This window comes from Mesoplodon bidens (assembly GCF_964165515.1).
Source record: "Mesoplodon bidens genome assembly, chromosome: 5".
Taxonomy (NCBI): Eukaryota; Metazoa; Chordata; class Mammalia; order Artiodactyla; family Ziphiidae; genus Mesoplodon; species Mesoplodon bidens.
Window position 1 is genome coordinate 108,411,687 of NC_138161.1, and position 144,179 is coordinate 108,555,865.

General features: G+C 38.1%; 1 protein-coding gene across 5 annotated transcripts; it reads left to right on the forward strand.

The window, feature by feature from the left end:
• Positions 1-5,153: 5,153 nt before the first annotated feature.
• Positions 5,154-99,261, forward strand: OPA1 (OPA1 mitochondrial dynamin like GTPase). Of its 5 annotated transcripts, XM_081234675.1 has the most exons (31): positions 5,154-5,373; positions 9,206-9,524; positions 10,185-10,281; positions 12,975-13,082; positions 14,093-14,146; positions 14,830-14,897; positions 23,680-23,790; positions 29,199-29,252; positions 31,601-31,705; positions 33,363-33,449; positions 34,104-34,217; positions 36,126-36,206; positions 36,330-36,404; positions 36,733-36,804; positions 36,888-36,987; positions 37,692-37,822; positions 40,454-40,526; positions 40,619-40,691; positions 41,971-42,086; positions 42,995-43,059; positions 43,825-43,901; positions 56,845-57,010; positions 59,003-59,155; positions 60,523-60,631; positions 61,125-61,204; positions 64,306-64,446; positions 66,247-66,363; positions 73,494-73,587; positions 74,341-74,451; positions 95,935-96,009; positions 98,049-99,261. In XM_081234675.1, exons 1-30 carry the CDS (start codon positions 5,342-5,344, stop codon positions 95,997-95,999), a joined length of 3,048 nt encoding a protein of 1,015 aa, XP_081090801.1. In that variant the 5' UTR covers positions 5,154-5,341; the 3' UTR covers positions 96,000-96,009; positions 98,049-99,261. The 5 variants fall into 5 exon arrangements, with proteins under 5 accessions (XP_081090801.1, XP_081090803.1, XP_081090802.1 ...); XM_081234677.1 differs by lacking the exon at positions 23,680-23,790; XM_081234676.1 differs by lacking the exon at positions 14,093-14,146.
• The last annotated feature ends 44,918 nt before the right edge of the window (positions 99,262-144,179 follow it).

The window sequence follows — 144,179 nt, forward strand, 5'->3', positions numbered from 1 at the left end:
ACACCAGCTGGGTGTTCTATAATTTAATTCAATTGTGACACTATCTACTTGGAGATAGCATCAGATCCTACAGGTTAGGGGCTCAGCTCCACAAGACTGGTTCCCTACCCCCTCACTTCAGATCCAATCACAAGTCCAGGTTGTTATTGTTACCAAACAAAATTTGGGTCCACTTGCCCGCAGTGCAACAAAGCCAATCTACTGACACCAGGTTGCGGTGAAGGAAAGTATAGCATTTATTTGCAGGGTGCCAAGCAAGGAGAACAGGCAGCTCATGCTTAAAAGACCCAATCTCCCTGATGGCTTCCAGGAAGGTTTTTAAAAGCAACATCTGGGTTGAGGGTTGCAGCTCGTGAACTTTAGTCTGATTGGTGGTGAGGTAACAGGATGAAGTTTCGGGAAACTTACTCATCAACCTTCTGGTTGCAACCATTCTGGGGTTCACTGCTTGTGGTCAGCATATAGTCACCATTCTGCACCTGGGTGAGGGTCTTAGTTTCTGCAGAACAACTCAAAGATATGCATCAGATGGTTATGTGTATCACTTGAGGATGAAATATGACTCTGTTTTATCACTGAACTATTTGCTTTTCCTTTGTTTTTGTATTCCCTCACTTCCCTAATTAGTAATTGCTTGAGTCTGCAAAGTGGAACTCAAAGAAGGCCGGGAGACTAAAGCCTTTTTCTATAAACAAGAAACAGGGGCACAGAGAGGCTTTTGTACCCAGGAGGGCCTCATTGGGTTAGGTGTTAAATCTAGGTTTGGTATCATGGGCTTTAGCATAAGTGACACTGTTTGGGGCCTGTGGTTTTTCTCTTTAACAGCAACAAGTTCAATATTATTTTTAAAACATCAAATAGGCTAACACAAGCCAAACAAAACAGGTCAGGGGGATGAATTTGGACCAATGGTGGCATTTTGATTACACAATATTCTGCCCCTTTATTCTCATGTGATACTATATATTGGAAATTGTTCCTTATCAGGACAAAGAGATCTAACGCATAGACTTTCATGGCTAGTATGAATATAATTTATTTAACTATTTCTATTTCTGGCTATTTTTCTTATTAAATTAATTAAACAAAAAGGTCATTAGACAAGATAGTTCTAATGTCTTGGCAGTGTCGAGGAGGAAGAAATTTTCCTCTACCCTTCTAGGTTCTTCTGTCTGGCCTTGAAATGGAGCAGGACGCTGTGGGGCCCTCCTGGTACAAAAGCCTTTCTATATCCCCCATTTCTTGTTTGTAGGAAAAAAGCTTCAGCCTCCTAGAACTTCCCTCAGTTCCAAAGGGCAGATTCAAACAGTTTCTAATTAGGGAAGGAAGGGAATGCAGAAACAAAGAAGGAGCAATCAAGAGACAAGAGTGCAGCCATAAAGCAAGGTCCTGGTTCCTCCTCAAGGGATATACATAACTTTGAGTTCTTCTGTAGAAACTAAGGCCCCCACTCAGGTGGAGAACGGTAACTACAGGCTGAGTACAAGATTCATGGAACAGGGTCCTGTTACCTCACCACCAACCAATCAGAAAAAAGTCATATATCCTGCAGCCTTCATCCTGAATCTTGTTTATAAAACTTCTTCCCCCCAAACCATCTGGGAGTTTGGGTTTTCTGAGCACAAGCTGCCCATTCTCCTTTCGTGGCCCTTTCAAGAAACCTTTCTCTACTCCAAACTTCTAGGTTTGTTTGGCATCACTGTGTGTTGGGCATGTGAACTTGTGCTCAGCAATAGTCTAATAATTAAGTTGACATGAGACAGATAAATAGGAGACAATCAAACAAAAGTTTAATAACATGTATACATGGGAGAGACCCGGAAAAACTGTGAATCGCCAAAATGACTGAAGCCTTACCTTAAATATCAGGACCATCCTCAGCTAAAGACAAAAGTAGATGTTGGGGATAGGGGCTTGGGACTTCAAAGGGGAGAAAGGAAATTCACATGGAATTTGAAAATTAAATATTTCCTAAATAAATGCTGGGCCATTCAGAGACAAATGGATGGAGAGTGGATTCTGATCACTAAGAGTTTCCCCCACTGCACTTAGTCCGTATCTTTTACAGATATCGCTGGTGATAGCTCTATTCCTACAACAGGTCCTCTGTCTAAATTCCTTAGGCAGCTAAGGGGGAGGTAAAAAGAAAGACTTCCTGAGTCTTCTGTTTCTTAAAAATAATCAACTTAAATTAACCTCATGCCAAAGAGACACATTTTGTGGTGGCAAATTTTGTTCCCCTATAGCAGCCTACTAAGCAAAACAAAACCTAAGCCTCAACGTTAAGAAATCAAAATCTAAAACAACCAATCAGAAACAGCCAACTAGGCTTTCCCAAATAAGGTAACCACTTAAACTACAGCCAACCAAATAATTTCCTTTCTTCACTTCTGTGTCTTCTCCATAAAAGTGTCAATGGATGGATCACTTCTAACCAATTCTAGCTTTGTTACAGAATCCAATCTCACTCTGCTCGCCACACGACAGGCCAATAAATTGGGAGATGAGGTGTTGAGGCAAGGAATAACGACTTTATTCGGAAAGCTGGCAGGCTGAGAAGATGGCGGACTAGGGTCCCCCAAAACCATCTTATCGGGGTCTGGATGCCAGTCTCTTTTATAGAATCAAGGAGGGAGAGGCGGCGAGGAAGTAAAGTAAAAAGGGCCATGAGTCTTGCAAAACATCTCCTCCCATGGCTTGCATTGAGGCGCGGTATGTTGATTTCTTCTTTCCTGCAGCCATTCACAGGTGGGCAGGGTCAGATTGTCTCCCTGTGAGCTGAACAAAGGAAGGCACTTCAGTTTAACATTCAGGCAGAGGGGCAGGGTTCCCTGAGGCAGGCCATTATATATGATTATAATAACAAAAGCAATGAAAAGTAAAGATGAAAGTCAAAGAAACAGATCCAGCATGGAGTCAAAATTGGCTCTTCTCTGTTACAGCTCGGTACTGCTTGATTTGAATAATTTTTGATCAAGTAAACCCTTCAATTTTTTATTGAGTCAGTTTATCTGTTAATGATGTTGATTCCGATCTTTTGCTCTTTCATACAATGCAGAAAGAAACAGCATGTATACATCTTTGCATGACTTGTAAGCAGATGAGGTAGAGGGTCTGGAGAAAGAAAACTACGTATGGCTTTCATGGCATTAGGGAAGGCATTTTGGGCCAAAGCCATTGTGTGATCTCAGCCTGGCCACAATGCTTGCCCTCAGGTCTCAGTAATTAACGATCTTAAGGGAACAAAAGAATGCAGAAACAAACAACTGTTATCAGGTAAGAGAAGTAACAATAGCAAAGAGAATGTATCAGTTGTAAAGACTCCCAGTTCTGTTTCACTGGTAAAAATTAGTCTGAAGCCTCAACCACTAGATCAACTGGCACCTAAGGGATGATGATGTTGACCTTTTCTGACCTGTGTGACTCCAATCAACTCAAGCTTGGACTCTGTTGACTGCCCAACCCCTTCATAAACATGGACGTTCCCTCAGCTTACAACTTCCCAAATTTCGCTGTTGGAGGAATTACTGCTTTGGGAGATTCCCAGTTTTCTCCTCACTTGCTACAAGGAATAAATACTTCCTTCTCCTGAACTTTGGCTTAGTTGTGTCTTTTGGCTTGACACCCACCAAGAGGAGAACCCAGTTTTTCGGAGAACAGATTCAGTATGCTAAATGCCTAGAAGTAGAATCACAAAACAAGGACTTTGTAAGATGTAAAGATAACCCATATATGAAAGGAGTTGCCATTATTTGGTTTCCACTTTTTTTTTTCCCATAAAACAACTGGAATTAACAGTAACAAAGGAATTTTTGCATAAATCTACAATCCTGGGAAAACCCACATTTTGTACAGATCAATATAGCAAGTTCCCATTTGTACTTGCCATTAAAACAGTCACCACACTAAATATAATAAAGAAAATCCCAGAGCCCTTCATTTGGGAAGTTTACTACCATAGGTTGGGTCTATATTTGGTGTTACTGTGAATGGATGCACACTGACTTATGAGTCTGATGATTACGGGAAAGGAATTTTGTGTGTAGCATGTGCCGGGGGGTGGAGTTCTTAAAATGAAGGGGGCATACCCAGCCCTCTGATATTGGGCCACTAATTGACTTCACTACCTTCCACAGGCCACATCCCTTGTATGGGCCCGTTTCCACATAAAACATAAAATGATAAGAGTTGGAATGGGAGAAGGGTATTTAAAGTCATAGAACTGACTTAGACTACTTAGAGAGATAATGAAGACAGAGAAGAGAAGGGGTCCAGAATCTCAAGAGATCCTACGTTTAGAGGCTGGGAGGAGGAAATGGCAAAGGAGACTGGGGAGTAGCAGGTCCTTGCGAAAATGTGAATGTGATGTCCTGAAAGCCAGGAGAGGGAAGCCGATTAAGGAGTGTGCTGAGATCCAATATTCTGAGCTGAACGCGGAGCAGTCCAGTGACCACTGGCAATATGGAATTGCTGGAGGCTTTGACAACAGCAATTTCAACAAATTAGTGCGATTAAAAGCCAGATGAAAGCCGGTTAAGGAGTAAATGAACAAAATCATTTTTGACGCCCTTATAAACTGCACAAGCTTGTCCCAAGCCCTCAGGTCTCCTAATTCATGACCCCTCTTAGGTCTGACCTTCAGAGATTCTAAAGCATTTAACTTGTCCAGTACTTCTCCAGCCTCCGGAGATTGCTCTAAGAATATGAAAGTACTTCGTAAACAAAGAGGCCAAACAAAGGAGCAGGGCAAAGGGGCAGCCGTGGGTTTTCATTATTCTATTACTCTATCCCTGTACTGTATTCATTTTGTATTTCCTAGGCTCCTCTATGCTCCTGCAATACCAAATTTTCTAAATGGTAGCCACCCAGTAAGAATTTATCACTCCGTATTTCTCGTCCTTCAGCCCTTGCCCCACACCTAGACCCCTCCCCTCCCCAAGTCTTTAACCAGAGAGTCAAGAATTCACCATTCCACTCTGGAAACAAAAAGGGAGGGGCGGGTCGGGGCGGGTCGGGGCGGGGTGGGGAGAGGGGAGGGGAGGGGAAAATACTGTGGTTCCTACAGAGGCTTTGACCGCATGCGTGAGTCCTCCCCCGGACCGTTTGTGCTGCCCTCCTAGGAAGAGGGGTGGGGTGGAGGTTTGCCCGACGGACCGAGTACGGGTGCCGAGCAGGCTCTCACGGAAGTCCGTTCGCCATTGGGAGGTCCGCAGTGGCTGGTCTGTGCCCTTGTTGCCGAAGGCCTCTTCTTGGGTCATTCCTGGAGTAGGAGCCGGACTGGGGCTGACACCGAGGCTCCCCCCGGCCGCCTCGGCGCCTGTGTGACCTCCTCGCCGGCGGGATGTGGCGACTACGCCGGGCTGCCGTGGCCTGGTAAGTGCGGGCTCCGACCTGGCCCCGTTATTTCCGGGGCCTCCAGAAAACGAGGTTGTCCCATCACGACATCCAGAATGTGCAGGTAACTCTCAGGCCAGCAGAGAGCAGTTGGAGGATTCCGGGATATTTTTGTGGACCCGGAGTGACAGGAGCCCTGACTAGGTTTACCTAGGTGCTGGCCCCCGTACTGGCCCCTGTCCGTGTTCCTATGCCCCTCGGAAGATTCTGGGCGCTTTTCAGTCTTGGCCTTTTCTATTGTCCTTTTGTGCCTGCCCCTTTCACCCTTCTATCCTCGCTGTTTTCTCTGTCTCTGGTGGCTTCTTGTGTCTGTCTGGGCTCTATGACTCTAACCATGTGTCACCCTTGCCGCGTCTCTTAATTCTCACTGTCTTTTGCTTCTGCCTCCACGCCAGCTTACATTGCTTTTGCAGGTACCTGAGCTCTGCTCTCGGGGTGAAGGGGACTCTGCCTCTTTCCTTAGTACGCTGAGTGAACATGATTTGGAGTCAGATCTGGAGCGGTGACTCATACATGTAGTGTCAGAGATGGTGATTAGAGATATTCTCTTAATAGCAGCTTTTTTCAGTGTTTAGGAAGGGAGACTTGCTTTTTGGATGTGAGGTGGTTAATGTAGCACCACCTTTCTAATCACTGTGTTATTGTTGCCCTGGTCTGTGTTATTCTAAACCGAAAATCATAGAAGTATTTACATTTCTATGGGTTACTGTGTGCATTTTAATGAAATTAAATTTGACTTTAATCTTTACACGTAGCTGTGTTCTAGTATCCACAGACATCTTCAGGTTTAACTCATTGTTGCAGGCATTTGATGAGAAATAACATACATCAAGCAAGGTTGGAAAAACTTGGTTTTCCTGAATTAACTCAGTCTCTAAACACCTGTTTTGAATTTTTTTCGGAATGTTTTTAAGTGGTGTAATTTATAGTGTTTATAAGTGAGGGGATCCATTTGTTTTATGAAGGTTAATTTGATTCTAAATTTAGAACTGAATGGCATACAATAGTTGAAGTTTCAGTCAATTAGAATAATTGAATAAGTTACTTCTAATGTCATGGAATTTTACTTTCTGAGTAAATCCACAGCGCTTGGTACTGAACTAAGTTATTTACAACCTTTTTATTTCTACTCCTCAGTATTTACTGGGGCAATATATTTAATTTTCTTTAAATAAGAAAAGACTTTGCAGAAAATAGCGTACTTTGTTGGAGCAATTAAGATATGTAGGAAAAACTTTAAGAATTGAGTTTCCAACCGACTAATTATCAACTGATAATTGTTTATTCAATTGGATGCTGTTGGCTAAATTGTTTCTAAAGTTACTATTGACTCTGTAGTCATGGCTTAATATGTCTTATGTTGATAGCACAGTTTAGCTGCCTGCAGAAGTAGACATGCGGAAGGTCAGATGCCCCAAGTTCTGGAGTTTGTCTCTTTTTATTTTATTTTATTTATTTATTTCGGTACGCGGGCCTCTCACTGTTGTGGCCTCTCCCGCTGTGGAGCACAGGCTCCGGACGCGCAGGCTCAGCGGCCATGGCTCACGGGCCCAGCTGCTCCGCCGCATGTGGGATCCTCCCGGACTGGGGCACGAACCCGTGTCCCCTGCGTCGGCAGGTGGACTCTCAACCACTGCGCCACCAGGGAGGCCCTGGAGTTTGTCTCTTGATGTAGTTCCTATGCATGTTATGAAGGAGTACATTTAAATTCTTAATCTTTAATAAATAAACATTCTTTGACATATATATCTAAATATGTGTTCATAGACATGTCAGAAGACCAATGCCCAACATTTATTTAGGTGCAATAAATATTTGCATAAAATTGTTGAAAAAATAATAACATGCTAGGAAACAGAACATAGATTAAAAGGAGATGATGGATGAGTGTGAATAGATGATTTCTGGGGTTGGAGTCGGGGAGCCTTGTTTTGCATCACATTTGATTTTTAGTTTGGCCTAATATAGAAGTATGGATTCAAATTCCTTTTCCACCATTCACTAGTCATTCTACCTTAGGCAAGACACAGTTTAAAAAAAGCAGGTTGGTAAAATAAGGATACTTAACCTTACTGGGTTTTTCTGAGAGTTAACAGTAGCATTTGTGTAAACATCTGACATAATGCCTGGCAGTTAGGTACCCCTTTCCCCTCACTGTCCTTCTTCACAACATTATTTCAGTGTTCCTTGATTCCTTTTCCTTAAGATATTTCTACTCCCGTGTAATTAAATGAATTAAAATTTTATTCTTTAGTATAGGATCTGGCCCATAGTAAGCACTATGACTGTGTGTTGAATAAGATAATCAGGCGTATGTTTGTTCGTAGGAGACTTTCATTCTCTGCCAGGAAGGACAGGAGGGAAGAGCTCTCAGATAGTAACATGTGCATTTAGATTCTTTTCTCTTTGGGGTGTTTCCCCCCTTCTTTCTTTCTTTTTCTGGGGAGCCAGGTACATGAGGTGTTAATAATTTTTCCTTAATTTCCATTCCTGGACCATCTCAGGATTGTGAAACATAGATGAGAGGGCAAAGAATAGATGTTATAAGCTACTGGAACTTTTGTGCTTAAAAGTAAAAGTTTACATGCCTTTTTTTGTATAGGTGCATCCATAATTCACATTTATTTTCATACCACCATTTTAGCCTAACATTACATTAAATCTTTTCATATATCTACATGGTCTTCATATTTATCACTTTAATGGCTATACACAGTATTCTCAGTATTCTCTTTTGTTTATGTACCATAGTTTACAAATTTATGTTCTTAATATTAGATATTTAAGTGGTAACATTTTTTGCTATTACAGCACATCTTTTTTTCCAGTTTTATTGAGGTATAATTGACATACAGCACTGTATAGGTTTAAGGTGTACAGCATAGTGATTTGACTTATATACATCATGAAATGATGACCACAGCAAGTTTAGTGAACAGCCGTCGTCTCATATAGATACAAAATTAAAGAAATAGAAAAAAAAATTTTTTGTGATGAGAATTCTCAGGATTTACTGTCTTAACTTTCATATATAACATACAGCCTGTTCATCATATTTATCATGTTGTACATTACACTCTTAGTATTTATTTAGCTTAGAACTCTAAATTTGTACCTTTTGACTGCCTTCATTCAATTCCCCCTTCTGCCACCCTCTTCCTCTGGTAACCACAAATCTGATCTCTTTTCTATGTGTGTTTGTTTGGTTGTCTTTGAAGTATAATTGACCTACAACACTGTGTTAGTTCCTATTACACAACATGGTGATTTGGTATTTCAATACCATTTCAAAATGATTACCATGATGAGTTTAGTTCGGATATGTCACTATACAAAGATATTATGTTTTCAACTTTACTGAGAGCAAATAGCTGTCAGTAGTTAATAAAATAAGTCTCTACCTTTTTTGTTTTCAGTTTTGATTTCTTGGACCAGGATCATAGCCCATATATAGTAAATTAGGGGACAGGCTCTGGAGTCCCACTGTCTAGGTTTGAATCCTTCCTTTACTCCTTATGTCAGTGGGGACTTCAGCAACTTACTTATGTCTGTCCGCCTTTTCCTCGTTGGTAAAATGGGGGTGATACTAGTACTTTTATCATAGGATTATCAGCAGGATCAAATGAGTTAGCTCCTGCTGCAGCAGTGCCTGGCCCACAGTAAATGGTTAGTAACTGTGGACTCTCGTAAGACACAGTGTGATTGGTCATGTGTGCCTGTGTGTTTTCCCTTTTGCATATTGCTCTTTTATATCATTTCCTTTGCATTGTTTCCCCATCTGATCTTTCTTCCACACCTATTTTTCTTTCAGTGAGGTCTGCCAGTCCTTAGTGAAACACAGCTCTGGAACAAAAGGAAGCTTACCACTACAAAAACTGCATCTGGTTTCACGAAGTATTTATCATTCTCATCATCCTATCTTAAAGCTTCAAAGACCCCACTTCAGGACCTCATTTCAGCAGTTCTCCTCTTTAACTAACCTTCCTTTACGTAAACTGAAACTTTCTCCAATTAAATATGGCTACCAGCCCCACAGAAATTTTTGGCCAGCGAGACTAGCTGCAAGACTCTTAAAACTTCGGTATCTGATACTCGGATCTGCTGTTGGGGGTGGCTATACAGCCAAAAAGGTGAGGTTAACTTTCCTACTGCTTTTTCAATTATTCCAGCATGATTGTTTTAAGGTTTCTTAGCATATGTCGTTTTTCTTTAGTGCAGTAGAATGTAATTAGATGTTTAAACATTTATTGTGTGTCTCTATTATGTGCTAAATTGTTTTAATGGTGCTAATAGGAAAATGCTCTCTGAATCTTAGTTATTATAAGAGATGAAAATGGCCTAATGGAAGGAGCACTGGTCTGGGAGTAAGAACACTTAGGTTTGATTTTCAGCTTTGCCATTTAGTAGCACAGGCAGGGAAGTAAGTGGCATGCTCATGCAACTACTTCGTGGCAGCTCTGGGACCAAAGGCGGGGTATCCTGATCCCTGGTCTGTCTTCCTTGTATTCCTCAGTGTTGTTTAAAGCCAAATCATGAAACCCATTTGAAATAGGAGTACATTTTGAATTTTTCCATTTTCTGTATTTAGTAAAGGAACATTTACATGTTTTATATGCTTGTCTGCTAATTTATTTTTAGAAGAGCAGAGGCCACTTTGTTTCTAAAAATTTTGAACATAATACATTGCTCTTAGTAGCTTAGCATGTTTTAACAAAATAAATTTAAATAGTTTTTTTTATATTTTATATGGCATTCAGATCATTTGATCGGCATACTTTCTTATCTTTCAGACTTTTGATCAGTGGAAAGACATGATACCTGACCTTAGTGACTATAAATGGATTGTGCCTGACATTGTATGGGAGATTGATGAGTATATCGATTTCGGTTTGTGTCAACATTAAAATACTTTACTTGGTTGTATCTTTAGGAAAGAGAAATAGTTGTATTGAGATAGCTCCTTAACTCTAAGTTTAAGGTTGTAGCGGTTTTTTTGTTTTTGACATCTTTATTGGACTATAATTGCTTTACAATGGTGTGTTAGTTTCTGCTGTATAACAAAGTGAACCCACTATACATATACACATATCCCCATGTCTCCTCCCTCTTGTGTCTCCCTCCCACCCTCCCTATCCCACCCCTCTAGATGGTCACAAAGCACCGAGCTGATCTCCCTGTGCTAGGCGGCTGCTTCCCACTAGCTGTCTTACACTTGGTAGTGTATATATGTCAGTACTACTCTCTCACTTCGTCCCAGCTTACCCTCCCCCCTCCCCGTGTCCTCAAGTCCATTCTCTACGTCTCCGTCTTTATTCCTGTCCTGCCCCTAGGTTCGTTAGAACCTTTTTTTTTTTTTTAGATTCCTTTCTGTATGTGTTAGCATATGGTATTTGTTTTTCTCTTTCTGACTTCCTTCTCTGTGTATGACAGACTCTAGGTCCATTCACCTCACTACAAATAACTAGTTTCGTTCCTTTTTATGGCTGAGTAATATTCCATTGTATATATGTGCCACATCTTCTTTATCCATTCATCTGTCGATGGACACTTAGGTTGTTTCCATGACCTGGCTATTGTAAATAGAGCTGCAATGAACATTGGGGTGCATGTGTCTTTTGAATTATGGTTTTCTCTGGGTATATGCCCAGTAGTGGGATTGCTGGGTCATATGATAATTCTATTTTTAGTTTTTTAAGGACCCTCCATACTGTTCTCCATAGTGGCTGTATCAATTTACATTCCCACCAACAGTGCAAGAGGGTTCCCTTTTCTCCACACCCTCTCCAGCATTTACTGTTTGTAGATTTTTTTTTATACAGCAGGTTCTTATTAGTTATCCATTTTATACGCATTAGTTTATATATGTCAACCCAATCTCCCAATTCATCACACCACCATGTTTGTAGATTTTTTGATGATGGCCTGTTGTAGCAGTTTTATTTTAATGATAAAAGTAATAGAATAGCAGAAAAAAAATTGGTAAGAAAAAAATTATCCACTAGTTCATCAGTTTAACATAGCTGCCACTATCCTTAGGGATCAGTTTCTTTTAATTGTACCTATTTTGTGTATGTGGTTAATATTTTACTTTCCTTTTTAAGAATTATATAGTCATAGTGAACATACACTTTGCTATCTTATCTTTTGCTACCTAACACATTTGTCAGCATTTTCTACTCTGCCGAGCAGCCTTCTTGAATATCATTTTCAATGTTGTCTGATGTTACCCAGAACAGATGCACTGTGCTTCACCTAACTAGCTCCCTTTGATTGAGTACCTTGGTTACCTCTACTTTTTGTAACCAGGTTCCTTAAGAGCCTGCTAGTGTCCAGAGTAATTTCTCTGTTAGTCTTTCATTGTTCCCTTTTTCAAATAATAAATAGATGAGAAAAAAAGTATATTTGATAGTTATGATTGCCAGTAACTCATGGTGATCTTTAGAAAAAGATTTTTTCTGATGAAATTATTTTCCTCAGGTCTCTTTTTTAAGACTTTGTGTAGACATTTTTTAGACTTTAGCTTAGGTGTATATGGGGGTGGATTTAATCTCTGCATGCACTATTCACAGCACTGTCTTAAAGATAAAACTGTTGCATTGACAAAGATATTTACAGGAAAAGCACTCCTTCAAATTATTTTTCTAACGTTTATGAGAAGAGCTTTTAACGGTATGCATTGACTAGTCCCGCGCTGTAGTGACTGCAAGCCTGGGTTCTGAAGCTAGACTGTCTAGGCTTAAACCTGACTCCCCCACTTTGCTGTATGTGCAGGTCCTGTTACTTAACCTCTGTGCCCCATTCCTCGTCTGTAAAATGTGGTTGATGAGAACTGTTTTGTAGCATTGACATGAAAATTAAACAAGTTAATGCTTTTATCGAATAAGACCTAATACATATTCTTATTTTGAGAAACTTTGTGTTTTATCTTCTCCAGAGAAAATTAGAAAAGCCCTTCCTAATTCAGAAGACACTGTAAAGTTGTACCAAACTTTGACAAAATTGTTGAGTATTTGTAAACAAAAATAAATACTTGATCACTTTATAAATAAAGCTAGCAATAATAAAGTAATGGCTTGTCTTGGGTTCAGAGACAGTTTTTCTGAAGTGGTAACAAGTGTTAGTCTTCCTAGGGAATACAAAAGGAGAGAGAAAAGTAATGGAGTTCTGTTCGTAAACTTGAACTGGGATTTCATCACTTTTTTTGGAATTCAGGTCAGGTGCTACAAAAGATATTTTTTCTTTTTTCTTTGATTCATTGCCTTTCTGTTGTGACTTCCTCCCAAAAAATACTTCTGTTTCCAATCCAGTGTTAACATTTATACAGTGTTTCTGTCTCAAGGCATTTAACTTATAAATCAAAGATAACCCTCTAAACCGTATGTTTGGTGAGTCTTTAAAAAATTTTCATGGCTTGTAGAAGATCATCAGAATAACACATTGTTTCAGATATACGTAGCAGTTATAGTTGGAATAGGGAGAAAAATGGAAAAAATGTTTAAGTTTATAATGATTATTTAAATTGTATGAATGTTTCAATAGTCAAATTCTTATTTTGAGACTATTTCTTTTCTCTTCTCCAGAGAAAATTAGAAAAGCCCTTCCTGATTCAGAGGACCTTGCAAAATTGGCACCCGACTTTGACAAGATTGTTGAAAGCCTCAGCTTATTGAAGGACTTTTTCACCACAGGTAAAGAAAGACGTGTGTTTGATCTTGCTTAAAATGTTTGGAAACACAGAGGAAAAATACTTAAAATGTATTCATTTGTTTATTTCCATCTTTATTTATTTATAATTTTAAATTAACATTTTTTAAATAAATTTATTTATTTTGTTTATTTATTTTTGGCTGCATTGGGTCTTCATTGCTATGCGCGGGCTTTCTCTGGTTGTGGCGAGCGGGGGCTACTCTTCCTTGCGGCAGGCGGGCTTTTCATTACGGTGGCTTCTTTTGTTGCGGAGCACGGGCTCTAGGCACGCGGGCTTCAGTAGTTTTGGCACGTGGGCTCAGTAGTTGTGGCTCACGGGCTTAGTTGCTCCACGGCATGTGAGATCTTCCCGGATCAGGGCTCGAACCTGTGTCCCCTGCATTGGTAGGCGGATTCTCAGCCACTGCACCACCAGGGAAGTCCCTATTTCCATCTTTTAAATGAAAATATTTAGTACAAATAAAAGCCAGGTTTTTGATAAAAGGATAAACATGAAGTTTTTTTGCTCTGTGGTTTCACTATTTTTTTAATTTATTTTTATTTTTTGGCCATGCCATGCGGCACACGGGATCTTAGTTCCCTGACCAGGCTTCAAACCTGTGGCCCCTGCAGTGGAAGCACAGAGTCTTAACCACTGGACCACCAGGGAAGTCCCCGTGGTTTTAATTTTTGTTTGGCCCAAGAAAATGAAAATTTGCAGGAACTTAAACATGCTTGGCTTTAGTCAGTGAGGGAAAAATAAACCACTTGTTCTTGACAAGTAGATGATACTTCCTATGTGTTTGCTGTTCATAATTGGTTAGAGCCGATTTGGTGATTTTAAAACAAATTTAATTATAACGGACCATAATGAGTAGAATTTACTAAGGTTAGTCCTGGTGTATTTGCCCAATTCTGCCCTATCGTGGTATAAATCTGAGGTCTCAGACATCTTTGTTTGCTCATTGTTAAATTTTACATTTCTATTTCCCCCTTTGCTGATTTTTCACAGGTCACAAATTGGTTAGTGAAGTCATAGAAGCTTCTGACCTACTTCTCTTGTTAGGTGTGTAAACAGATATTTTTGCTGATCTTAACATGCCTTTTAAATGCATCTAATAAACTAGCTGCAAATAAAATTGCAGACCAAATTTATAATATTGCTTATGCTGAATTTTAAAATGTCAGAACTATATTGGGCAAATTCATTATCCTTTAGGTGGAAATAATAAAATAATTTTTTGTGGTAAAACTAAAATTCCTAAATATGTGTCTATATTATAAGATTAAAGCTATTAAAAAGAAAGCTTGGTTAACCAAAATATTTTCTTGAACCTGATCTAATTGTTTCTGATAATTGAAACAAAAGTCATTTTAGTTTGTCTCATCTGTCCTGTCACAGTTGACATTTTTAATTTAATTTTTTTACTGTATATGGTCTGTAATGGCAGTAGTGTATGGCTGAACTGTAAGTACTCTCATGTAAAATAATCCTTATCAAAGATTGCCTTATTTTTTATTGTAATTTTCAGTGATATTTTAAAAAATCAGTTAAACATGTCCTATAATGGTTTTGAAATTTTTTTTCTTAGGTTACCACTCTGTTCCTTAAAATAAGAATAGCTTTCCAAAAAGTGATTTTTGCTCTAAAAATCCTTTTATCTTTCAACCAACTAAACATAATTTGGAATTTAGTTTAGGCTATTGATTTCACTGGAGAAGTTAAAGGACTGCATATTTATCTTTAAGGTTCACCTGGAGAAACGGCATTTAGAGCGACAGATCCCGGGTCTGAAAGTGACAAGCCTTATAGAAAGGTACGTATAAAGGAGCATTCTTCACATAGATAGTCTTGAAAGATTTTTTAAAGTTTTTACCTACCCTGGAAGCTCTGAAAATGGTAACATCCGAGAAGCAAACATAAAAGCATCCATTGGAGGTATTGTTATTATTCTTGGTACAAAATGCAAGGTATTATTCAACAGTTCTGGAATATAATTGGAGAAGCCAGTTTCCCTCAAATATGTCTGTGAAATATTAGATTCCAGGGTTGTCCCCAACAAAGGGCTTTGTTGTTAAGTATGTGTGGGGGAAAGCTGGTATAAATAAAACAAACAGGCTTCTTTTCTTTTCCCTAGGATTTCTCAGACCTTACTATATGCATGTGCATTGTGAATCTCTAAGAGAAGTCAAAGTGTGCAGAGTTTTCCAGATTTATTTAGCAACAAAACCCTTCTTCCATGAAATACCTTCTAGGGACTAATGTTTCATGATATACAGTTAGGGGAAATATTAAGGGAACGGTGAGTTTGTTACTAAGGGATAAACAGACTTCTGTTACATTGATAGTCAACAAAATTATGTAGGGGGTTATTTAGGATATGTTAATTTCAATTCATGCATTAAAACCCATATGAAACTTTTAGGAGAATTGCTGATGTAGAATAACATGCACTGTTGTGTATTTATATTAATATGTTCACCTGATATTGTCTTACTCTTCATTTTTTTCATCTTTTGAAATTGGTAAGATAACTGATTCCTTGGAAGTTTTTTTTTTTTAAATAATAACCTAGATAAATAAATATCTAGAAAAAATATTCCATGAACATTTAAAAATTCAATTTGAACATTTAAAAATTAAATGATGAAGGTTATTTTGGTTTTAAATCATTGAGGTAAATAATTTTATAGTTTTTGGGGAAGCAGGAAGAAAGTAATTCCTATGTGTAGATTTACATCTTGTTTCCTGTCCTTCAACTTTGAGCTTTTTACATGATATTCCAAGTTTTAATTATATTTCAAAAGATTTTTTTTCTTTTGTCTTTTAACTTGATCTTTTGGAGAAAACATTTTTCAAAATGTGTGTGTATACATGTGTGTGTTTGCCTTTTAACTTGATCATTTTTGATACCTTTTCCACTGGCATTATTTTAACCAAGGGATACCCTTGACTATACATGCTACTGGGAAGAAAAATTTGAATAGAAATTAGCCTATGATGCACAGCTTATTTTGAACCAAGGCCTTGGCTCTTAATGCAGATAGACTTAATGTGCAGAGAAAAGCTAATCTAACTGGGGAGAAGGAACCCCTGTTACAAGTATGGTAGTATGGTTTTTGAGCGACAGGATTTCTTGTTGCCTAGATCAGTTAGGGGAGGCTTGCATCTCTGTTCTTTTCTGATATGGCCTAGGATTGTTTTGGTAAATGAGAATCCTGTTTAGGGCCTGACAGATAATTCCCTTAAAATCCTGCTAAGGTGATAAATGAGTAGTAACTGATAAATGATCAAGAGCTCTGCAGTACAGAAGAAACAAGAGAACTGATCTCTGGGAATTTACATTTACAGATTTTATTTTACACAGTAAACATGAGAGCAAATTTATTGCTTGATTTTATAATTTGCTTTGCTTGAAGATAAGTGCTGTTGTAGACTCTTTCTTTTTAACTTTTCCATAATTTATGGTGATTATCTTGCCCATTAAAAACGCACCAATTATTTCCAACTATTTGTTATAAATTAAGCCGTTTTCATTATAGGTTAAATCAGATAGTATTAGATGCTAGTATAAATGTTTACAGAAAAAGTATTTTCAACCTCAACTCGTGGTTTTAAATTTTATTAATATGCAGCATTATGTTTTCAAGGCTTGACTGTTACCTGTGATATTTGAAAATAACTACTCAGACAAGATGCAGGTAAACTGATTGTAAGAAACTTGTCTGTAAATTGATGGTTGAATGTAAGCATGGAAAGGGAGACCTTAGCAGAAGCCTTTTTGAAATTATTCTAAAGCATCAAATTTGAAAATTTGGGCAATAATCAGAGGTGGTAGGATGGCACCCAGAGTTCAGGTGATACCTTTTAGATTGGTTCGTTCTGGTGTCTGAGAGCCCCAAGGTTTAATATGGTGTTCATGCCTTAGCTTAATGATTGTTGGGTTTATACCAAAGTTTCTGGCTAGACTTCTATTAGAAATGTAAAAGTAAATGTGAATCAGATTTTTTTAATGTAGTAATAAAAACATTTCGACTAGAAGTAAAAAGAAAAACTTGTTCTTTCTAATAAGAGAACACATCTGGAAAAGTGCTGGCAAGTAGAGGGACAATTAGGAACCTTTCTAAGCCAACTGAAGTGAAAGTGACAGGGAGTTGCAGGAACACAGATGCCAGATTGACTTGAGTGAGGCAGAATGAACCACACAATAGACAGATTACCTGTGGTTCCCAGTCTGGGGTCACTAGACTTCTAGGTGTTCTGGAAAGTTGTGATTGAGGTCTTGAAAAAGTCAAAAAGCATGTATTCCCACATAATGCTACACAGGCTAACTAAACCTCAAGTTTCTTTGATTTTGCCTGGATTTATATCCGTTCAGTTTGTGGACAGTAGTTATGTTTATCAAAAGTTCTTCTACATATTTTTGATAAATAAAAAATGGAAAAATACTGAAACCACATTTTAATAAATGCTTTTAGTTAATCAAAAATTTTTAAACTTGTGTTCACTATAGAAAAATATTAGAAAGAGCCCTTAGTGTGACCTGAATAATATTCTTGAGACCTGGAGACCTTTAGAACTACCTGAAGACAAATTCGGAATTGGAGTGGCAAGGCTTTTTTAGTGAATCAATGGACTCACCTGGTTTGTAAGTCAGTAGATTTCTGTATATCAGTCATAATATATATAGGTGACAGGACCACTTAGTGTATCTCCTTTTTTTAGATTCAGTAACATTGTTGTGTTCTAGTGAAAATTAATTTGCTAAATGAGATATCATCTGTGCTTTTGTTCTATCATGTTTCTGATGGCTCATAAACATCTCATAGAAGTAAGGAATATGGTCATTCTGAAGGTTACAAGCCCATTTATAATTTATAGAAAATATTTGAAGTCCAAATCGTAAAAAGTATTGTTACTCTTTTTAAAATAATCATTAAAAAGTAATTATCTTCCTTTCCACGTTACTGTAATTCTTATTTGTGTGGCTTTACTTATTTTATACCTACCCTCTGAAATATCTCTCTTCCCTATTCTCTGCCTAATTTCCACTCATCCTGAAAGCCCAGTTCAGTTGTCACCTTTGTGAAGCCTTCCATAATCATTTTAGTCCCAATAATTATTCTCTTAACAATTTAAAACATTTCACAGATGAAACACTATTTACTTTGGCTTTCATTCTTACTGTTTAATAGGCTATTTCTATCACAAGATCTCTGTTCTCGGAGCACCTAGGATAATGCTGAACTCTTAACACAATTCGTCAGTTGATTTAACTCAGTAAAAGTCTGATTTAAAGTAAGCAAATTTGATTAATGCTAACAAGAGCGGGCCCAAAGATTTTATGTGTCTTTTTGCTCTGATTACCTTTGAATTTCTCCTGGCCTTCAATATTTGACAACTATTGAGGAGAGCAAGAATGTGAAGGTAGCACTTATACTCGGAATTCTGAGTTGTAACAAAGCAGTGTTGCTTAAGTAGGACTTACATTTCTGGGATTCCTCATGCAACAAATAATGTAAACTGTGGCAAAATGTAATTCTCACAACCAGCACCATTAAGTAGCCGCAGATTCAGGAAACTCAGGTTTCCTGAGCAGCTAACAATTGGCAACTATACTTGGTTAGATATTTGTTTTATTCCTTAATAATAAGCATATTGCATTTTTATGTCATTTAAAAAACATTAAATATATACTGTATACATAACACTATTTTTAGGTAATAATTTAGAACAAAGGGGATTTGGTAGAAATTGTATTATTGATAAAAACTATTGGTAATAGACTGATTTGTTCATCTCTTAAAATTATTATTTGTAGAAATTGTCCAAATAGTAAAATAGGATACGATATTTCTCAATTGGAGCAAATTAAATAATTCAAGTAGAAAGACATACTTCTTTCTGATATCCAATAATAAACATATTTTAGTTGGCTGTAAATATCTTGAGCTGAATTATATATTACTGGGAGGGAGGAAAATAGGAAAATAGATCTTTTTAGCTAATGAAATAGCAGAATTATTCAAACTTTGAAAAGTAGTTTAGTGCCTAGGAATATTTTTTAAATGGAAGGGGAAAGAAGTCTTCACTTTCACGAAGTTCTTTTCTGGACCCAAGTTACTTTTAAAACTAATAAAACAGGGGTTGGCAAGCTTTTCCCTAGAGGCCAGATGGTAAATATTTTAAGTTTGCAAGCCCTGTGGTCTCTAGGACTACTCAGGTAGCCCACTGTACTTCGTCAACTCCTTCTCTAATGAGTAATTTACATTTGCCCTCCGAAATATTGTAGTTTTACCATTTTCCTCATTTAAATGTAAATTGAACGTGAAGGGTCAAAGGCACTTTGAAAATAGTGAGACTGTAGAGCTAACAGGTATCATGTGTAGACTTTGGAGTCACACTGCCTGTATTCAGACTCTGTCCTTCCTGTTTTCTGAGCTGTGTGACCTTGGATAAGTTCCTTAGCTTCTCTGAGTTTCTGGTTTCCTCTTCAGTAATGGGGGAACCCTACCTGATAAGGGTTATTGTGAGCATTTTGTAAAGCCCTTTAGCACAAGATCTTGGCACATGATAAAACTAAATGAATATTAATATCATGATAATAACAATGATGATTATTATCATCTAACACTTAGAATTATTCCATGAGTTAGCATATTAACATTATTTGATTAATTTCCTCCCCTTTTCTTAATTCCTGTTGAACCTGTTCTGGGGATTGTGATAAGTGGGAAAATGGACTGTAGGGTTGATGTGTAGCTTATTTACAGAATAGGCAATTTTTAGGAAACCCAATTTGGATTTTATGCTGTAAACTATGTGCATTTTTAGGTAAAAGTAGGTTATCATTTAATTCATTCAAGCAACAGACATGGGCCAAGCCCTATCCTAGGTGCTGGCCATAACACATCTAAAGTGTCAGGCCTTATTCTGTGTGCTAGGTATAAAAACAAACAAGGTATGGGCCCTTTAGAATACTGTTAAAAATACAGTATTGGGTTGGCCAAAAAGTTCGTTCGGGCTTTTCCATATCTTACAGAAAAACCCAAACAAACGTTTTGGCCAACCCAATATTTTATTTTATTTTATTTTATTTTTTGGCCATGCCTCCTGGGTTGCGGGATCTTAGTTCCCCAACCAAGGATCGAACCCAGGGCCCCAGCAGTGAGAGCACCAAGTGCCAACCACTGGGCTGCCAGGGAATTCCCCAAAATATAGCATTTTAAATGTATTCACATAAGAATGAGTCATAATTTCAAGATTTTAAAAAATATTTTCTAACAAGTTTATCAACTTCAGAGGTATTTGCAGCATTTTCAGTTGATATTTTGGTTTCTGGAGTTATCACTGATTTTCTTGGTCTGCATTATAATTTTTTAAAAACCTGAGAACACTGTACATGAAATATGGGACTATGAGAACTGCAGTGTCAAATTGACAGTAACCAGGAGATGTTTAGAGAGTATTCATCTGTGGTTGTTTACAATAACTTGTTAAAGACCACAATTAGTACATATTTAATGTAATATATATCATTTAAAAAACAATTATGTGCTGTTTCTTGAGAAGAATATCTGAACTTGGGAAAATATTTATTGAGTAAAAGTGTTCTGTTCATGTAAGGAGGCATGAACAAATGCCTCATCTTGCACAGGAGGCACACACATTTTACCCTTCCTTATTCCACAAGCCTTAGCTTTAAAAGCTAATCTAGCTGTGCTTAGGGTGAGATTTGATGCCTAAAGTTGGATAAAGGTAACCTTTTTTAGTATAGTGTATATAGCTTTTTCTGTGCCTAATTCTTGTTTTCTTCCTACTTTTTTCAGGAGGTAACAGTTAATTTCAACTACCTTCACATAAAAGTGCTTCAGTAACAGACTTGGAAGGAAAGTGAGGTGTCACTAGAAAGAGAGGGTGTTTTTCTTGTAATAGATATTAGATATTTACCATACAATTTGTATGTACATATAAACAAGGCATTAGGAAGGGGTGTTTAAGCTATGAATAAACAAGAATCCTGTGCCTGATAGACCAGCACAGTTAAGAAATGTGGAATATTTTCTCACTGCTTTGGCATTTTATAACTTATACTACTGGGTATTATGTTAATTAAAGCACAGGTACACTAATGAGTAAGCCAACATGGGAAGCCTTCTTTAAAAGGGAACTGTTTTGAGAAATCTAAACACTTGGATGAGTAGAAGAAGTGATTATGATAAATGACTAAATGAATAAAAATGAGTTGGATTACTTTTCTTTCTGCTTGATGAAAGGCAGTGATACAAAAAATGAAAAAAAAGGACATAAAAAATTATGGGAATGATGAGGGTAGTGAGTTGGCATTGCATTTCTTTGATAGATTTATCAATGACCATAAAAGTGTTTATTTAAAAAAATACATGTTAAAAGATAACTGCAGGTTTTTATAAATATATTTTGTACTATTTGGAAACAAATGTTGAAATTTCAGTTATGTTACTTGCCACTTTGATGTTCTCTTACTTTTCATGAAGAAATATCAACTAGTTTCATCCTTTGATTTATATAGTAAGTCAACCAGTTTCATTACGTTGATATAACTTAATGTATTAAAACTAAGAATCAAACAAAATAAAAATCCCCCTAATTGTTTGGTAATATTTCCCTTAATTTAAACTGCTTTACTGTAATACAGCTTTTCTATTTGTATTTATTTCTGTTCTGGTAAACTTTTTTATTTATATAAATCTTTGGATTATATAAACTAAGTTATTAAACCTCCAGGTGAGTCTACTAATTAAAATTTGAATGTAACTTTAACCAATATTTCATTTTAAGAAACTTTATAATTGTACTATACAAAATAAAATATTTTTGGCAGTTATTTTATAAAGCTGTGAAGCTATTTGAAACTCCTAATTTGGATTATTTTAATGAGTGTTAGTTTTCCTAATTCTTTTTATTATTATAACTTGGTAAAAATTGTTCTCCCAGGTAACTATTCTTGTGCAAATTAAAGAGTGACCTCATTCATTGGAACTTTGCCTTTATAGGGTTTCTAACTGGGAAAATATAAGGTTCCTGACCTTGTCAATTGCTAGTTGTTTTTTCTCCTACATTTCTTGAGGTTGATTATCTAATAGACAGCAATTAAAAACACTGTACAGAAAATGACCTGTATTTTAGTTTCATGTCACAAGTGAATACATTGCATCAGATGAACATTTCATGATTATTAAATGGAATGAATTTTAAACATAGAAATGATGATTATTTTGTTCATAGGTTCAAACTGGGTTTTGTTTCATTTTTATTTTCATAGTAACTATATTATCTCCATATCTTAATTATGTTATTTTATTGAACTTGTGCTTTAGTAATTGATATATCCTTGGTTATATTCTCAGAGGCCATTTTTATTTAATGTCAAAACAGCTCATAAAAAGTGAAAATTCAGTCAAACTACTTATTTGATGTTGTATAAAGCTAAAAGTACCTCAAACATTTTTTAATTTGCAAAAAAAAAACAACCCTTAGATTTTTTTTTTTTTTTTCTTTTTGCGGTATGCGGGCCTCTCACTCTTGTGGCCTCTCCCGTTGCGGAGCACAGGCTCCGGACGCGCAGGCCCAGCGGCCATGGCTCACGGGCCCAGCCGCTCTGCGGCATATGGGATCCTCCCAGACCGGGGCACGAACCCGTATCCCCTGCATCGGCAGGCGGACTCTCAACCACTGCGCCACCAGGGAGGCCCAACCCTTAGATTTTAATCAAATAAGATTCTGTGCATAGACATGTAAAATTGTGAATTAATGTAAAACCTTGATTAACTTGATGCTCGAAACTGCATTTTGAGGGATCTTTATTTATTTACTTTTTGGCCATGCCACGTGGCATATGGGATCTCAGTTCCTGGACCAAGGGTCAAACCCACGCCCCCTGCAGTGGGAGCTTGGAGTCTTAACCACTGGACCTCCAGGCAAGTCCCTTGAGGGGTCTTTAATTGAAGACATCAGATGTCAAGGAAAACTTAAGAATAATAATTTAATAAGTGATTAAGCTATTATGTATTCTCCATTTAGTCTTATGAAACTTATGGTTGAGAATTAGAAAATTCAGACCTTTGAAATCAACACTGTTCAAAAATCAGTTTTGTTTCTTCCCCCATAGGTATCAAGTCAGGAGCATACACTAGTTCATATTGGCAATTCAAAAATAAGGGTTGAAGTATTTGTTTTCTCAACTTTTCTGTTACTAGGACATTTAGTTAACTATAGTGCCACCTTCCTTGAGCATTCCAGTTAGTCTCGGTTTTACTGTATGTTGATATTATATATCTGGCTCGTTTTATTCAGCAGTCACTTATTGCATTTTCCTTTTCACTTATTAAACTATGCTGTTTTATATTTCTGAGACATAATTTTACTGAGGAGAAAAATGGAAATGTAGTACAGAACCCAGTTATACAGTGGCTCTAAAGGTACATAATTGAGTTTCCATTTTTGTTATAAGCTATCCATTCCTCTCTGACTTACATCTGTTCCTTTCTTGTGCCCTTTGGTTTAACATTGTTCTCCTCCCCAATTTTCCTCTTCTCCTCGTTGTAAACTCATGGCAGGGTCTGCTTGGTGAGCTCATTCTCTTACAACAGCAAATTCAAGAGCATGAAGAGGAAGCGCGCAGAGCCGCAGGCCAATATAGCACGAGCCATGCCCAACAGAAGCGCAAGGTGATGGATGGTTTAAGGGGGCTACTGATATGTTCACACTAATCAGCCGTTTCTACCAGGATCATGTCACCTTAATCCATTCATGGACTCCAATTATGAGAAATTATTTTTGACAAAGTAAAAATATGAAAGATAATGGAGATATGCAACTTTCCTAGAGTAGGTAAATCCAAAATATTAAACATAGGAATTTATTTTCTGAAAATTAGATTATCTGTGAGGGCTCATGGATTTGTACTTAGATAAGAATTATGAATTGCAGTTTACTTGGTCCAGTTATTGAGTCACCTTAAATTTGTAGCCAACTTGTCTATTCTCCAAGTTTTCATTTGTAAAATGAAAAGGGTTACTGTGAATGACCATGTTAAATTAAAGAATGAAATGTATTTGTTTTAGTTAAAATGAATCAGCAGAGAATTCTTATTTCTTACAGAAGGAAACTATTTTGACTTAACTTTGGGGCAAAGTTATTCTTAGATACTTTGATAAATTTGTATAAAGATTTTCCACATTTATTTAAAGTCAGCACAGATTTTCACCTTGTCCACTGAAGGATTGAACATTGGAAATTTGATATAATTCTGGTCAATAAAGAACAGATTCTGATAAAACTCAGCATAACAGTGTACAGATGTTTGGTTATAGGAGCAACCAAGGAATCCTTAAAGATATACTTTTGGCTGTTAGATGATCCTACAGTATAGATCCCAAGGTTAATGTTCTAAAGAGACTAGAGTCAAATGAACTGTATGTAATGATTTTAAAATTATACTCTAAGATCTTGAAATCAGCTATTTGTGTTACATATATTAGATAAGAAAAACTTTGGAGTTAGGTGCAAATCTTACTCAGGAAAAAAGATTCAGTCATATAATTAGCTTCCTGTAGGTTCTGATATTGAAATCAACCAATATTATAGATAATTAGTGCAATAATTCTGCTGGCTAACCCTGTCGCATTTGGTGGTGGTTAATACTTGAGAATACTCATCATAGTTTCATTTATTTTTTCAGTATCACTACCTGGCTTTTCTCAATTCCATGGCTGTGGAATCAACTCCTATATGTTGTTTAGCTTTCGGTGAATGAATAACATAGGTAGAAATAGAAAACAAGTTATTTTCCTACTTGTGTTAAACCAAGGGAGGACTTAGTTTTTTTTTTTGGCTGCGTTGGGTCTTCATTGCTCTGCGCGGGTTTTCTCTAGTTGTGGTGAGCGGAGGCTACTCTTCATTGCGGTGTGTAGGCTTCTCATTGCGGTGGCTTCTCTTGTTGCGGAGCATGGGCTCTATGTGCATGGGCTCAGTAGTTGCAGCACCCGGGCCCTAGAGTGCATGGGCTTCAGTAGTTGCAGTGCATGGGCTCAGTAGTTGCAGTGTGCGGGCCCTAGGGTGCACAGGCTTCAGTAGTTGTGGCGTGTGGGCTCAGTAGTTGTGGCTCGCAGGCTCTAGAGAGCAGGCTCAGTAGTTGTGGTACACGGGCTTAGTTGCTCCGCAGCATGTGGGATCCTTCCAGACCAGGGATTGAACCTGTGTCCCCTGCATTGGCAGGCGGATTCTTAACCACTGTACCACCAGGGAAGTCCCAAGGGAGGGCTTACTTTAAATGGTGCTTTAGCATTCTCTGTTACTCATGCTGTTGAGAGTACCATTTAAATATTGTAACAAGTTGGATGCTTAGGCTAAGCCCTCTCTGTTCCTTAGCTTTGTTACAGAAAGAACGGGAGGGAGCTACTGTTTTGATACGTTAGTTAAGGATATGAATATAGCTCTAGTTACTAGTAGTGCTTGTTTTTTTCATGATGGTAAAATAATTTGCAAAGAGTCCTATAGATCTGCTATTTTAAGATTCTAAGATACAGTTTAAGATTATTGATGTGCTATTGAATCTGATGATTTAAGCAATATCAATAGTGAATATTGTTTATTTTCTACACTGCCAAGGGTTAATGTTCATTTGGGGCCTACTTTCCTAGCCTTTTTTCAGGCTTACGGTTATCCTTCCTATTCCTAATATTTATTGGATTATCCACGTAACCCTTTTATTCCTCACTTTACACATTTGTAAAAGAGCTACTGGCAGGACTGTACCTCCATCTGTTTTGTTTATTAAGGCATACTTAGTTAGAGCACGAAACGGGGCTTGTTCCTGCCCACTTCGCAGTTACCTTGTGTGAAAGTAAATGAGACTAAAAACAATTTATGCTCCTCTATAATAATACCATTCCTTTTACTGTCCTTAAAGATGGTTTCCTTACTGTATCTTCCCCTTTGTTCCCCCTATAGTTAGTACACAGATGACTTTTCAGCCCTACATTGTCATAATGACCAAAATCCTAATTTGATGAGATTATCATTCCAAGCATTTGAGGTTTGCTTGAGGTACTAAGCCACAGCTACTTTTTGTTGCTTTTTGATCATTATTTCTTATTACACCTTGAAAATATAAGTAGGCCTTCATTATTTATATCTTATTAGTAGCAGCTAATAGATTTACCCTGTATCATCTGAGCAAAGGAGCTCATGCAGAGACAGCAGATTAAGACTGCCATTGGGGCTTCCCTGGTGGCGCAGTGGTTGAGAGTCCGCCTACCAATGCATGGGACACGGGTTCGTGCCCCAGTCCGGGAAGATCCCACATGCCGCGGAGCAGCTAGGCGCATGAGCCATGGCTGCTGAGCCTGCGCATCCGGAGCCTGTGCTCCGCAATGGGAGAGGCCACGGCAGTGAGACACCCACATACCGCCAAAAAAAAAAAAAAAAAAAAAACCTGCCATTGATAGGTTTGCTTCCTGTGAATACGTACACATACATAAAAATTTTTACGAGTCTTATGCATTTCTGTATTTCAGAATGTCCACAATTGCTTAGTAGGAAGAAATACTTAAAATTTAAAAATCAGGTTTGGTTTTGTGAGGAGCTAGTAAGGGTTTTTCTCTTTCAGCTTTAGCTTGTTTCTGCAGAAGGTTCTGCTCTTTCTCCATCAATCTTACAGCCCTGGAATTGTAGAAAAGCTCTGGTTTCAAGACTATTGATACCCATTTCTGTCAGGGTGAGTCTTAAATTAATTTCATAATGAAAACTAAATATATTAAACAGCAGGACAAGAACTTACTGTAGGTAGCTGAATTTTACTAGTAAAGTGCATCAAAATAAAATATACCCAGGTTGCTAGTTAAGACCTCAAATAAATGATAGACTAACAATAGCATGTACTATTCTCTTAAGGAAATATGTAAAAGTATCTTATCATTAATCTTTAATACTTATTTTGTGAACCTAAATGTTTTGATTTTGTTTCCTAGAAAATATTAGGCCTAATTCTTGATTCCACCATCACATGTCTTTTACATAATAACATTAATCTTTTAATTTAACATTAAACTAAGCAGATAGGAAGTGTATTGGTAAAACTGTGCATGAGTTGTTCCTAACAGTCGTGCCAGAAGGGCACATGATAAATTTAAATATTTCTAAAAATCCAAATTTATGAAAATCTTAAGTCATTGTACTAAATACTAATATTAGCATAAAGATTGTATTTGTAATGTTCTAATAACCTTATATCATTTTAACTCTTTATATATCCTTTTTATTTTACCAAATTATCAAGGTAACTTTTTATAGTCCTTGGCTTATAGTAAACATTCTAACTTTGTGTAATTGTATTAGTTTCTTAATTATTGCCCCAGATATAGAGAAATATCGGATTTTCTACTGTAATTTAGGATATATTGCATGAAATCATTAAATATTCACATCTAAAACTAAAACAGTTTATACTGATATTGTTTATACATCTCATACTAATTTAACTGCAGTTGGATGAATAGTTAATGGAACAGAGTAAATCAGAGAAACTTTCAAAATGAATTGGGAATATAATCTGCATAACAAAATTTTTATGACCATACTATTACAGTATGATGGCATGCCATATGGTCAAAATATGGAATTATGTATTTCTTCATTGGCCTTTAAGATTTTGTTCTTTGGGTTGTGGGCTCCTCCTCAACGTGCTTGTCTCCTCACATTTTAGGAGACGATTAATAATTCTTGTCCATTTTACACAAACACATAGTCAAATGAAAAACACTTCTATCCACAAGTCTCTGGCAAAGTTTGTTTTATATTATCGTTTTTCTAATTACCAAATCAAATTTAGATTTTTAGACATAGGCTTTTTAGGAAAAAATGATACATGCCTATCATTTCTAGCAAGTATTGTCATTTTTATTTAAAAGAATTTTGATAAATTATTTGGAAATAGGAATTAAAATCTCAAAATAACTTTATTGCATGGATGAGAGTTATTAACGTCTACCTCAATAAGCAAATCATTTAGAATGTTTTCATATATATTTGCTACCATGATGTCTTGATTGCTTAAATAGCCAATGAATAAAGATGAATAAAGATTTACATTAATTTTAACTTGATTTTTGTCTCCTGTGGAATAAAATCATCTCTAAAAATTTTGAGTATCAGAAATTAGATAATTATTTTGAAAGACTGAGAATGGCAACTTTGGCATCTCACCAGGGAGTCAAAGTACAGTTACATGTATTTGTCATAAATGGCATCGTTTTAATTACAGTTGATTATTGTGTTTTATATTTGGAATTGTGACTACTTTAAAGCCTGTTATAGAATAAAGTTTTTTGTTGTTTTGAATATTTTATCTTAGAACTATTAGCATTAATAACAATTCGGAGTAGTTTCCCCAATACCTGTGGATTTTATCCTACTTTTGTTTTATGTTCAAATCAATTTTAGTTGCTTTACTCAACTTCATTGCTCCTGATGCATTCGCTTTATTACGGGTTAGCAGATCTTGCATTGGAACTGAATTTAAAAACAAGCATCTGGTTCCACTTAAAGCTCTGAAAATGCAGGTTGTTCTTTGCATTTATTAAACACTTTCCTACTTACAGAATAGAAATGGATAGTGTTTGCTTAAAGATACACTATGACCAATGAACTTTTCAGTAGCTGTAAATGATAACATGTGTCTGACTTCCTGAAACGTTTCTGTAAGGATATTATTGCCTTATTTCTCCAAGCATCCAAGTCCCTGTGCTTGAGTACAAAATAACCTATCAAGAATGTAGTAACCATATGTGTTGCTTTCTTATTTTTCTAACAAGCCAGCCATATATGACTAGAATGGCAATAGGAAGATGGTTGCTTTTTAAGGTTTTCACTTAATATACAATTTTGATGAGCTATTTTTATTAATAAGATTTTTTTACTTAAATAAGCATATGATTTAAAATTTGCTTTGACTAAATATCCATATAAAGCCAGTAGTTTTCACTCTTAAAAATGCTTTTTTAAAAACATTAACTTACTGTATATTCTATATAAACCTAATTCTACTCAAATAAAATTATTTATTTTAAACATTTAGGTGTCAGACAAAGAGAAAATAGACCAACTTCAAGAAGAGCTTCTGCATACCCAGGTAATTCTGATGAGTAAAAAGAACCAGAAAGTTTTTCTTATACTCTAAGTTTGGTAGTGTGGAAATTTATCTTTTTAACCAAAGCAAAATTTAGAGTGGCTTAACGATAGAACCTTATTATTATAAGTAGATGACCCCCAAAATGCAAAAACTAATTGAGAAATAAGGAATAATGAAGGAACTTGATAAGTTTAATTAACTAATTTATGTGTAAAAACCTATTTTTTAGTGAATCTTATGCTTCTAATTTTTTTTTTTTTTTTTTTTTTTTGCGGTACACGGGCCTCTCACTGTTGTGGCCTCTCACGTTGCGGAGCACAGGCTCCAGACGCTCAGGCTCAGTGGCCATGGCTCACGGGCCTAGCCCCTCCGCGGCATGTGGGATCTTCCCGGACCAGGGCACGAACCTGTGTCCCCTGCATCGTCAGGTGGACTCTCAACCACTGCGCCACCAGGGAAGCCCTCATGCTTCTAATTTTAAAGAAAAACTATGGCAAAAACTGGGGAAAGTGATCTGTCCTTATATAAATCTATGTTTGCAATTTTACATTGATAGGCTAATTAAGTAGCAGTTAAATTGGAGTTGAGTCTACCACAGTTCTTCTCTGAAGCCCAAAGCCAATCAGATAATAACCTTTCCAAAGGTATTTCTAACACTACTATGAAAGGCTATTCTCTTATAATTGATGATAACAATTATCATTAAAGACTTGTTCTGTGCAATGTAATTGAGTAGGTAACATTCTAGTGAAAAATTGCCCTATCACCCACTCTATCTTTAGTTATTCTATGTAGATACAATGATATGCAATAATTAAGAATAAGTTAAAAAGACTTATTGGGTCTCTCTTTTTAGGGGAAAAAAATACAAGGACAATCTAGATGAAATTAGGAACTAGTATATTTTGAGTCCCAGGTTTTCTTAATATCTATGCATTATTCTTACACTTGACTATATGTTAGAATTGCGTGTGCTCTGAGCAGCACTGTATATATTTGTTATGGCTTCCCAGCCAGGTGATTACAATCTGCAGCCAGGGATTAAGAATCATTGGCCTCAGAATGTGGTCTCTGCAGCATTAGCATCAGTAATGTCCTTTGGGAACTTGTTGGAAATGCAGATTATTGATCCCATCCCATCTGCACTGAGTGGGAAGCTCTGGGTGTAGAACTGAGCAATCTTTGTTCTTAAAAACCCTCAAGTGATTCTGATGAATTCTTAAGTTTGAGAATTACTGGTCTAGACGTCTTTGCAGGATGACCCAGAGCACATCTCTGTAGGAAGACTGCAGATTGGCACCTGTACTAAAGAGTGTTTCCAGCCCCAGAAAATGTAGACCCCATAATTGACTCCATATTTACCAAGAAGTGAGCCAGTGGAAATCCTACCACCCCTATATATACCTATTGATATCAACCCTTCAATTTGTACAGTTGTTGTCAGCTGCTAGGCATTGACACAAACACTTGATGGAGAGTTCATGATGTAATAATAGCATTATCTGTATCAGTAGTGTTCAGTAGAAATATAATGCAAGCCATGCACTTTAAAATTTTTACATTAAAATAAGGGTGAAAAGAAATAGGTAGAATTTTGATGTTAATAATAAATTTAACCCAGCAGATCTAAAATAATATCATTTAAACATCTAATTAGTATAAAAAATATTAATGTGGTGTTTATGTATTTTTACTGAATTATAGAAATCTGGTGTGTATTTTATACTTAACTCATCTCCATTCAGACTAGCCACATTTCAAGTGCTCAGTACCTGCATGTGGCTAGTGGCTACCATCCATATTAGATAGCACAGATCTAATTCTAATTTGCCTCACTTGAAGTCTTACGGGAGTTAATGCAGGTCAAACAGTCAGTAAAGGGCCTGTCACATACTGCATAGTCAGGTACTGTTAGCTATTTTTATTTTAAATCATTTTTATAAAATAATATGGGGGATGGGGAGAGTTTGAATTTTTGTCAAATGTCCCTTTAATGGAGACTTAAAATTTTGTTGTAATAGGAAATATTGCTTCATAGAGTATACTTAAGAACTTCCTTCTTCAACTCCGTTCATTTTTAGTATTTTTAATAATTTCTTCAACATAAACAGCAAAGACTTTTCCAAACAAAATGCCAATTGAAATAGAAAACTATAATGAAGTTCATTGTTTGAGATAATATTCATAATTTATTTGTTCAACATTTTCATAGATGACTTAAATGAAATAATTCATTTTAAGTAGGCAGGAGATATTGCTTCAGGATCTTGGAAGATTTTAATTTACACTTAATGTTATTTTTTAACCCATCTCTTTCTTATAAAGTTATGTGTATTATTTTGTTGCAGTTAAAGTACCAGAGAATCTTGGAACGGCTAGAAAAGGAGAACAAAGAATTGAGAAAATTAGTATTACAGAAAGATGACAAAGGCATCCATCATAGAAAGCTTAAGGTACTTTAAGTTTGTCTTAATTTGTTCGCTCAGAACTTTACCACTTCACATTGTGTGTTGATCAATACCGGTTTTTAAGGAACTGCAAAGGGTTCTATCATCCTTTTCTTTCTAACCTGATATGCTTAGGGGATAGGGAGGTCTCTTCCTATGTTAAGACTTTTCACAAATTATAATCTTCAAACATTTATTTTATACTATATCCTTAAATTTTCATACTTTCAAGAGTCATTTCTTGTGAATCAGTTTATTTTTTCTGAAATATTTAGTTTATCTCTAGGTTTACTTAATTTATACAGCTATAAAACCAGCAATGTAAGTTGATAGAAAGTTACGTATGTCTTATTTTCATTGCCTTACTTGTATTGCCACTCAGTGAAGAGGCCACTTTCTCCAGTTTTACCATAGTTAATGTTTTCTTCTGGAAGGTTCCTTAGACATTTTAAAGTATTTTTGAAAAAGCATGCTGGTATTGTTATCATCAGCACATTGGTAATTACCACTATCAGTTAATTAAATCTTATTATTCCCCACTAAACCAACCTTTATGTGCTAAATGAAATTGAAGTAATTCTTTTAACTTAAATGTCATATAAGTAAACAATTTGTACGTAGCAAAACTGCAATAAATCATGGCACATTCATTTTGTAGCCAAGGTCCAAAGATATATAGCCCTAGTTTAACCAACATGTATTAATAGTTCTGACTCCAAATTACGACTGCATAAAACAAATAAATAGCATGACTTTATTTATAAGTCAGCACATGGCAGTTGGGAAAAACCACAACCAAGCATTAATATATATTGAGAATTATATATATTAACATTGAGAAATTGTATTTTCTCTCATAAAATGAAATGGTAATGAAAATTCGAAAAGTTTTTTGTTTATTTTTAGGTGGAGGGGATAACAGTTGCTTTCCTTTTAATTATTTCTAGGTGTTGAGAGATGAAAGGCAGTGTAGACCCTCATTTTGTTCCTACTTTGGCACTGAAACTTACCTTTAATTATTAAATGCTTGATAGTAACCTTTTTCCCAGGCCTGTGTATATGTTCAATCATTCCTCAAATACTTGAAGCTTATAATTTTCCAGGCACCGTGTTTGATACTGGTTTTACTGAGATGTCTGCCCCTGGTGCTCTCACATTTTAGTCTGCCCAGTTATCAGTGTACACTAATCATTCATACTGATTTAACAATAATCTTGGTGATTCTTTCTCTACTTTACCAGTTCTTCAGTCTTTCTTTCTCTCCTGCTCTGACTCATACACCAAACATTCCTTTCAGTTGGTCACCTGACCCCTTATTGGGCGTTTTTTGGTGTTAATGGTCTTCCTTTGTTGGGCACTTAATGTTAGCTCTTCAATATTAAACAATAACCTCCTTCTTTTACCATTTAATTAGAAGGTTCGGAAATCATGAATTAATATTACTGTGTTAAATCATTGTCTCTTTAAAATAAATTTGATAAGAACATATGGAATTTTCTGTATTGTTTTACATTTACTAGGAATATTTATTTGCATAACTAGGAAAAGCAATACAATTATTATGGAAACATTTTGAATGTATCAGCTCTTTTATCTCGACACATCTGTGGTTTTTTAAAAATGTTTTCACTATTTTATATTATTAATTTCTTGAATTTTATAGAAATCTTTGATTGACATGTACTCTGAAGTTCTTGATGTTCTGTCCGATTATGATGCCAGTTATAATACACAAGATCATCTGCCAAGGGTAAGTAAAAAATTAGTACACAGTGAACTTGCCCATTAGCAAAAAAACACTGTAGTTTTTTAAAAAGTTACATACATAATACATACACATATGTATAGACATAGACAAAGACATAAAATTTTCTGTATAATATTCATGTGTTCTAGGTGATGCCCTAAGCATTGAATATTGTTTGACTCTTTATTTTGGTCCATTGGTTTACTTATATTTATGCATAATAAAGTAAGGCTTTCTGATATTTGGCATTACGTATTCATGATATCCATGATATTAAAATACCTGAATGGTGGATAAGATTAGGTACATGAGTGAAATTTAACCTTATAGAATTGAAAATGTCTTTGTAAAGAGTAAACTAGCTATTGGAAAAGATTTGTGGCATATGAATGTTAATGTGGTTTTAAAATAGTGGTTTAAATTAGCATAAGTTTTTAATAAAAATTTGGCTGTAAATAATGGATCCAGTTAATGTTTTGCTGTTTATGTTTTCAATACACATCAATGTATGAACCATCATTTTTTTCTGGATGATATTTTAAAATCATTTAAGTGTGTATAATTTTTAAGACTAAAAATTCTCAGCAGCATTCCAAATCTATTAAATTTAAGTTGGTATCAAAAAATATGAAAATGTGGTATTTATTTTGTCATAAGGTTGTTGTGGTTGGAGATCAAAGTGCTGGAAAAACTAGTGTGTTGGAAATGATTGCTCAAGCACGAATATTCCCTAGAGGATCTGGGGAGATGATGACACGTTCTCCGGTTAAGGTAAGAAAATAGGCCCTCTGGATTAATAGACTTATTGTGGTGGTCATTTTGTAATGTATTTAAATGTTGAAGCACTATGTTATACACAGAAACTAACGTAATATTGTTTGTCAACTCTACTTCAGTTAAAAAGGAAAATAGGCCAAATGAAGTTCCTCAGGAAAATAGTCACTTTAATGAAGTTTGTCCATGTGTTAAAATGAAGAATTCTGACAAAAGAAATAATTGATATGTAGCATTTGGAATTATTGCTAGTGTAGAAATCAGTAGGCGGCATCCCTCAGGCGTGAACAAAGATCAGGAGTTTTTCTTGCTGTAATGTAGACACAAGGATGTGTGTGTATGTTTTAACTCAGCCGATGGATGGAGTAGGTATAGAGTGATTGGAGAAATGGAAAATTGAGGTCACCAAGAATGAAGGCTAGAATAGTGGTAGAGAGTGAGACAATGAGGCTGATGCTGAAGTCTTGCAGAATTGAGGTCTGTTTATAATTACAACAGGCAGTCTAGTGTGATTCAGACAGTGCATTATTTGGGGTCTGGCTGTGATTTCAACCATGTTGTGTAAAACTAGTTTCTTTTTCATTGCTTTGTGTTATTGTGTGAATATACCACACTTTATAGATCCGTTTTATTGTTGATGGGCATTTGGAATATTACAAATTTAGGAGGAAAAGAATGAACTGACTATACTTTATATCATGCTCTGTAATTAACTGCAAAAATATTGTGAACCTATCTTTTACATTGTAACCAGCACCCTAATTGTAGTGGCTGTGGCTGATACTATATTTTAGGAAGGAGTTCACTTTCTTCCAGCAGGCAGATATCATGGACAGATTTCCTTGAAACAGACAAGGCTGTTCTCTTTTCAGTTTGTCATTACTTCACTAGTATTTACCAGGACTTCTCCTTGATGGACTCTAAACTCCAGATTTTTTGTCTCCCCTTGAAGAGTGAAATTGCCAAAATCTTGACTTAACATTTTAACCTCTTTAACAGCTTCTTTGTTCCTTAATGTGCAAATGCCTTAAAGGGAAATTGTGCATAGAATGTAGGGCTCAGTTTTTGGAGATTTATTTCTGCTGTCCATTTTTCTCTGAGAGTTTGGCATCTTAGATCATGGCTGCTTGATAACCCCGGAATCCGATTTTGTCTCTTCAACACAGTGAGACTGCTACAAGTTTTAAACTTCTCTTTCAGGCCACCCTGTGCCACAAATCAGCAAATGCCCTGAGGGAAAATAGCTGCAGGAATATACCCATCCAAATCCTTTGGGGTCTTGGACTCAGTCCAGGCTGCCATGGTTGCTCCTCTGATGTCTTCAAACAGCTAGGTTTTGTTTGTTATCCTCTGTATGCTTAGCTAATCTTAGTAGATAGAATTGTATTTTAAAAGTGAAATCGGATCATTATAGAGAAGCTTGAAAAGTTAAGGAATGTGAAGTTTAGAAGTTCTCATGAAACCACTGACTGTTGACATGTAAGTTGTTAGAGAATTTCTTGCTCAAATGTCACTCCTTGGGTGAAGGCTGCCTTAGTTCCCCTTAGTACTGCTCTCCTCTGTGGCATCCTAGGTTTTGCTACACAGACCTATTCTCTCTGTATATTTCTCCCAGTATATAATGAGGCCTAAACCAGGGACAGTCAATTCTTCGAGTTCCCCCATCTACAATGCCTGACACAGTTGGCTCTCAATAAATAGATGTTGAATAAATGAATTGTCCTTTACCTAAATTTACCTTTGAAGTGAAATGCAAGATTTCCTTTTAGTTTTTCAAGTTTTGAGATTGATGGCTTTGTGCTTGGTACTCTGTATAATGTTGACTGGAAAATGAGAACCATGTAAGTGCTGTGGGAATTAATAGGAATTGTAAATACAGTCTTCTCAATTTTCTATTAATTTCAGGTGACTCTCAGTGAAGGCCCTCACCATGTGGCCTTGTTTAAAGATAGTTCTCGGGAGTTTGATCTTACCAAAGAGGAAGATGTAAGTAGAATTTGTATGAGGTTTATGTATGTAACTTTTTATAACGTGTAAACTTATAAAAGACAACTAAATGGAATATTTAACTGAAGATTTCCTTAGGATTTTGTTGCTTTCCATTGATAGCTTGCAGCATTAAGACATGAAATAGAACTCCGAATGAGAAAAAATGTGAAAGAAGGCTGTACTGTTAGCTCTGAGGTAAGTGTTGCAATTCATTTCAACAATGTTTTATGGAAATCCAATGTTTATGGTTTGAAATCATGGTGTTAGCATTGATGTTTAGATTGCAGCTGTTCCAAGATACTTAGTCTTTTTTTTTCTTTTAATATTCCAAAGAACGTATTGCTTTGTGGATAATTTTCTATGATAATTACTGTTATGGTTAGAAAAAGCATAATTTTTTTCTGAGCTGCATATCTGAATGGATGAGATACAGAATTTTCAAAATATGTCTCACCAAAAAATTCCTAACAAGCTGCCTCCCAAAATTAGTTTTTTGGTTTTTGGATTTTTTTTCCCTGCACAGACCATATCCTTAAATGTAAAGGGCCCTGGACTACAGAGGATGGTGCTTGTTGACCTACCAGGTGTGATTAATGTAAGTATCTACAAAATGTGTGTTTTATCTTATTCCTATTGTGAAAGACATTTATAATGACATTTAAAACCTTTTTCTTCAAGACTGTGACATCAGGCATGGCTCCTGACACAAAAGAAACTATTTTCAGTATCAGCAAAGCTTATATGCAGAATCCTAATGCTATCATATTATGTATTCAAGGTAAGTCTTATTGAAAGATTTTAATTGCACTAATATTCTTCCTTACTTAGCAATCAAAGCTTTGTTCTATATATGCATGTTACATAAACATACAAAATAAATATGTTTTGTCCTCTTACTTGTTCGTTTTATTAGTAAATAGAATTGAGGTTGGTGATATTTTGATAAATTTCACTGTGTAGGCATCATAGACATTTTTATTGGCTAGAATGTCTTTTCATAACTAAGATAAAATATTAAGAAAATTTTTCTTACTATAATGTAGACACAAGGATGTAGCTTGTTGAAGTTTTTAAAACCTACTTTGTAACCATTACAGTGTCTTATTTATTTATTTGTTTATTTATTTATTTATTTATGGCTCCGTTGGGTCTTTGTTGCTGAGCGTGGGCTTTCTCTAGTGGCGAGTGGGGGCTACTCTTCGTTGCGGTGCACGGGCTTCTCATTGCGGTGGCTTCTCATTGCAGAGAATGGGCTCTAGGCCTGTGGGCTTCAGTAGCTGTGACACATGGGCCCAGTAGTTGTGGCTTGCGGGCTCTAGAGCACAGGCTCAGTATTTGTGGCGCACGGGCTTAGTTGCTCCTTGGCATGTGGGATCTTCCCGGACCAGGGCTTGAACCCCTGTCCCCCGCACTGGCAGGTGGATTCTTAACCACTGCACCGCCAGGGAAGCCCTACAGTGTCATTTTTCAATTTTTTTTCAGATGGATCTGTGGATGCTGAACGCAGCATTGTTACCGACTTGGTCAGTCAAATGGATCCTCATGGAAGAAGGACAATATTTGTTTTGACCAAAGTAGACCTGGCAGAGAAAAATGTGGCTAGTCCAAGCAGGGTGAGGGCAAGTTCTTTATACAAGCTCCAGTTATGACAGGGACTGGTTGGGGGAATAAAAAATTTCCTTGTGAAATACAAGTAGTGCGATTTTTCTTGGTTCTCATTAAAAACAAAGTATTGTGTAGTTATAGTAAATTAAGTGCAATATCGAGGTATAAGTGAAATTCCACAATTGTAATCAGTTTGCTTCAAATACTTAAAACTGCCAATGTTGCTTACTCTAATTTAATTTAAATTTTGTATGTTGACATAGAGTCATTAACATCATTTGTAGTATTTTTTGTTATAGTTTAAACTTTTTTTTTAGTTGATGTTCATAAATTAATGTAAAACTAGTGACAGTTTAAATTCCTTTTGGGCCTTACTTATTTTATTTTGTCCTGTTTTTTAAAAAAGATTTTATTATTTGTGTATTTTTTTTCAGATAAACATTACGTTTCTTAACTGATGAAAGACTGTGTGGCAGATTTTCATAATAGAGAAGGCACTGGATGGGGTGTCGGGGCTCAGCATTCTTATCCATGCTCTACCACCAACCAGCTGCATGTCCTTGGGCAAATCTTGTTACTTTTCTTTATCCAGTCAGTGCACCATCCAACCCATTAGTCTAGTTGATCTCTAGGTCATTTTCATTTCTGAGATTCTGTGACTTCTATTCATGGTATTCAGTGTCCCTTCTCTCCTCCTCCCTTGACAAGGCAAGGATTTTATTTTAAGGTACGATTGTGTGCAAGGTTTATTAGGACATGCTCTCTACTTAATTATGAAGGCATAAGGTAGAAGTGGGTAAAAATGCACAATCTGTAGCCAGATTGCTTGGTTTCACATCTGCTCTACTGTTTGCTAGTTGTGTAACCTTAGGTAAGTTGTTTTACTTTTTCAGTGCTTTAGGCTTTCTCATCTGTTGGAAATGAAGATATTAATGGTACTGTCTCATAGGTTATGAAAATTTATTGAGTTAAATATCCATCGTAAAGTGGTTGAAATAGTGCTTGGCACAAAAGTGTTATGTAAATGGTGGCTATCATCTGTTTTTATTATATCTTCATCCCCCATGGAACAACTTCAGATATAAGTACCCATCCCTCTGGCTACTGCTTAGAATTTCTCTTTTTCCCATCCTAAACTCTGTAGGACTATGCCTCTGTGATGGGGTTCCCAAGACAGACCACCCCTAGGCTCCCTGATTCCATTGAAGGACTCACAGGACTCAGTACATAGTAATACTTCCACCTAAGATTTTATTACAATGATAGGATGCAAAGCAAAATTACAAAATGAGAAGGTGCAAAAGGTGATATCTGAAGGAAACCAAGCTCAAGTTTCCAAGAGTTCTTTCCTAGTAGAGTCATACAGGAAATGCTTAATCCTGCCAGCAACAAGTTACTCATTAGAGACACAGCACCTAAGGTTTTTATTGGGGGCTGTTCATGTAGCCACCCTCAAGTACCAAGATTCCAGACGCCCAAAGGAAAGCAGATGTTCAGCATAAACCACATGGATTGCACAATGAGCCACTGTTATTTAGGGAAAGTTTTATATCAGTGTAGGGAATTGTTTACCAGTTAAGTTCCCAGATGCCAGCCAAGGACAAGCAGGCCTTTCTGAGGACAGCATTCTCAGGCCTGCTGTGTTAACTCTTTTCTGTACAGCCTCGGTGACCTTAGCTTTGCCTTATTTTTAAGGGTAAGGCCTGCCCTTGGCAGTATTGGTCCTGATAGGGAGGAGGGGAGAAGTGAGGTAGAAGCAAATTTCTGTGCTTCCTTCCCCTTTCCCATCATTCCTTTCATTTCTTTATCCTCTTCTTTAGGATAATGAGTTTGCATTTCCTTTGAATACAGTTGAAGTTTATATCAGTCTTTTTTTATACCAAAGATTCAGCATTAGCTTAGAAATGTGACTTGTCTTAGAGGAGGGATTCTTATCTCAGTATTAATCTTAATGAGCTGCTGGGAGTAGGAACTCTTTTATGTTATGTGTGAATGATAGATCTCTGTGCAAATGTGCATTTTTCTAGAGAGAGAGTCTGTAGTTTTTATTTCATTTAGAAAAGGAGTTTTGACCCTAAAAGAGTTGAGAACCAATGGATCCAAATTTTTTTTAATAAAGTTAAAAAAGGAAAAAAAAGACCGTCCAACTTTGTTAGAATTTAGATATTGGGGAAATAATAATAGCAGCTACTATTATTGTGTGCTTCTGCATGCCTGGCACTGTGTTATGTATCATATACTCTTTTCAACTACCATTTTGAAAAAGTTAAGTAGCTTACTTAAGGCCACACACCTAGTAAGTGCCAGAGCAGAAATTCAAACTAAGTAAGGCCTGACTCCAAAGCTCTATATGTCATTCCAAGTTCTAATTTTGGTACTTACGTTTTAACAATACATTTTTAATATAGCAAAATTAAATGTATTTAATTTTTTCCTCAAAGAGCAATTGAAATGCATTTCAGTACTTTTGTACAGACATATATAGCAATTGAAATACATTTCAGTACTTTTGTACAGACATATATTTACCTAAACATATACATATATAGCATTATTAAATTTGCTTTCTAAATAGCATGTTATGCTTTAAAAATTATGTAAACTTAACATCCGTTTATTTTTCCCACTTTTGAAAATAGATTCAGCAGATAATTGAAGGAAAACTCTTCCCAATGAAAGCTCTAGGTTATTTTGCTGTTGTAACAGGAAAAGGTATGCAAAGACAGATTATTATAGTTTTTTGTTGTTTTCAAATAATAAAAATGAATTTTCTTAGTGAGAACTTTACCATCATCTCTCCCTAGGAAACAGCTCTGAAAGCATTGAAGCTATAAGAGACTATGAAGAAGAATTTTTTCAGAATTCAAAACTCCTAAAGTAGGTATCTTGTTTAAATATTTAAAGAATTTATAGTGAGGGAGTAGCTTCAGCTGTTTTCATTTAAAAGTTTGTTTTATAGCTATCAGTTTAACATTGAATTTCCAGAATTGAATTCCCAAATAGCGATCTGTATTTAATAAGCAAGACCTCAAGCTACTCTGACAGAATTGGGAGCAGTTTATCACACAGTACAGTACATGCTGTTGTAATAAACTGCCCCTTGGCATATGGGCATTGGAGACCACACTGACACCACTTAAGTTGTTTTACTTATAAGGTGATTTTTTAAAATCAACACTTACATGTTTAAATGCATGTACACATTTCTCTTACAGTATTGGGAAAAGTTGGAGTGAGGGGTGGGAGTGTGAAAGGGGTGTCCTTAAATAGATATTGACAGAAATTAACAGAAAATAAGATACTGACAGTAAAGCAAAGAGGAAAAGCTAAAGGGCAACTGAATTTTAAAACATTATAACATGTAGAGAGTCTCTTGAACTGGAAGAGTGTGTTTGCCTCTGTATTAGTGTAGCAAGTCAAGGTAGTCTTTTCACATGTAGTCTTGAGAATTGTTTGTTGGGTTGGGAGCTGGCAAGTGGGTAGAACTATGCTATCCAATACAGTGGTCACTAGCCTTGTGTGCTTGTTTAAATTTATTTATTTATTTATTTTAAAATAAATTTTTTTATTTATTTTTGGCCTTGTTGGGTCTTTGTTGCTACGCGCGTGTTTTCTCTAGTTTGAGCAAGCAGGGGCTACTCTTTGTTGCGGTGCGCAGGCTTCTCATTGCATCATGTTGAGGAGCATGGGCTCTAGGTGGTGTGGACTTCAGTAGTTGTGGCTCTCAGGTTCTAGAGCACAGGCTCAGTAGTTGTGGCTCATGGGCTTAGTTGCTCTGCGGCATGTGGGATCCTCCCAGACCAGGGCTCGAACCCATGTCCCCTACACTGGCAGGCAGACTCTTAACCACTGTGCTACCAGGGAAGTCTCTAAATTTAAGTTAGTTAACATTAAATAGAGGGAAAATCTGAGTTCCTCAGTCACACTAACCACACATTTCAAGGGGTCAATAACCTCATGTGACTAGTAGCTACCATATTGGACAGCATGGGTATAGATTACTTACCTCATCACAGAAAGTTCATTGGACCGCCCTAGTATAAAATGATTCAGTGGCTATTCTCATTATGTTATAACAAGCACATTCTCAAACTTGGTGATAGTATTGTCCTTTCTGCCACTTTAATATACTTTAGCTCTGGTTATTGTTTTGTAGGACAAGCATGCTAAAGGCACACCAAGTGACTACAAGAAATCTAAGCCTTGCTGTATCGGACTGCTTTTGGAAAATGGTACGAGAGTCAGTTGAACAACAGGCTGACAGTTTCAAAGGTAAGTTGGGTTTTTAAAATAAACTCTCAAATTTAGATATTTTATTAGCTGGCAGTCTTGGGCATCCATCAGATTCTTTACTTCCTTTGCTTTAACAGTTGCTTTTCATTCATTTACTATAAGATAGTATGTAGGAAAAGGAAAAATACAAATCTTCAGTTGTATGAGAGCAGGATTTTTCCTTTCAGGGGAAACATTGCTAGGAGCACATTACAAAATTTAAAGAGAAAGTTTGCAGTAGTGTTTGGGAGAAAGAACCTAGTATAACTATAGAGAACTCAGATTCTGCCTTTTTAGAGGAAAGAGAGTAAATGTGTTGGGAAGCAGAGCAGCCAGTGTACTTTCAGCTACATTGTACTGGTTGCTGAATCCCACGCTTTCCTGTTCCATGGCTTTGCTTGCTTCTGTAGTTTCATTTGGTGAGAGTATATCCTCGTTCCATTTTCTCATTAGGAGAGCCTACCTATTTATCCCATTAGTCCCTCAGCAGCCTTGTAAGTATTATTCTCATCTTACAGAAGAGCAAACTGAGGCAGAGAATAATTTACCTAAGTAACACACCCAGCATCAAACAGTAATAGATAATAGACCCAGGATTTGAATGGGGTTCAAAATCAGGATTGAGTTGGTTGTATGACTTCAGAGTTCCATGCTCTGAGCAGCTGTACTAAATTGTGTCAGCTGTGTGTTTTGTGGATTGAAAATGGAGAAACTAAAGTCAAAGGGATTAGTTTGGAAAACTGTTGCAGTAATGCTATTCTGAGATATTGAGAGCCCAGAGTACTCAGGAACTATCTGTGCACACTCAGAAATTCAGTTAATATAGCAGATATGTGAGAGATAGCCTTTAACCACTGCATCTGGAACTGAAGAGAATCCTCAAACGAGCATTTTTCCTTCTTCCTCAGCAACACGTTTTAACCTTGAAACTGAGTGGAAGAATAACTATCCTCGCCTGCGAGAACTTGACCGGGTAATATTTATGTACCTCATGTATTTTGTATATATCTAATTTAGTATTGTGCTCTAACAAAATTTATGTTGACAAGCAAAATCTGGTAAGCTAAATTGTTTTGGTTTTAACCATGATTACTAATTTAGAGTTGCAAGAATACATTTCCAGGAACAGTTGTCACTTTTACAAATAATTTAAATTATTTATTACATAATAAAAAAAGTAATTAGGGATCATAGGATATCCAAACAAGTGTTCAAAATTTTTTTCTGAAAAGGTGAAGAATAGTCTTCCAAGGTCTTATAAATTAACATATTTATGTAGTGTAAACTTAAAAATTATACATCAGCTTTTTAACCTTTTCACTGTTTATACTCTAAGTTAATAGGTCTTAAGTATTGGTTTTCCTTGATTTTAAAATGCCATCAGTTGTAAAACACAGCATCAGATTACTGTTAGTAATACACTAAATTAATGTGCGTTGATAACTTTCACATAACGTTTGTTACGTAAAAAACTTATCAGAACAAATGTTCTGTGAAAAACTGCATTCAGAGTTGAATAAGTAGACGTGTGTCAGTTTCTTTGTCCTTATCTGGATATTGGCATTCCTAAAGAAAGAGACTAGAAGAGAAGAGCGTTACTTGTTGGTCAGGCATGCTTCAAACCTAAGCCCAGCCAGTAGCTTGTCAGAGGGCTTCCTTTTAGTTACCTCTGAAAATCATGGCAGGGCAAATTGACTATCTTATGAAAATCTTACTTACGTATATCTATATTGCCTAGAACGAACTGTTTGAAAAAGCTAAAAATGAAATCCTCGATGAAGTTATCAGTCTGAGCCAGGTTACACCAAAACATTGGTGAGTATTTGACCTTTTCTCAAAGACTTTACTATGTGAATTATAATGGAATACTAAAATTTAGATTGATAAAGCAGTGGTTTATTGTAGCCTTGGCCTATCCCCCCAAACACTTAGTAAATAGGCAAGAACATAAAAGTATGTTTTTTTTGCAAAATCTAACCACTATTCTAGTCTAACCAATTAAATATTTTAAGTATAATGAATTATGTATTTATTATGTATCTCTGAGAAGAGATATTCTGAAAGATAGCTTTCTCCATGCTCTTTTGAAATCTTCATTCATCTTAGGTTTTTCTTTATCTTATACTTAATAAATACATAATTTTGATTTCTATCAAATCATTTAGGTAAAAGTTTTATCAAATTGTGCTTTAGCTAAGTATCAAACAGTCTAACAAAACTGGTTGCTCTTGTTGGATTACACGTAGATAACAAAACTACAGAGAAAGTTGATTTGTAAACGGAGAAGAGTATATTACTTTCAAATTCTCACATCTGCATAAGAACACTGGTGCTTTTGTAATATGTGTCTGATATGTTTTGTACAAATCACATTTGAAATTGAATCCTATTTGAGATTTTTTTTTAAATAGCAAGTAAATGCATTCTTTTGAAAAATACTCATGCAAATCGCTTTTAGGGCGATTTGTGTCACCTTCAATTTATGTTTTAGTAAATATTGGCACTCTTAAATATGTTGGAATGGCAGTAACCAAAATAGGTTCCATGTACCTCAAGCAAGCTACGTATAAATAGCTTAAATTTTTATAATCGTATTTTAATTAACAAATCCCTTATATAAAAATTATCTTTATAATGAAGTCTGTAGTATTTTAAGAATTTATTATTCTTGGAGCAGAACTGCCATTTATTATGAATATTTTCTGTAATTCTTCTATTTGCTCAGTTGAAGATTATCAAAATTGAACTTAGAGAGTAGTGTCCAGTCCTTAAGTTTGTATTCAGTACTACTAGTTTCCTCATGTTGGTGCCCTTTCTTCCTCAGTAGTGAACCCTTTTCTCTCTTCAAGTAGTCAAAATTTGCCTATTTTTAATCTCTCTCCTTATCCAAAAAAGAATTCTGATCTTATCTGTATTTGTTGATTGATTAATCATATATATATATATATATATATACATACACACAAAAAAACTTGTTCTCATTATTATTTGTATTTTAAGCCAGTTCTATGGCTTTCTATAAGTCATCCAGCTTTTGAAGTTTGCAAGAGATAGATATGTGTGTGTGTATATATGTATGTATGTGTATAGTATATACATATACATATACACACAGAATGAATAGTACTACTTACTAGGTTGTATGAAGATAATGTACAGAAAAAGTGATTTGTAAACTATGATAACTCATAATGCTGTTTATGGGAGAAACATGTGGTGCCTCTGAATTTCTGGCATCATCAAATGGAATGGTTCGTTTTGTTTGGACAGAGCAAGTCTGAAATCAAAGTGTACCTACACTTAAGCGAGCCTTGAAGATAAATCTAATTTACTTAATACACGGGTGGTGAAGGGAATTTGTGAAGGGACAAGAAACCTATATTGCCAGATTGCCTAGTGAGAAGGCAAGGGAGAGAACTAGGACATCTGGCTGCTAGAGATTTATTCTTTGAGCTGCTGGATCTTTTCATCACCACCACCCCCACCTCCGCCGCACCCTTTTTCCCCAGACGCTGTAGCTTAACACAAACATAGATCAAAATAGCAGGTCCTACTCTTAGCTGTTTGTGCCACATTGATTTCAACTGCATTGCACCCAAAATGTTTTATTTTTGTGACATAGTTGATGTTGTATCAGGTAGTATCTTTTTGCTGCTTAATGCCTTATGTGACATTTTAGGATACACCCTTAAGATGTTTATAATTATTTAAGTCACAGGACTGTTTGATCTGTATTTGGTCATCTGGAAGCACTGTTACAAGCATTTTGTCATTCTATACTTCAATCATATTTTAAGAAAGTTATTGGAGGTTTAGATTTGACATATGATTCATTAGAGTAAGAAATAGGCTCTCAGCACTTTCACACAATATACTTGATCTTTAGGAGTCGATTACGGACACTAAGCAGGAGATAGTTATTTTATCCTTATTTAGAAGGATAGCTGGCAGGATTTATAGAAATACACTTAAAAATGGTATCACAGTATACATACAATTTTTGATGAAAAGTATTAAGTTTATTTTGTTGAAGTTAAAAGAATGAAAGGAATATGGGAATGCACAGTTAAGTACCCTAACTCAGATGTAAGGAATCAAAAAAGATTTCTTATAATTTGAGATTTAAAGAGTGAATAGATGCTAGGTAAAGGCAGTGACCAGAATATTTCAGAGGCCAAGAGGTGAGAGCAAGAAAAGTGACACAAGTAACTGACGACAGGTACCTATGGCTTTAGCATAGAAGGAGGCAAGAGGCAGAAGATGAAACGGTGGATATAAGCAAGATATAGATGATTAAGGGCCTTAGAAACCATGTTTAGAAGCTTGAAATTTATCCCACAACCAGTGAGGGCCAATGAAGAGACTTAGGCAGATTTGCATTTTAGAAAGATTTTTGTAGTAGGGAAAGTGGAATACAGGTGGAGAAAACTGAGCAAGGAGATAGTTGACTGTTGAAATAATCTAGACCAGAAGAGATAGTGGCTTGAACTTGAATAGTGGTTGTGCAGGTGGAGAAGAGGAGACATTTTTGAGATATTTGAGAGGCTACCTAGAGGATAGGATTGACAGGATTTAGTGATTGGATGTGTAGGTAATACAGACGAGGAGCCAGTTAAACACTGAGTACATTTATATCCAGTAGTTATATTGCTAGGGCTCTATGGAAATGAAGATATTTTTGACGAAGATGAACACATAAGAATCTTCACCATGGTTTTGTTTATAAGTGTAAAAAATTGAAAACTTGTGTTTTTATTTGTAATTACATAATATTTGATTTATCCATAGAATGGATTACTATGCAGCCATTGAAAAATGTAGGATGTCAACATGGAAAACTATGTACAATATACTTTAATATTATATTTATTAAACAGTATGTGTAATATCACCTGTGTAAACACACAAATAGTAATGTAGGCATTGAATATTTTTAATGGTAAATTAAGCTTGTGAATAGTGGTCATTTAGTGAAAGAGACATTATGGAGGACTTCTTACTTTTTCTTTATTGGTTTTAAATTATATGGAGTAAGTCTTCTGCCATAAAAGAAGAAATTTTCATTTTGAAAAAAATTTTAATTAAAAGGGCATATAGGTAAAGTTCAGGAGATAAAGGGGGTGATAAATACAACTATAATGGTAATTGTATTTTGTGTATTAGTGGTATTTATCCCTGGACGATGGCAAAACTTAGAGAAGAGGTCTACAATCACCTAGAATATACACTGGGGGAACTGGTCGATGTGAGTAGAAGACTAATGGTCTGGAAGAGAGATTGTGGGATAAGGAGAACATCCACTTCCTGACTCTGAAGCACATTCAGCTAATGAGCAGCTTCCAGGCAGGAGAATTTGAGGACAGTTACTGCCTGTAAGGGAGGGTCAGGAAAGGTTTGAAGATGCAAGGAAAATGGAAAGAATGAGAATATAAAATGGTTTGTTTGTTATGGAACAAGGTATTGGAGGCACAATAAAAGTTATTGTGATGGAGGGGAGCAGAGGGAGTCTGGACAGAGGACAGCAGCTTAGTGATGGAAGGGCAAGTGAGCTGGGTAAGGATAAGTGACAGCAGCCACCTTTGGATTGGGAGGCTGCAGCCTCCTTTGAGAAAGTTACCTCAGGCTTGTCAGAATTTAGTGGTGTGGAATGTTGTTATGATCTCCTTGAAAGGGTGTCTCGGTTGTAGAGTCCTGTCCCATAGACTCCTAGGAAGAGATTAACAGACCATGTCTGTTCTGAGGCAGGAGCAGCAAAAGGCCTTGGTGGTCAGAGGCTGTATCCTGATTTTTTGTTCATCTTTCAGATATCTTGAGTTTGTGTTTAAAATTGTCTGAATAGATGGCCCTGACAAACTTTTCTTCTTCCACCTTGCTCTTAAAATTCTCCCATTATCTGTCATTAATGCTGTGACTAAATGGACTTTGTCCTTTTGATCCTCAATGGTGTATTCTCTCTGCATATTCTTTCTCTCTTTCCTTCTTTCCTTCCTTCCTCCCTTTCCTTCTTTCCTTCCTTTTGTTTTTATTGAAATACAGTTGACATACAATATCATGTTAGTTTCAGTGCACTACATAGTGATTTTTTTAACATCTTTATTAGAGTATAATTGCTTTACAATGGTATGTCAGTTTCTGCTTTATAACAAAGTAAATCAGTTATACATATGTCCCCATATGTCTTCCCTCTTGCATCTCCCTCCCTCCGACCCTCCCTATCCCACCCCTCTAGGTGGTCACAAAGCACCGAGCTGATGTCCCTGTGCTATGTGGCTGCTTCCCACTAGCTATCTATTTTATGTTTGGTAGTGTATATATGTCCATGCCACTCTCTCACTTTGTCCCAGCTTACCCTTCCCTCTCCCCATATCCTCAAGTCCATTCTCTAGTAGGTCTGCATCTTTATTCCCATCTTGCTCCTAGGTTCTTCTGACCATTTTCATTTTTTTTTATATTCCATATATATGTGTTAGCATACAGTATTTGTTTTTCTCTTTCTGACTTACTTCACTCTGTATGACAGTCTCTAGGTCCATCCACCTCACTACAGATAACTCAATTTTGTTTCTTTTTATGGCTGAATAATATTCCATTGTGTATATGTGCCACATCTTCTTTACCCATTCATCCGATGATGGACACCTAGGTTGTTTCCATCTCCTGGCTATTGTAAGTAGAGCTGCAATGAACATTTTGGTACATGACGCTTTTTAAATTATGGTTTTCTCAGGGTATATGCCCAGTAGTGGGATTGCTAGGTCGTATGGTAGTCCTATTTTGAGTTTTTTGAGGAAATTCCGTACTGTTCTCCATAGTGGGTGTATCAATTTATATTCCCACCAACAGTGCAACAGGGTTCCCTTTTCTCCACACCCTCTCCAGCATTTATTGTTTGTAGATTTTTTGATGGTGGCCATTCTGACCAGTGTGAGATGATATCTCATTGTAGTTTTGATTTGCATTTCTCTAATGATTAATGATGTTGAGTGTTCTTTCATGTGTTTGTTGGCAATCTGTATATCTTCTTTGGAGAAATGTCTATTTAGGTCTTCTGCCATTTTTGGATTGGGTTGTTTCTTTTTGATATTGAGCTGCATGAGTTGCTTGTATGTTTTGGAGGTTAATCCTATGTCAGTTGCTTCATTTGCAAATATTTTCTCCCATTCTGAGGGTTGTTTTTTCATCTTGTTTATGGTTTCCTTTGCTGTGCAAAAGCTTTTAAGTTTCATTAGGTCCCATTTATTTATTTTTGTTATTATTTCCATTTCTCTAGGAGGTGGGTCAAAAACGATCTTGCTGTGATTTATGTCATAGAGTGTTCTGCCTATGTTTTCCTCTAAGAGTTTGATGGTGTCTGGCCTTACATTTAGGTCTTTAATCCATATTGAGTTTATTTTTGTGTATGGTGTTACGGAGTGTTCTAATTTCATTCTTTCACATGTAGCTGTCCAGTTTTCCCAGCACCGCTTATTGAAGAGGCTGTCTTTTCTCCACTGTATATTCTTGCCTCCTTTATCAAAAATAAGGTGACCATATGTGCGTGGGTTTATCTCTGGGCTTTCTATCCTGTTCAGTTGATCTGTATTTCTGGTTTTGTGCCAGTACCATACTGTCTTCATTACTGTAGCTTTGTAGTATAGTCTGAAGTCAGGGAGCCTGATTCCTCCAGCTCCCTTTTTCTTTCTCAAGATTCCTTTGGCTATTTGGGGTCTTTTGTGTTTCCATACAAATTGTGAAATTTTTTGTTCTAGTTCTGTGAAAAGTACCAGTGGTAGTTTGATAGGGATTGCATTGAATCTGTAGATTGCTTTGGGTAGTAGAGTCATTTTCACAATATTGATTGTTCCAATCCAAGAACATGGTATATCTCTCCATCTATTTGTATCATCTTTACTTTCTTTCATCAGTGTCTTATAATTTTCTGCATACAGGTCTTTTGTCTCCTTAGGTAGGTTTATTCCTAGATATCTTATTCTTTTTGTTGCAGTGGTAAATGGGAGTGTTTTCTTAATTTCACTTTCAGATTTTTCATCATTAATGTGTAGGAATGCAAGAGGTTTCAGTGCATTAACTTTGTATCCTGCTACTTTACCAAATTCATTGATTAGTTCCAGTAGTTTTCTGGTAGCATCTTTAGGATTCTCTATGTATAGTATCATGTCATCTGCAAACAGTGACAGCTTTACTTCTTCTTTTCTGATTTGGATTCCTTTTATTTCTTTTTCTTCTCTGATTGCTGTGGCTAAAACTTCCAAAAACTATGTTGAATAATAGTGGTGAGTGTGGGCAACCTGTCTTGTTCCTGATCTTAGTGGAAATGGTTTCAGTTTTTCACCATTGAGGATGATGTTGGCTGTGGGTTTGTCATGTATGGCCTTTATTATGTTGAGGAAAGTTCCCTCTATTCCTACTTTCTGGACGGTTTTTATCATAAATGGGTGTTGAATTTTGTCGAAAGCCTTCTCTGCTTCTATTGAGGTGATCATATGGTTTTTCTCCTTCAGTTTGTTAATATGGTGTATCACGTTGATTGATTTGTGTATATTGAAGAATCCTTGCATTCCTGGGATACATCCCACTTGATCATGGTGTATGATCCTTTTAATGTGCTGTTAGATTGTGTTTGCTAGTATCATTTGTTGTGGGTTTTTTTTTTTTTTTTTTGCGTTACACGGGCCTCTCACTGTTGTGGCCTTTCCCATTGCGGAACACGGGCTCCGGACACACAGGTTAAGCGGCCATGGCTCACGGGCCCAGCCGCTCCGCGGCATGTAGGATCTTCATGGACCAGGGCATGAACCTGTGTCCCCTGCATTGGCAGATGGACTCTCAACCACTGCACCACCAGGGAAGCCCTGTTTGCTAGTATTTTTTTGAGGATTTTTGCATCTGTGTTCATCAGTGATATTGGCCTGTATTTTTCTTTCTTTGTGACATCTTTGTCTGGCTTTGGTATCAGAATGATGGTGGCCTTGTAGAATGAGTTTGGGAGTGTTCCTACCTCTGCTATATTTGGAAGAGTTTGAGAAGGATAGGTATTAGCTTTTCTGTAAATGTTTGATAGAATTCACCTGTGAAGCCATCTGGTCCTGGGCTTTTGTTTGTTGGAAGATTTTTAATCACAGTTTCAAATTCAGTGCTTGTGATTGGTCTGTTCATACTTTCTATTTCTTCCTGCTTCAGTCTCGGAAGGTTGTGCATTTCTAAGAATTTGTCCATTTCTTCCAGGTTGTCCATTTTATTGGCATAGAGTTGCTTGTAGTAATCGCTCATGATCCTTTGTATTTCTGCAGTGTCAGTTTTTACTTCTCCTTTTTCATTTCTAATTCTATTGATTTGAGTCTTCTCCCTTTTTTTCTTGATGAGTCTGGCTAATGGTTTATCAATTTTGTTTATCTTCTCAAAGAACCAACTTTTAGTCTTATTGATCTTTGCTATCTTTTCCTTCATTTCTTTTTCATTTATTTCTGATCTGATCTTTATGATTTCTTTCCTTTTGCTAACTTTGGGGTTTTTTTGTTCTTCTTTCTGTAATTGCTTTAGGTGTAAGTTTAGGTTGTTTATTTGAGATGTTTCTTGTTTCTTAAGGTAGGCTTGTATAGCTATAAACTTCCCTCTTAGAACTGCTTTTGCTGCATCCCATAGATTTTGGGTCATTGTGTTCTCATTGTCATTTGTTTCTAGGTATGTTTTGATTTCCTCGTTGATTTTTCCAGTGATCTCTTGGTTCTTAAGTAGTGTGTTCTTTAGCCTCCATGTGTTTGTATTTCTTACAGATTTTTTCCTGTAATTGATATGTAGTCTCATAGTGTTCTGGTTGGAAAAGATACGATTTCAATTTTCTTAAATTTACCAAAGCTTGATTTGTGACCCAAGATGTGGTCTATCCTGGAAAATGTTCCATGGGCACTTGAGAAGAATGTGTCCTGTTGTTTGTGGATGGAATGTCCTATAAATATCAATTAAGTCCATCTTGTTTAGTGTATCATTCAAAGCTTGTGTTTCCTTATTTATTTTCATTTTGGATGATCTGTGCATTGGTGAATGTGGGGTGTTAAAGTCCCCTACTATAATTGTATTACTGTCGATTTTCCCTTTTATGGCTGTTATATTTGCCTTATGTATTGAGGTGCTCCTATGTTGGGTGCATAAATATTTACAATTGTTACATCTTCTTCTTGGATTGATCCCTTGACCATTATGTATTGTCCTTCTTTGTCTCTTGTAATACTCTTTATTTTAACATCTGTTTTGTCTGATATGAGTATTGCTACTCCAGCTTTCTTTTGATTTCCATTTGCATGGAATATCTTTTTCCATCCCCTCACTTTCAGTCTGTATGTGTCCCTAGGTCTGAATTGGGTCTCTTGTAGACAGCATATATACGGGTCTTGTTTTTGTATCCGGCCAGTGTATGTCTTTTGGTTGGAGCATTTAATCCATTTACATTTAAGGTAATTATCGATATGCATGTTCATATTACCATTTTCTTAATTGTTTTGGGTTTATTATTGTAGGTCTTTTCCTTCTCTTGTGTTTCCTGCCTGGAGAAGTTCCTTTAGCATTTGTTGTAAAGCTGGTTTGGTGGTGCTGAATTCTCTTAGCTTTTGCTTGTCTGTAGAGCTTTTAATTTCTCTGTCAAATCTGAATGAGATCCTTGCTGTGTAGAGTAATCTTGGTTGTAGGTTTTTCTCTTTCATCACTTTAAATATGTCCTGCCACTCCCTTCTGGATTGCAGGGTTTCTGCTGAAAGATCAGCTGTTAACTTTATGGGGATTCCCCTGTGGGTTACTTGTTGTTTTTCCCTTGCTGCTTTTAATATTTGTTCCTTGTATTTAATTTCTGATAGTTTGATTAATATGTGTCTTGGCATGTTTCTCCTTGGATTTATCCTGTATCGGACTCTCTGTGCTTCCTGGGCTTGATTAACTATTTCCTTTCACATAGTAGGGAAGTTTTCAACTATAATGTCTTCAAATATTTTCTCAGTCCCTTTCTTTATCTCTTCTTCTTCTAGGACCCCTATAATTTGAATGTTGGTGCGTTTAATGGTGTCCCAGAGGTCTCTGAGACTGTCCTCAATTCTTTTCATTCTTTTTTCTTTAGTCTGCTCTGCAGTAGTTGTTTCCACTATTTTATCTTCCAGGTCACTTATCTGTTCTTCTGCCTCAGTTATTCTGCTATTGATCCCTTGAGAGAATTTTTAATTTCATTTATTGTGTTGTTCATCATTGTTTGTTTCCTCTTTAGCTCTTCTGGGTCCTTGTTAAACATTTCTTGTATTTTCTCCGTTCTATTTCCAAGATTTTGGCTCATGTTTACTATCATTATTCTGAATTGTTTTTCAGGTAGACTGCCGATCTCCTCTTCATTTGTTAGGTCTGATGGGTTTTTACCTTGCTCCTTCATCTGCTGTGTGTTTCTCTCTCTTTTCATTTTGCTTAACCTACCGTGTTTGGGGTATCCTTTTCACAGGCTGCAGGTTCGTAGTTTCCGTTGTTTTTGGTGTCTGTCCCCAGTGGCTAAGGTTGGTTCGGTGGGTTGTGTAGGCTTCCTTGTGGAGGGGACTAGTGCCTGTGTTCTGGTGGATGAGGCTGGATCTTGTCTTTCTGGTGGACAGGTCTACATCTGGTGGTGTGTTTTGGGGTGTCTGTAGCCTTATTATGATTTTAGGCAGCCTCTGTGCTAATGGATGGGGTTGTGTTCCTGTCTTGCTAGTTGTTTGGCATAGGGTGTCCAGCACTGTAGCTTGCTGGTCGTTGAGTGGAGCTGGGTCTTGGCTTTGAGCTGGAGATCTCTGGGAGATTTTCACCGTTTGATATTATGTGGAGCTGGGAGTCTCTTGTGGACCCGTGTCCTGAACTTGGCTCTCCCACCTCAGTGGCACAGCCCTGATGCCGGGTTGGAGCACCAAGAGCCTGTCCTCCACATGGCTCAGAATAAAAGGGAGAAACTAGGAAAGAAAGAAAGAAGAAGATAAAATAAAGTAAAAAAAAATAAAGTTATTAAAATAAAAAATTATTATTAAGAAAAGAAGTTTTTTTAAGTAATTAAAAAAACAAAAACGGACAGACAGAACCCTAGGACAAATGGTAAAAGCAAAGTTATACAGACAAAATCACACACAGAAGCATACACATACACACTAATAAAAAGGGGAAAACGTGAAAAAATATATATATATCGTTGCCCCCAAAGTCCACCTCCTCAATTTGGGATGATTCGTTGTCTATTCAGGTATTCCACAGATGCAGGGTACATCAAGTTGATTGTGGAGATTTAATCCGCTGCTCCTGAGGCTGCTGGGATAAACTTCCTTTTCTCTTCTTTGTTCGCACAGCTCCCGGGGTTCAGCTTTGGATTTGGCCCCGCCTGTGCGTGTAGGTCGCCTGAGGGCGTCCGTTCTTCACTCACACAGGACGGGGTTAAAGGAGTAGCTGCTTCATGGGCTCTGGCTCACTCAGGCCGGGGGGTGGGGGGGGTGGGGGGGGTGGGGGGGTGGGGGGGGGGGTGGGGGGGGGGCATGGAGGCGGGGCGAGCCTGCAGCGGCAGAGGCCGTGGTGACGTTGCACCAGCCTGAGGCGGCAGCTTGAGACTATTTCCCAGACTGCCTTCCGGCCAGCCATGGCGCACTAGCCCCCTTCAGGCTGTGTTCACGCCGCCAACCCCAGTCCTCTCCCTGTGGTCTGACCTCCGAAGCCCGAGCCTCAGCTCCCAGCCCCGCCCACCCCGACGGATGAGCACACAAGCCTCTCAGGCTGGTGAGTGCTGGTTGGCACCGATCCTCTGTGCGGGGATCTCTCCGCTTTGCCCTCCGCACCCCTGTTGCTGTGCTCTCCTCCGTGGCTCCGAAGCTTCCCCCTCCGCCACCCGCAGTCTCCGCCCGTGAAGGGGCTCCTAGTGTGTGGAAACCTTTCCTCCTTCACAGCTCCCTCCCACTGGTGCAGGTCCTGTCCCTATTCTTTTGTCTCTGTTTTTTCTTTTGCCCTACCCAAGTACATAGGGAGTTTCTTGCCTTTTGGGAGGTATGAGGTCTTCTGCCAGCGTTCAGTAGGTGTTCTGTAGGAGTTGTTCCACATGTAGATGTATTTCTGATGTATTTGTGGGGAGGAAGGTGATCTCCACATCTTACTCTTCTGCCATCTTGAAGCTCCTCCTCTACATAGTGATTTGACATTTGCATACATTATGGAACTAAGTTACTAAGTCTAGTAACCATCTGTCCCCATACAAAGTTATTACAATATTATTGGTCATGTTCTTCATGCTGTATGTTACATCCCCACGACTTATTTATTTTACAGCTGTATGTTTATACCTCTTTATCTTCTTCCCGTGTTTTGTCCTCCCTCCCATACTCTTTTTTTGTGTGTGTTTAAGGGGAAAAAGACCTGAAAATTATCAAGGGAAGACCTTCAGCTAAGCTCATTGACCCAGTAGACTTAGTTTTACACAAAATATTGAGTGAGTATGAGTCAACTTGCATGGCAGGAAGTGTTGGCTCTCCTCACCCAAGAAAAGTGCAGTTTGGCTTTTGGACAGAAGGGGGTGTTTCTGTTGCCCTGAGCTTTGTAACTCCATCCTAAAAGGTGAGGTTACTCCTAAGACTGATCATTTGATAAACACGGTGTTTTTGTATCTTTTAGCACTGTATAACAGTAAAGATTAGTTTGGGAGAAGCCAAATAAATATTTTCTAGAGATTTCAAATTTTTTCTTGATTGAAGTACTTTTCTTTTTTCTATTTAAAGAACCGTATTCTTGTAAGATGTCTTTTAAAAGGTAGAATTTTCAGCTTGATTATTCATCCTTTATATTATCATGAAATGTAGAACAATTTTACCTAGCAATATCCCATAATGTCTCTGTGCTTTGTGCTGTGGTCTGATAAATTGTTAAAATCATACCAAGAAGTTTACAGTCTTGGACTCTACTTCACAGTCAACACATATAAAGTATATATTAATATTAGGTAAATGACCACATAAAAAGATACTTGGACTTATTAGTCATTAGGGAAATGCAAATTAAAACCATAATGAGATACCACTGTAAACCTATTACAGTGACAAAAATGAAAATGACTAATCATATCAAATGTTGGCAAGATGTAGAGGATCTAGAACTCTCATACGCCTCTGGTGGGAATGTCAAATGGTTCAACCAATTTGGAAAACATTTTGGCAGTATCTTATAAAGTTAAATATATAATTACCATATGATCCAGCCATTCCACTCCTAGATATTTGCCCAAGAGGAATAAGAGCATATGTCATACAAAGACTTGTACATGAATGCTCATAGCAGCTTTATTTGTGATAGCCAGCAACTGGAAACAGCCCAAATGTCCATCAGCAGGTGAATAAGTAAACAGATTTATGCAATGGAATATTACTCAGCAAAAAAGGAAGTGAAATATTAATATACACAACAATATGGATGAATCTCAAAGTAATTATGCTGATGAAAGAAGACAGAGAAAATAAGAGTACATGCTACCTGACTGCATTTATATTAAATTGTAGAAAATATAAACTAAGCTGTAGTGACAGAAAGTAGATCCAGTGGTTACAACTTTTGAGGATGATGAATAAGTTCATTATCTTGATTGCGGTGATACATAGGCATGTACATATGTCAAAACTTTAAATATGTACAATTTATTGTAAGTTGATACTTCAATAAAGCTGCTTATAAAAGCTTAATATTATATTTGAATTTGGTGTTCTTGGAACTTTTTTTTTTTTTTTTTTAATTTCAGGGAGGAAATTCTTCAGCAGTCTTTGTGGGAAAGAGTATCAACTCATGTGATTGAAAACATCTATCTTCCAGCTGCACAGACCATGAATTCTGGAACTTTTAATACGACAGTGGATATCAAGCTTAAACAGTGGACTGATAAGCAGCTTCCTAATAAAGCAGTCGAGGTTAGGATATAATTTAATTAAATGGGTAAGAAGCATTATGTGAAGGGATTAAGAGCTGTGAATTTTAGGTTTTATTCCTATCACAGCCACTATCTTTCTCTTTCGTCCTTATGCTCCTTTTATTCTATATTCTTAATCTCTGTATTGGGATTAACCTTAATGCTCCTACCAGTTACTACTGTCAAAAAAATTTACTAATTGCTATGGTGTTGGTCTGAGGGTACTGGTTCTCCTTCCAAAGGGAGCATTTAACAAAACCGGCAAAATTTGTTTGAATGTGAAATATTTTTAACTTCTTGTGTAGTTAGAGATTCCATAAGGAAAATGTTTAATGGATGAAACTTTTATTTGTTGATTTTCTGCAGGGCTCAATTTTACTTAAATAATTATTTCCTTAGTTAGGACCCTGCCAGAAGTTAGACTACGAATTGTAAGAAAGTACCTTAGAGAATGCCTTTCTGATACCCATGTATCTTGGCTCTACCACTTTGTAGCTATGCGATCCTTGGGCTGTTTGCTTCATAGCCTTCCTGTTTTCTCATCTATAAAATAAGGATGAAAGTGTTGCCTACATCACAAATCGTTGTGAGGAGTCAAGGAGTTAACATATGTAGAATACTTAGACAGTATCTGCTCCATAGTAACCATTTGGTAAATGCCAGCTGCTATTATGATCATCATCCAAGTTGATCTTGCCAGGCACATTACTCTGAAGAATGATTGTTGTAGATAAAGAGCCAGTGTGTCCTTTGCTTCGGTGTGAAGTTGCTCACAAAATTAGAATCCGTGTTGAAAATAATTTTGTTTTTCATACCTACCTTAGAAACAAAATGTCAGTGTCTAATTATTCAGGTGTATTTTACCCCTTTCCTGTCCTTCCAGTCCTTGCTTCTTTATCTCTGTTCTCAATTGCCTCAAGTCTCTTTTTCTAAGAACTCTTACAGCCACTCTATCTAAGCTCCACGTTGCTGACCCCTGGTCTCGACACATTTCCCCCTAAAGTAAGTGAGAGCTGCTGCCGCTTCTTCTCCTCACTACTGGCTCTAACATTTTTCTGGACCCTAAGGTTCAAGCAGCAGAAGTGATCATAAAAATGGCAAGTGATTCTGTCTTTTGCTGCTTTCTCCCTTCACACATAGGTGTGGTAGAAAGACGTGAACCTGCTGAAGGTCAGGAAACAGATTTTAATACCTTACTCTATATTCTTGGACAGTCACCTTTTTTTATGCCATAATTTCTTAATGTTTAAAACGAAGAGGGCTAGATATAAAATACAATATTAAGTAGCCCACTTAGTCCTAAGTAGGTTTAGTTCTTAATTTCTTTTGACACTGTGCTCTCCTTTCACTGTTCAGATAATTGGGAATTAGCAATAGTACAAGGCTGAATAATACTCACCTGTGTTCGAAAGTATTGACACACTACCTCATATATTTGCATAAGGGCAAAGATGTGAAAAAACTAAATCATTAAGAAATGTTAAACTTCTTACGGTATGGAAGAAGCAGGCAAGCTTAGATGTTGTAGAGAGTGAAGTAAATAAGTAAGTGAACCGAGTCTGGTGGCTGATGTGGCCTGCGTGCCTTCCCTGAAGGGACAGGCAGCTCCTGTTTAGCTCCAGCGGGTGAAGGTGTGCAGGAACATGGGCCCAGTGTTGCCAGGTGGTTCAAGTGAGGCTGGAAACATGGATTTTGTAGGAAGTCTCTCAGGTTTTAAATGTTGGTTACTAATTTTTTAAAATTTGAGTCGCTGTGTATGTATAGCGAAACATGTCAGGAGGCCAAGTCTATTCCACCAGCTACCAGTATGAGCTCTTGAGGGCAGAGTTTATATTTGCTATACCTTTTTTAAAAAGTGTGATTTCATATGTATTTTCTGATAAACTGATTTATCACATCTACTTGGCTTAAATTCATGTGTTTATTTTTCTTGTTACAGATTAAATGAAAGTATGCAATATAGATGCAGCTTTTTTCTTTTAAATCATTCTAGGTTGCTTGGGAGACCCTACAAGAAGAGTTTTCCCGCTTCATGACAGAACCGAAAGGAAAAGAGCATGATGACATATTTGATAAACTTAAAGAGGCTGTTAAGGAAGAAACTATTAAACGCCACAAGTGGAATGATTTTGCAGAGGACAGCTTGGTATGTCGTTTGTGTATTAGGGTGCCAGCCTAATTTTTTTATATAATTTCTCAAATTGATATTCTTTTATAGAATATTTTTATATGACTATTTAAATTAGGTTCTGAATTGAAAATAATGAAGGAAAGAAATAGATTTACGAAATATAATTGGCCTTTTGACGTTTTTGTGCCCTTCTAAAATCGCCCTCTGCTATTTCTTCCTTGGCTGTCATTTCAGAAGAAACTCAAACCTTGCAGTAAACAGGTTTCTATAAACTTCCACAGAATTTACATGGGCCTGAACTACGGATAGCTGCTTCTCATTTTATACCCTCAGTGGTAAAAAAGAATTAGATGCATTGGTTTTCAGTGGAGTTGAGTCAAAATGTTAGATTCCTAAAATCATAATGCTAACCACCATGTGTTGGATGCTTACAAGGTACCAGAAACTCTATGTATTTTGTAAGCATTATTTTATTTTGTTCTTAAGCAGTTCTATTGTTGTCATTGGCAAAGCTGGGATGCGAGCCCCATTGTGTCTTAATTGTAAAGCCTGTCTCCTGACCTTCATCACCTGATAAATCTTTTGTTATGTAGAATGTTCTCATCACCTAATCAAACCTTTTTTAACCACCCACTCTGTTCAGACAGTTATGGGAGGAACTGTTGAAAGATAAGATTGAGCAGTTTTCTAAAAATGCATATTTCACTGTGGGCTGATCGTAATTATAGGGTTTTTTTTAAGAAATTTGTCTTCATATTTGAAAACCATATCCATTCTTGTCAAATGCCTTAATAAGAGGCTTACTGAGAGAGAGTGGTGCCGTTTTCATTCATTCATTAATTCAAAAGCTATAAGATTTGGAAACCAATTTTCTTACAATAAATAACTAACATTTACTTATGTTTGTCTAGACCTCTTAAGCTTCCTTCCATTACATTTTGCATTGGTGTTAACAGTGAGATAATGGTTATTGTTTTTTTTTCTCCTCTCCATTTTGAAAATGCTAACACATAGGTCATATGGCAAAAAAGAAGCAGTAGAGATGATCTGAATCATTAGCTCCTGAATACCAGGGTTCTAGGGTGTAATTTTATGTAGTTAAATATGTAATTCTCTACCCACCCCCCAACCCCCAACTATCTTCTCGATGGTGAGCTCATTTAATTCAGGCTAGGAGGAAATCTCCACTGTTTTATTTTTTAGACAGAAAACTGACAAATAAGCAGGCAGATAATAGGATTTGTGTGGGAGGGACATACTTTTATGTTGTTGTAGATACATCTGCTAGTTTGGATATTTGCTGAGCTGTCAATTAGAATTAAAATTGCTAAAATGACAAGATATACATCAAAATAGCTGTTTTTCTTTCGTTGTTGTTTCAGAGGGTTATTCAGCACAATGCTTTAGAAGATCGGTCCATATCTGATAAACAGCAATGGGATGCAGCTATTTACTTTATGGAAGAGGCTCTTCAGGCTCGTCTCAAGGATAGTAAGTAGGGACATGGGTTATTGAGTTTTGAGTATTCTCAGTGGATAAAGAGTCATCTAACTTTAGTGAACATTGGTTTAAAAAAAAAATCTAACATCTCAAGTTCTTTGTCAGTACTATTCTAGTTGAATATTATTTGTGCAATTTTTTGGTCAACTGCTTGTAACTATTAAAAATGTTAAATTGGACACATGGTATTTATATGTACTTATATTCTAAAAAGCTGTAATTCAGGCGATTTTAGTGTTTGCTACTATACTTATGGGAACTTTATAAGCAATTATACTTTTCATAGATTCTAAACATATATAATTCTTTCTTATATATGTACCATATCAATTATATAGTTTTATTCTTTATTTCAACTGACTTCATATTGACACAGTGTTTCGAAGTGGTTAAGAAAGCAAGATAGTATTAGTTATAATTTATGTACCTGGTAAGTGATAAAATTCCTGATAAATTTAAAAAAAATTTTTTTTAATTTTTCTAGCTGAAAATGCAATTGAAAATATGGTAGGTCCAGATTGGAAAAAGAGGTGGTTATACTGGAAGAATCGAACCCAAGAACAGGTAAAAACAAACAAATCTTTGGCATTTTAATTCAGGCATTAAAATATAACCTCTGAATGCCTCTAAGCCAAACTTAATAATTTCAAATATTTTATATCAGCCTTTCTAAAAGACAATAAATCTTTAGAAAAAACAGTAAACTACAAAAGAAAGTTTAAAAAAAATGAGGTAGCATTTTTTGTTCAAAAGAGTGGTTGATTACTTTGTTCAAGTGCCTATTTGAGGTAAGATGAAGATTAAATTTATAAACAGAAGAAAAAATGACAAGGACTTCAGAGGATGTAGAATGAATGTGATTAGAATAAAAGATATAATGACTTTTTTTAAAACCTTATTCTATTATTATCACTGGATTTTTCTGTTAGTCGTCTATTTAAATTATTTTATTCTTTTGCATTTTTTGCTCCTGTGTTCACAAAATAAGCATAAAAATTCAGACAGGAAGTAGAATGATAGAATTCATATTATAAACATTTAATGATCACTTTAAAAGAACAAAATGGTACAGGCAAGTATAAATAACTTTACAAATGAATAAATAGAGAGAAAATGTGTAATCATTAAAATCCTCCCCCCCTTCCCCCCACCTGTTTTTATTCTTTCCTTGCTGTTATAGCTTCTTTTCCTATTAGCATTGAGTCTTACACCACCATCTCTTTCTTATGTTAACTCCTTAAATAAAAGATTGTAAATAGAATATAGAATCAAAATACATAGATGAAGGAAGTAATGAATAAGAAAAAGAGGTGGCATCTAATTTACTTTCCTTTCTTCCTTCCTTGAATCCATGTAATTAGAGAAATGAGACCATCAGATGTGTGTATATTGAGAGAGCAGATAAAGAGAATGAAAAATTACCAAATGACATATCATTCCTATTCTTTTTTTATTTTTTTGTTTTTATTTTAAATACAGAGTTAATTATATAATCAACACCCTATGTTTTTCTGGTTTTATGCATTTCTTGTTTCGTAAGATATCTATCAGATGTAAGTCACAGTTTGTCTTAAAATAGTGAGGGGACAGTCTTCCTCTTCTCTTTTTTTTTTTCTGATAATGATTTTTGTGGGAAAATGAGTCACTCAGAGACTGAAAAGAAGCTGAAGAAATGGACAGAGTTAGTGGTTGGGTCATGCGTGTATTCAGAGTGCATCAGTTATCTCTGCTATACAGATGGGCTGTGAGGAGGCGGTCTTTCAGAACAGAATTCCTAGGGGATGCATCAGAGGTTTCTGACTTTGAGACAGATAGAGGCATTGATTAGAAAGAACTGGTGTAAGGCAGATAAACTCCAAAGAAAAATGGCGTCTGACCTTTAAGGCTTAGTGAAATTAGGCCTAATTAGGTCTAGAGCAATCAGTGATGGCAGAACTTCCCTCAGCAACTAGTAGTAAATATGCTTTGGCCAAACATTCTCAGAGAGGAATGATTCCTGGTTGTAAGTTACTTTCTCAGGAACTTGAACCCATAGGGAATCCCTTTAAGAGAAGCAGAGGAATTAGTTTTACTGTCAGTGCAAGGATCTGTAGCCTAGAAGAGGAATTTGGAAACCCTTCAGAGAAGAGCTTCTCCTAGGGTTTCAGGGCAGCATGTGTAAGACTCAGTCTGACTGTAGAACAAACAGAGGCCATAGTTTGGAGTGTAGAGGGGAGGGACAGGAGAACCGCTGGGGAGGTGTTTGTATACGCAGGTTTTGTTTTCTCTGTCAAAGCAAAGCGTCATGTCAGACTCACCGACTCAAGCTCTCCTCTAACCTCTCTAACCCTCCCACTCCCAGTTGAAAACACTGGTCCAGCCTTCATACCTGGAGTTTTCAGTGAGAAACAGATTCTAGAAGTTGAGAATATCCCTAGGTCCCACACTGCAAATTTAGATAGCTGTGTAACAGTTCCTTTTCTTTTTGAGTTGGCAGGATTTAGCAGGAAAAGAAACTTAAGATTGTCCTTTGCTAAAGATGAGAAATCCATGTTCTGAAAACTATATTTTGCTTTTATATTGTTACTTTTTCCTAATCTTCTGGGGAAAAACTATTCCTTTGAAACATTTTCACTTTGAGCTAAACTAATGGAAATCTTGGTCAGGATAGATGGGAGAGTGGTGTTCTCCTGAACAACCAGCATGGTGGACACAGGTGGACAGGTGGAAGTGAAACAGGGCAGGAAAAGTGGGAGAATATAGTTGGAATTTTCCTTCCTGTCTCAGACCAAATAGCAGAAGTTTAAGGAAACAGTGAAATTTCTCTTTATTAAATTTCTTCTAATGTTTTCAGAGAATTTAGTAGTTCCATTTATAAGCCATTTATTTGTGTTTCAGTGTTATTTTTATATAAATACTCAGATTCCATAGCTTGGTACAGTTTGGGGCAAAGTGCTATGGTCGTAACTTGTTTAGAGTGATTAGTGAATTTGAAGCTAGTTTCCTGTACCATGCAGTTTTGAAAGAAGGATGGAAAAAATGAAAAGATAAAGTTAATTTGACACTGTACTGAGTCTTGCTTTCAGACTTACCACTAGTGTGTATGCTTTCCTCATTTGGTGAAGAGATTGTAACCAATTATATAGAAGAGACTGGAAGTGAATTTAAGAATGTTGGGCACCTCACAGAAGCAATCTAAGAACGATTTTAATGAAAAGACTTTTTTAAAAAATCAGACTATGAATTTTGTATTTATCAGAAAAGGAGCATGTCAACAGGCACAGGGCCTTACAGTCATCCAGTTCTTAGATATGAGGCATTTATAGAACATTATCTCTTCCCATGTATACAGGGCACTTTTTCCTAGATTGAAATCATACCCTAAGGTCAAGAAAGGAAGTACATAGTAAGGTGCCTGATCCTGTGACTTGGACAGTAAAACCTCTCAGCCAAAGTATCGATAAAATACAGCAAATAGGGCTAATCCCCTTCCCCCCTTGCCCCCAAACGTCCAGGTTGTTTTGCATTCATAAGCCGGGGTACTCTGGTTTTCCTTGTTTGTTGTGGTTGAGCTTGTGTCACCAATCGTGCAAAAGTAATATATTTATTAAAATTGGGACTCTGTTTTTATAATTATGCCAAATCATGAACCATCTAAACACAGTCCTCTTTTAAACATTTCATAGTGTGTTCACAATGAAACCAAGAATGAACTGGAGAAAATGTTGAAATGTAATGAGGAGCACCCAGCTTATCTTGCAAGTGATGAGATAACTACAGTCCGAAAGAACCTTGAATCCCGAGGAGTAGAAGTAGACCCAAGCTTGGTAATAAACTGCTGAAAAGCATGAACTTGCTTCCTTAGTCTTTGTTTCTTGTAGTAAAATGTTACTACTTCTAATGTATTACTTAGATATTTAAGTGCTTAATTGCACTTTGATCGTGTGTACTTTTGCTGACAAAAAGAACTTGGTCATTTTGAGTGTGGTAACAGTTGAAATTTTATTTATTTTATTTATACTTTATTCTCTAAGTATAATGCTTTAATTTGTAAATGGGGAACTTGAGACTTAGAAAAGGGAAGTTATCTGGACAAATTCAGCAGTAAGTTCTGGGAAAAGGGGAGGGACCCCACCCAGATCTCTGCACTATGTTACACTGTTTCAGATTACAGAATGAAATTTTTGCTTAAATATGGCTCACTTAATATGTATGTTTTTTCAGTCAAATGTATCTTAATCAGGTATGAGTAAATTGGATAACGCCTTTGGGTTCTATCTCATTTTCTTTCTTCATAATAAATACGAGGATATATAATTATAGTTTAGGCTACTCTTGCTTACCTTCATGATGCTTATTTGGAGAAAATTTTAAAAAAACAGTTGTGTTTCTGGGCCTGTGTTCCCTAGTTAGTTAGGGTGTAAGGGATCAAAGCTTCATTTTAACATTAGCTTAAATTAGCTTAAGTGAACCCCATTTAGAAAAGTAATTCTAGTGAGGAAAACAATCATTTAAGAAGTTTCAGGGCCATGCATAGATTCTTTTAAAGATTTATTTGCTATTTATGTTTCTGCACTTGAGAAATGAGTATACTTAATTTAAAATCCACCAGAGGTCAGAACAAGAAAAGAAAACTGATGAAAAGAAACAGTTGAAGCTGCTATACATCTCATTGTTTATAAATTGAAAATGAAATTAATGATTACATGAAATTATTAGTTGAATATAGATTTTACTTATCCACATTGGTCCTAGCTCTTACTAACAGTAAGTTCTGTTTGGTTGGATACTTTTGAACTTTATAAGTGGTTAATACAATAGGAGGGACTTTGTCCATATCTTAGGATATGAATTGGCTGTATATCTTAATTACTTTCTGTGAGCGAGAAAGTATCAGATTTTTTCCAAGAGAAACTATGTTCACTGCATTTTATGAAGCTATAAAATAGGTAGCAAAGTACTGTGATAAGAATAGTGGATAGACTAGATGTCAGATGTGAATTCCAGTACACTTCCATTCCATTAGCTAGTAATATTGCCTTTAGTTATTGGTATAATCTCAGCCCCCTTTTCTCATCTGTCAGATGGTGTTGATGATGCTTGTTCTACTTTCTCAACATTATTTTTGTCGTGCTCGAAAAAAGACAATGGTATGGAAGACCTCTGAACACCCTAACAGACTATATAGTAATAAAGTGGTGGAGGTCATATTGCTGAGAGAACAATGAAATTTCATAATGAGAAAGGAAATGTTGTTGGGTTGATGGACATGGTCTGAGACCAGCTTCCTAGTCTGACTCTGACCTTAGACAAGGCTCACAACCTCTTTTTGCCTTGGACACCTTACCTCTAACTAGAGGAAGATAATCTCCACCCTCTCTACTCTACAAGATGATTAATAATAATGCTTAAAGTATATAGACTGGTAAGGAGTCAGAGTACTAGTAATATAATCTTTATCTTGAGAAAAACATTTTTAATGGATATAAAAGGTTGACAGAATAACAACATTGCCAATGGTTTTAGTTTTTTATAAGTAAACTTTGTATATGACTTTTCAGAATGTGTTTGATCAACCTGGAGAGCATACAGTAACTCTTTGGTCTGTTTTCTTTTTATTATTTTAGATCAAGGATACTTGGCACCAAGTTTATAGAAGACATTTCTTAAAAACAGCTCTAAACCATTGTAACCTTTGTCGAAGAGGCTTCTATTACTACCAGAGGCATTTTGTAGATTCTGAGGTAAGGTTTCCAAAAACAAAGAGAAATGTTTTTTAGTGATAGTTGTTTAATTGCTTAAAAGTAAGCTTGAGGTTTAGCATTAACTTTTTTTTTTTTTAAACTTTTTTTTCTTTAAATTTTATTTATTTATTTATTTATGGCTGTGTTGGCTCTTCGTTTCTGTACGAGGGCTTTCTCTAGTTGTGGCAAGTGGGGGCCACTCCTCATCGCGGTGCGCAGGCCTCTCACTATCGCTGCCTCTCTTGTTGCAGAGCACAGGCTCTAGACGCGCAGGCTCAGTAATTGTGGCTCACGGGGCTAGTTGCTCCGCGGCATGTGGGATCTTCCCAGACCAGGGCTCGAACCCATGTCCCCTGCATTGGCAGGCAGATTCTCAACCACTGCGCCACCAGGGAAGCCCTAGCATTAACTTTTAAGTCTTTTGATCTTCTGAAAAACGTATGCGTAATTTATAGAGTGACCTAACTCTTATTTTTTCAAAGATATTTACCACTTTTGTAGTGATTACATTTTACATACATATCATCCCAGTGCATATTAGATCGTGTGAATGTAATAGGCACTACACTACTTTTTAAAGATTTTTTTTAAGAATTAACTTTATGTTAGAAAATAATACTTTCCCATTATAGAAAGTAAATGGAATAAATAAATGTTAAAAAAAAACATGCAAAAGGAAACAATATTTTATAATCCCCTGACCTAGAAGTACTTTTAGTTAACATATTTATGTATATTTATTCAACTCTTTCTATACATGTTGTATGTATGTGTGTATAGGTATATAACATAACCATTTATTTGCATAATGGAAATAATAATGCACTACATTTTTTATCATGCTTTTCCCCCATATTATAATTCTTTATATCATGAAAATCTTTTTTTGTTTTTGAATTTTTTCTGTTTATTTTTTTTATACAGCACATTCTTATTAGTTATCTATTTTATACATATTAGTGTATATATGTCAATCCCAATCTCCCAATTCATCCCACCACCACCACCCCCTCCCTGCTTTCCCCCCTTGGTGTCCATATGTTTGTTCACTACATCTGTGTCTCTATTTCTACCTTGCAAACCAGTTCATCTGCACCATTTTTCTAGATTCCACATATATGCATTAATATACAACATTTGTTTTTCTCTTTCTGACTTACTTCACTCCGTATGATAGTCTCTGGGTCTATCCACATCTCTACAAATGACCCAGTTTCGTTTCTTTTATGGCTGAGTAATATTCCATTGTATATATATACCACATCTTCTTTATCCATTCATCTTTCGATGGGCATTTAGGTTGCTTCCATAGCTGGCTATTGTAAAGAGTGCTGCAGTGAACATTGGGGTGCATGTGTCTTTTTGAATTATGGTTTTCTCTGTGTATATGCCCAGTAGTGGGATTGCTGGGTCATATGGTAATTCTGTTTTTAGTTTTTTAAGGAACCTCCATACTATTCTCCATAGTGGCTGTATCAATTTACATTCCCACCAACAGTGCAACAGGGTTCCCTTTTCTCCACACCCTCTCCAGCATTTGTTGTTTGTAGATTTTCTGATGATGGCCATTCTAACCGGTGTGAGGTGATACCTCATTGTAGTTTTGATTTCCATTTCTCTAATAATTAGTGATGTTGAGCAGCTTTTCATGTGCCTCTTGGGCATCTGTATGTCTTCTTTGGAGAAATGTCTGTTTAGGTCTTCTGCCCATTCCTGGATTGGGTTGTTTGTTTTTTTAATATTGAGCTGCATGAGCTGTTTATATATTTTAGAGATTAATGCTTTGTCCATTGATTCATTTGCAAATGTTTTCTCCCATTCTGAGGGTTATCTTTTTGTCTTGTTTATAGTTTCCTTGCTGTGCAAAAGCTTTTAAGTTTCATTAGGTCCCATTTGTTTATTTTTGTTTTTATTTCCACTACTCTAGGAGGTGGGTCAAAAAAGATCTTACTGTGATTTATGTCAAAGAGTGTTCTTCCTAGGTTTTCCTGTAAGAGTTTTGTAGTGTCTGGTCTTATATTTAGGTCGTTAATCCATTTTGAGTTTATTTTTGTGTATGGTGTTAGGGAGTGTTCTAATTTCATTCTTTTACATGTAGCTGTCCAGTTCTCCCAGCACCACTTATTGAAGAGAGTGTCTTTTCTCCATTGTATATCCTTGCTTCCTTTGTCATAGATTAGTTGATCATAGGTGTGTGGGTTTATCTCTGGGCTTTCTATCCTGTTCCATTGATCTATGTTTCTGTTTTTGTGCCAGTACCATATTGTCTTGATACTGTAGCTTTGTAGTATAGTCTGAAGTCAGGGAGCCTGATTCCTCCAGCTCCATTTTTCTTTCTCAAGATTGCTTTGGCTATTCAGGGTCTTTTGTGTTTCCATACAAATTTTGAAATTTTTTGTTCTAGTTCTGTGAAAAATGCCATTGGTAGTTGGATAGCGATTGCACTGAATCTGTAGATTGCTTTGGGTAGTATAGTCATTTTCACAAAGTTGATTCTTCCAATACAAGAACATGGTGTATCTCTCCATCTGTTTGTATCTTCTTTAATTTCTTTCATCAGTGTCTTATAGATTTCTGCATACAGGTCTTTTGCCTCTTTAGGTAGGTTTATTCCTAGATATTTAATTCTTTTTGCTGCAGTGGTTAATGGGAGTGTTTCCTTAATTTCTGTTTTGGATTTTTCATCTTTATTGAATAGGAATGCAAGAGATTTCTGTGCATTAATTTTGCAGCCTGCAACTTTACCAAATTCATTGATTAGCTCTAGTAGTTTTCTGGTGGCATCTTTAGGATTCTCTACGTATAGTATCATTTCATCTGCAAACAGTGGCAGTTTTACTTATTCTTTTTCAATTTGGATTCCTTTTATTTCTTTTTCTTCTCTGATTGCTGTGGCTAGGACTTCCAAAACTATGTGGAATAACAGTGGCAATAGTGGACATCCTTGTCTTGTTCCTGATCTTAGAGGAAATGCTTTCAGTTTTTCACCATTGAGAATGATGTTTGCTGTGGGTTTGTCATATATGGCGTTTATTATGTTGAGATAGGTTCCCTCTATGCCCACTTTCTGGAGAGTTTTCATCATGAATGGGTGTTGAATTTTGTCAAAAGCTTTTTCTGCATCTAGTGAGATGATCATACGGTTTTTATTCTTCAGTTTGTTAATATGGTGTATCACATTGATTGATTTGTGTATTTTGAAGAATCCTTGCATCCCTAGGATAAATCGCACTTCATCATGGTGTATGATCCTTTCAGTGTGTTGCTGGATTCTGTTTGCTAGGATTTTGTTGAGGATTTTTGAATCTAAACTCATCAGTGATATTGGTCTGTAATTTTCTTTTATTTGTAGTATCTTTGTCTGGTTTTGGTATCAGGGTAATGGTGGCCTTGTAGAATGAGTTTGGGAATGTTCCGTCCTCTGCAATTTTTGCAAGAGTTTGAGAAGGATGGGTGTTAGCTCTTCTCTAAATATTTGATAGAAATCACCTGTGAAGCCATATGGTCCTGGGCTTTTATTTGTTGGGAGATTTTAACTCACAGTTTCATTACTTGTAATTGGTCTGTTCATATTTTCTGTTTTTTCCTCATTCAGTCTTGGAAGGTTATAACTTTCTAAGAATTTGTCCATTTCTCCCAGGTTGTCCGTTTGATTGGCATACAGTTGCTTGTAGTAGTCTCTTAAGATGTTATGTATTTCTGCGTTGTCTGTTGTAACTTCTCCTTTTTCATTTTTAATTCTACTGATTTGAGTACTGATTTGAGTTCTCTCCCTCTTTTTCTTGATGCATCTGGCTAAAGGTTTATCAATTCCGTTTATCTTCTCAAAGAACCAGCTTTAGTTTTATTGATGTTCGCTATTGTTTTCTTGTTTTTATTTCATTGATTTCTACTTTCATGTTTATTATTTCTTTCCTTCTACTAACTTTGGGTTTTGTTTGTTCTTCTTTCTCTAGTCCCTTTAGGTGTAACTTTAGGTGGTTTGTTTGAGATTTTTCTTGTTTCTTGAGGTAGGATTGTATTGCTATAAACTTCCCTCTTAGAACTGCTTTGCTGCATCGCATAGGTTTTGGTTTGTCGTGTTTTCATTGTCATTTGTCTCTAGGTATTTTTTGATTTCCTCTTTGATTTCTTCAGTGATCTCTTGGTTATTTAGTAACATTTTTTAGCCTCCATGTGTTTGTGTCTTTTACGTTTTTTCCACTGTAATTTATTTCTAATCTCGTAGCATTGTGGTCGGAAAAGATGCTTGATATGATTTCAGTTTTCTTGAATTTACCAAGGCTTAATTTGTGACCCAAGATGTGATCTATCCTGGAGAATGTTCCATGTGCACTTGAGAAGAAAGTGTAATCTGCTGTTTTTGGATGGAATGTCCTATAAATAGCCATTAAATCTATCTGGTCTGTTGTGTCATTTAAAGCTTCTGTTTCTTTATTAATTTTCTGTTTGGATGATGTGTCCATTGGTGTAAGTGAGGTGTTAAAGTCCCCCACTACTGTGTTACTGTTGATTTCCTCTTTTATAGCTGTTAGCATTTGCCTTATGTATTGAGGTGCTCCTATGTTGGGTGCATATATATTTATAATTGTTATATCTTCTTCTTGGATTGATCCCTTGATCATATGTATTGTCCTTCCTTGTCTCTTATAACATTCTTTATTTTAAAGTCTATTTTATCTGATAAGAGTATTGCTACTCCAGCTTTCTTTTGATTTCCATTTACATGGAATATCTTTTTCCACCCCCTCACTTTCAGTCTGTATGTGTCCCTAGTCTGAATTGGGTCTCTTGTTGACAGCATATATATGGGTCTTATTTTTGTATCCGTTCGATGAGCCTGTGTCTTTTGGTTGGAGCATTTATTCCATTCACATTTAAGGTAATTATCAATATGTATGTTCCTGTTACCATTATGGTAATTCTTTTGTGTTTGTTTTTGCAGGTCCTTCTCTTGTGTTTCCCACTTAGAGAAGTTCCTTTAGCATGTGTTGTAGAGCTGGTTTGGTGGTGCTGAATTCTCTTAGCTTTTGCTTGTCTAAAGCTTTTGATTTCTCTGTCAAATTTGAATGAGATCCCTGCCAGGTAGAGTGATCTTGGTTGTAGGTTCTTCCCTTGCATCACTTTAAATACATCATGCCACTGCCTTCTGGCCTACGGAGTTTCTGCTGAGAAATCAGCTGACAACCTTATGGGAATTCCCTTGTATGTTATTTGTTGCTTTTCCCTTGTTGCATTTAATATTTTTTCATTATCTTTAACTTTTGTCAACTTGATTACTACATGTCTTTCATGTTCCTCCTTTGGCTTATCCTGCCTGGGACTCTCAGCTTCCTGAACTTAGGTGACTATTTCCTTTCCCATGTTAGGGAAGTTTTTAGCAATTATCTCTTCAGATATTTTCTCAGGTCCTTTCTTTCTCTCTTCTTCTGGCACCATATGATGCGAATGTTGCTGTGTTTAATGTTGTCCCACAGGTCTCTTAGGCTGTCTTCCTTTCTTTTCATTCTTTTTTCTTTATTGTGTTCCACAGCAGTGAATTCCACTATTTTGTCTTCCAGGTCACTTATCTGTTTTTCAGCCTCAGTTATTCTGCTATTGATTCCTTCTAGGGTATTATTCATTTCAGTTATTGTATTGTTCATCTCTGTTTGTTTGTTCTTTAATTCTTCTAGGTGTTTGTTCTTTAATTCTTCTAGATGTTTGTTCTTTAATTCTTCTAGGTTCTTGTTAAACATTTCTTGCATCTTCTTGGTCTTTGCCTCCATTCTTTTTCCGAGGTCCTGGATCATCTTCACTATCATTATTCTGAATTCTTTTTCTGAAAGGTTGCCTATCTCCACTTCTTTTAATTGTTTTTCTGGGGTTTTATTTTGTTCCTTCATCTGGTACATAGTCCTCTGCCTTTTCATTTTGTCTGTCTTTCTGTGAATGTGGTTTACGTTCCACAGGCTGCAGGATCATAGTTCTTGTTTCTGGTGTCTGCCCTTTGGTGGATGAGGCTATATAAGAGGCTTGTGCAAGCTTCCTCCATGAAAATCTTGCTTTAAATAATTATTTAAAAGAACTGTAGAAAGTTCTTAGAATGCACAACTGCACTTTAATGTCACATTTTACAAAGTAACCCCTAGGTGGCGGTAAACTAATGTATTTTGAGCTTTTTCATACAAGCATAAATGCTTTTTAAAGTGTCCTTCTGAAAGAGCTCTGTTAACCAGCGATCTTATTTGAGACGCCTAAAATGTTTTTCTTTTGCGTTTTCAGCAGCTTAAAAGAAATTTGTGTTCAAATGTGCCTGTGTAAAAATTGGCAAGTTGTTTGCATAATTTTCATTGTTAGTAAGACCTCTCTATTGAATAAGCTTTCTTTCTTTTCCTTTCTCTTTCTTGCTTTCTTGCTTTTTCCCTTTCTTGCTTTCTTGCTTTCGAAAAGGAATATGCTATTTTTTTAATTGAAGTATAGTTGATTTACTATTTTATATTTGTTTCAGGTATACAGAATAGTGATTCAATATTTTTATAGATTATACTCCATTTAAAGTTATTATAAAATATTGGCTATATTTCCCTGTGCTGTACAATATATCCTTGTAGCTTATTTATTTTATACATTGTTGTTTGTACTATTTAATCTCCTACCCCTGTTTTACTCCTCACCCAGAGGATAAGCTTTTTTAAAATATCATTAATGTATTTTCATATGCAGCTGAACTTCAAAAATGGCTTGAGTGTACACTCAAAGAATAGAGGTTAGCCTAAGGACATATTTAAGATAACATGATTGTTAGTTGAACTAAATGCTAAGTAAGTATATATTCTGTGAACTTCTGCTTGTATATAACATAATGAAATTCTCTACTTCCCAAGTTTACTTGCTTTGTCATTGGAATCAAAACAAAGCTATGTAGCTGTGGTGCAAATAAAACCCAAATCATGTAGAACTTTGTGGTTCCTGTGCAGAAAAAATGCAGTAGGTCCTATCTACAAGAGGAATATATATATTAGGTAAATCTGATTATTTTTTATTAAAGCAGAGGCTGTAGGTACTGACTTCAGGAATTTTATGTGTTCATGATTGTGGTTTTCATCTTTACGTTTGCATCTGGTAATCTTTATTACCTAATATTTCAGTTGGAATGCAATGATGTTGTCCTATTTTGGAGAATACAGCGAATGCTTGCTATCACTGCAAATACTTTAAGACAGCAACTTACAAACACTGAAGGTAAGCCACAGAAGGACCACTTTCTAATTTGACATGAAAAATAGCAGTAATAACATTTCACTTTAAATAGATGGATACCAAAATATTTCCTGGATATTAGATTTATTAGAAAACCAAAAATTATAATTTGCCTTTAAAATAGTAATGAAAGGGCTTCCCTGGTGGCGCAGTGGTTGAGCGTCCGCCTGCCGATGCAGGGGACACGGGTTCGAGCCCTGGTCTGGGAGGATCCCACATGCCGCGGAGCGGTTGGGCCCGTGAGCCATGGCCACTGAGTCTGCGCTTCCGGAGCCTGTGCTCCGCAACGGGAGAGGCCACAACAGTGAGAGGCCCACGTACCACAAAAAAAAATAAAAAATAAAAATAATAATAATAATAAAATAGTAATGAAAATAAACCATAATTGAAAAAGATGGGAGATAAACATATCAGGAGTCTTCCTTCATTACACAAAAACTCTGTTAGGAAAGGACTCCTAAGCATCACTTAGGTTTTTTGGGGAATCTGTACTTCCATTAAAATGTTAGGGCTTAAGAATAGGACTTTCTCTGAAGATATGTATTAATTTCATGTTGATAAAAGTACTGCATAACAGGTAGATATTCTCCCTATAACTGTGAGAAGGCTGAACTTAACAATAGATTTATCGTGATGAGAAAAATAAGAACTTGCTCTCCGTATATTGTTAATTTTATCATCCTTGTGCATTCATAAAAATCATGCTTCTCATGTTTCTTTATTTGCTTTAAACAGTCAGGCGATTAGAGAAAAATGTTAAAGAGGTACTGGAAGATTTTGCTGAAGATAGTGAGAAGAAGGTAAAATTGCTTACTGGTAAACGAGTTCAACTGGCTGAAGACCTCAGTAAGTAATCCTTCCTGCCCTCCATCTCACTGCCTTTTCACCTTCTGCATGTCCATTTATTTCTCCACCTCATTTTAAACTTATAGAAAAGTATGTACAAAGAACTTTTTCCCCCTGAACTGTTTGAAAGTTGCTGACCTGAAGCTCCATCAGTTCCAAGTACTTTAACGTGTGTTTTTTAGAAACAAGAATTTTCTCCTAGCCCATCAAAATCGGGATGTTAATAACACTGATAAATTACTACATCTAATTTTCAGACTCCATGCAAGTTTCACCGGTTGTCCTAATATTGTCCTTCCACACAAGATGTTCCATATTCATCTTCTGCTTTCCCTGACCAAGCTTCCCTTTTTGGAGAATGATATTTAGAAATCAAGAACTAGGAACCAGATATGTTCATCATTATTGAAATATCACTGTTCCCAGACCCACTCGGTGGAGCGAGGGAACAAATACCATGTGTGTGTGTGCACATATATACACATATTTACATCTGTATTTCTAATCATATGTATATATCTGTATTGAAAACCATAAGTTGACACCAGTGCTTTCCATTTTAATCTAATAATACCGAGTTCATTCTAATTTTTTCCTTTTCCTTATTTGTAATTCCTTTTTCTGACAGAAATCTGGCTCTAAGTATCTTTAATATATTTCCTTATTTTGATCAGTCCTCTTATATGTAACCAAACTTGCTACTGTCCCCTTCATTGCACAAATGTCCTTCTCACCCAGCTCAGTTCTTATCACCCAACTCCAGGCCACCACCACAATACCTTACCCTGTGTTGATACCCTTTCCACCTCATCTAGGCTCTGACATTCTGTGCCAGGTTGCCCTTCCTCACAGAGTCCTTTTTACTGAGCTCATGCTCCGACACTGCCAGGCATCTCTCTCTCTCATTCTTCCTACCCCCTGCCCGGCTACACAAGGACTCTTCCTCACCTGAAGCCCAACCGTGCTTTTGTAGAGATACTGTTTTCATCCTGCTTGTGCTTTGGCCGCCTGCACTGACTCTCCTCCTACACGGATCCTCTCCTCACTACTGGGCAGGTCATGAACACCCTCTTACACCTGGTCTGGCTTTAACACCTATACCAGGGTGATATGGCTCCCCACCTTCAGCCCCCAACCTAGCTGGGCCCTGTTAGTCACTTTGTCACTTTGTTTTTGGGGGCTTTGTCGGGGGGGGGGCACGGAGGGACATTTGGTTCTTCTTTGAATGCTAGTGAATTCCTAGCTTTAAGATGTTTGGATTGCCTATTAAGATTTACTTAGATACTTCAGAACCCAAGGAAATCAGTGAGAAGTTAATATATTATTAAATAAAAATAAAAATACTGGTGGTTAGTGCTTGTTTGAGTTTACCTTGTTATAAGTTTCCCTTATTTCAGCTTCATGAAACAGTATTTTTTTCTTTCAATGTAAACTTAAATTTACTATCTCTGAATTTTCTGATATCCAGAAGGTAGCACATGCTCAACCAAAAGCAGTTCTTCAAATCTGAAAACAGTTTCTAAGCTGAATATTTAGCACTACAATACAATCCCTAGAACATCCAAGCGAAACCAAGCAGCGTTTTCCTGTCTTCTCTTGTGTACCAGAGCAGCATGTTCTCCTCCACTGCTTGTCCTCTCTTTCTCTCTCCTCCCTACTATCTCAGCTTCCTATTTCTTTCTCTTTTCCTTTTCCTTCTTTCTTTAGGTAATCTTTTTTTGAAACATATCTCACTTTAACTTTTATTTCCATCTTCTGTTGCTGTTCTTCCAGTTTTTTCATGCTGCCTTGGTAGTGTAGTTAAGTCTGTGCTAACTCATAGAAGGCCTGTGCTTAAATCTGAACTGCCATGTACTAGCTGTGTTATCTTAGGCAGGGTATTTCCCACAGCCTTAGCTTCTTTGTAAGAATGATACTGTAATAGTTTTTTTTTTTACAGGGTTGGTAGGGGAATTGGTTCAAAAAACATTTGGAAGTTTCTGGTTCATAATTTCATGCTAAATTAGTACTGTTACAGGAAGAGATGTGTCAGTATCACAGTGTATACAGATCTATTTCTTTTGTATCCCTCAAGACATAGTTATCAGACAGTGAAATACTTCCATGTGTTTTACCAGCATATACATTTTTAAGTGATTAGAAAATATGTCTTTTCTCATGTTTTATAATAGAGTCTTGTGTAACCCTATCATTTTCTACTCCCAATTTGATTGTTTAAGGAAAGTGTATTGCTAACACAAATTTGTGCACTGTCAAGCCAAGTCTTATGTTTTCCTGAGAAAGTACTCATATGACTCCCTTGAAATGATTTACTACTTTTGTATATATATAATTATTGTCGTGTTAATGTACCAGATAATGTCCTTGGAAGCAGGTGTTTGACCAGTGGCTCAGCCTCATCAGTCACACTAAAGGAGATGAGCCATGACTTTGTCCATTCGTTGAAAAAAAATCTTGAGAGTACCTTTTCCTTACTGTTTATGTTCAGTCTAACACTTGCAAATATGGTCATGGATACTTGCAGCCAGTAAACTTTCACAGTTTAATGGTTACTACTGTCTTACACAGATCGAAGTTCCTAGTATAGCATATTCAATTAGAATATGTTAAGTCGGTTAATGAAATTTAGAGAAAGGGAGTCAGAGTTTTTGTTTGTTTTGTTTTTACTACCGTTTCAAAATGGTACAGGGTAGATTATTGTAGAGATTGGTAGAAGTTTGATGCATCATATATTTTGCCAGTTTTAAACTTGCCCAATTTCAAATCATTTCACCACTTTACTTTGGGGATTCATCAACTGGTTGTCCTTTTAGATGAGTACATAAGTAGTACGGTATTCTCTCATATTCTGGAGAAAATATACCGTGTTCAATATTGAAGTGAAGCCACAAAGCTAGGATTAGGAAGATGAAAGAAATGAAAGACGACCTTGCCTCTTCTAGTCCTAGGAGGCTTATGAGATGAGGAGGCATACAAGGAACCAGGACTCTGGAGATGCAGTGGATTCCATAGGTGGAGCAGGGGAAGGTCAGGAGGAACCTGGGACATCTTAGGATATAGAAAGTAAGGAAATAGTTGAAGGATGATAGGGGCAGGTCAACAAGATACAGAAGCCAACGTGCAGAGGTTCCTGTTGGCCAAAACTAGGACAGTTTGCGCATCAATATAAATAAGGACAGTTAGAAATTATAATCCATTGAATAAAACAGGAGTCCATAAATTGATAATTATATAAGTAAATGAATAAAATCAGTGATGAGGAATGGGATGTTTGTATAATCACACAAACTATCTCCATGCAAAATAATTAAAAAGGAAAAAAGAGTAACTTTAAAGTGGGGAAGCCTGGTAATAACCACCTTAATCAAGTGGTCACAGTAATATTATCAGTAGTAGTCAAATCAGAACTGTGTGCCACCTCATAGAATACAGTGAGAAGAACCCAGCGTCACTTCTGATTTTCTTACCTTCAATGTATAACTTAAATTCAATCATAAGGATACATCAGAAAAACCCAAATTAAAGCACAGTCTATAAAATAACTGGCTTGTAATCTATAAAATGTATCAAGATCATGAGAGACAAAGAAAGACTGAGGAACTGTTCCAGGTTGAGGGAGACTAAAGAACAGGAAAACAAAATACAATGCATGATCCTGAACTAGATCTTTTTGCTCTAAAGGACATTCATGGGACAGTTGGTGGGAATCTAAGGGTTACATGGTAGTAATACTTCACTGTTAATTTTTAAACTTTGTTAGATTGGGATTATTTAGGAAAATATCCTTATTTGTAGCTAATACACAGTAGAATATTTGGGGCTTATGGGGCATAATGACAGTAAATGATTCAGGAAAAATGTTCTTTGTAGTATTCTTACAACTTTTCCCTAAGTCTGAGAAAAGGGTAAAAAAATATTTAATTTTGTTTTTATAGCTGATAATGGATCAGGGATCATATGAAAATAATGAGACTTTTGAAAACATGACCTGTGAAGATGTTGAAAGACTGGGTTGCCTCATGGACAGTTTAGTAAAATACATAGCTAATCTTTCCACCTTATTCCTTTTTTGCATTGTCTAGTCATACTCAGAACTGTCTGGTGCTTAAATATGTTCACTATGACCTTGATGAAATTCTTTTGATTTTATAGTGAATTTTATCTCAAAGGATTTTTTATAGATACTTAAATACAGCATTAATTTAGATAAAATCTATTTGGATTCCCAGCATAGTTTTTAATAACGTGTCCAATGTATTTATTGAAAAAGACCGCAATTTTAAAACGCTTTCTTCGAAGAGGAAAAAAATTGGCATGTTACAGCTCAATTTAAAATGTGTCTTTCTATCATGATCTGCTTAGGATTTATAAGATATATTTTATGATGGTCATTATATAAAATCAGTAATAGTGCTAACATCTCACAGACTGTCTTATTGGAATTTATTCTCCATCCCAGCCTGGAAACTGAGTGTCTGGACACTGGTAACAACTGCTAGTAATGTTGCTAAACTGAGTTTCATCAGAACAGCATGGGATTCTTTTATTGTTTGCTCTGTAAATATCATATATCAGCCTAGCTTACTGTGAGTTTTTGGACCTTGATATCAATTGCATGGGGTTTAGAGCTTAGGTTTCTTTTTTAACTCTTGTTCGCTATTCCCTGTGTACATAATCAAAGAATCGCTGATACCCAGGAATTAAAGGGGTATTACCAATCATTTACATTGTTCTCTTCTTATTTTACAATAAATTCCTTTTCATTTTTGTATCGAAACTTGAATCTATTTATGAATATAAATTAATACTTGAATAAATTTCCTGTGCCAGATATTGGGTTATGTGTTTAACATGCAGTCTCATAGGTATAGTCATTTTTCTCATGTTATAGAAAAAGAAACGGCAGCCTAAGAAACACACAGACAGTAACTGGTAAAGCCAAGATTTGAGCCCAGGTCTTTTAACTACTCTGCTGAACTAATTTGAGAAAAAAACCCCAAGGTGTTAGACAATATAATTACATAAAATGGTCTTTTATATTTGGAAGCTCCCATAGTTAACAGTGTCCTTTACGGAGAGGGTCAAAAAAGAACATACATGTTAGTTATGACCATGATAATCATCATGATCATTATCATCCTCTGTACTTCCTACACTACAAAAACTTTACAGCTTAAACTTTCAAACAATATGAAAACTTTGATAGCATTAGAACATCTGGGTAAGAGAACACAAAAGTGTAAATGAAGCCAGTAAACAGATTGAAGGAAGTTAATTTTCTTTATGTGACTTGTTAAATTGTCTTGAAGTACACTCAATTGAATTCCGCCATAGGTAAGTAGTATCAAAGTTGCCCAAAATTCAGACACAGCTTTTCAGTGTGGTGTGTTTGTACTTAGAGACTTAAAATCCAGCTGTAACAGATACAGAATCTTTACTTGAGCATAATGGCTGTTATTCTAAGTTGAGGCTTTTTGTCGAGCTTGTCTGGGAGTGTTGAAATGTTTTATAATAAGCTTCAGTGTGCCTCTTCATATTTCTTGTACTTTACATGAAGAGGAGATATACTTCAGTCAAAACCGAATATTTCATATTTACATCTATCTCATTTACTAATGAAATGTGAAAACAGTCTTAAACCTTTTTACTTGGGCTACCATTACACAGGCTTATTTTAATGATAATAGTTTGATGTCCTCAGTGTTAAAAACAGTGTAGCTTAAAGAGGCTGGTAAATTAGAATTTTCCAATATCCGCAGCTTTTTTTCTCCCATGGTTAATTTGCTCTGCTGACTCTCTACACGAGGTGGCAACAGCTGGCCTTTTTACTAGAGGTCCGGGGATTAGAGAAGCAGTCGCAGCAGCATGCTCGGCCTCTTGCCTCTGTTGACTGTTCTTTATTGTTTGATGCCTGAGCATCTCCCAGACAGCCGGCAATTGTTTCTTGAAACTAAAGTTTGTTTCTCTTGGCAATATACAATGCTGGTGGGGCTTGTCTTTGTGTCTCCTTACTTTCCCAGTCTCCTCTTATCCTCCATCCTATGCTTTCTCTTGATAATTAGAATGGAGTAAAGATACAAGCTTTCTATCTTAGTGTGCAGGAAATTCAGTTTTGATGCTAAAAACTTAGAAATATAGATGACAGATGGAAATTTCTTTTTACTCTGAGCTACCAGGTAGTAACAAATTATTTTTGTAATGAAAATTTTGTTTGTTCTTCATAATTAATGTACTAGTGCATTTTTTAAATCATGATGATAAAAAGGGAGTAGCAGCAGAATGATCCAGTACTACCATTTTATAAGCTAAGATCAGAAGAGAAATGCACCTTAGCTGCTTCAGTTTAAGAAGTACCTTTGGGCTTCCCTGGTGGCGCAGTGGTCGAGAGTCCGCCTGCCGATGCAGGGGACGCGGGTTCGTGCCCCGGTCCAGGAAGATCCCGCGTGCCGTGGAGCAGCTGGGCCCGTGAGCCATGGCCGCTGGGCCTGCGCGTCCGGAGCCTGTGCTCCGCAATGGGAGAGGCCACAATAGTGAGAGGCCCGCGTACCGCAAAAAAAAAAAAAAAGAAATACCTTCATTATCTCTGAAATATAATTCTGATTTATAAGAGTTAAGAAGTGTCTTCATGCCATGTTAAAACTTGGATAAAAAGTAGTCAGGAAATATCTAGATAGAAGAAGCTCCAGCAAGAATAATTTTGTTGTTCTTTATTTAGGAAAGAAAAATAGCAAGATACTCTTGAATTTAATTTTCATTGGCTCCTCCACATTCCTAAACTTCTGCTGTACTTGCGGAATCCTTGAGGGCCTTTATGGATGAAAACCGTGGCCACGAAGTAGTGTGAGACTGAAAATCATCCTAGAAAGATTATTGTACTCAGAATCTGGAACTTAAAACTGTAGAAAAGGGAAATCATGTGTTTAAACTGTTTCTCCGGAGGTAGGGCTACGGCATGCATATTTTGCCAAGTCTCCACAGGTGATTGTTGCCACACACTGACACCACCCACTCCGCCCCCGCACCAGTTCTCTGGAGAGTTCTTCATGCTTACAGCGGCATAGTCTGTTATTTTTATTAATGGGCATGAAATCGACATATACTTTTAGTAGAGTCTGATAAATCATGTGACTATTGAAAATTTGTTATTTGAACTATTATCTATAGTAGCATGTTCATTTTGTTTCTGTAGACATAACCAAAGAAAATGAATTTTAAAGGAGGAGAGGGTAGCATTGAGTTGTAGAATTCTAGGTACCTAGGCAACTGTAAAAACCATAATCTCTGTGGCATCATTTATACCTACATACTGTGATTGTGGTCTTTTGGCCAGTAATTATAGGCACTCAGTACTGCTTCCTCATCTCTCCTGGCTTCTAGCACATTTCTAAGCAGTCTTTCCCTCTTTGTCTCTTTTCTTCTTATGTCTCTCACTGTGCCTTCTTATATATCATTATTATCTCTTGGTCCTGAGCTAGTGTTTTTCCTCCTCCCTGCTTATTTACCTTCCTTCAGTGGTTAAAAACCTTACTGAGGTACTGCCAGTGTTGTTTAATTGAGCAGAAGGCAGGCTTCCCACTATAGACAACTGTAGATCAACCAAGATAACCAATTTAAGAAAAATTTTTTTTCATGTCTATTATGACTGATCTATTCTGCCAAAGCCATTTGCTTCTTTCATAAATTCAGCATTTTTTGTATGTCATATTGAATGTGTTTGCTGAGTGTTGGATCATGACGTTTTAATACAGGCTCTTCATTACCCCCTTCTCTTAACTTAAAAAAGAGGAAGAAGAAAGCTTACTCCCACTCTGTCTCACCAGAAAACTGCAACCTCATTCTCTTGTAGAGCAGCTCGCATTTGCTACATTCACCCCTATACCCACACATTCCTTTGCTAGCATCTTGCGACTAGCTTTCATCCCTAGCAGAACCGCTTCTTACTTCTTTCTAGGTCACCAGTGATGTCCTAATCCCCGGTCCACCCAGTTCACCGAAACACTCATTTTTTTGTGTGTGTTTATTAGGAATTTTTAAGTCGACTGGAATATTTTTATTCTATTTGACATTTATGTGCTTTCTGGAATGGTTAGTAGAAGTGAGTATATTTGAAAAATGGAAAGATTGGAATGTTTCTTTTCTTCACTACAGAATAAATAGCTTCTTTCTGTTTTATGTTATCAGTGTTTGAGGTCTTTAAGGTATCTTCTCAGGGTTAAAGTGATTGAATTTTTAACTTCTGCCTTTGTGAAATATTTTTCCTAGTAAGGTGAAATTGACAAAGCAGCTAAGGAAGAGAGTGAAGGATTATTTTTACCTTGAGTCTGCAGAGATGAAGTAGACTCTGCCTTTGTGTTGTAGTCCAAAAAAGGGAGAGAGAGTGAGTTGACACAAAGAATAAAGTAATCCTCAGGGAGAGTCCTGTGTGTTAGAGAAGTAGTTATTTACATGCACAATTCCACACGATGAGTCCGAGTTGTGTGCTTTCCAGGTTATTGATGAGAAAATTCAGACTCAAAATGGGGCTTTTACAATCAAGCACATTTTTCATGCCCTAAGTCTGTCTTTTAAAGACAGCATTGATGGATATTGATAAATTGGTACAAGATTAAAAGGATATTTACTTCTCTGTAATCTTTTACAGGCTACTGTTATTCAATGCTTTACTAGCAAGTATATTCTTTTTGCTTTAAACTCACATTTTAACTGATTAAAAGTGAGAATAAAGATAGGAAAGGGCTGTTCAGTAATTTATGGATTGCATTTTTTGTTGATCATTTTAAAGTGGTTTCTATTTATGTGTTATGTATTATGGGCTTGTGTGTATATGATTATGTATAAAAAAGACAGTGCACATTTTTAAAGCTAGAAATTAGGCTGTTTTTCCCCTCGTTATTAATGCTTACCACTCCCTCAGTGAGACTTTAGGATGAAATAATATCTTTATGTTTTGGATTAAACTTTGATTTGTTTTATTTTTTAATTATGTATTCTCTCCATTCTAAGATGGAAAAAGGTAGAATCTAGTTATTGAAAACTAAATCGAATTGCAAAACAATCCATTGATCTGTGGAACAGTATATTAAAAAATAAAATTAAACAAGATATGAATACATTTTTTAAAAAAGAGAACTGTCTTGAAGGACAGATTGATGCACACTGAACTGGTAACCTCTGTGAAAGAGGGTTCTCAGGATAGTTGCAGGAGGGGTTGAGGACAAAAGAAATTTTAATTTCTTTACCATTTTATACATTTCTAAACTGTTTCTTTCTCCAAATGAGCATAATTAAAATGACCTTAGAAATTTCATATTCTTAATTATCACATTCATAGAAATGATTAAGCTGATTCATGATATAATCAACTTTAAAAGTGACTGATATCTTCCCAAATAACCTCTTCGTAATTGTGACACCAAGAGACATTTCATGGGGCTACATAGTAATTGGTTGTCATCGTATCGTCCTTTGTGGTTGGGGATTCACTTTGAATTCTTCCTGTTTCTAGTAACTGCCCTTCCTGGATCTGTCACCTGTGAATGAATTGAAATCTTTCTTGAACTGGTGAAGTTTTCACACTTGTGCAGCCCATTAAAGATAATAGATTTTCTCTGCTTCGTCGTTACCTGCTGTGTATGGAATTAGTCCATTTTAATTTCTCTTAGAAGAACTTTTTCAGTCTGTTCCTTAGTTTTAGTCTTTTGAGTTAGATCCTTTTTCTGGGCCAAGGAATTCAGGTCTTTTTTTTGGTCTCTCCTTTTATTGGTACCACTTCATATTCTGTGTCATGTGTACCTGTCTTCACCCAGTACAACTACCGGAATTTTAGGTGTTTTTGTTTTAATCTTTTATCACAAAACTAGTGCATATGCATTATATAAAGTTAGAAGATATAGATGGCAGAATTTTTTAAACTGTTGCCACTGCCGAGATATAACCACTGTAACATTGTATTCTAACAAGATTTTTAATATGATCTTAGGGACATAATTTCTGTTACACTTCTGGAACACATTTTTCATGAAGAAATCTTGGGTTGGCTTCCTCTTATACCCCAAATCTCCAATTTGTTGTCATTGCTCCTATTTCTGGTTTCTCATCTATCAGAGTAGGCTCAATTTCTCTTCCTTTTCTTCATACAAACTTATTTCAAAAAGATTCCCTGAGGGCTTCCCTGGTGGCGCAGTGGTTGAGAGTCCGCCTGCCGATGCAGGGGACACGGGTTCGTGCCCTGGTCCGGGAAGATCCCACATGCCGCGGAGCGGCTGGGCCCGTGAGCCATGGCCGCTGAGCCTGAGCGTCCAGAGCCTATGCTCTGCAACGGGAGAGGCCACAAGAGTGAGAGGCCCGTGTACCGCAAAAAAAAAAAAAAAAAGATTCCCTGATATGGGAACAGATGTATATGTATAACTGATTCACTTTGTTATAAAGCAGAAACTAATACACCATTGTGAAGCAATTATACTCCAATAAAGTTGTAAAAAAAAAAAAAAAAAAAGGTTCCCTGAGAGGAATAAGCAGCATTAGTAAAAATAAAACCCATGGTACCCATTTCTTTAAATAGGTCAGGGATTCCAGAGGCTATATAGTAACAAAACATGTACTAAAAATCACTCTGCTTTTAAAGTTAATCTCCACCTGTATTCAGGACCCTGGCACTTCCTATATGTACTTGTACCTTCATTATGTCTCTCTTTCTTCAAAGATGCTGAAATCATTCCTATCTTAAAACTACTGGATTGATTCTTCTGTGCACTCTAGCTACTTTTGATCATGATTCTCTTTTACACAGGAAAACTTTTTTTTTCCTTAATAAATTTATTTATTTATTTATTTTTGGCTGCGTTGGGTCTTTGTTGCTGCACACAGGCTTTTCTCTAGTTGCAGTGAGTGGATGCTACTCTTCGTTGCAGTGCACGGGCTTCTCATTGTGGTGGCTTCTCGTTGCACAGCAGGGGCTCTAGGTGTGCGGGCTTCAGTAGTTGTGGCACACGGGCTCAGTAGTTATGGCTCGCAGGCTCTAGAGCGCAGGCTCAGTAGTTGTGGCGCATGGGCATAGTTGCTCCCCGGCCTGTGGGATCTTCCTGGACCAGGGATCGAACCCTTGTCACCTGCGTTGGCAGGTGGATTCTTAACCACTGCGCCACCTGTGAAGTCTACAGGAAAACTTTTGAATGTTTGGCTGCTGCCTCTACTTTAAACCATCCACTCTCTTCTTAACTTTGTAATCTTTTACGCTCACTTCTACTGAGATTGCTGACAATCAGGAAAGCAATGAGCCAGGCAAGCATTAGGAATAGAAAGTATTCTCATGTAACTGCATCATTTGGTACTTTGAAATCCAAATTAAATCCTGTTTGGAACTCTATATATGTGCTTTAAATTTGTATAGAGCTTTGCACTTTACACCGTGTGTTCTGTTTGTCTTCTAAAGGCGTATAAGGCTTGTAAGTTATTATCCCCATTGTTCAGATGGGGAAGTTGATGTTCACTAAGGGAAATGATTTAGCCAGTTACATAAATATTTATGGCAAAGCTGGGGCTAACAACATGTGTCAGAGATAGTATCTTTTTAGATTTGTTTTGGGATTCTGTTCATTTTTAGTCTGGATTTGTGCTAGTGGTGACTGTAGATAAACAAGTTCATATAGTTTGGCTTCCTTTTTTATATTATTTTCAGTGTGTTATTTTAAAAGCCTACTCTCCTAGTTCAACTAATCATTAACTCGAGAACAATGAGTTTGTCTCCTAAAGAAATGTGTAATGGTTTCATTCAAAAAAGATAACCCAGGCTTATCCATCTATGCATTCTTATTGCTATTTCAATTTTATTTCTTTTCTGTAGAAAAAAAGAAATCGTGATTTATAATTTAAAGGTGATTTTCTAAATTACTGAATGCATGAAATTAATTCTGAAGTTGCATTTATGTCTTTGAGCCTTATTCTGCCTTATGGAACCAATATCAGTAATGATATCAATTTATAGGGTTATAGTGAGAAATAACTAAAAACTTATGAAATCAGCCTAAAAAAACACAAATGCCTATTAGTTCTCCTTGTGATAAGATTAATAATACTTTGTCCTTATGTAGCATCTTATTTAAGAGATATAATTGTATTCCATTCTTGTTTTTCATCTCACTTAATTCATAACTTTATTAAAGTCTGCAATTTTTAATTCCATACTTTTTTCTATAAACTTTCAGTTTGGCTCATAAATCAGAATTACCTTCTCCCTTCTTGTATTATTTCCTTTTACTTTTAAAATTACATTAATGAGCTGACTGTTTAAGAATCATTCTCATGATTCATTCATCTGTTACACCTCCCTTTTAAAATTTCAGCACTGAAGGTCTTTTGACAAACCAATATTTATAACAGTTTGACAGCAGGATGAGGAACAGCGTTTGTCTTTGTAACAGCTTGAAGAAAGACCCTTTCCAGGACCCAGTCATGCAGTTACAATCTTGACCTCTTTCTTATGCTGGGAACATACATACAGCGGCACCTCCCATGTGTTTTCTTGTCCCATTGACTGTCCATTCACTTCCCATCTGTTTTGCAGCCTTAAAGGAACAGAAAGGGCCCTCTTCTTATAAATCTGTCTTTTCAGGTGATAAATGATGTCCTGTCTCTTTAAGGGCTGCCTGGGTGGTTTTCCTTCTCTTAAAATGTTTCAACTTCCCTCCTAAAAAAATTCAGAGTAAAATATGCTTTTAAGAAGAGGAAAATAGAAAAGAAAAAAAATGACGAATTATTTTAAAACCTTAATTGTTTGGAACTGAATATTTTACTGGTCATTACGCTAACGCTTTTTAGCTTTCCCAGTTAATTACCTATATCATAGTTTTTAAATTGTAGAGATATTTAGGTTTTTTTATGGGGAGAAAAAGAAATGTATTCATTTTGAAATAGCGTATTTATTTAAACTTTTTTGAGAAAAAAATGTATCATTAATGAGTTACCACATAAAATAACTTAAATATTTTTTCATCATAATATGAGTTGATAGATGTAATGAATATGGAATATTTTATGTACTGGATACAGAATAAAATAATTCACAGGAGACAATTATAATCTTACGGTAGAATCCATCTAACATTCACATTTAAAAAGACGATCATGAATCCCATAAAAATGTATGATTTTTTTCTGTTGCCGAAAATAATGACTTTAAGTATAGATTTTTATGTCATTGAGTTTTCCAAGAATTGAGCAGAAATAAAAATAATTTATTTTTTTCTCGCATGTAGGGATTATTCGAATATAGAAGGTTAAATGTGACAAATATTGTCCTCCCAAAATGTTCTTAAATTACTGATTTAAAAAGTATTACCAGTATAAAAAGATTTTTTTAGAATATTATTGTATATTATGTAATCAGCTACCTAGTGGTATGTCTTCTACAAACTAGCTTGTTAGTTTATTAATTCCCTGCCTTATTCCCCAAACAATTTGAGGCAGCTTATAAAGATCTACCCTGTGCAAAAAGTAAAAATACTTGAGTGGAAAAATTGGGTGGAAGGGAAGAGAAAATCCAGGCAAGTGAAATAATGTGAAATTTGGGATAAGATTGGTGCTCAAGGGTTCTGCGTACTTTGCTATAAGCAAGCTGCATATCTGGCCCTGAGCTTCCTAGTAGTGTTACCAAACTGAACTCTGGTCCACTCGCCCTATGCACAGCAAAGCCAATCAGCTGACACTGGGCTGTCATGAAGGAAAGTACAGCATTTATTGTAGGACCCCAAGCAAGAGCAGGCAGCTCGTGCTCAAAAGACCTGAACTCCGTGCTGGCTTTCAGGAACGGTTTTTAAAGGCAACCATTAAGTGTGAGGTTCACAGGGTGCCTGATCAGCTCGTGGGCATTCTTCTGATTGGCTGGTGGTGAGGTAACAGGGTGATGTTTAGGGAATCTCAGTCATCAACTCTCCAGTCCCAAGCAGTCTGGGGTCTACTTGCTTGCCGACAGCATGTAGTCACCTTCCTCCACTGGGTGGGGGGGTCTTAGTTTCCACAGAAAAACTCCACAGAACAACTCGAAGATATGCGTCAGATTGTCATCTACATCCCTTCAAGAGGAACTAGGAGTCCTGTGACTCTGTTCTAATCATTAACTGCTTGAGTCTGCTCTTTGGAACTCAGGGAAGGTCAAACAAGAAACGGGACATGGAGGGCCTTGTACCTGGGGAATGCTCCGTGAGGTCCTGCTCGGTTTCAGTCCCCTCTTTTCTTTGCTACTTCTCAATCTTCAGGGGGACAGGGACGGGACAAGAAAAGGGATAAAGTTTCGGGCAGAGAGGTTAATCATAAGCCCTGCAGGGGAACTTAGTTTTAGGGGGAGTTGGTTTCAGCAGCTGATGCAAAATTGAAAGCAGAGTTGATTACATGATTTATGGTAGCTCTCAGACAACAGCACAGCAGTTGCTTAGTTGAAGCATAGCTATCTATACCTGGTACACACACCTGAGAGAAAAGTCACTAGTCCTCATAAGAGGAACACTGAGTTATATGATATACTGAATCAAATGACTGCACATAATCATGAATTTCATGGGGCTCTTTCTTGTAATGTTCCTCAGTGTAGGCCACTAACAAGCAATTCTGGACAAAATCAGAATGATGCCATCTAAATAAATAGCTATTTGGCTTGGCTTATCTAAAGATGAAATATATAGCATCTAGAGAAATAGATGAATTATATATCCCCCATACAATTTTCCATAAATGTGATTTCTTCTTGCAACTGAGCCTTTTAATAAGTATCAGATAGCAGAGAAAGTTCAAGATTTTACACTGATTGACACTGACAAGCACCTGGAATGGTGTGACTCTGTTGGTTAAGGGCAGGTCCATAAGAATTAATAGCTGAGATGAAATTAGGGTTGCCATCTATTTATGAAAGTTTAAGGGCCTAACCAATATAAAGGCCTGGGTATAAAGCTACTCTTTGTTCATCCATACTAAAGTCTTTTGGAGAATAGGCTTCAAAATTCAAGAAAGTATTTTTTAAGAGGTTTTGATTATATTAGCCAGAAAGGAGCCTGATAGAAATGCTCAGCAAAAGTTGTTTTTAAAATTTAGGCTGAATTTATTCACAAGTCACTTTGAGCTGTTTATACATTCAGCAGACATAAATTATAATTTACTTCACAGACTTTCTATGGCAGCTTTCTTTCTAAATCATATTGTTTTGGGGTCTGAAATAGCAAATTTTTAAAATAATCATCTTTAATGTTTGGATTAAGTATTGGTTAAGTCAGATCACTTACCAATAAATAAATGAATGAGCAATGAATGAATATTCATGGGCATCTGTTACATAGCAAGTACTGTAGCACTTGCTGAGTGATTTTAAATGACAGACTTTTTGTAAGTAGGTAATTCATACAAACAGTCACACGTTGATTCCTGGGGGGAAAAAAGTATAAAACTGATCTTTCTAAAATGAATTCTGCAACTCTATGAGAATAATACTAGCATTTGTGGTTGCATTTTTTACTAGGAGCTTAACATCAAATAAAAAGATACTAAAGAACAAAGAAAAGACTATTTACAAGTTTTAAAAGGTACAATTAGAACATGATCAGTTAGAATAGTACATTTCAGTCCTAAATTTTAAAGTAATATGGGCTTTTTTTAGACTGATTCCCTCATTTTAGAGATAAAGAAACTAGGACTGTGATTTGTCTACAGTCGTAAGATTAAAGGCAAAACCAGGGCTAGAAACTTAGTTCCCCTGATCATGTTATCGTATACCTGTTAATACATTATGTTCTCATCTTGATAAAAATCATATGAAATAACTACTCCATTGATTGTTAGGGGCATTAGACCAGGGATTCCTAACATTTTTTTTCATCAAACATTCCTTTCATTATTGTATACTCTTGTGAAGTCCATGTTTTATAAGATTTGTCTACAATGCACATAGTTTTAATTTGAAACATAGAATTGCAATTATATCTTTAATCAGCCTAAATAACTAATTGTTACAAGAGTAGATGTAATTCTAGCCCAAACAAAGATTTCCATTTGAACTTTTGAAACAATGGAAATAACCCAGAGAACTCTATTTCCACCTCACAGACTCCTGGAAGTCTGGGACCCCACCCAGCTTTACAATTACTGTCCAAGTCTCAAACAGCTTTCCAGGACATAGGAAACGATGCCTCCTTCTTCTGTAACAAGCAGAAGTATACTGTTTGTCTTCATTAATGAGTCTGTTTAAAAATAATCATACCTATTTGTAGGGAAAAAAAACTACAGGGCCAAGATTCAGAAGATAAGTGTTAGATTTAGCTATACATCTTTGACTCTGTATCTCTTTGGCTCTTCCTTTCAACTGTAAGAGGTGTACATCTTTTCTTGTGCTAAGTCTAAGATTTCGACTGTAGTTTTGAGACTCTTGAATCTGGTCTGTTATTCACTTTTTGTTGTTGTTGGTTTTCTTTGCTTGTTTCCCTAGATGATTCCTTTAAATACTGAATTTCTAAAGAGCACTTACAGTGTAATTGTCTAATGAAAAGCAAGCCTGTTTAGGAACAACATATACAACATAATAAGAAGTGTTCCTTTAATTTTCAGTCTTTTAGTGAACAGCTTTTTATAGCAAAATCTCACCTACAAGGTGTCCTCAAGCTTGGTACAAAGTGTGTATGTAGTATGTTATGAAGCAGTTCTGTTAAGGTACATTTGGATCTTTGGATGTGTGGTTTGTTTAAAATACACTGCATTAGTAAGTTTGCAGCTCATTTCTTTATGCTTTCTCTAAAAACATCAAAAGCTGTAAAAGGTTTATTTCAGTTCATGTGGTAGTGTTTTGTGTGTGATTCTTTGTTCCTGTTCTAAACTGTTATTAACCACTGAAGTGAACCTTCTCCCGGGTTTGGCCTTTTGGTATTCACAGTGTATTCAAATCCTAATTACAGATTAGTCTATATTTGAGACTTTTAGAACAAGTATCAGAAGTCTCAAAAAAAAAAAAAAAAGATAGTAGCAGTATCATTTCATGTGGAGATAAAGAGACCCAAAACATGAATGAGTGTCAAGTCATCTGAAGAAAAGAAAAAAGGGAAGGAACTTCATTCACTGAGACTGACGGTTTATGAGTTGGGGATTATGGGAATATTCATGACTCAATCAAGAAGCACAATGAATTGATGTTTGAAATTGTTCATCTTTTAAGTAAACATTGGACAAATGGAAAGTAGACTCAGTATTCACTACATGTGGAATTGGCTATTTCAGTGTAACAAAAATAGCAGTTTGTTAATCCCTTCCTGAGTTGGTTTAGTTTATCAGGTAAATCACAAATTTATAAGAATTCTCTAGCTATATAAATATTTATTGCAAATATTTAATAGAAAAAAAAGGAGTTTGCTCTATAATTAGCCATGCTAATATATACACATTTTTCTGTGGGAAAGTAAGTTCTAATGGTGAAAAAATTAAATACCATAATATTTGGGGATTTGAAAACACTGTAATAGTGAGACATTAATTTGGAAGGATCAGAAAGTGTTAAGTGTTAGTTGCTAACATTCCAACTTGATTTTTACACATAACTCAGTTTTCTGTGCAGCCAGGAGGCATAGTTGGTATACAAGACAGTGCTGGAACCTTACATCAGAATTTAAAATGAATGAATTCAAATATGGAAAATAATGCTGCTATATTATTTGTAATATAGCTTCCTTGCAAAGCATGAAATCATGCTTGTGTGTGCTTGTGTAGTCAGCATATTTTAGCCTTCTTAAGGTGCAATAATTAAGTTGTCCCCCACCCCACTCCCATCCCCCCCCGCCCCCACAAAATGCTACTGTGTTCTAAGACCTGAGTATTCTCTGTTTCGTGGTGCTTTATGTGGTTCAGGTGACCTACCAGCTTTCCTTGATCTTCATTGTCAGTGTATACCCTGCCTCTTGTTCTCAGACTTGCTGTAGCTCTTGTGATCCTGGCATAACATCCAGGAAGCATGTTAAGTGCTTTTTTTTCCCTTCTTGATAACCTACAGCCCTCATTTTCCATGCCATACTTTTGGGAACTTCATTTATCAAATATTTATTGAGCATATATAGTGAGTCAGACATTGTTGTAGACACTGAAGATGCTAAACTTTTTTGGGCCAGTTTCCTACTCTTATATTGTTCTCCAAGGGTCTCTCCAAGTGTGTATAGATCTAGTCTCCTCAAGAGGTAATAATATTCATCTGAGTATGGTAGCATAGTATACATTTTTTAGACATTTCTAGGCACAGAACTACTTAGGAGGTGCTCAGTAACTATCTCACTCCCTGATTTTTATCAAAATGTCTTATCTTACATAAAAGGTAAAACTTTCAACAAATACATTTGAAATAATGGCATTTGTTTTGTTACCATTTAGAGTCTGCATATGGTAGCAGATCTAATATGTGTTTCTTAATTGGAGGAGTGTGGACAAGGCTAACTCTCCAGGCTTAATGTCCTCATCTTTGGCAGTGAAACCTGCTGGGTTGTATGAGGACCAAATGAAATGTGGGATCTGACATCACACAAAACATCATAGTAGACACTTACAGACTTAGAGAGAGGTAGAAAGTAAGCAAGGAATTCTTCTCAAAGGCAGGGTATAATGTGTGTCCCATGTCACTCCATTAAGTACATTGTATAAGTGAAGGAATGAATGAAGAAATGAGTTTTTCAATTTAGTATTAAAAGGATACATTTATCACAACTATTCTTTTTTCTTTTAACATTTACCTCCATCCTCTTCTCTCCTCTCCTCTCCTCTCCCCGCATTACTTCCTAGTAACTTACTAATGTTTTTTGTGTCATTCTTGAGGTTTCAGTACAGTGTCCTGATATTCCGATTGTAAAATATTTTGTAAAAAAGCTTTTTAAGGGGAAATTTGGTAATTTTTAATTCTGTGGTTTTCATATTTAAATTAAGTAGTTTTTTTTTAACTTTCATTTACGAAAAACATCACATCTCTAATTTTAGAAGAATTTGAATTTGATTCAGATTCCACAGTTAGGCACATGCATCGGAGTGGCTCTTGGCTTCTTTCAATACAAGTAGATCTTGCTCTGAACAGTGTCTTGTGAGTGATGCTACTGTATCACCCACTCACAGATAGTCTGTCCAGCTGAACATAGAGGTCATTGACAGGGCAAAAGGATGGGTAGAGCTGGCCGTTCAGCTGCCTGATTGTACTCTGATCATGGAGCAGATAGAATCATTTCCTTTCTTCATACAGTACAGTTTTCCCAAGTAGAAATAGTTCTCAGTCTAATGTTAGAGAGCTGCTAAGGCTCTGAACACTTGTTTTAGATTTCCATGTTTTGTGCTATTTAAGCTAGATGATTTTTTTTTTTTTTTTTTTTTTTTGCGGTATGCGGGCCTCTCACTGTTGTGGCCTATCCCGTTGCGGAGCACAGGCTCCGGATGCGCAGGCTCAGCGGCCATGGCTCACGGGCCCAGCCGCTCCGCGGCATATGGGATCCTCCCGGACCGGGGCACGAACCCGTATCCCCTGCATCGGCAGGCGGACTCTCAACCACTGCGCCACCAGGGAGGCCCTAAGCTAGATGATTTTTTAAAGACCCCATCCACTTCCAAAATTTTGAGACAGTTTAGAAAACTTTTTTCCACCTGTTTCCCAACCCCCTTTAAAAATTCTTCAACTGATGACCTATAGTATCTGGAACTCTAAATGTTCAATGAAGAAAATAGGTGAACTGTTTCTAAGCAACTACATGAAATAATTTTTAAAATAAGAAATGTGGCCTTATTTTGAGAAAGGAAGTATGTTTACTGGTTTGACTGCTAGTTAAAAAAAAACAAAAAAAAATCAGACTACCAAAAAGTATAAACTAAACTTCCAAGAGTTTAATTTTTTATATATAAGGAGTTACTCCTGCCTTTGTGATAACTAAAATCATATTTTCTCAGTAAATAATTTGATTAAAACAATAGGGGATACCCCTCCCCTGGCTTTTTTTGGTGTGTGTTAGTCTCGGTCTAATACCAAGAATTAGAAGTGCTGAATTACTGGAAAAAGAAGATGAAGACATTACGTTCTTTATATGCAACCCTGGTAGGCTGTGTTGAGTTCCTGCAATGCTAATAAGAATTTACAAAAAAGATAGTTCTTTTTATTGGCTACTCATCACAAAAGCTGTCTCTCTGTTAAAAAGGGATACTTATATCTTCAGTTGCAGATTATTTATTTTTAAATGATACAATTTGTATCTTTTAAAAGATAGAAATGTTGTAAATCAACTATACTTCAATTTTTTTTTAAACCTGGAAAAAGAAAGAATATAAACATCATGAGAGTGAGAATATTGTCTTATTCAGGCTTTGCACTATGCAGCCATTCAGTGACTGCCAACAAATAAAGTATGCATGAAGTTCTGGGTGGGAAAAATATAAATGTTGACTATTAATACCTCTTACATGTTTTTTCTCTAAGATATGAAGTAGAATGCTTTGCAGTTTTGCCTCTAGATCACCAGCTTTGAACCAGTCATTTCACTTTAATTGATAATTCTCACCAACATGTTAAGTTGTGTTAACAGGACAAAAATATTTGTTACCGTGCTTACTATAACCTGTATTTTAAAATGGGAGCTGCATGATTAGGTTAGTGAAGTAGAATAAATCACGACTTCTGTTTTTAATATTAAGAGATTGGCGTGTGTCCTGTGAATAGTTTACATTTTGAAGGAAATTTCTATATTTCAGAGAGAAATTGTAGATTTTATTTAAACATCTTTAAACATGGAAACCTAAAATCAAATAAAATAATGTAAATCTGTCATCAGTGGCTCTGGTGTTTTTAAACTTTCCTTTCCTCATTCACAGCAAGAAAAGTATGTTTTTATTTTTTTAAGTGTTATTTCCTTTTTCATGTTTGTTGAAGATATTTCCTACAATTTCTTTTGCTGTTCAGTTTTAGGACATTTTGACATATAAAGGGTACATTTTAATGTCATATTGGTTGATCTTTGTAACTCTCCCCATTACTTCATACTTAGAAAGTCATTTCCCAGTTGAAGGCCAGTTATATACTCACCTGTATTCTCTTCTAATTTTAAAAAATGGTTTCATTATTATATATTTTCCTCTGTTCCAGATAATGCTAACTGTGAGTCCTTGGTTAGACTCCAGAGAATCTGGCAACTCCTTAAAATTCTATATGTAATGGTATATTTATCTATACTTGCGTTTTTCTGTGTAAGGATCCACAGCTTGTATTAAATCCTCAAAGGTATCTGTCACAAACCCCCACGCTCCTCCCCTTCCAAAAATTTAGAAGCTCTTGCTATTACATAATCTGTTCAAACTTTATTTGTCTATAAGATGGCGTGTGGTGCTAAGGTAATTTTCCCCCCTTTTCCCAAGTCGTTAAAGTATCCCAAACCATTTATCTTCTATGATTTGTGATGCCTTTGAAAAATAAATTTGTTTTTAATTTATTATCTCTTTTTATCTCCACAGAGAAAGTTAGAGAAATTCAAGAAAAACTTGATGCTTTTATTGAAGCTCTTCATCAGGAGAAATAAATTGTAATAAGTGAGTAAAAAACCTCTTACTGCATTGGTAATGACTAAACACAAAATTTATATTTTAGACTTATTTTAATAGTTATCATTCTATTTAACTATATCCAACTTGTTCCTTAATAATCTTAATGTAATTAAATAATTTAAAAAGGAGGAGTTTCTGAAACTAGATTCTAAATTTTGTATGTATGATGTTCCTTTGAATAACTTGATTGCCTTGTGGCTAAACTAAAAATATCCTCTAGAACTCTTTGAACAGAAGAAAGCTGAATAAAACTAAGATATTTCATAGTGTGCAGGTGGCTCATAGAGTTTCTGTATGTGAAGAATTGAGCTGTAGCTCATTGTTTTATTTCTCATTGTTCATATTCTATGGATAATTGTGTATATGTTCACTTGCAAAGCTTTTTATTTGTCTTGACTAAAAATTTTAACAATTGTTCTTAATCTTATTCTCAATGTTTAAAAACATTTAAATAAACCATTTTTCAATTTAAAGTAACTTAGATAGCTGTAGAATTTAGGACTCTTCTGAATATATGGGCTCTTGTTCAATTCTGTAGTCTGGCATTATAAGCAGTTCCCAATAAAATATTGTATATTGGAAGACTTCCCTTAGTAGCAGAGTTAATTGTTAATTATTGCTGAAGAATTATAATTAGTAAGTCTTTTATAAAAGAAGTTGAGAAAGGGAAAATGCTATAATTAAGACCTTATCATTAATTTGAAATATTTAATTACTCACTTTATCTGTGAGCCTTACACTATAGGCAGCCTGCAACACAGTCAGAAGTGAAAGGAGTAGAAATGTGAAAGATTCATTCTCTCCCTAGATGCATTCTGTTCAGAAAAGGCCCTTAAATCAGACTGCCTACTTTCTTGTAGTGTAGGGGCAATATATTTGAGAAAGCAAGCTAGAAAGGGAAGCACAGCTCAGACCAACATCATTCAGAACAGTATACCAGCAATGAATGAGAGAGGAAGGAGTTAAAAGCTTTAGAATAATGCTTTGTTACTTTGTTTGTCTTTCATAAGTTAAGACTGGTGTATGGGTGTATACAAAAATATATCTGGAAACTAAATATCATTAATCTTTAACTCAGACCAAACATAATTCAGTGTTATTAAGTGTCTGTGTTTGTAAATGTTTTATATAACTTCAATGTATGAAAATTTTCTTTTAAAACCATAAAGTGTTACGATATCTTCCTCAACATCATAATTACTATCAGTAGTTAATGTTAGCAACATTTTGAGAGTCTTCTGGATTTGGAGATTCTCTTCATAAACACCAGTTTACTTGATGTCTTTGTTTACACATATGGTTTTTTGGGGGGAAAATTCACAGAAACCCCATTAAAAATATAAGGTATGTTTCTGTCTTTTCAATGAAATAAGGTAGCCCAAAGCCAACCAGTGTTTTACGGAACAGTCATTGTCACTTCCCTAAGCTGATCAGTGTGACATCTGGAGGTACTGTTGCTGCTGGGAACATGCCTTTTCCTGCCAGAGTGTCTGCCTCAGTTGCAGGCCAGGGCAGTCCTATGAGGCCGGCTGTGTACAGGAAAATAGTCCCAACTTTCTTTGTTCCCTACTTGTGTCTACTCTCTATGCCACGAACTGTTACATATATCTGTGAATTGGACAGATGATCTATTTTGTATCCTGCAAATCCATTTAAAAGAATAAATCTGGCAAAATTTAGCCTTGCTTCATTCTGACCATTTAATAAAAGTTACCAAGCATCTTAAGGAATACTTTCGCAATGACAGTTTTAAGATGCATGGAGTTACTCAGCCTGATCGTTTTCAGTAACCAATTCTGATACTTGCTGAAGATGAAGTCCAATATTTGATTCATACATCATGTTTGATAAAATTATTTTATATTATTCTGGTGGTAGATATTTTAAATTTAATAAAACTAGCAAACTTAGGCAGTTAAGCTTCAACATTTTTATGATCATGCAGTAGTGAAATTTACTTAGAAACTTTACATTTGTCTCCCTAGACCTAAATTTATCAATGAAAATTCTGTTTATTTTTACAGACCTCCTACTCATAATATAATCACCTCTGCACCCATCTGAAGAAAGAAAACTCCAGAGCCTTTTGTCCTGCCTTTTTTTTTCTTCTGCTGTTCCACCTTTCTAAACATAAAATAAAGTCATGGAATAAAAATAATTTATGTGTGTTAGAGGCACTTTAACCATCAGCTGCCTTTTCAATGGAAAAACAGTGGAAATGGCATTAACATTCTATTTTTTTTGTATTAAAGTGACAAATTGGGATAATTTAACTTGGTATGGCCAGTAGACTCAGTCCTTGAAGATAAGAAACTCGCTCTCCTGCTTGTTGTCTCGTTTGTAGTGGCACTAGTTCAACTAACTCATTAGCTGATGTTACTCAATGTCAGTTTCTTTTCCAGAAAAAGAATGCTAGGTGTTTTGAAATAAAACTGATGGCAATTATCTAAAGGCTATCAATTGTATATAAATTGATGGTAACCTGCTGAGTTGTTGTCTGTATCTGTAATGTTCTATATCCAGAAACTATTTGACCATGATAATTCAGTTTATATTCATCTCATGAAAGAAAGCGAGTTAACAGAAAAACCCCTCAAATAGGTTAATTTGTATTACAATTCCTTGTACATTCAGTGAAAGATTTAAACCCTTCATTGACAGCTTAGAAGTTGCCTTAGAAGCTAAGTGAGTAGCAGCTTACCTATTGGATTCAGTTGATGTTTTTGTACTCTCTCTACCCATTTGAAATTCATTCATTTTGGATGTTGTATACTTGAGCTAGGCTTTCTTGTTAACAGTGGTTTTTTTACCATTTGACAGAGCTGTTGGTTTGTGACATAGGATAGGAAAGATTAAGAATAATCAATTGACTAATTTCATTTAGACTAATTTCAGCTATTGTCAAACATTTCATCTAGGCCTCAGGAAAAAAGCCTGCTTTCATAAGACTGTGTTTTAAATAGAAATTATTTCAACAGTTAGAATAGTGTTGACCATCCACCTCTTCACTGAATGTTTAAAGAAAAATATAAAGTTTAATTCATTGCAATTCAATTACAATAATATTCTCACATCATTTTCATTTTTTTATATAAATATTTTTTTTATTGGCTAAAGGACTTTAAAACAAAGAAATAGGCCATTTTTTACTTTAAACGTCTTTCTCATTTAACTCTGCTCTTTGCTGCCATTTCATTAAGCCTTTATTATTCTAATAAAAATGCCCATTGTGTGACAGTTTTTATTTTACAGTTTACTTAATTTTACAGTTTTCTTGAAAATTATGTTTTGGTAACAGTTCCCTTCCACCCCACATTTTTTTTTAATTTAACATCGGTACATTCTTTATTGTGATCTCTATCAAGATCTGATACTTAATATGGAAGGTTAAAGTATACCACAAAATATTTCCAAAATTGAGAATTCAGGAAATATTTGTTTTAAACTGGTTGGTAAGAAAAGTAGATCCAGTTTTAAGCAGCTAGTAGCAGTATACTTTATTTGGGAGCTGAGTAGTCAAGGACGTTTCTGTATCCTTCAGACCTAGGGGTAGTGGGTGAATGGAAAGGGAGTAGAACTCCCTGCTGGTCTGTGCAAAAGTTAGGAGATGACTTTACCGGTTAACTCCCTCTAACCAGTGTTGGCCAGTGGGTAAACACCCTCATGGAAGCAAACATCATGCAATGATTAATATTTTTGCAGTTGTAAAACACAACCACTTTATAACTACAAATCTATTTCTAAAGAAAAAAAGAAATAAGACCATGTTTATTTCCGTGAGCTATGGATAGGGAAGAATGCCCTCAGCTGTATTTCTACAGATCGCCCCCAAGCAAAAAGGCTGATGTTAAGTCAGTACTACTATTGCATCTCTTTGTATAAATTTAAGAAAGGTGTGGGGGAGGGAGGATGGATGTCTCCATTTCTTTGAGATCAGTATTTGTAATTTAACTATGTAAATAGATAATAAAAATATTATTTTAAATCCCACATTAGAGTCCAGATATTCCCCGTCCTCCTCAGTAATACAACTTCTTTCATGGATTATACATTTTTTTCCTTTATGGCTAGTCTCACACTAAGCATGCTTCCCTGCCCACCCAAAAGCCAGGCAGGTATTTATTAAATGCAGATGTTATTAAAAGAAAAAAATAAAATTCAGATTCTCAGTAGTAAACCCTGCGTATTGTGTCTATAGTTCAGAACTTACAAATGATTCAGATATCAACAAATCACTATACAGAAGTATACAAATGTAACAAATAAAAACAAATTCAATATACAGAAGTTAAATTCTAACTAGACCGGAATCATTTGTTTTTCATGTCAGAATTTGCAAAGAATAGAATGAACAAAGCTCTGTATGGAAGACTGAACAACTGTAAATAGATGATATCTAAAATTTACTCGGTCCGGGTATCAATTTTAAAAATCAAACTGTGTGGGCAAATCATGACAGGAAACAAGCGGTTCTTGCAGCATCACGGTTGAATTATAGTTCAGCTGAGCTTTAGTTATAGGCGGAGCAATCAGCCTTTCTTAGCGGCTTAATTATATTCTCTTTTCTTTGCATTATCCCCCCTTTCCAGGCTTTACTCCAGCAGACTCCTTCCCACAAATTATTTAGCCTCCAGAAGCAAATGAATAGTGTAAAAATAAGTAGGGAACATTGCAGAGAGTGGTGTTTCCTGACCTTATAATTTGGGAATTTTACACATGATGATAAGATTCAGAGTGTAGGTTTAAAAGGTAAATCCCTTAACTAGTTAATAATTTTGTTTTTTATTTATTTTAGAGGTATTTATCTGTGAAAAAATTATAATGGTGTTTTAGTTTACCAATAAAGGGGATCAAAGTAATTTTTTTTTAATCTCAGTTCTTTAAGCTGGTATATGCTATAGTTTCAGGAACTTTAGCAGTATAGAAATGTGCTCATAAATATGGTTACCTTTTGAATAATCATGGCTTTGTGTTTAAATATTTAAAACTTAACCTTGTTTTTACTCGTGCACTATGAATGAACTCGTATTATTTTTAAAAACCTTCACGCTATATGTAGATATTACTGCAATTTATATTTTGCCTGTGCTCGATCTAAGGTCATTTGTGTAGATGAGTAATTAAAGATACTGAAATCATGTTATAATTCTCTGGAGAGCAGTTTTTAAGTTGTCTCTGTTTTAACGAGGGAGAGAGAGAGAAACCTGTGTACCTAGGGAAATAATTTGATGTCACAGTATAACCAAATGCATGGTCTAACAAGCCTCTTAAATGTAGCTCTTCTTTGAATGCTTGAATTTCACATGCCTCACATTGCACAGTTGTAATCTATGGTCTAACGATGCTCTTTTTCATGTCTTGATATTTGTCAATACATTTTGGTATTTTCTTTGGTAAAATATAATTTTTAAATGTTTTTAATTGCATTTTGCTGCCATGGCCACCATTTTCTTTCTTTTTTTTAAATTTATTTATTTTCAGCTGCATTGTGTCTTCGTTGCTGCACGCGGGCTTTCTCTAGTTGTGGCGAGCAGGGGCTGCTTTTCATTGCGGTGTGCGGGCTTCTCATTGTGGTGGCTTCTGTTGTTGTGGAGCACAGGCTCTAGGCGCGAGGGCTTCAGTAGTTATGGCCTGTGGGCTCTAGAGCACAGGCTTAGTAGTTGTGGCGCACGGGCTTCGTTGCTCCGCAGCATGTGGGATCTTCCCGGACCAGGAATCAAACCCGTGTCTCCTGCATTGGCAGGCAGATTCTTAACCACTGCACCACCAGGGAAGTCCATGGCCACCATTTTCATTAATGATGCTAACATGTTCAGTCATATATGAGGCTTACTAACAAGCCATCATTAAGTCTTAGAACTGGAAGGAACCTTAAAGATCACTTAATTCCATCTACCACCTGATGATGAGCTCCCATTTTTTATTTTATAATTCTTCCCAGAACTTTGCTCCTAAATGATGCTTATTAAAGGTTTGGTGATCATTAGATGTGTAAAATAAGGCCGAGCATGGGTGTGTCTTCTCCAGGATTCATGTGGTTGGCTAAAATCAAAACCAGGAAAAGATCCTGTAAAGTCATGATTGCTTCCATACGTTGTAGACAATAGCTGGAGTGTGGTATATTTCTGGTGAATAGGTGTCAAGACAATCTTTGACTTCCTTTAGAGGGTTTATAAGGAAGAACATATTTCAGTCATATGAGCAGTTATTTCACTCGTCAGCGTTAACAGACCAGTCCTAGTTTGAGGCCCCGAAACTAGTTGCATTTGAAATTGTTTTCCTCCTTTGTTCACTTCAAGTTCAAAATCTTCATGGGTCAAGAAAGTTTGAAGAATTTACTTCCTGAAGATTTAATAGGGTAATTTATGTGTTTTCTTCTAATACTTTCAGCTGAAGAATTAATGTCTTTGTCCAAGTGAAGTAGCTACCACGTGCTTGTAAATAATACAGATGCATTATTTAATTATATTACAAAATGTGTTTTAAAATAATAATTATTGTTTCAATAAAATTTAAACAATAAAATACCCAATTTGTGATAACTAAGTCATAATTTCTGCACATATTAGACTAAGTTGATAGATGTAGAAAACTTAAAAGAGTTAAGACAGGTACTCCAAAAGTTGTCAAAGATTGCAAAGCAGAACAGTGCCAGGACAGTTTAAATGTGAGTGATCTTTAGCCCGAAGAAGACAGTTTTATAAAATAAGGGTAAGAAAAACATACATCATAAGGCATTGGGTTAAATATGTATCTTGAAATGAGAGTTGTTACCAGCTTGACAGTGAGACAGTGTATATGATCGCCCTCTGAAAGCCTCCTTGTGTGTTTTGTTCACATTCTGTAGGATCAGTGTTAAGGTTCATTTGGGATCAAGTCACTGATAGGGGGTAACTATAGCTTTTAAATGTTTTTAATCAGTTCCTTATTCTTTGTGGTAAAGGATTCTTATTATTTGTTTTGTTTTGTTTTTAACTAATTAACCCAGGTGTAGCCTGGTTCCTATCCAAGTATTTGAGAAAATGCAAAATGTCTTAAAAAAAAAAAAAATGTAGGCCATAGACCTCACTGAAGATCCAGTGAAACTGTCAGCAGCCTCCACAGAGGCATATCTTATGGTTGTGTTAAGAATACAAGTTTCACTCCTTAGAGTTCAAAGCAGAATGTCCGTTCTGCTACTTGCTCTTGAAGTAACTAAATCATAGCAACAACATGGAAATTCGAATTTTATCCACTTGTCAAAAAATATGTTCATGGCATACGTGATCTAACACTTGCCAAAAGCTTGTGAGACCGCTAACATTTGTGAGAAAGTATGTAGGGAATAGGTTAACTCCATCTTCTTGCTTTGATAAAGTTCATCTGAGAATTAGGCCAAATCATCAGAAATCAGTACTACGTGGACTACTTACCTTTACCGACTTCTTAATTTATCTAGTATTATGCCCTTGGATTTCGCAGACAAATACTGTATGATGCACCTATTTGACAAAATACACAGTACCTTTTGCAGTAGTAAAATCTAATGACGTGTCTCTGTTATCACTTAAGGTCTTTAAAGTAAGGAGTACTAGATAACTCAGTGCCATCAAAGTTTCCCACTACAGACAAACGCATATGGTGCTTCCCTTCTGTCAAAGAGAACTCAAGACTTCACCTGTCTCTTTGCTTCAGCTACCAGGAATATTGAAATTAATATACCTCTTAAAGGATGAACCTATCCATTTCTCTGCTCCCTTAGTTTGTGTTCCATTTTTGTTTTTAATCTCTCTTTTCCACGCATGTTAACACAGAAGTCGTCATGAGTCATTAACGAAATGCCATGCTTACTATTTCTCCATTAAAAACTGTATATGTCTAGAGGGCTTAAGTCCAAAGTCCTCACACTTGCAGCCAATGATGCTCCAAGTGGTACACAACCAATTCCTCTGATCACAGGAGTTTTGACCTGCTCCGTTTCCGACCTGAGCCGCTTCACCCCTCCTTAGGCAACCTGGTGGTACCCCACTCCTGGGAGGTCACCATACAGATGCCAAACTTAGTGCAGACACCCGATTGGCACAGCGCACTACAGCCCGGAACTCATGGGATCGAGCGATCCTCCTGCCCTCGGCCTCCCAAGTAGCTGGGACTACCGGCACGTGCCACCGCACCTGGCTCACAGCCAACCCCTCTGGGTGCTGAATTTATATCATTTTTGTCTACCATCAACGTATATGTAGTGAAAACCAGGAGTCACCTATACCTTAGCACAGCACAGCACACGCCCAGTAATGATGGTGAACCCGCCTCCCCACCACCATGAGCAGCACTAATGCGAGGGGGCGGTGTTTGATGTGTTTTGGGAGAAAAGGTACACAGCCATTGCAGGGGCGGCAGCACACCCTGAGTAAGAGCCTGTATAAAGGTCTTAGCGGGACTCAGGACACAGTGTACTGTCGCTGGCCATGAGCCTTTGGGGATCTATCTAGAGACCCCCCTGAAACCTTTTTAATGGTCAGTATCCTATCTTGCCAAGGATTAATCCTGTGAAACGTTTTTGACTTTCCTTTTAAACCTTGAAGAAAAGAACTTAAATCCAGAGCAAAGGAACCAGTATGTCTTATGTTATGCATCCATTATCACGGGCAGTATTTTTTCCATTTTTATAGACGAGAAAATAAGCTCAGAAAAGTTAAATAACCAAGGTCATTCCAGTGACTAGCAGAGTCTAAATTGGAAAACAAATCGGGTTACAAGCCTACGCACTTCCTAAAACGTGCTGTCTCTCAAATATACTTTTAGGAAAATGAATTTATTTATAAAATTATGAGTATATTAGGGCACTGATATACCTAGAAAGTGCAAGTTGAGCTAACTTTACAGAAATGCCCAGGATGGTCTTCCCTAATTGTATGAGGCTTCTGTTGCACCACAAGAATAGAAACCCCTGCAGAGATGGTTTCCTATGGGGCCCTGGGGAACAAGGTGATACTAAGATTCAGGGGTTTCTAATCTCAGGTCTACCCCAGACCTTAGGAGTGAAAATGAATACTCTGCAATTTTCCCTTAACATGTTAATCATGTTAATTTTCCCATTTTACCTGTACAGTTTCTCTAATTCTTTCTGAGTTAGCCCAACTGTTAAGATGCAGAATTATTTTTACCCCAGTTTTCAAAACCTTGATTGAATATTTTATTTTCCCAAATTTTGACTGCCTTTTGATTTCTCATAAACTTAGCACTTGAAAGGAAAGCTATTAACAGAAGCCTTTACAACCTCTAAGTTTATTTTCAGGAATATCATTTATATTCTTTATTTAATTTTCTTGCCCTGAGAGTTTCTAGTTTCCCAGGACCATTAGGATAGGAGTAGGTAATAAATACTTCCCTGCCAACATTCTCGTGAGTTCCTCTAGTCCAGTATCAGATACCCCCCCAAGTATGAGTGCCTCATTGAATATCATACCGAAGGCTCTCAGCAAGAGCACGAAGCCACGCCCATTTTCATACATTCAGATTTCTCTTTTTAAATATATGAGACACTTAACGTTCTTACTAATTATACTAATTGCTGAATCAGGATCCTGAGACTGTGGGCCCATTCACGTCAAAAGCACTATGTTTTGTCACCATAGCGGTGGAAGGGGCATTAGGATCTCGTTCTCTGGGACAGGCGCCCGGGTTGGTGTGGTTCGCCAGCTGTGTACCCTATGATTGGCTGGGCTTTTGATGTGCAGATACTACAAGTTGGTCACCAACTTGTGTACAATGGGCCTGTTCTGGTTCATGTGAAAATCAACATCCTTTTTTCGTGTTCCCGGGTGACAGGATGCTACAATACTATTAGCATTTGCAAAGAGTGCGCTCTGTCCAAGGGTGTAACCACAGATCGTGTGCTGCTCAGTTTGTGATTCTCTATTATGTGAGAGACACAAAGAAGCTGAAGGCTGGCAAAGGCCTGTCAGATCTTGTAATGTAGCGCTCTACCCCCAAACTCCACTTGGCCTCCGAGGGGCTCTTGTTCCCGGTCCCACCCCTTCCCCTGAATGGGCTCTGAGGTAGGTAAATGAATTCAGGGGCCTGGTAGGCGGGGGATTCCTTTCTGACCTCATTCCTGTACCATTTGTTTGTGGGCTTGTAGGGGGAGAGGAGGACATTTTGGAATCCTTTGTGTCAAATAATTTTTTTGCAGGTTGGGGAGTTAATGGTAACTTTGTCTGAAGCCACTGGAGCAGAAAGCCTCCACGGCCGAGGCGTGGCATGCTCACCCTCAAAACTACAAGATGAGAATGTGGAAATAGGGAAATTTCCATGGCAGATGGATACGCGGCACATCTGTATGTTCAGCATCTGGTGGTGGGCAGCTTCCATCTTCCCAAGTGTATTAGACAGAGAACTTCTTCCTTTAAAAGTAGCTTCCTCTTTCTGAGTTACCATGGCTTTTATACCGATGCCTATAGTTTGGACAATCTTTTGTGTTACCAGTTATATATATACTGAAACATTTTTAAAACCTTCTACCACCTGGCTAACTGTACAGAGGATGGTGTGATTTCTAGAGGAGTTATATCATGGACTTGCTTTGGACTTGCTTTGCGTATCTAGAAAGTGAATTATAGTTTTAGAACAATGATAGCTCTTTTTTCGTTATAAAAAAAAAAAAAGAAAGAAAGAAAGAAGAAGAAAAGAGACCCAGAGAGAAGAAGCAATTTGTTCAATCAGTGGTCGAGCTAGAACCCTTGCCTCCTGACTCCCAGGGAAGTATTGTTTCTGTTCCATGAAGATTTAAATCAGGGGCCACAAATGTAATGCCTCAGTCATTTGTAAAAGAAGTTGGGGATCCGGATAATCATATGAAACCTCCTGCCTTTTAAATACTAGCAGCTGATTTTAAGAATCTTTTTAACAGTGTGTGAGTCAGAAACATCTGTAACACACTGCCCACCCATGGGTCACCGTTTGAAACTTCTGATTTAAACGGTAACTTTCTGCTCACCTCTGGCCTCCATGGATTTGAGTGACAGTATTACTAGGGCTTCTGAAAATAATATGATTTCTGCTCATTCTTAGAGATGCGTAGATGTTTAGCTTCATTTATATACCTAGAGCGCTAGCTTCGCTGATGATGAGGCTGGACTGAAGGGAAAATTTTACCTTATGTAAACTCTGGGTCAGAGAGGCTGCCTGAAGTTCTGAGGCTGGCTTGTTGGCCAAGTCCTTCTGGGATTCCAGGAAGGTTTGAGTGCAGAGCCTGGAACAAAGGGCAGGTATTGGATGGGCCGGCCGTGTGCTAACAGCCTCTTCCCTCACCTCCTCAACTCTCCTGCCATGGCGGTTCCTTTACATGTGAGCTGCTTGGCAAAACTGGGGGTATGTTCATAAAGGGAGAGCTGGATACCCTACTTCCAGCACATCGGGCAAGTCCTCGCTAAGGGAAAACCCCAACTGAATGAGATGCATGTATTTACATAAAAGTCTTTTGCTCTAAACATCAAAGTTTTTCAAGTTCTGAAGGTCACCCTGGTGAACCTCAGCCGGGGAAAATGGCACTTGTCATGCTAGTTTTTCATAGTTTAAGTGAATTCTGAGTATTCAGAGCACATTTATTTTTAAGGTTTATTGAGGAGGAGGTAGCCCAGAATTCTGGTAATTATTTTGTATTTGTGGTGCAGCTTGAATAAAATCAGCTCCCTAACTAAAGGGTGCTTTTTCAAAAAGGAGAGTCTATTGTGTAGTCTGTGTGTGTTTATCCTGGATTTGTAACCAAGAATTCATCGCTGTTTCCAGAAAAAGAAATCTAGTTGGAGAAACTCTACCAGGAGGAAGGCCACTGCTGAGAAGGGCAAGGCCCTGACAAGCACACCCATACAGGGTTTGAAACATATGTTTATCTACAGGAGAACAAAGGCAGAGCACAGGCCGTGAAGCCAAAGAGCCATGCTTCTAATCATGCTCTGTGTCCATGTGATGAGTGACCTTATCAGAGCCCCTTCCTCTACCAGGATGGTCCCAAAGTTCCTACCACTGATTAAACTTGGCATCTAAAGATGTTCTCCCGGGCTTCCCTCGTGGCGCAGTGGTTGAGAGTCCGCCTGCCAATGCAGGGGACACGGGTTTGAGCCCTGGTCCGGGAAGATCCCACATGCCACGGAGCAACTGAGCCCACGTGCCACAACTGCTGAGCCCACGTGCCACAACTGCTGAGCCCACGTGCCACAATGACTGAGCCCGTGCACCTAGAGCCCGTGTTCCCCACAAGAGAAACCACCGCAGTGAGAAGACCACACACCGCAATGAAGAGCAGCCCCTGCTTGCAACAGCTAGAGAAAAGCCCGCGCGCAGCAATGAAGACCCAATACAGCCAATAAATAAATAAATAAATGAAAAAAATAAATTCAAAAAAATTTTTTTAAAAAAAGGCTCTGGATGGGCTGCCTGAGAGGGCACAGTGAGAGTTGTGTGAATCCTTATGTTCATGGCGGGCAGCAAAGGGACTGGCTCGCTATCTCCTACTAGCCCTGCCACCAGGCTATGCTTTACCACGTGGGTATAAGGAAAGTTGGATTGTTGACATCTTATTCAGTATGGTTGCTTACGTTAGCTATTTTTACATTTTTCAATTTGAATGGGTTTTCCTTCGTCTTCATTTTATACTGCCACTTTACTGTCTTCTGGGTACTTCTGGAGAGAGTTATCTGGAAATAAAGCAAATGAACTTTTAAAATGTCCTTGAATCCCAGGCTCTAGAAGTAAATTGGTATCTTCAGTAAACCCTGTATATCTGTAAACTATGCCCTCTCTTTCATTCTCAGCCAAGCGCCTTGGAAGAGAGATCACCCCGTACTCAATCTACAGCTCACTCCAAGCTGCAAGCTGGCATTTCCTTTGTCAGCTGGGCCTCCCTCTCCACATCCTTGCTGCTCCCACCACTGCTCCTCGGCCAGCCACCCCTCTCGGAGGCCCCCAGTGACTTCCGTGCTACTAATGCCCCCAAACACTGCTATACTTACTTTGCTTGATCCATTAAGGCCCTTTAATACTTTGTGACATCTGTTCTGTCTCCCTCTCAACCCTTACTTCTTTGACTTCTGTAATTTTGTGACCCCACTTTCTCCTAGTCTTCGTTCTTATCACAGAATGGTTGCTGATTGTCAGGACTGTCCACAGAGCTTCCCGAGGGCGGGCCTTTCCTGGAGCGCTCCCTCAGCACTCTCATTTTCTGTCTCCTCTTCCTCCTGGCTGGTTGACCCCCAGCCACATTTGCTTGTGACTCTCAACTCTCCAGCTCCATCCTGTTCCTGTCTCCACACTCCAAACCCCAGCTCCAGCTCCCTACTTGCGTGTGCCCTAGGTGTCTCACACTGAACCTGTCCAAAGTGCAGCCACCCCTTTCTCCATTTTAAACCTCTCCCTTCTCCAGATCTCACTATTTTGGTGGCAGGCACTGTAATAGCTGCCAAGAAAGACACCTAGTAGTCTCCCTGTCCCTGATACAAGCAACAAACCCAATCACCAATGTCTACAGTTTTGATCTTAGTTTCTTTTGTGCTCATCCTCCTGTCTCTGCACACCTCAGATGGCCCCATGGCTCACCTCTCTTCCCACCACATGCCTTCATTTTCATTTCTATCTTAAGCATCCTTTACACTCTTGCCAGAAAGAAGACTCTAAAATGCAAATGTGACCATTTTTGATTAAAACTGTCTCCAGATAACTTGCAAATAAAGTTTAAAATCTTTAGCACAGGGCTTCCCTGGTGGCACAGTGGTTGAGAGTCCGCTTGCTGATGCAGGGGACACAGATTCATGCCCCGGTCTGGGAAGATCCCACATGCCTTGGAGCACCTAGGCCCGTGAGCCATGGCCGCTGAGCCTGTGCGTCCGGGGCCTGTGCTCTGCAACCGGAGAGACCACAACAGTGAGAGGCCCGCGTACCGCCAAAAAAAAAAAAAAAAAAAAATATCTTTAACACATAGCCCATTTCTCTGATAGCAATTCCAACCATCCCCTCAGCCCACATCCATATCAAGAGCCACAGACCTTCCTGCACGCACACTGCTCAGGATGGACTGTCCTTGCTCTGATAACCTTCGTCCACCCATGGGGACCCTGATCCAGCACCACCTCCTCTGGGTAACTTTTGTGACCCCTCCCTTCCTTCCCGACTCCACCTGAACTGGCTGCTTTTCCATTAGCGCCCCATGCATCTGCCGGTCCTAACACAGCATCGTGTCCTGGGACTACCGCTTTACATACATTTCTTCACAAGAGTGAAAGGTCTTTAAGGGCAGACACTGGGTATCATAGATCTTCTTATCTCTAACATTTAGCACAGCATCTGGCACATAACAAATATTGAAAAACTGTTCAAATGAGTGAACTGTTCACATCTGTAAAACATACAGTATATAGACGTTGGGTTACGTATAAGGTAATGCTCACTGCTATATGTTTACTCAGGTTTATGTGTTTGTGAGCGTGTGAGTGTCATCTCTTTTTTTATTTGCTATCTGGGATAAATAATTAACTTTTCACTTCAACTGGCAAAAAATTGGCCCAGGATTTGCTGTAATTTGGAAGGTCCTTTGCAACTTTAGTCTTAATTTCCTTGTTGATAAAATAAAAGGATTTGGTTGGCTGTTCACTAAAGGTCCTTCTGATGCTGACATTTGTAAAAACGTTGATTCTATTTTTTTATAATTAATTTTTATTGGAGTATAGTTGATTTACAATGTTGTGTTAGTTTCTGCTGTACAGCAAAGTGAATCAATTGTACATATACATATATCCACTCTTTTTTAGATTCTTTTCCCATATAGATCATTACAGAGTATTGAGTTCCCTGTGCTATACAGTAGGTCCTTATTAGTTATCTATTTTATATATAGTAGTGTGTATATGTCAATCCCAATCTCCCCATTTATCCCTCCTGTCCCCCCCTTGGTAACCATAAGTGATTCTATTTTTATATAAAACTGCCTTTTCTAAATAAAACTGTCCTGAATTGGCATACAGCTTTCAGAGCTATTATCTCATTTAATGTTTAAAATATATCAGTATGGTAGATAAGATATTGTGATGAAATGCGTAGAATTCAGTTATTGGCTTATATTAAGCATTTATCTAACCTTAATCAAATAACTTGATTCTAGCACTAAACTTCTGAAATATTTATCACATTATAATCACAGGATGCATTTCTAATTCCTTTAGCTCTCAGAGCTGTACTCAAAATATAGAACATTTTCAGAAAGAAATCCTTGCCTTTTCCTTTTTGGCATCTGGAGTCTCTCCTAGAGTACCTGCTATCTTAGATGCCAAGTCTTCCTCTACACCAGCAGTTAGTTGGTAAGGGTGGGACCCCGGGGGTACTCAAGACCCTGTCAGTACTCAACAAGGTCAAAATGATTTTATAATAACACTGATATTTTATTTCCCCTTTTCACTATGTTGACATTAACTGGCTCTGCAAAAACAGCCATGGGTAACACTGCCTAGCATGAATCAAGACAATGGCACAACCTGTGCTAATGAGCGTTGTGTCATCTTTACCACCATGCACTCACAGTTTAAAACAAACAAACAAACTAGTTTTATTTAAAGAATGGCTTGATGAAACAGTAAGAATTATTCATTTATTTTATTAATTTGTATTGCTATGATATTAATGTATTTTATCGATTTTTAGTTTTATTAAGCCTCAACCCTTACGTACATGCTTTTTTAATAGTCTGACAAAGTAGGAGTGTCATGTAAAACCCTTTGTAACCCAAAATATCACAGTCATCTTGATAAAAAGTACTCGTGCAATTATTTGATGTATGACCTAAACTGTCATTTTTTTCAAGGAACACCATTTTGCTTAAAAGAATGACTAATCGACTATGGTAATTCAAACTGACTCATAAAGCAGACATTTTCTCAAAACTAAGAGTGAACCTGCCACTTTAAGGAAAACACCTCTGTTGTATTGGTTGCCAATGGTAAAACTTACACATTTAAGCAAAAATGAGAATTTGGAAAAACAAAATGAGCTTGACAACTTCTCAGTATTTTTCTGATGAGATGGAAGATGGTATTCATGAATGTGATTTTTTCATATTGTAAAAAGAAATGTGTCGGTTGGAAGATCTGCATAACCAAGGAAACCAATATTTTCTGAACGGCTAGTGCATAATGGGTCCAGATCAGGCATGAGGAAAGGTCCTCTCAAAGCAAGAGGTAGACCAAGGGATTTTACGTCATAGAGGATAAGTTTACTGACGTGTCAAGTGTTTGTGTAGCATCAAAGAAGCTGCACAATTACCTGGAAAGGCTATTCCACTCTTCTTGTTTTTTCTCATCCCATTACTGTGTGAGACCAGGTTTTCTTCACCTCCTTAACCAAAACAACATATTGCAACAGATTGAATGCAGAAGCAGATAGAAGAATCCATCTATCTTCCATCAAGCCAGACACTAAAAAGAATTGCAAAAAAAAAAAATTTTTAAGCTACTCGTGGGCTTCCCTGGTGGCACAGTGGTTGAGAGTCCACCTGCCAGTGCAGCAGACACGGGTTCAATCCCTGGTCCGGGAGGATCCCACATGCCATGGAGCAACTAAGCCCGTGTGCCACAGCTGCTGAGCCTGTGCTCTAGAGCCCGTGAGCCACAACTACTGAGCCCTCGTGCCAAAACTACTGAAACCCGCGCGCCTAGAGCCCGTGCTCTGCAACAAGAGAAGCCACCGCAATGAGAAGCCCATATGCAGCAATGAAGAACCAACACAGCCAAAAGTAAATAAATTAAAAATAAATAAATTAAAAATAATAGGGCTTCCCTGGTGGCGCAGTGGTTGAGAGTCCGCCTGCCGATGCAGGGGACACGGGTTCGTGCCCCAGTACAGGAGGATCCCACATGCCTCGGAGCGGCTGGGCCTGTGAGCCATGGCCACTGAGCCTGCGCGTCCGGAGCCTGTGCTCCGCAACGGAAGAGGCCACAACAGTGAGAGGCCCGCGTACCGCAAAAAAATTTAAAAAATAAAAAAAATAATAGCTACTCGTGTTGCTACATTTTTTTGTTTTTCATAAGAAATGTATTTTATATTAACATGGAATCATTTCATTTAAAAAAATTTATTAATGAGTAAATATTTTAAATATTTCTCAGTTTCAGTTTTGAATATATCAGTATCAACTATTATATCCAATAGTAAATATCAATCGACATAAACCCATGTCAACAAAAACTTTGGGGTGTACGATACTTTTTAAGAGATTAAAACTTTGAAAATCATTGCTTTGTACTATGAGGCTTAGCAATAGGATCAGAGCCTTTGTTTAAAATGTCTGCAGCAGTGCAATCCCCATGAGAATTATTTCTTAGTTTCTTAGCCTGAATTCAGGATATATTTTATCTTTTAATTTATTTTTGCTGTGTTGGATCTTCGTTTCTGTGTGAGGGCTTTCTCTAGTTGTGGCAAGTGGGGGCCACTCCTCATCACGGTGCGCGGGCCTCTCACTATCGCGGCCCCTCTCGCCGCAGAGCACAGGCTCCAGACACACAGGCTCAGCAGCCGTGGCTCACGGGCCCAGTTGCTCCGCGGCATGTGGGATCCTCCCAGACCAGGGCTCGAACCCGTGTCCCCTGCATTAGCAGGCAGATTCTCAACCACTGCGCCACCAGGGAAGCCCCCAGGATATATTTTAAATACAAGGGTTAGATGGGAGTCTAGTGAATGTCAGTTATCATTGCTGTGTGAGTTGCAAGTTCAACCATTTTAAAGCACAACTTAAGGAAACTGTTACATCAGAGATGATATTTTTAATGAAGTACCTAGTGTTTTTGTTTATTTGAGGACTCACCACCATGTCACCATTCATGGGGGCCTTGGGTGGGGAGTCTCAGGCCTCAGTTTCAAGGAGAACTGTGCTTCTCTTGAGAGACTGGTATGCTCTGACCTTCTATCAACCATTTTTCTCCCTTTTCTTTGGCTTCTAGGAAGCCTGAAGCTAAATTCTCAGCTTAGCCTGGCTCGCAAATGGAAACTTACATTTACATGTCTAAACCTGCCTTACCCTGCCTTGATTTCATTCTGCCACTCCTGCTGCACTTACCTTTGATTTCTTCGTCTGAATTTTCATGGGTATTTCCAAAAGCTACCCCCAATCCTTTTGCCAAACAAGGTAAAGTGTAAATATATAAGTGCCTGCAACTACCAGTGATGCAGGAAGTTTGTTCTCCTCTGGGTACTGAACCCAGCTCCTTTCTAAGCACAGGTTGCGTGTCTGTAACTTCCTTGCTGTTATTTCCTTTAGTTCATCTATAAAATAGGGGTGTGGATTCGCGATGGAAAGCAGCATAGCCAGGCCTTAGGAAAATCTGGAGAAGCCAGCTGGGCCCCAGAGGCTGTGGAGCAGAGAGGCAGAGGAATCTGCTTCTCTAATGAAAGGGCCCTTCTCTCCAGGGGATTATAAGAATATTCATGACCCTTGAGATCAGCAGGTGAGGCCCAGCCCTCCCCACTCATCCTTTGCAAATAGTCCAAAAAGCTGAGGTTGCCTGGGTAAGAAAGGAACAGTGGGGGCTGGAAGATTTTCCCGCTTCTCTTGGCCCCCAGCCCCTGTATTTTCGGGGAAGGGGAGGGGGGCTTGTCCTGAGGTGAAGCACGGACTGTGTCTTTCATTTCTAAAGAGCAGGCAGCAAGGCCGAGGCAGAAGTCCCGTGACATGACTTGAGACACAAAATGGAATCTTAGCATCGAAGACCCCCTTTGACAAGAAGAAGAAAAGCCCTTTTCTTCCTAGCCCGGATTAGGCGAGAAGGGAATTCTCTGGAACATGTGTGCATTGTTTCGTGGAGGGCAGCCAGGCTGGCCCGGGGCTTGCCTCCCAAAGTCAGCCCAAGGAAGCTTGTCCCCGTGTAATTAAAAGGGAAGGGAAACAGCAGGGCGTCTTGTTCCGCTGCTGCCCGCCAAAGTGGGGTCCCCAGGGGACGCTGTGGCCCAGGAAACTGGCTAAATGAATGGCTGCCGGAGGGCTCGCTGAATGTGTGGGCCCTGGAGACAGAGAGACGGCAGGGCACGGAGTCTCGGCAGAGCTCTTCTCATAAAACGGGAAGAAGAGAAACCCTCTCAGACAGCAGAGATGCCTGAGCTTCCTGCCACCTGACCGGACAGCAAGGCCGCCCTGGGGACAGGGCACCTGCTGCGAGGGGTCAGCTCCTCGCGGAGAGCAGAGTCTAAGACCGTGTTGCCAGGCCCTCGTTTGTCCAGCTGACGCAGGCTGGCCCCTCGCTTTCTCCCGCTGACAGCAAGGCCGGGAGCCCCGGAGGTCACAGGTCAGGGCTGGACGCTGAGGCCCGGGGCTCACAAAGGGGAGCGGGGAGCTTCCCCTGGCAACACGAGTTTCTGGAAAGTGGTCTCTCGTATTTGTCAGTGGTGAAGTGTCTCACTGAGAAATGATTGGGAGCAATAAAACCCCAAGCTAGAGGCTAAGATGTTTGGCATTTATAGAGTTTAATCCAGTTACGAAAAAAAAAAAATTCCTTTTCCTATAAAATAAGAAAACTTCCTCATGAAAAGCTTTCTAATGCCATTTCCCGAAATCTTCAGTTCAAGATGTAAACTTTCTGCTTCAGTTTCCCCAGCTCCCTCTGCAAATCTGGCAGGTTGGGTTATAGAGGACTTGAGAGAATCTTGATCGGCGGTCTGGAAATTTGTGACTCCTGACCCCCAGGTCCACAGGGAAGGTAAGAGTGACAACAGGCAAGCGGGTCGGTTTTCTAAGGCCCCGCACGTCCTGCCTGAGGTCACGCACATCCCAAAGGCCTCAGCAGCGAGCCGGCAGGCCTGGGCGCTCTGCTTTCTCTGGTAAGTGATGAATCTAAGTCAATATCGTAAAGGCGACCCGGCCCTTCTGGCTCCGCAAATATTGGAACAAAGCCCTGAGCACAGCGATGCTGTTGACAGTTACGAGATGGTGGCATTGTTGTCTTTGTCACCATGAAGTGCAGCTCGGTGGAGCCTGGCCTAACACCCTGTGTACACAGAGGAGACAGTGCGCCCAGAGGCCCGGCTGTTAGCTCTGACAACACGCGCAGGCGACCGGGCCCTCAGCCCCTCCCAGGGGCACAGCTGGGGTGCCGGACACACTGCCCTCTCCACCTACTGGGGGCTGCCCAGCACAGTGTCCGGGCCCCATGCTTCCTTTCCTCTCTCTTTTCATTCATTTGTTAAAAATACTTTCTTATTGAAATATAACGTACACGTGTCACCTGTCCGGCTTGATGGAAACTGCCACACCCTTGTATCCATCAGGTCAAGAACCTGAACGTTTCCGGCATCCCACAGCCCACCTGTGCTCCCTCCCAAGACCACCTCCTGCAACAGTGACCACTCTCCTATTCGGACTTCTAACGGAAATTACTTTCCCCTGTTTTAAGCCTTTTGCATTTGAAACTTTCCCTTGGCATTTGAAGCCAAGGTACTCTGTGTTTGTCCAGCAAAGTGTGGTTACAGGGCAGCGCTCCCGCTGATCTCACCTCCACCCTTGCTTGGGCAAGCCCCTCAGTGCTCTGGTATCAGGTTTGCCTTGCCAAAGGACAGAGTTGGTCTGAGTCTCGTGGGGCCCTTCCAGTGCCAGCGTGTGGTCCTGGGCTTCACTATGGGGACGGATGGGCTGTGCACAGGAGGACTATAAGCCCATGTCCACGCACAGGCTTGGGAGTATGTTCTAAGAAGGAGGCGCTGCCCTGCCCATCATGGCTCACTGTACCTTCCATGCCGCCATCCAGAAACATCAGAAGACAGGTCAGTTCAGGATTCTCTCCACACCACTGGAATACACCTGATTCGTTCCTGTCCTGAATCTGGTCCGTTCTCCTATCTGAAAACTGTCCCAGGCAGATGGAGAGAGAGAGGTTGGAAACTTCCCTCTTACTACATTCTGCTGAGTGATAGATATCCCACTCCTTTTTGCATTCCTAAAGCCTTTTCTGTGTGTGCGTGTGCAGTGGTAGTGGTGGGATAGGGTGGCAGGAAGTGGAAATGGCTTACAGAAAGCATGCCAGAGCTGAGAGTTCAACTTCTTCCCTCACAGGTGAAGAGTCAAACTTGAGTCTGCCTACCCGACGTGCAACAAAGCCAGTCTACTTACACCGGGTTGTGGTAAAGGAAAGTACAGCATTTATTGCAGGGTCCCAAGCAACAACAGGCAGCTCATGCTCAGAAGACCTGAACTCTCCGATAGCTTTCAGAGAGGGTTTTTAAAGGCAACATTAGGGGTGAGGGTTGCAGGGTGCATGATCAGCTCGTGGACATTCTTCTCATTGGTTGGTGGTGAGGTAACAGCGTGCTATTTCTGGAGTTAACATCATCAACCTGGTTCTGAGGTCCGCATGCCTGTGGTCAGCATAGTTAACTTCTTCCACCTGCTGGGGGTTTTATTTTATTTTGTTTTTATTAACATCATTTTTGGAGTATAATTGCTTTACAATGTTGTGTTAGTTTCTGCTGTATAACAAAGTAAATCAGCTATACGTATACATATATCCCCATATCCCCTCCCTCTTGCTCTGCCGGGGGTTTTAGTATCTGCAAAACAACTCAAGGATATGGCTCAGGATATTACCTATAGCCCTTGAGGAGGAACTAAAGGTCCTTGACTTTGTTTTATGGCTAAACTATTATTTGTCTTGCTTGACTGTTTTCCTTTGTTTTTGCATTTCCTCACTTCTCTGATTAAATTTGTTCTTTGGAACTCAGAGAGCTCTAGGAGGCTCAAGCTTTTCTACAAACAATTTGGTAGGGATTGAACGTGAGGAGGAGAGTAATGATGCTGGATCACAGACACTAACTTTAGAGAACGAGCACTCCTAAAAGGGGCATGGAGTGCTGTGGGAAGACAGGCCAAAGAAAGCCCATCAACCTAGATGGCCTTTTTGGAGGAGGTTGCATTTCAGCTGCACAGAAGGATATACTTCAAAAAGTGAACTGTCATATTTCACTTTTGGCATAATAAGCTCTTAATTGTGATAATGGCTAAGAAACTTTACAGTGTATTGATGTCATACATTTTACTTCGACCTATGTTATAAAGTCCCCAATACATTGCTATTATTTTTGCTTTAAACAGGCAATTACGTTTTTAAAAATGATCTTTGAAAGGGACTTGTAATAAGAAAGATCATATACACTTACTCATGTAGTTACCATTCCTGGTACTCTCCAGTCCTTTCCATAGATCCAGATTTCCATCTGGTATCATTTTTAATGGATTTCTGTTGCTATTTCTTATAGTATATGCCTGCTGCTGCTGAGCTCTTTCAGCTTTTTATTTATTTTTTTAATTTAGTTAGTTTACTGAAGTATACACAGAATCTAAAAAGGAATATATATATATATATATATATATATATATATACACATATATATATATATATATATATATATATTCCTTTTTAGATTCTTTTCCATTATAGGTTGTTACAAGATATTGAATATATAGTTCCCTGTGCTATACAGTAGGTCCTTGTTTTTTCATCTATTTTATATATAGTCATGTGTATCTGTTAATCCCAAACTCCTAATTTATCCCTCCCCATGCCCCGCCCCTTTGGTAACCATAAATTTGTTTTCTATGTCTGTGAGTCTGTTTCCATTTTGTTTTGTTTGTTTGTTTGTTTTTCCGGTAGAAAGCGTCCCTTTTTATTCCTTTTATAGCAATCTAAACTGACAAGAAAGGAACTTCCTAAAAGATTTATGAACACTAATTTAATGAAACAGTAACTTTTAAAAACCAAAGACAGAAAATGAAGCACACATTATTTTGGTAAAAAACTGAGAAAGAGAATATTAAGCCAGAGGTGTCTTGTAACCTGATTTTTGACAAAATTTCAAATATTATTCAATAAAGAAAGGATTTTTTTCAACAAATGGTGCTGAAACAATTGGATATGCAAAAAAATCTTCAACTCGTGATAAACATAAATTATCATGAAATGGATTATAGACCTAAATGTAGAAACTGTAACTATAAAACTTCTAGAAGAAAACATAGAAGTGTTGCAAGCTCGTTAGGCAAGCACAACTAAAGCACCATCCATAAAAGAAGAAATTGATAAATAGGACATCATCAAAATTAAAAACTTCTGTTCTATAAAAGACATTGTTAAGAAAATGAAAAGACAAGCCTCAGACTGGAGAAAATATTCATGGATCTGAAAAAAGACTTGTACTCAGAAAATATGAAGAACTCTCAAAGGTCAGTCATAAGACTCAAATAACCCAATTAAAAATATGGGCAACATATTTGAATAGACATTTCACCAAAGAAGATGTAGGATGGCAAATAAGCACATGAAAAGATGAAGTACAAATATACACCTATTAGAATGGCTAAAGTTGAAAACTGACCATGCCAAGTGTTGACAAGTATCTAGAACAATTGGAACCTTCTTACACTATTGGTGGAAATGTAAAATGATACAACCACTTTGGAAAACAGTTGGCAGTTTCTTGAAAAGTTAAATATATAGCCCACCATAAGATTTAGCCATCCCATTCCTAGATGTCTACCCAAGAGAAATAAAAGCCTGTGTCTAAACAAAGATTTGTACACAGATGTTCCTAGCAGCTTTATTTCTAACAGCCAGAAACTGGATATCACTCAAATGTCTACCAACAGAGAAATGGATAAGCACACTCTGGTATATCCACACAATAGAATACAACTCTACAATTAAAAAGAATGGACATGCATACAACATGGGTGAATCTCAGAATGATGATGCTAAGTGAAAGAAGCCAGATTAAAAAAAAATTAAAAGAGGACATATTGTATGATGCTAGGAATCATACATTCTAGGAATTGCAAACTAATGTGATAGAAGATCTGTGGGTGGCTGGGGACAGGATGAAGGTATTATAAAGTGCGCAAGGGAACTTTTGGGCCGATGAGTACATTCACTATCTTGATTTTGGTGATGGTTTCACATATGCAGAGACTTACCACTTGTACAGTTTAAATATGTGCAGTATACTGTATGTCGATTATACCTCAATAAAGAAACAAAGAATATAGGCTTCTCCGTTGCACAGACATGGATCCAAATCCTACATTTAAATCCTGGCTCACCACTTACAGGCTGTGGGAACTTTGGCAGGTTGCTTAACCTCTCTGAACCTCAAATTGTCATCGGCAAAATGAGAATAATAATATTCCTACCTTCCTTAAAAGATGATTATGAACATGGAATGAAACAATACAGATAAATTGCTTAAGAGAATACCTGGGATGTAGTAGGTGCTTAATAAATATTAATTGTTATTATATCTTGATGACAGTGCATTAAACCTATCAATTTGTGATCATTTGACATCATTTCTATATTATGCTTTTCAATAAATGGCTATGGTATGTCTATTTTTTTTTTAAAGTGCTTCCCACAGCACCTGGCATTTGGTAAAAACTCAATAAAGTTTCACCCTTTTTCCACACTTACCTTCCCTGACTGAATTTTCTGTGTTTGGTTGTGAAGAGTCTTGGCACTCTAGATCAAGAGGGGACACCAGCTATTCCAGGCAGGAAAAGCCAGCTTCTGAGAGAGACAATTCAGCTGAGTCTAGGTCTCCCATCTTGTCCCCAAGTGGATGTAGCTGATATTGACCCCACCTGGTGAGGCCTGGAGGTACCCTTCTCTCTGGGTTGTGACTTGGCCTACGAGGGGCCTGGCACTGTGGAGGCCCAAGCTCTCCTTTTCTCCCAGGCCTCATGGAACTTTCCACATCTACAAGTGCTGGGCCGCCAGGCAGTTTGTGAGCCTCGGCTCTCCCTCCAGTGTGGAGCAGACTCTTTGGAGGAGGTGGCCTTATTGTCCAGGAAGATTCTTTGGCCACAAAGGCCCTGCCGAAGTCTCCACAACCCTGGAACAAAACTGGGACTAGAACTTTCACAAAAGAACAAGGCTTGCTCTGTGTGGCCGCAGCAGCTGAAACTTCAGCCAGGAAGGCTGAGAAGGCAACCCCACCACTAGTTTGTTCGGGCAACAAAGACGGCCCCCTTTTGGTTAACCTTTCAGTTCCTCTGAGTTCCCTGACAAAGGGCCATGGGGGAGCTGGGAGGTGTGGTCAGGTTGGGGTAGTGTGGCCAGGACTAGCTAGCAGGTTTCAGATGCGGTGGAAATAAAGGGAGTTTGTTTAGCTTCTCCTGGAAGATTTGCCCGTTTGCCTGGTGGCAGCTGACAGTGCCAGTTTTGAGAATCAGATTGGACCCACAAATAAGCCCCAATGGGAAGCGAGCTGAGCTCTGAAGCCCAAACCTCTTCAAAAGGAGATCTGCAAGCATTGTCTGCAGTCTGGGATTTGGGGAATTCTGGAAGGCAGGTGGCTTCCATACCCCTATGTTTACCAAACATTTTAACTTCACACCAAGCCCATCTGTTTCCTGTTATTTCTGGATGAGGCAATGGAGGCTCAGAGTGCATTTGAGCTTTGGAATCAGAAGAATCTTGTCCCGGTCGTTCATTCAACAAATACTCAAAATTGCAGTGTGGGCAGGTTGTGGAGGATACAATAGTGAACAGAATGCAATCCCACCTTAAGGAGTTCACAGCATAGTACTTTGGGTCCATTAGATCTCGTTGTATGGTTTTGGGCAAGCCACTGAAATTTTTGAGTCCCAGCTCCTACATTTAATAAGTGGGATTATAACCCTTTTAAAGGATTGCGATAAAGATGAAGTGGAATTAAACGAGATGATGTATGTCATTCCCCTAAGGCCTAGCACAGAGCAGATACTTGACAAATCTGGCCATGATGGCTCTCAGTGATTGGCAGGCTTTCGGTCCAGGCTGGTCTCGTGGTCCTAGGGGACCTACATCAGATGGGAAGAGCCAAGGAAAAGTCTGAAGAGAGGCACCTGGAAGTTTCCCAGAGCCTTATCCATCCTGGTGGGGAGGGGGAAGGTCCAAGGGGCCATGTTACTGAAAATGTAGCTCCCTCACACAGCAGGAGTCCTAGCTTCACTAAGAGCGTAAAAGTGAGTCACTCTCATTCATTCCACATACATATGTATTAGCACCTTCCATGGGCCAGATGCTGGGCACATGATATTGCTATGACACCTGTTTCAAGGATTGTATGGGCCAGTGTGGGAGACGGACAAGCCACAGACAGCTACAGTGCCTTGCACGGATGGGGGTGCCCTGGGATGACAGATGACCCAGGCTCTTGGTGTCCTGGGGGCTGCCCCCTCCCCCTCCCCCCGCCCAGGCAGTGACCTGCAGAGTCCCCTTCCTGCAGTGTCGGTCTGAGTCTGCCTCTCTCCAGCATCTCCCTTCCCCGTCCAATGCGCCCTGCCGCGCTGACCACACTTGGAGCTCACAGCACCCCGCTTCATGGCTCAAAGATCCTCAAGGGTTAGGGAGCCACTGACGTGCATGTGGGCCTCTACAGCCCCAGCCTTCATGTCCAAACGTACCTCGCACATCCTCTTGGCTCCAGGAAAACCGGTCACCGTTTCACATTCAGACCTACCCAGGTCCCTTCCCTAATGTCCTCCCACCCCACTTCTGGCAGCAGGGCGACCATAATTTTATACATAGATTCTTTTTCTTAAAAAAAGCAGTCTTTAATTCTGTTAATTCTCAAACCCATTTCTAAGTAGTGGGAGCAATGGCTTAAGGAATAACATTTCCCAGCACAGGAAAGCTTGCTTTGCAGTCGTTTATATGATAAATGCTCTTTACAAAGTGCTCTTCACAGGCATTCTCTTCACAAACACTCGGAGAAGAAGGCAGGTGGATGGTAGTACTATTATTATGCCCATTTTACAGATGAGGAAATAATCTCAAGAGCTAATGTGACATGGCCCAGTTAAAATGCAAATTCAAGGTCTGTGAACTCACATCCCATGTTCCGCACCCCCCACCCCCCCATGTTAAATTTAAGCCCAAATGAGCTCTTTTTCATTGGGAAATTGGCATAATGAATACATGTTGATTGAACACATTGGCAGAAGAACCTTCCAGTCAGCACGGCTGGTATCCTGGTGAAGGCAGGGGTGCCAACCAGCCGGGCTAAGCCTGCTGGAGACTCAGCGTCACCTTCTGTCACCTGCAGTTCTGCTCAGACATGTTGGATACCTACTATGCGACAGGCCAGTGGTGGTAGGGGGATTTTAGGGGCAACTCAAGTCCCACCCCTGCCTTCAAGGAGCAAGCGGTCCTGGTTTTTGGTGGGTAAGCCACGTAGGCAAGTCTGCTCTGTGAGGAGAGAAGGGATAACATGGCATTGGCAGATATGGACCAGGGCTGCAGTGATGCTGAGGCAGCCATCAGAGGAGCAGGGACAGACCCCCAAAATGCTCTGTGGGGGCAGTGGGACTCACGAGAGCTGAGGGAGGGAACCACAAATTCAAGGAAGGGGCAAAGGAGCAAAGGAAAGGACAAGGATAGGATGGATGGAAGTGGAGGGGGGAAGGGGGGACCCGCTCCAGAGAAGCCTGTTGCTCTCTTCCTTCTAACTCTCTGCACTCCTTCTAACTGAATTTTCTCTCTTTCCAAACTAGGCCTAAGTCCCGTTTGATACCATAGCTTCAGATTTAAAATAGACATCTTGTATTAAGTTTCATGCCTTTAATTTTATTATCCGATAAATGGAAAGTTTAGGATTTTTTAAAACAGAAAATACGAGATGATTTTGAATGCACATGATCCCTCATGGATCCCTAATAGGAAAAATCCCCAAACAAACCATTTCCTTGCTCCTGCTATAAACCGGCCTACACTCGGAATGAACCCGCTTTGCAGCCATATAAAAGGCCAGCGACGCCAGCGGCCTGCTTTCGGCATTCTCCAGGGACGGGCGGTTTTTTCCAGCTGGAACCCGGGCTGCTTGTGTCTGGCGTGGACGCCCCTGTTGCCGGGAGTGCCACCCACTCCTCCAGAGGAGCCCATCTGGCTGGGTGCGGCCAGAAGGAGCAGCTGGAGAGAGACCTGCAGTGTGGAGACGGAAGTCGCTCTGAGTGCCAGAGTGACCGTCCTCAGAGGCAGTCAGGGGACAAAGCCCTGGAAGGAGATATTGAGATTTAATTGTGCAAACCCACGTGGCTGATGGGAAGGACACGGGAGGCGCTCTCGGGGGCTTCTTTCTCCTTTCTTCCCTTTCTTTCCTCTTTCTCACTTTTTTCCCCTGACTGATGGAATAAAAAGAAACGATGAGTCTGTCTGTCGTGGCCTGGGGACCTTCTTAGGGGTTATTTGAAAAAAGATAAAACTCCCAAACAAAACACAGTTCCATTAGCACAAAAGTCCAACGCCACGGTTGAAGTCTCCCTTTCCATTCCCAGGGACGGGTTTCCCAAATGAACCCCAGCTCATCCGTGCAGACAATGGGGTCCCCAGGGAGATGCACGTGATCAGAGCAGTGAGCGAGGGGCCAGGCGGGTCAGTGGGAGGGGAGACTCTCCTGCCTCCCAGCAGGGTCTCTGTGACCTGCCCCCCAGCCCTGTGAACAGGGCATATGAGTTTCCTACTTTCAGCCTATGTCTCCTGTGTTCAAATGTGATCCCTAATGCCCAAAGATCAAGGCACGGGGCGCGTGCTGACGTCGCTTTCTGTTTGCGTGTCTTGTCTGCATCCCCCATGAGACTGCAGCCAGTCACCCAGCGCAGGGCCTGCGCTGAGGGTACTGGACGCATTTTGCTGAACAGATGTGTATGCTTACCTATGCCTCTTCTCATGTATTTTTTAAAGTTTATGAAGATCCTAATTTACCTTCATAAATTAGGAGTTTGGAAGGAACAGATACACACTACTGTATGTAAAATAGATAAAAAACAAGAACCTACTGTACAGTACAGGGAACTATACTCAGTATCTTGTAATTGCCTATAATGGAAAAGAATCTGAAAAATTATATATCTGAATCACTTTGTCATACACTTGAAACTAACACAACATTGTAAATTATACTTCAATTTAAAAAAAAGTGTGGGGGGGGAGTTTATGAAGATCCTTTACAAAAAAACGAAAAACAAAAAAGATATTCCTCAGATGCTGGACTCTGGGAAACCATGAAACCTGGCACCAGAACTTAAAACGGGAGCTTTCAGACCTGGAGGAATCTATGGGGGTGCTCCAGGCAAAGCTTTGGCTGAATTAAAGGAAAGAGGTAGGAACTCTTACCTGTATTATTATATTAAATAACCATGTAACTAAATGTAGCTGAATTTGGGGCTGTCACAGATAAACAGAATATTTTCTTATTTTTGATGCTGAGAACCTTGGTAAGCAGTGGCCTCTCTCTGTGATAAAATCTCGTGTGTGTCCACCTGGAGCTACTGCGTCTGGGAATGGACATAGCCTTTCAGAAGTGAAAGTGTGGGGTTTCCAGAATCATAGGAGAGCAGAACTGGAGAGACTGGGAAGTTCCTTCTGTCCCTCATTCTGCAGATGCAGAAATGAAGGCCCCAAGAGAAACCCTACTTAGAAGGAAGATGGATTGGAATTCTCTCCTGCACCTTCTCAGCCCAGGAAGAGTTTACCTGGGGGAGCTTCCAGCTCCCACCTTAGACTCTTAGGTTGTCCAGTGTGCTGATATTTTAAGTTGGGAAGTTTAGCCTGCTGGGCAGGTACTTTGCCCGTTCTCAGGCTGGCCCAGGGCTTTCAGCCACTTGAGAAATGCTCCAGAGGAGACACAAGTCCTATTTGGGGTCCACATCAGCCACAGTGTAAGATGGCACCCTCAGGGGTTCCTCCTTACCCAGGGTCCCTTGGTGCTGGTTGAGGCCACATCCCCACATGGCCTCTGGTCCACCTTGGGCAGTGGGCACCCTCCAGAGCAATGCCAGGGTGGAGACTGCAGAGTAGAGTCTCACCTAGCAGGGAGGGGATGCCCACACCAGCCTCGCCTCGCTTTCCTAGATGCTGAGGGCCTGAGCCCGGGGGGCCAGGTGTAAGCATGAGGACTGCCTGGGGGCTGGTGTTCCTTTTTTTTCTCTCTCTATTATAAATGATGTTGCTGAGTGAGGCTGCCATGGCGATGGCGGTCCATGACTTTGCCTCCTTCATCTGGCAGCTTCCCTGCCCTTCTACAAAGTACAGCTTAAGGGCTCTAAAGCTCTTGTGTGGCCTCGGGGTGGGCACTGCGAGCCCAGGGCAGACCTGACCATCTGTATCCTCTTCTTTAGTTGCATCATAGAGCCTCATTAGCCAGCCTCTGTTAAGCCTTGAGCAGAGTGAGCGACCATTCACAGCCATCAGGAGGACCTTGGCCTTACTCTCAATCAGACCCTGAGCATCAGCCTGGATGATCTGGGGCTTTCACAGGATGAACAAGCCCCATGTTCGTATTTGCTGCTTCAGTTTCCTGGGCTTCCAATAGTTTTCTGTTCTGTCACACTTTCCTTTTACTTTTCTTCTCCTAAAAGAAGACTTCTCTTCCCCATGGTAGCGTAAGATGGTAGATTGAAGAGGGCAGAGGAACTGGTTTAGGAACAAAGACAGGAGGAAAGGATGAAGCTGCAAAGGGGCCAGTGGGACCAGAAAGAACATGCAGTGAGGAGCTGGGAGAGCTGGGTGTCAGCCTACCTCTGCCCTTCGGTGAGTCTTCCCTGTCTTTGCCTCACTGTCCTCATAAGTAAAATGGGGATCAAATAGACCTCCTCTATGGGTTTATCGTAAAACTGAATAAAATAATGAATATGATAGAGGTTTGCATACTCACATGGCCCAGGTCTGCAAACTTCCATTGACCCACAGAAACTTCTCTGGCAGAGCGAAGCTAGCGGACAAGGTGAGCATTCTCTCCTTGCTGATGAACTGGTTACATAATACTATTCCAAGCCTCCGCAGGTGTTGTGGGTGCAGAGAGGAAATCTGATTCCCCCTCGTGGTTGGGTAAGGAACAGGTGCAGTGGGCGGGGCAGGGCGGGGCCATCGTCCCAGGATACGAGGAGGCCCTCAGTGGGACCCTTGGAGTGTCCTGAAAGGGAAGATGACTTGAGATTGCCCTGACATGCATGCATTAAGTTTTGCATGAGAGATGTTTGGCCAACTCTTGGGAGTTTGGGGAATTTTTTAAATGACAGATCCAAGAATTCCCATCAATTCTGGATCCCGAGCTTCATTTAAAAAATGACCTAAACCACCCCTTGTGGCCAGTGAGTTTCCTTTGGTCAAGCTCTGGGACTGACCCTCTCTGAGACTGGATTAGCAGGTAGCTAGGAGATTTAATCAGCAGAGCCTCTGCACCTAAACTCTCTTCCATTACCTCCCAGCCTACCCTGATGCCTAAAACCATGGAGGGGCGGGGCAATCACACAGAGGGAGGGGCCAATATCTGTCATCAGTCACTGAGCTGTCTCAGGGCTGAGCAGGGCAAATCCTATTTTTTTAAACACATATTGCTCTGCAGCTTGATCTTTTTCATTGAATATATCTTGGGTATCTTTCATTCTAGTATAGTAGGCTTCCTACATGCACATTTTAATTGCTGCATAGAGAAGGAAGGACCATCCAATAATCAGAGAGGTCCAGTAACAGTAGAAGAGCCTTGCAAAGTAATGAGCTTCCCATCATTAGAAGTGGTTAAGTGGATACCACCCACACGTTAGTTATAGTGAGGATTCCTGCACTAGGTGCAGGGATAAGAATAAGCATTTGACACTTACTGAACAATTGCTGTGTCTTAAACGCCATTCTAAATACAGTTGACCCTTGAACAATCATGGGTGTTAATCTGTGTATAATTTATAGTCTGCCCTCTACATACACAGTTCCTCTACATCTGCAGATTCAAGCAACCATGGACTGTGTAGTACTGTAGTATTTACTATTGAAAAATATCCACCTACAAGGGGACCCATGCAGCTTAAACCTGCAGTTGTTCAAGGGTCAACCGTACTTTTCGTGAGTTCTCTCATGTAACATTCACAGAGCTCTATGAAGTAGGTAACATTATTATTCCCATTAGTACAGATGAGAACATGGAGGCCTGGGGAAATTAAGAAGCATGCCCAAGGTCACAGAGCTGATAGAGGGCAGAGCCCAGACTCAAACCTGGGCAGGATGCCTCCAGAGGCCAGGGTCTCAATCTTATTTCCATAACACCTACCTTTATAGGAGATCTCCACGCAAGCACCCTTCTATCTCTGAGGTTCAATGAATTCCCAGTTTGCCAAGGAATGGCGCCATTGGTGTTCTTGTGAAGTTGGACCTAACTAGCTGGTACCTTCCCTTGTTCAGCTAGGCGGGAAAGCCAACAAGAGATGCATGTCTTTGAGGAATGAGAGGCCGCCCCTCGAGAGGGGAGACAGTAAGAATAGCTACCCTGTTGCATGATTGGCCTAGGGAAGGGGCGGGGCCATCAGGGTGTGTCCTCCAGGTTCCAGTCCTGGGGCAACAGAGGTTCCCCCCGGGGCTTTTGCAGTCCTGTGGGTGCTACCTTGGCCGGCCCTTGGGCATTTTAACCTGGCACTCCATCTGGTTTGTGTGCACAAGGCTTAGCTTCAGGCCTACAAGGAGATGAAACCAGGTCCTGGCACATCTTGACTCGGCAGTTGAGTGGAAGTCAGCCAGTCCAGAACTCCTGGCCCTCTGAGGACTGGCTCTTCTGTGGCCAGAACACCTAGCTCCGCAGGGACCCATGCCTGCTGATCGGATTTCCTCACAAGGGCTCCTAGGTGCCTTTTAAAGAAAGAGTAGGAACAGTAGAAAACACATTCCCAGACACAGACTCTTCAAGCTACCATTTACTGAGCACCTACTATAACCCAAGTCTTTGACAAAATGCAATTTCAACTGTGGCTTCTGGTGCTGCCTCTACTCATAGTAGGAAACATGGATGGAGCACGTGTGTCAGGCACTGGGCTGCACAGGAAATTCAGTGCAGTGGTTAGAAGTCAGCTGGTCCTGGCTTTTCCACTTACTGACTGTGTGACCTTGGGCAACTTATTGAACCTTTCTGTGCTGTGCTTTTCGTCATCTATGAAATGGGGATAAGAATAGTATGTTGTTCCATATAGGTGTTGAGAGAAGATAAAAGATATGTGAGAGACTGATACACTAGAGATTGAGATAAGACATAGAAAACACTTAACATAGTATCTAGCCCTTAATAAACATCATCTTTATTATTATTATTAGCATCTCTTTTTTTTTTTTTTTTTTTTTTTGGCTGTGCCACGTGGCATGCAGGATCTTAGTTCCCGGACCAGGGATCGAACCCATGCCCCTTGCAGTGGAAGTGTGGAGTCTTAACCACTGGACCACCAGGGAAGTTCCAGCATCTCACTTGTTGTTAGCAATAATTTATTAGGTCAGTGTTGTTATTATCTCCATTTTATACATGAAAAAAGCGACGCACAGAGAGGTCCAGTAAACTGCCCCAAATTATATAGCTCATGCACGGCAGAGCCAGAATTTACACTCAGGTTTAAATTTCTGGCTCCAAAACACTCCCTCTTACCTGTCAGCTGAAAGGTTAACGTGAACTTTCAGGAATGTTCCTTAGATTCCTTCTAGTCATTGACGTTACATGGAAATGTCAGCAATTCCCACTTATAGGCTGTTCATCTGGAGAAATTGCTTAAACTGGTCAAAAGGTCGAAGGCCTTCCACAGGAATTTAAGTAGTAAATCTTCCAAAGAAAAAGCAGTGACAGATGTGAATTGAAAGGTAATATAGTTTGTTGGAGAGACCCCTAGGCTGGGTCAAGAGATCCATGGTCCCTTTTTGATCTGCCACTAATTTGCCACATGTACTGTATTGGCCTTCTCTGGGGTCATTTCCCTTATTTGAACAGTGAGGGTTGAGTCTCAGTGCCCTTCAAGGGGCCTTCTGATTCAAAGAATTTTTATACTCATTCATGCAACAAATTTTATTGAGCACCTACTATGTCAGGAACCATTTTAGGAGCTGGAAGTGCAATAGCAAACAGCACTATGAGTGTGGGCCTTGCCTTCCCAGGGCTTGGAGGGAGACAGAGGGAAGCAGACAAGGGCCACAATGTGGTGGATGCCCTGAAAGCACAGGGCTGTGGCACCCACAGGAGGGCTCCGAATCCAGCTTGAGGGACCAGGTGAGTTATCCTAGAAGAGGAGGTGTTCCAGTTGACACCCCAAAGATCCAGTAGGAGCTACATGGTGCAGGGAGGGGGAGAGGTTTCTGAAAGACACGTTTGTAGAAGTGAGTGAAGTGTAGGGTGGCTGGGTCACAGAGGGTGAGGGGAGAGGAGGTGACTGGACGGGCAGCAAGGCCCTGATATCGTGCCAGACTTTGGTCACCTGGGAAAGCATTCTGATTTTATCTTTAAATCATTCAGGAGCATCCCAAGAAGTTTTGGGCCGACTTGTAATTCAGAAAGATCACCCCGACTCCATGGTGGAGACTCAGAGCAGGTAAGAACGGAAATGGACAGACCTGAAAGTAGCTACTGCATCGGACTCTACAGCAGAGATGCTAGCCCTGCCGCAGAGGGCGGGCCATGGGGAAGAACAAGACGGGAGGGAGTTTAGAAGGTGGAATAGGCAGAACATGGTTTCTGGTGACCCGTTGTGTAGCAAGAGTGGAGGAGGGAACCAAGTAGCAGAGCGGCAGCAGAACTATGTGAAGGGGATTGGGTCGTGGTCGGGTGCTGACCTCCAGCTGGGCCACACCCGGGGCCCTGAGCCGGGCCTTCTGCTCTTTGCTCTCAGCCTTTGCTCTCAACACAGCCTCTCTGGATGATCACGCACCCCTCTAGGCTCACAGCTCCAGCCCAGACCTCTTGTGCAGGTCCTGAGGTCCAGATCCATCCATCCAGTCGCCAAGTGGTCATTCCTTCTTGGCCGTCACTGAGCACCAGACACCAAGGTGTCAAGCCAGAGCCATTCATCTCTCCCACCCTCAGCTTCCTCTCTTCCTTTTGGGACCCACATTTCTGCAGAGGGCCCCACCCTCCATCCGGCCCACTTTCAAACACAGGTTGTCCACAGCCACGGGGAGCAGTGTGTGCCTGCAGAACCACCGTGCATCTTTGAAACCTTGGGCCTGGCTTAGCAGGTGGCGGTGAGGGGCAGTGGGGAGAGAGCAATTATCGGCCTTCAAGACTCCGCCTGCACTGTTGGCAGCAATGTTTCTTTCCTGGGTGTCAATACGAACCCAGGGTCATTTTTCAGCATTTGCCCATGGCTATAATTGCATAAGGCTGAGTGGCTCTCCAGAGAATCCCCACCGTCCTCCATTCTCTCTGCCTGGACAGTGCTCTATAGACATGCCCCAGGCCATGGATCATGTTTTTCACATAACCCATTAATTACTAAATAAAACAACCCAGCTTTCAACCTGATTAGCCCAGATTAATGGCCAGCAGCGGGTTTCACGCGCCTGCAAAATTTATCACTGAAAAGAACTGTGTCTTTAATGATTTAGCTACCTGGCCTAGCAGGGCCGGCTCAGGGCCGCTGGCCCCCAAGAGGAGTTAATTGCTGTTCTTCGTTTCTGACCTGGAAAGGCCCAGGTGACAGTTCCCATTAGCCAGGCTTGGCCTGCTTGATGACAAAGGACGGCAGGAAGCCCTTCCCTCCTACTTTGTTCAGAAGATATATCGAGGTCAAATGTCCTGCAGTTGGAACAGGTTGAGTCAACCTGTAAATTTATATGCTTTTTTTTCCCCTTCCCCAACTCCTGCCTTTTCTTTCTTTCTTCCTCATTATGTTGAAAGAGTGAATGCTTTTTAATTGTTAATTTTCACCAAGAATTCTAGGACCTCTCACAGAAACGAAAAAAATTGTATATCCCCTATTTCCTTTTCTCTACATTTTGCATGATTTGGCCCTATCGTGGAGGAGATAGAGTGAAAAAATTTCTTTAATCATTTATCATCGAAAGATCCTTTGATTAATAGGCTATTCAAATATCAGAAGTGATCACCAGCATCTGACCCAATTCTTGTGTTTTCCAGACAAGGGCGCTGGGTCACAAGGTCAGGGAAGTGAGCTATCCAAGGTAACATGGAGAGTTAGTGGTAGCACTGAGGATCGCCAGGGCATCCCAACAACCAACACGGCCGACTCCTTGTTTATGAGTCATAAAGATACCACCACTTACTGAACACCTATTCTGTTCCAGACATCATTTTATTTAATAGTCACAACAACCTGTGAGATGGAAACTATCCCAGTTTTTGAGGTGAGGAGACAGAGCCCTCATTTTGTGCCAGGGTGGTGCTGTCCAGTAGAACTTTCTACAGTGATGGGAATGCTCTATGTCTGTGCCATCCCATAGAATGGCCACTAGTCACATGTGGCTGTTGAGTGATTGAATTAGGGCAACAGTGATTGAATTTTCAGATTGTTCATTGCTGTTAAATAGAAATACTATGTATGTTGATACAGTGTATGGTGATTTTTGTATGTTGATCCTATGTCCTGTAATCTTGCTGAACTCATTAGTTCTAATAGTTCTCTTTTTTCAGTTAATAGAGTTTATTTTTTAGAGCAGTTTTAAGTTTACAGAAAAATTGGGCAGGAAGTACAGAGCATTCTCATTTACCCCCTTGTGACCCTTTCCCACCTTGCAGTTTCCCCTATTAAAGTCTAACATCAGGTGGGGTCTGTTACAATTAACCAATAATGATACACTATTATTAGCTAAAGTCCTTAGTTTAGGGTTCACTCTTTGTGATGTCAGTGCTATGTGTTTCGAAAAGTGCATAATGTCACCTATCCATCATTAAAGTATCATGCAAAATAGTTTCACTGTCCTAAAAATAACCTGAGCTCCACTTATTCATACCTCCTTCCCTATTGCAAATACCTGATTTTTTTAAACTGTCTTCAAAGTTTTGCCTTTTCCAGAAAGTCAGATATTTGGAATCATACTATATTTAGCATTTTTAAACTGGCTTTTTCCACTTAGCAATACCTACTGAAGATTCCATCATGTCTTTTCACAGCTTGACAGCTCACTCTTTTTTATCAGTAAATAACATTCCATTGCACATAAAAAATTGGAGATACAACAGTTTGTTTATCCATTCACCTATTGAAGGACATCTTGGTTGCTTCCAAGTTTTCGCAACTATAAATAGGGCTGCTATAAATATTAGCGTACAGGTTTTTGTGTGAACATAAAATTTTGTTTATTTATTTGTTTTTAAATCTTTTTTAAAAATTTGCTGGAGTATAGTTGATTTATAATGTTGTAATAGTTTCAGGTGTACAGCAAAGTGATTCAGTTACACATATACATATATTCATTCTTTTTGGGATTCTTTTCCCATAGGTTATTATAGAATATTGAGTAGAGTTCCCTGTGCTATCCAGTAGGTCCTTGTTGGTTACTTATTTTATATAGAGTAGTGTGTGTATGTTAATCCCAAGCTTTTAATTTATCCCTCCCCACACATTTCTGCTTTGGTAACTATAAATTTGTTTGTAAATAAAATTTTAGCTTATTTGGCTAAATACCGAGGAGTGTGATTGCTGGATTGTATAGTAAAATTATGTTTAACTTTGTAAGAAACTGCCAAACTATCTTCCAAAGTACCTGTACCATTTTGCATTCCCACCAGTAATAAATAAGAGTTCCTGTTGCTCCACATCCTCACCAACATTTGCTGTTGTCAGTATTTTCAGTATTTTTTTTTTAAGGAATTTTGCCTTTTTTTTTTTATGGCTGTTTTGGCTCTTCGTTTCTGTGCGAGGGCTTTCTCTAGTTGCAGCAAGTGGGGGCCACTCCTCATCGTGGTGCGCGGGCTTCTCACTATCGTGGCCTCTCTTGTTGCGGAGCACAGGCTCCAGATGCGCAGGCTCAGTAATTGTGGCTCACGGGGCTAGTTGCTCCGCGGCATGGGGGATCTTCCCAGACCAGGGCTCGAACCTGTGTCTCCTGCATCGGCAGGCAGATTCTCAACCACTGCACCACCAGGGAAGCCCAGTATTTTCAGTTTTTACCATCTGAGTAGATGTGAGACTGTATCTCACTGTTTCAATTTGTAATTCCCTAATGACATATGGTGTTGTGTATCTTACCATATGCTTATTTGCTGTCTGTATATCTTATGTGGTGAGGTGTCTGTTAAGACCTCTGCCCATTTTCCTTTTTTTTTTACTTTTTATTTATTTATATTAAAAAAATTTTTTTTTCATATTAGTCATCCATTTTATACACATCAGTGTATATATGTCAATCCCAATCTCCCAGTTCATCACACCACCACCCCCACCCCTACCGCTTTCCCCGCCTGGTGTCCATACACTTTTTCTCTACTTCTGTGTCTCAATTTCTGTTCTGCAAACTGGTTCATCTGTACCATTTTCTAGGTTCCACATATATGTGTTAATATAAGCTATTTGCTTTTCTCTTTCTGACTTACTTCACTCTGTATTACAGTCTCTAGATCCATCCACGTCTCTACAAATGACTCAATTTCGTTCCTTTTTATGGCTGAGTAATATTCTATTGTATATATGTACCACATCTTCTTTATCCATTTGTCTGTCCATGGCCATTTAGGTTGCTTCCATGACCTGGCTATTGTAAATAGTGCTGCAATGAACACTGGGGTGCATGTGTCTTTTTGAATTATGGTTTTCTCTGGGTATATGCCCAGTAGTGGGATTGCTGGGACATACGGTAATCCTATTTTTAGCTCTTTAAGGAACTTCCGTACTGTTCTCCATAGTGACTGTATCAATTTACATTCCCACCAGCAAGAGGGTTCCCTTTTCTCTACACTCCCTCCAGCATTTGTTTGTAGGTTTTCAGATGATGCCCATTCTAACTGGTGTGAGGTGATACCTCACTGTAGTTTCGATTTGCATTTCTCTAATAATTAGTGATGTTGAGCAGGTTTTCATGTGCTTCTTGGCCATCTGTATGTCTTCTTTGGAGAAATGTCTATTTAGGTCTTCTGCCCAAGAAATGGCAGAAGAACTAAATAGACCTAAATGTCTACTTAGGTCTTTTTGGATTGGGTTGTTTGTTTTTTTAATATTGAGCTGCATGAGCTCTTTATATATTTTGGAGATTAATCCTTTGTCCACTGATTCATTTGCAAATATTTTCTCCCATTCTGAGGGTTGTCTTTTCATCTTGTTTATGGTTTCCTTTGCTGTGCAAAAGCTTTTAAGTTTCATTAGGTCCCATTTGTTTATTTTTGTTTTTATTTCCATTACTCTAGGAGGTGGATCAAGAAATATCTTGCTGTGATTTATGTCAAAGAGTGTTCTTCCTATGTTTTCCTCTAAGAGTTTTATAGTGCCCAGTCTTACATTAAGGTCTCTAATCCACTGTGCTTTTATTTTTGTGTATGGTGTTAGGGAGTATTGTAATTTCATTCTTTTACATGTAGCTGTCCAGTTTTCCCAACACCATTTATTGAAGGGACTGTCTTTTCTCCATTGTATATCCTTGCTTCCTTTGTCATAGATTAGTTGACCATAGGTGCATGGGTTTATCTCTGGGCTTTCTATCCTGTCCCATTGATTTATATTTCTGTTTTTGTGCCAGTAACATACTGTCTTGATTACTGTAGCTTTGTAGTATAGTCTGAAGTCAGGGAGTCTGATTCCTCCAGCTCTGTTTTTTCCCCTCAAGGCTGCTTTGGCTATTTGGGGTCTTTTGTGTCTCTACACAAATTTTAAGATTTTTTGTTCTAGTTCTGTAAAAAAATTCCATTGGTAATTTGATAGGGATTACATTGAATCTTTAGATTGCTTTGGGTAGTATAGTCATTTTCACAATATTGATTCTTCCAGTACAAGAACATGGTGTATCTCTCCATCTGTTTGTGTCATCTTTAACTTCTTGCATCAATGTCTTATAGTTTTCTGCATACAGGTCTTTTGTCTCCCTAGGTAAGTTTATTCCTAGGTATTTTGTTCTTTTTGTTGCCATGGTAAATGGGGGTGTTTCCTTAATTTCTCATTCATATTGTTCATCATTAGTGTGTAGGAATGCAAAAGATTTCTGTGCATTAATCTTGTATCCTGCAACTTTACCAAATTAATTGATTAGCTCTAGTAGTTTTCTGGTGGCATCTTTAGGATTCTCTATGTATAGTATCATGTCATCTGCAAACAGTGACAGTTTTACTTCTTCTTTTCCAATTTCTATTCCTTTTATTTCTTTTTCTACTCTGACTACTGTGGCTAGCACTTCCAAAACTATGTTGAATAATAGTGGTGAGAGTGGACATCCTTGTCTTGTTCCTGATCTTAGAAGAAACGCTTTCAGTTTTTCACTATTGAGAATGATGTTTGCTGTGGGTTTGTCATATATAGCCTTTATTGTGTTGGGGTAGGTTCCCTCTATGCCCACTTTCTGGAGGGTTTTTATCATAAATGGGTATTGAATTTTGTCAAAAGCTTTTTCTGCATCTATTGAGATGATCATATTGTTTTTATTCTTTAGTTTGTTAATATGGTGTATCACATTGATTGATTTGTGTAAATTGAAGAATCCTTGAATCCCTGGGATAAATTTCACTTGATCATGGTGTGTGATCCTTTTAATGTGTTGTTGGATTCTGTTTGCTAGTATTTTGTTGAGGATTTTTGCATCTATATTCAGTAATATTGGTCTGTAATTTTCTTTTTTGTATTATCTTTGTCTGGTTTTGGTATCAGGGTGATGGTGGCCTCATAGAATGAGTTTGGGAGTTTTCCTTCCTCTGCAATTTTTTGGAAGAGTTTGAGAAGGATGGGTGTTATCTCTTCTCTAAATGTTTGATAAAATTCACCTGTGAGGCCATCTGGTCCTGGACTTTTGTTTGTTGGAAGATTTTTAATCACAGTTTCAATTTCATTACTTGTGATTGGTCTGTTCATATATTCTATTTATTCCTGGTTCAGTCTTGGAAGGTTAAACCTTTCTAAGAATTTGTCCACTTCTTCCAGATTGTCCATTTTATTGGCATAGAATTGCTTGTAGAAGTCTCTAGGATGCTTTGTATTTCTGCAGTGTCTGTTGTAACTTCTCCTTTTTCGTTTCTAATTTTATTGATTTGAGTCCTCTCCCTCTTTTTCTTGATGAGTCTGGTTAATGATTTATCAATTTTGTTTATCTTCTCAAAGAACCAGCATTTAGTTTTATTGATCTTTGCTATTGTTTTCTTGGTTTCTATTTCATTTATTTCTCCTCTGGTGTTTATGATTTCTTTCCTTCTGCTAACTTTGGGTTTTGTTTGTTCTTCTTTCTCTAGTTCCTTTAGGTGTAATGTTAGATTGTTTATTTGAGATTTTTCTTGTTTCTTGAGGTAGGCTTGTATAGCTATAAACTTCCTTCTTAGAACTGCTTTTCCTGCATCCTATTTGTTTTGGATCGTCGTGTTTTCATTGTCATTTGTCTCTAGGTATTTTTTGATTTCCTCTTTGACTTCTTCAGTGATCTCTAGGTTATTTAGTAATGTTTTGTTTAGCCTCCATGTGTTTGTGTTTTTTATGTTTTTTTCCCCCTGTAATTGATTTCTAATCTCATAGTGTTGCGGTCAGAATAGATGCTTGATATGATTTCAGTTTTCTTAAATTTACTGAGACTTTATTTGTGACCCAAGACGTGATCTATCCTGGAGAATATTCTGTGCACACTTGAGAAGAAAGTGTAATCTGCTGTTTCGGGATGGAATGTCCTATAAATACCCATTAAATCTATCTGGTCTATTGTGTCATTTAAAGCTTGTTTTTCCGTATTAATTTCCTGTTTGGATGATATGTCCATTGGTGTAAGTGAGGTGTTAAAGTCCCCCACCATTGTGTTACTGTTGATTTCCTCCTTTATAGCTGTTAGCATTTACCTTATGTATTGAGGTGCTCCTATGTTAGGTGCATATATATTTATAATTATTATATCTTCTTCTTGGATTGATCCCTTGATCATATGTAGTGTCCTTCTTTGTCTCTTGTAACATTCTTTATTTTAAAGTCTATTTTATCCGATATGAGTATTGCTACTCCAGCTTTCTTTTGATTTCCATTTGCATGGAATATCTTTTTCCATCCCCTCACTTTCAGTCTGTATGTGTCGCTAAGACTGAAGTGGGTCTCTTGTAGACAACATATATATGGATCTTGTTTTTGTATCCATTCAGCAAGCCTGTGTCTTTTGGTTGGAGCATTTAATCATTCACGTTTAAGGTAATTATCGATATGTATATTCCTATTCCTATTTTCTTAATTGTTTTGGGTTTGTTTTTTTGTTTTTTTTTGTTTTTTTTTGTTTTTTTTTTTTTTTTGCGGTATGCGGGCCTCTCACTGCTGTGGCCTCTCCCGTTGCGGAGCACAGGCTCCGGATGCGCAGGCTCAGCGGCCATGGCTCACGGGCCCAGCCGCTCCGCGGCATATGGGATCCTCCCAGACCGGGGCACGAACCCGTATCCCCTGCATCGGCAGGCGGACTCTCAACCACTGCGCCACCAGGGAGGCCCGTGGGTTTGTTTTTGTAAGTCCTTGTCTTCTCTTGTTTTTCCCACTTAGAGAAGTTCCTTTAGCATTTGTTGTAGAGCTGGTTTTGTGGTGCTGAATTGTCTTAGCTTTTGCTTGTCTGTAAAGCTTTTGATTTCTCCATCAAATCTGAATGAGATCCTTGCTGGGTAGAGTAATCTTGGTTATAGGTTCTTCCTTTTCATCACCTTAAGTATATCATGCCACTTCCTTCTGGCTTGTAGAGTTTCTGCTGAGAAATCAGCTGTTAACCTTATGGGAGTTCCCTTGTATGTTATTTGTCATTTTTCCCTTGCTGCTTTCAATAATTTTTCTTTTTCTTTTTTTTTTTTTTTTTTTGCCAATTTGATTATTATGTGTCTCGACATGTTTCTCCTTGGGTTTATCCTGTATGGGACTCTCTGTGCTTCCTGGACTTGGGTGGCTCTTTCCTTTCCCATGTTAGGGAAATTTTTGACTATAATCTCTTCAAATATTTTCTCTGGTCCTTTCTCTCTCTCTTCTCTTTCTGGGACCCCTATCATGTGAATGTTGGTGTGTTTAATGTTGTCCCAGAGGTCTCTTAGGCTGTCTTCATTCCTTTTCATTCTTTTTTCTTTATTCTCTTCTGCAGCAGTGAATTCCACCATTCTGTCTTCCAGGTCACTTATCTGTTCTTCTGCTTCAGTTATTCTGCTATTGATCCCTTCTAATGTATTTTTCATTTCAGTTATTGTATTGTTCATCTCTGTTTGTTTGTTCTTTAATTCTTCTAGGTCTTTGTTAAACATTTCTTGCATCTTCTCAATCTTTGCCTCCATTCTTTTTCCAAGGTCCTGGATCATCTTCACTATCACTATTCTGAATTCTTTTTGTGGAAGGTTGCCTATCTCCACTTCATTTAGTTGTTTTTCTGGGGTTTTATCTTGTTCCTTCATCTGGTACATAGCCCTCTGCCTTTTCATCTTGTCTCTTTCTGTGAATGTGGTTTTTGTTCCCCAGGCTGCAGGATTGTAGTTCTTCCTGCTTCTGCTGTCTGCCCTCTGGTGCCTTTTGCCCATTTTTAAAATTGGGTTGTTTCTTTTCTTATTGTTGAGTTTTCTGAATTCTTTTTATATTTTGGATAACAGTCCTTTATCAGATATGTCTTTTGCAATTATTTTCTTCCAGTCTGTGGCTGGGAGTCTTGACAGAGTCTTTTGCAAAGCAGAAAATTTTAATTTTAGTGAAGTTCAGCATATCAATTGTTTGTTTCATGGACTGTGACTTTGTTTTGTCTAGAAAGTCTTTATCGAACTCAAGATCATCTAGAATTCTGTTATGTTATCTTCTAGGAGTTTTATAGTTTTGTTTTTTATTTTTATTTTTTTATTTTTTATTTTTATTTTTAAAAAATCTTTATTGGAGTATAATTGTTTAACAATGGTGTGTTAGTTTCTGCTTTATAACAAAGTGAATCAGTTATACATATACATATGTTCCCATATCCCCTCCCTCTTGCGTCTCCCTCCCACCCTCCCTATCCCACTCCTCCAGGCAGTCACAAAGCACCAAGCTGATCTCCCTGTGCTATGCGGCTGCTTCCCACTATCTATCTACCTTACGTTTGGTACCGTATATATGTCCATGCCTCTCTTTAACTTTGTCACAGCTTACCCTTCCCCCTCCCCATATCCTCAGATCCATTCTCAAGTAGGTCTGTGTCTTTATTCCCGTTTTACCCCTAGGTTCTTCATGACATTTTTTTTTAATTCCATATATATGTGTTAGCATACAGTATTTGTCTTTCTCTTTCTGACTTACTTCACTCTGTATGACAGACTCTAGGTCTATCCACCTCATTACAAATAGCTCAGTTTTGTTTCTTTTTATGGCTGAGTAATATTCCATTGTATATATGTGTATAGTTTTGTTTTTTACATTTAAGTCTCTGATCCATTTTGAGTTAATTTTTGTGAAGAATGTAAAGTCTGTGTCTAGATTCTGGGTTTTTTTGTTTGTTTTTTTTGGTTTTTTTGCATGTGTCTGTCCAGTGGTTCCAGTACTATTTGTTGGGGTTTATCTTTTCTCCATTGTGTTGCCTTTGCTTCTTTGCCAAAGATAAGTTGACTCTATTTATCAGGGTCTATTTCTGAGTCTCTATTTTTTTCCCATTGATCTATTTGTCTATTCTTTCATCAGTACCATACTGTCTGAATTACTGTAACTTTATAATAATCTTAGGGTAGTGTCAGTCCTGATTTTGTTCTTCTCCTTCAATATTGTGCAGGCTCTTCTGGGTCTTCTGCCTCTCCATATACACTTCAGAATCAATTTGTTGATATCCACAAAATAACTTCCTGGGACTTTGATTGGGATTGCACTGAATCAAGTTGGGAAGAACTGACATCTTGACAATATTGAGTCTTCCTATCCAGGGGCATGAAATATCTCTCCATTTATTTAGTTTTTCTTTGATTTCTTCCATCAGAGTTTTGTAGTTTTCTTCATATATATCTTGTACATATTTTGTTAGATTCATACCATATTTATATTTCATTTTGAGAGGATGCTAATATGAATGTTATTATGTTTTAAATTTCAAATTCCAAATGTTCACTGCTAGTGTATATAGGAAAGCTATTGACTATCGTATATTAACTTATATCCTGCAGTTTTGCTGTTACTGCTTATTGGTTTCAGGAGTTGTTTTTGCTTTAGGGTTTTGTTTTGTTTTGCTTTGTTTTTTGGTCATTTTTTTGGATTTCTACATATACAATTATATTATCTGCTAACAAAGACAGTTTTTTTCTTCCTTCCCAATCTCTATGTTTGTATTTCCAAACAAACATTTTCTTATAAATGACATTCACTTGCTTTGTTATTGTCTTTCTTCTTTCTTTTCCTCCTTTTTTAAAAAGATCTAAAATTGTACTATGAAAAAGTGGCAAAAAAAAGTCTTTAACTTCTAACATTTATTTTCAAATCCTTGAAATGCATTTAAATGCTCAAAGTAGCACAAATTTGTGTATAAACCCTTAATAATTAGGAACTAATAAAGGAATCCTTGTTCTAAATGGAAAATCATTTCTTCTTGAAGCTCAGAACTTCCTGACAAGACTGTCTTCTTCCTCTGAAGTACTTCTTTTTTAGAAATTCCTTTAGTAACTATTCTGTTTATAATAAAAGTTCTCAGTTTTTATTTGTCTGAAAATGTCTTTGCTTTGTTCTTTTTCTTACATAATATTTTAGTTGGGTTTACAGTACTTGGTTGACAATTATTTTCTTTTAGCACTGTTTTTCTGTTGATTCCAAAAAAATATGTATTCTGCATATTCCATTAGATCTATCTTCCAGTTCACTAATTCTTTCTTCAGTGTGCCTAATTTCATGTTTAATGTCCTTCTCCTTTTTTTCTCATCCATTCAGTTTTTAATTATAAAAATTATATTTTCTTGTGTTTAGAATTCTATTTGGTCTTATTCCACAAATGCCTGGGCCTTTTTTAGAGTACAGTCAACCCTCAGTATCTGCAGGGGATTTGTTGCAGCTCCGGCTGCAGATGCTAAAATCTGTAGATGTTCAAGTCCCCTGATCAGCCCTCAGTATTTGTGTATTCTGCATCCCACAGTGAAAATCTGGTGATTTTCCTTACTTTCAGGTCAGCTTAGTTCTGAATCTAAAAGTGTGCCTGTTATATTTTATACAGAATATCTATGTGTTCTATTTCAGGAGGAATTTTCAAGCTCTCTAGCTATTTGCCAGAAGTGCCATAGCATGGGCATCTTTCTAAAAGTAGTCACATTTTCACTCATTGTAAAATATCACCTTTTCTTTGAAAAAATGCATTTTGTGTGTATGGAAAATATCTACTAGGCAACATACTACTGGCATATTACCTATCACTGAAAAGGGCAGTAAATTTGGAATAATTTGTCTTTTTGTAAGAGAAAAAAATATGCCTCATTTTTAAGTGCCTTGCCATGAGATAACCTCTGGGGTCTTTATTGTTACCATCTGCTATTTAAAATAATTACTAAATTCATCTAATTGTGCACATTTGAACTGCAACCCCTTGTAATAAGCCTAGAGGGATAGAACAAATGAGGGTTTTTCTGTCTACCTGTCCAAGTTGTGTGTATCTCAGTGACATATCTTGGATGAGGACATCATTAATGTCAATAAAATTTAAATTCTATAGGTTATAATCAAATAAAATATATAGAAGTACTAATATTTTATTTCCCTCCTCCCAGTCGCTAATCTCACCTTCTCTCTGAGGTACAGGTACCAGCCCCCACAGGGAAAACATTTTTGGTTGCCACAGTTGGGGGAAGGTACTTTTGGCATCTAGTGGGTGGGGGCCAGGAGTTCTGCTAAACACCCTGCAATGCACAGGATAGCCTCTGACAACAAAGAACTATTTGTCAAAAATGTGAAAAGTGCTCAGGTTGAGAAACACTGAATTAAAGACAAATTCCTCAGAGTGGCAATTCCAGTGTTTTAATTTAATTCCACACTGCTAGCCTTCACAGTCCTCTGATTCCAATACACTGGGTGATATATGCTTCTCTCAACCAAATAATCCATATGTTGTTCATTTCTGAACTTCCAGTTTTTAACACAGTTCATGGGGTTTGGTGTGTGAATTGTTTCCCAGCTGTAGTATTTCTAATTTAGTCTCTACCTCAGAACTACATGGTTTACCAGGTTTAAGAAAAAGGCACCTAATGCTTTGCTTCAGGCAATTATTCAGGTAACACTGTTATTCTAAACCATAGAGACTTGTAGGTACTTACTTTTCCTGTGAAAGTAAACTTGGGGTGACTACAATGCAATAGCAATATCTTGTATGGCCACAGGGTCCTGGTTCCTGTGGGATCAGAGGTGGGATGGAGCGAGATGGGGTGAGGAGTACAAGAATGGAATAAACATGATAGAGTGTGTGTATTAAGGGCAGATTTTAAAAGTTCCATATTTGGGCCGGAGGGCATATGAGGTTCAGATGGCATATGTGAACCTCAGGTTAGCTTGGATGAGCTGGTAAGCAGGGTCCAGGGCAGAGAGGTAAGACAGGAGGCCAAAGAGTGGGAGAAATGGAATACAGACTCCAAAACTCTCATTAAAGAAGGCTTGGAGAAACGTGTGCTAGACATTAGCGGGGAATTCTTCACCTGTTTCTGTTCAAACATGATACACACCCAGCTCAATCAAAGAGTGAGAGGTCCATGGATGGAGTAAAATAAACCATTGTGGTGAGGCGTGCCCCGGACTCCACTGACCTGGGGCCCAGGCGGCGTGTTCCTCCCCTTTCTCGCCTCGTGACCTCACCCGGGCCTGAGCCCACCCTGCCTCCAGATGCTGCCTGGACCATTGGTGACTTTCCACTTCACAGAATGTACAGATCGGAAGGCCCTTAGGCCTCGTGTTTTCCATTTTTGCCCTGTGTTTCATTCCCTTGGGAGAAACCAAGGGAATGGTGGCATCCGGTTCCCTTTCCATGTCAGGCTTTTATTTTTGAGGGCAGTCCTCCTTGGTTGAAGAGACCTGAGAGCAGGCACTATCCTTGATCTCAGAGACCCAAAAAGGGAAGTGAGTCAGGAACATGCCCAGGGCTCGCCGGGCATGGGGAGCGTCCAGCTTGTGCCTGGAGGAACCCAATTCTCAGCCTCAGGGAACACATACAGAGAAGCTCCTTAAGTTGGAATCAATGTCTTTTTCCACAGGAGTGAGAAAATAAAATCCATGTTGAATCCTCTGTTAATGAAAAGGAGACAGGACCGCTGGGGTAGAGGCAGCCAGGAAGCATGGGAGG

Coding starts and splice junctions, on each gene's coding strand:
- OPA1 (XM_081234675.1), top strand. CDS start 5,342: ATGTGGCGACTACGCCGGGCTGCCGTGGCCTG. Junction 57,011..59,002: donor TTCCTAATAAAGCAGTCGAG/GTTAGGATATAA, acceptor AAATCATTCTAG/GTTGCTTGGGAGACCCTACA. Junction 64,447..66,246: donor TAGAAGTAGACCCAAGCTTG/GTAATAAACTGC, acceptor TTATTATTTTAG/ATCAAGGATACTTGGCACCA.